This window comes from Lytechinus variegatus, chromosome 19, assembly GCF_018143015.1.
Source record: "Lytechinus variegatus isolate NC3 chromosome 19, Lvar_3.0, whole genome shotgun sequence".
NCBI lineage: Eukaryota > Metazoa > Echinodermata > Echinoidea > Temnopleuroida > Toxopneustidae > Lytechinus > Lytechinus variegatus.
The window spans coordinates 7,526,752-7,670,930 of NC_054758.1; the positions used below are offsets into that span (position 1 = coordinate 7,526,752).

Here is a 144,179-nt window from a genome sequence, read left to right on the forward strand (position 1 = left end):
GCGACATAGAGGTCTAACTTTTCCTTTGTTTGAGGGTCCAGTTTGTGCCTCGATGTCAGGACTCTGTGTCACAATAAACCCTAATCCATTTAATCGAGGTGAGTGCATAATTTGAATTTTCCCCTTTTATTTGTGGAGTGTTATTGCGACCCCATTCTACCCCATTTTGGAGAGTACCCATGTCTGCCTAGTATTACACAGACAAGTCCTGGGCTCCGGCCCACGAAGCAGGCCGAAGCTCCCTGGGTTAATATTAACTATGCCTAAGTGAGCACAGAAAAATACCACAGTAATCTTATTTCTTGTTTTTATATGCCATAGGTCGATGCACCAAAAATGCAGTGCTGCTCCCTAAATACTGTACTGAAAAAGGCATGGCTGGAGGGTTGCCTAAAAATAAAGAATGACCATGCTATTATTATGCACTTGTAACTGGCTAGATACTGTACATGAACCTGTTTTATTGTTTCATACAAAATATCATAAATTAAATGCTCATCCTCAAAATGGAAGCACGATACATCCGTATGATGACGCTTATGATAGTTTTATGTTTTTCATTTACTACCCAACTGAACTATTGGATAACTGAGCAAGTTTGAAAGACATATTCACAAAATTTGGCACAATCTGAAAATATATATTTTCTTTTAAATAAAAAAGAAGGCATACATCCTTTATACGTAGCCGAGTGGAGTCAAATAATTAAACGGGAAGTTCACCCTGACAAAAAGTTTATTGTAAAAATAGCGGAAAAAATAATAAAAAATATTGCTGAAGGTTTGAGAAAAATTCATCTAGTAATTAAAAAGTTATTAGGATTTCAATTATTTTGTATATCAATAGACAAATCATTTCACACCCGATCATGAATAGAAAACAAACTTAAGTCATCAGGAACCATACAAAATTTTAAATTCATGCATTTTGTATTACATAACACATGGGGCAGCTGCTCGTTTATGACGTCACAAATCCAAAACTTTGAACTCTAATAACTTTCTTACTCTTTAATGGATTTTCCTCAAACCTTCACCAATATTTTTTACTATTTTTTCTGCTATTTTTACAACAAAGTTTTCTTCAGGGTGAACTTCCCCTTTAAGTGATCCCTCTCAAAATAATACAGAAATAACATAGCATTTGTATAGCTCAAGTATCCACCTTGTTAGGTGCTCAAGGCACGCATATATTACCCCTGCTAAGTTAATCTACCAATTCTGGTACTCTTTTCTGAGAATTTCTTCCTGCCGCTACCCATTTACCTCATCTGCGTTGAGTGCAGCACAACAAGGGCAAATTTCTTGCTGAAGGAAAGCACGGCATGGCTGGGAATCGAACTCACATACCTCTGATTGAAAGACGGGAGTCTTTACCACTAGACCACAATGACCTTATGGGGGGGAGGGGGGACTGGGGTCAAAGCAAGAAGCACCTGCTCTTGACCGCTAAGAATATATGCAGTACAGTAATTTCATAATTTATAAAAGAAAACAAATTGATTTAATGTACATTATTAAAAAGGGAATGCAATCAAAAGAGTACATATATTCTCAAGGCATAACTAAGTAGAAATCTAAAGGAATTTCAAGGTATAACTAAGTAGAAATCTAAACGATTTTCAAGGCATAACTAAGTAGAAATGTCAATGATTTTCAAGGCACATGTATTAAGCTCAAGCTCCAATATACAAAATTCTCATCTTCTAACATTTGAAATTCAGTAAAGATAATGCATAGAAGCATATAAAAAAAGTATTCAAAGCGAAATTTGGATCACACTGTAATAGGTAGTACTCCAAATCAATGCTAATCTGTAGATGATAGTACACCTTCTCCATTCCCTGGGAAATAATGTCAAGCACCATTGCGATACCAACGGAATCAGAGCACAACCTTGTTCTCAAATCAAGGAGTTCACACTGCTCTTGATAATGAACATTCTCCACTCCCTGTGGAACATTATCATGGCAAGCACCATGGCCTTACCCATGGAATAAGTACACCATTCTGTTTGTCTTAGATCAGTTAGAAGGGGTTTCCACCCGACTGCTCTCAATAATGAACATTCTCCATTCCCTGTGGAACATTATCATGGCAAGCACCATGGCCTTACCCATGGAATAAGTACACCATTCTGTTTGTCTTAGATCAGTTAGAAGGGGTTTCCACCCAACTGCTCTCAATAATGAACATTCTCCATTCCCTGTGGAACATTATCATGGCAAGCCCCATGGCCTTACTAATGGAATAAGTACATCACCCTGTTTGTTTTAGATCAGTCAGAAGGGGTTCCGATCCTACTGCTCTCAATAGTAAACATCCTTCATTCCCTAGGAAACAGCTGGCCTAATTCTTAGTCCAATGCCCAGATAGCCACAATTTCCACAAGTCTTTGTAAATTTGGGCCAAGGACTTCACACTGCTCTAGATAGTGAACATTCTCCACGCCCTGTGGAACATTATCGTGGCAAGCACCATGGCCTTACCAATAGAATAAGTACCCTACCTGTTTGTTTTAGATCAGTCAGAAATGGTTCCTATCTGACTGCTCTCAATAGTACACAATTCTCTAGGAAACAGCTGGCCTAATTCATAGTCCAATGTCCAGATAGCCGCAATTTCCATATGTATTATATTTATTTTGCACTTTGTCTTTCATTAACAAACTAATCATCCACCCATTAGACTACATGGTGCTAGACTATGTGGATATGATAATTAAAGAGGTAAATGTACGGGAGGGCAACTAAACCAAATAGGATGTACATGTACTGTCTAAACACCAACTAGGTCAAGACCATTTTGGATGAAACCATACTGACAATAGACAAAGTTTGTTTAGACCAAACAGCAAATTTACTCTGGGTCGGGTCATCATGTCTGAAGAGCGATTCATTAACATTTTACATCCCAATTTCTGACCACTTTCCTTGATTTTGATGAGCTGAGAAGCGCTTTTAAAATGTGAGACAAGTTCTTTCTTGAAACGCTCCCTTGGTAGTGTTATCATGTCCACAGTTTGGTCGGGGCAAGGCCCTCGGCTGCCACTATGCTGGGCTGCAGGTTTTCCTCAGACAGGAAGTTCAGAGGCGTGCACACTAGATGACCTCTGACCTCTGTCAGTCTCTCTTCAGCTGCTTCATGATCGACATGGGCAAGAGGAGGCTCCTTCTTGAACTGCTGCAAGCCCAGGAAAGTTGACGCTCTGTCGGTCGGGAGGCACTTGAACACCTGAGAGTGTAACAAAAAGAGATACATGTAATACTCGTGACTGACTGTAACTGTACATCACTTGGGTAAATTGCCAATTCTGCCAATTCGTCTACTTCCAACTTGTCCACTTGTTCACGTGGTCTACCTTCATTTAGTATAATGCCCTTTGTCCATCAACATCTCATCTAACAACCATTTGGTCCCATCATCACTTTCTCTAATCACTAGTTCGTCTATGATCATTTTGTCTCATAACCATTTGTTCTAATATCAATTTTATTTTCATTCATGTTGCCCAAGTACCAAATCCACTCTGAAGAGTGCCCAACACCCAGTGAAAGAAAGAATAAGAGAGAAAAGTACATAGACAATGATAAATGAAGGAACAATTAAGAGTCGGAAGCATTGAATAGACCTTACAATTGATTGTATTTTGTACATTACAAGAACAATAACAATACCTGGAACAATAACTGGGTACAACTGATTAATATCCGATGCGGGGGACTATAATATTGATTTAATATCAGAATTGAAAATAAGTTAGAAAATTGGGGAATTTCAGGAATCAAAAAATTGGTTGCAGACTAAATGAACATAAACCAATAAACTCACCTCATCATATATGTTGGTGTTGGAATAGGCAATCCTCTTCCACGTCCTGTTGTAGAACTCATCAGAGATGGGGTCCGATACATCAATATCCTCACAGCCTTTCAAGACGCCCAGGTGCTCTCTGTTCAGATTTAGATAGAAGACTTGAAATTCAACACTGAATAAACAGCCTCCAAGGTATTTATGTAGCTTTTTTAGTCTATGTACACCAACAAGAGCACTTAGGTTAACTGGTGACCTTTACGTATTCATTAACTTGTACATTAGCTGGGGGCTGTTTCATAAAGCTGTTCGTACGTTAAGAGCGACTTTAAGAACGACTGGTTATCCTTTCTCATGTGCTATACCATCGCCTATGAATATACTATTTACCACTAGAAAGGATCACCAGACATTCTTAAAGTCGTTCTTAACTTAAGAACAGCTTTATGAAACACCCACCTGGTGATATAACTTTTTCTGTGTGAGCTTCAAAGTACTGGAATGATTCGCCACTTATAATTCTAGACAATCTCCATCACTAGCAATTTTCAGAAAGGCATTAAAACGCATCTCATTCACAGTTTGCAGTTTTGAACTCATCAAACTCATGTATGGAAAAGAAAATAGAGGCCTTCGAAATGTGGTCCTATCGCAGAATGTGCCGGATACCACGGAAGGAAGAGAAATCAGACAAAGATGTCCTGAAACTATTGGAGCTCACATGGAGAGAACTATTGATATCAATAATAGAACATAAACTCTCATATTATAGCCATACTAGAAGACATGAATCTGTTTTAAGGAAAATCATGGAGGGAAAAATTGAAGGCAAAAGAGGAAGGAGACGTAAAAGGAAAAGATGGCTTGGAAATATGAAGAGATGACAGGCAGAAAGATATACAAATGCTGCAAGATAGCACTGGGCAGAGACAGATGGAAAACCATGACATCCAACCTCTTTAAAGAGAAGGAACAGCGGTAAGGTAAGGTAGTTTTGAAATAATATAATTCCATTTAATCAAATTAATTAGAATTATTATTCTATGAACCATCCTACCTGAAGAGATGCTGCCTGAAGTCAAGGGCAAACTTCCCTGCCAAGTACCTCTCACCATCCATCACGCTCTCGACCATTTGTGTATCCTCAATCAACACAGCAAGCTCGCTGTCGCGGATCCCAAGCATGCTGCGATCGTTGATGTTGGCCGAGCCGATGATGACAGTGTTGTCGTCGACGATCATCAGCTTGCAGTGGATGTAGACGAGCTCAGTGACGAGCTGGTCGTTGAGACTGTCATGGGTGCGGAGACCGTAGAAACTGATGTAGTCTTCGGGTGAAGTGACTAGGAATTGGGTATCAGGAAGTTGGATGAATTATACAAGACACTGGCTTTATTCTCTTTCTTTAACTCCTAGGTAATTAATATTTGCTACATTATTAATGCGACATTTGATCAAGTGACAATTGATTTAGTGTAATCATAGTTGGTTCAGAATGATGTTATAAATACTATTAATATCAGAGTAAGTTTTGAAGTTGTATATAACATTTATGTATGGGCTAATTCATACAGGAGCAAGTCATAGAACTATATCATTCTCTGTATTATTCTTTCAAAGTCAGACAGATTACTGGAAGGCTCTAAAAGCCTCTCAATAAACAGGCAGGCAATTTTAGTCAAATCCCAATCCAATTCAAATTCCAGATTCAAGAACAATGTACAGACTGCAGCTCACCTGAAACTCAGACAGGATGTTCAGAAATACCTGATTAACGTTATGTCCAAGTTTCATGAACTAGGTCCATATACTTTCTAAGTTATGATGTCATTTTAAAAGCTTAACCTCCGGTTAGTTTTCAATATTGACACCGCCGCCGTTGGAAAAGCTGCGCCTATAGTCTCGAATGCAAAGTGGAATCACATGAGCTGAGGACTAAGGCTTAAAGAAAGCTACTCACTGCCCTCTTGATAGAGTCTCTGTAGTATAGCGTTCTCTCCTTTGAGAATGGACCTGTATTCCCAGTGAAGGATCACTCGTATGGAAGAACCGCTATCGCCCCCAACGTCACCCTCGAAGGATGGCAGAAGCGGCATCAGGATGTACACACGGAACACTTCACCAGCTCTGTAGAACGGAATGGATAACTAATGAATTAGTGGAAGTTGAAATTAATGGTAACTCAAAGAAATAATAATACTGAAACATTTTCATACAGCACAAAATTATCTAGGCAAAATTGCATGTCTCTAAGTGCTTTTGCAAAGTGCAGATGGAATGGAGAGCACTGACTTCCCAATTGTCTACAGAATGCTAAATAGATGTGTTTTCAAACTGTATCTGAACTTTTCATATGTTGTTATATTCCTTAGATTTTCTGGCAGATTATTCCAAGAAACAGTGGCTGCATATGAGAATGAGACTTTTCCCATATAACTAGGTCACTGTATATGGGACTTATACTCTATACTATATCATGTGACCTTAAACTTGCACAGGATATTCAGTGATACTTGATTACTCTTATGTCCAAGTTTCAAAAGTTAGATCAATAAACTTGCAAAGTTATGATGGTAATTCAACAGATACCCCCATTATGGCCAAAGTTCATTGACCTTTGACCTTGGTCATGTGACCTAAAATGCGCACAGGATGTTCAGTGATACTTGATTACTCTTATGTCCAAGATTTATGAACTAGACCAACATACTTTCAAAGTTATGATGGTAATTCAACAAATACCCCCAATTCAGCCAAAGTTCATTGACCCTAAATGACCTTTGACCTTGATCATGTGACCTGAAACTTGCACAGGATGTTCAGTGATACTTGATTACTATTATGTCCAAGTTTCATGAATCAGATAAAAAAACTTTTAAAGTTTTGATTGTAATTCAACAGATACCCCCAAATCGGCCAAAGTTCATTGACCCTAAATGACCTTTGACCTTGGTCATGTGACATGAAACTCATGCAGGATGTTTGGTGATACATGATTGACCTTATGTCCAAGTTTAATGAACTAGGTCCATATATTTTCTAAGTTATGATGACATTTCAAAAACTTAACCTCAGGTTAAGATTTTGATGTTGATTCCCCCAACATGGTCTAAGTTCATTGACCCTAAATGACCTTTGACCTTGGTCATGTGACATGAAACTCTAATACAGCCATTCTCAATTACTTTTTTTGAAGCGCCACATTTCTTGTTTAGAATCTATAATGCTCCACTATCCATTACGCAAACCAGCAATGTATCAGCGGAGTGGGTCCAGGGGCCCCTGGTGGGGGTCGAGGGGGCAGAGCCCCCAGAAGTTTTGGAATATGAAGCCTTTTAAATTGCCCAGAGGGGCTCTAATATCAACAGAAGAATACAAATGCCAACAAACTACACAATATTAATATTAAAAGAAAAATGACCAGTGACTTTTTCACATCATATACCAATGATACTACTAGTTCAGACTGTTCAGCACCAGATATATTGGCTAAATCAAGTGGCGCAATGAGTAAAAAAAAATGAGGGGGCTAGATATGGCAGCTGAAGCAAAGATATTGAACTTTTCAATACAAAATTCTGTATTTTGACATAATATTTAAGAAAATGATACAATGTTCCACTCTTTCCCTTCCCTTTTTTTTCTTGGCCGTGAAACACTTGGGTGGGGCCCCCAATCCCCACCCCCATCTGTACGCCAGTGGCTGAAGTTACGTCCCCCGATTTTGCAAGGGCTGAAAATTAGGCGTTGCACTACACTATTAAACGCCCAAACTGCCCCTCTCCCTATACAACTCACTTGCGGTATCATTCATTCAGTTCGAGTGCATGCAGGCATGCAATCACGGCAGCCAATACATCTGAGCATACATGTATTTCACTTTTACAACATTGGATTTTAATCGGCCCCGGAAACAAAGTTTCTGCTTGTTATGTCCCAAATTCATATTCTTTTATGATCAGGATGTTCTTTGAATATCATATCATTTGATGTTTAACTCTTAACCAAAACGTATACTCTGGAAATACAAAATTTCTCACCGTTGAAATAGAAATCCTAAGAACAGAGTTTTCAAATCGCTTGTGTGGCACATAAACTTTATACATAGAATAAATAAAAAGGAGAACACCATCGATCCTCCATAATAAGGGGTTATCGCGGTGCTAAATTGGACAAAATTTGAAGAAATCAATTAACAATTAAGTATCAAATAAAGAGTTTTTGTTTCTCTCTGTATTAAAATGATCACCAAATCCTTATTTCCAGGTTACTGGTAGAAACATTTTTTTTCTCCCCAATTTTCCCTTATTTTTTATACCGGCTCCCAAGCGCCACTCCTCAAGGCTCGGTGCGCCACAAGTGGCGCGCGCGCCACCATTTGAGAATCCCTGCTCTAATAGGATGTTCAGTAATACTTGATTAACCTTATGGCCAAGTTTCATGAACTAGGCCCATATACTTTCTAAGTTATGATGTCATTTAAAAACTTAACCTCAGGTTAAGATTTGATGTTGACGCCGCCGCCGTCGGAAAAGCGGCGCCTATAGTATCACTCTGCTATGCAGGTGAGACAAAAACCAAACAAACAAAAAAAACCCTAAAAGAATTGAACTCATTTTACGATATTATACATTGGGGGAATTCCATAAAATGATCAACCTTTTTGTAAATCCGACCCCCATTTTTTCTCAAGTCTAACTTCACTTCATAAACTGACCAAGTCATGATATTTTGAGAATATTACACAGTCAAAAGAACAATAAGAAACAGAAAATTTAAGGAAGGTCCCATATACATGTATATAGTGGGACAGACGTACATAATTTATGGGATTGCCCATTAGTTCATCACGATCCTGAAAATAATAAAATTATTGAGACTTCTAAAATTAGGTGTGAAGCATCAATTACAGAAATGAATAACCAAAAATGTTAATTATGAGAACATATGACAAACATGTACATGAAAGCACTAGCAAGGCACGCGTATATGAATAACCACCATTATATCATGCTTGGCACAATATAAGCCACAAAGGCAGGTAAATACTCAGGGATTTAGAAAAGGGAGGAAAGAAGAAAAATATTCATGAAGGATAATGTTTAGAGACAAATTTAAGAAGAGGAAGGGTGAAGTAAAGATAAAGCATGCAGTGAAAATGCTACATTAAAAAAGGGATGGAAATAAAAAGAAAAGACGGAGGAGTAGTGAAGAGGTTGACAAAGAAGATGAAAAAAGAGAGGAAGAGGAAAATGAAGAACAAGAAGAAAGGGGAATGGATAGAACAGTAATAATAAGAAGAAAAGAAGAAGATGGAGAAGAAAAGAAGAGGAAGAGGAGGTAAAGAAAAGTAAGAAAATAAAACTTAAACCTATAAGGATGGGGTACATGTAGCATGCATACCTATGAGCCCTAACAATCCTCTCAAAGATTGCATCCGCGATTCCATTCGATACATCGGGATCATTCGCTATGGAGACGAAGAACTGATTCTGTACATGCACAAAATGAAAATCCAGGCAAATAAACATGAAATGCAGACATGCCATCTTATCAAAGTACTTCGTTTATTGAAACTTGAATGAATGATCTGTGTAAATGTATTATGTTCTAGTATTCATGTTTAATTACATGTATGTCCAGATGAATAGATTAGATAAACATTACCAAAAAATATGAAGGTTTACAAAATAAAACATATTAAATAAGTTTATGCAGATTTTAATTGGTGACAGGGCAATATGCCATCACATGATCAGCTGCGAGGATCAGATATTCTACGTTTTGACATCACCTCAGTATATACAACTGCATTGTATTGACATCACTCAATGCTTAGGCTGCGTACTCCGGTTGTTTGCTTAATTTACACGCATAGATTACATGAAAAGTGCACTTGCTGTGTTTTTCTATTATGAATCAAAAGGACCACAGCAGAAACAAGCATTTCATAAAGTCAAATCATAAATGCAGACTCTGATGATGAATCCATAAAGACTACATGCATATAAGATATTGCCTGGTCTATCTGTTTTGCCATTACAACTCTCCTCCGGCTATATTTTTTCCTTAAGATAATATTTTCTCTAATCATCATCATCATCACCACTATCACTATCATTATTACCATCATCATCATCACCATCATCATCACCATTACTACCACCACCACTACCACCAAGAATCCCCAATAAACATTACATTCTCTAACCAACCTCTATATAGATGAAATGTTTGCTCTTGTTGATGGCGCTGATGTAGGCTTGATGAATAGAATCCTCAACATGCTGCATTCCCACTGACCATTGACATGCTGATCGTAAGATCTACCAAAACAAAAAGGGGAAGGAGAAATTACAGACATGCAGAGCTGCCAACCTGAACACGTACATTTCAGTATTTTAAATGCTGAAAATCAGTATTTTGGTGAGGAAATCAGTATTTTCAAAGAAATACCATAGCACAACACATAAGACTGAACTTCAGAAATCAGTATTTTTGCATGAAACCATCAGTATTCTTCTCATTTTTCAGTACTAAATACTGAAAATTAGTACTGGTTTGCAGCTCTGGACATGCATAAGCATTTTTGCTGGAAAACACTTTCATTTTAACAATAATGTTTTTCACAGAACAAAACATTACCCTCCACCTATCACCAACAACAGGTATTGAGGAAAGTTTTTCTGTAATTAACCAAAATAGTCATCTGGTATTCAAGAAGTCAAAATTTTGGAAATTAGCCTAGTCCATCGGTCATCCAGGTTTTAAATCAATTTTAGTCCCCAACTACAGCGGTAGACAATTTCACCTTGCACACACATAGAGAACTCTTACCGCTTCCCTCCGTTTCATTTTATTTAGTGCATCCTCCTCCCCCAACCCAACCCTCTTAAGGCCACCGCACACCTTACGACCCGACTGGTTGGCGACTGGCTTGCGACTGAGTGAGGGAAGATGAATCGCAAGGCAGTCATAAGCCTCGACACCGCACACCTTGCGATCCGATCTGCGACTCACGCATGCGCTTTTTGCTTTTTGGCATAGCATCTGAGAAATTGCGCTTACTACTGCGTATGCGCGTTGTTTATCATAATATGCGTTATGCAACTCTGCTGTCTGATTGGCTGGAGGTTAGATTGAGCTTGCGATCCAGTCATAAGGATTCGACATGTCAAATCCTTTCGATTTTCCTTGCGACTTGTCTCTGACCGGTCTGCGACTCTGAAGCTGACAAGCGCTGTGACGTCACATCTCCCCTCACCCAGTCGCAAGCCAGTCGGCGACCGGTCGGGTCGTAAGGTGTGCGGTGGCCTTTACTCTCCTCATCACTTGCTTCTTCCATGTCTTCTTCAGTCACCCCCTTCCCTTCTGAAAGATTAACCGTTTCTCTCAATTCCGTCAAAATTTTAAGTTGATTTAAGTAAACTTAAATTGGGATACAAGGGTTCCTTTTACACCATTTCCTGGACTGCTGGAAGTTTAACCCAACTCCTGAGTAATCAAGACCTCAGGGAACCCCTGTAACTCTATGGCCAGTATTCTAAAGATTGGTTTAACCTAGACCAAGGTCTAACTCTGCTAAAGTTATGGGCAGCCAAAGGTGCCAGATTTCATTTACATTGCCTTATGTTTACTGTTCACTTTCCTAATTCCATAATGGCGTATATCATCCCCATATATTTAAGAATAATTTGAGTGTCAAATTAGCTAATAAACTGTACCTCTACTTTTACACATACTTGGTACAATTGGCTATCCATAATTAAAGTCTAGACCAGGGTTTAAATTGAACTCGACTTCAGAATACTGGCCTCAGGGTTAAACTAGTAAAAGAATAACCACAGAAATATTAAATATTTTGACTTCACCTGACACCTGCAGTAAGTAGCATCTGGATTGGATGGAAGAAAAGATTTGGTAAGAGTTGTGGATGATTTAGGGATGAGTAGCGGAACTTTAGGCATCTCTTTCTTCTTCTGCTCCTGTTCAGATCAAGGGGTGGGACAAATGAAGATTAGACATTTAGCTCTGACTGGTAATTTTTATTATTATTATTAATTCAGCATTTCAGACAAAGACCATAGAATGATGACATTACAAAGTATGACAGAATTTTAAAAAAGGACTCCCTGTTGCAGTCCTGGAGTTGCCTAGAAGAAAAAAAGAAATATAAAATTCCTGTAACCCGCAAGTCATTCCTTCCAACTCCAGGTAAGGCAGTGAGGGATGTCTCTTACAAGCATATACATATTATACACAAACACATAATTCAATAGAAAAAACAAATAAATAAATAGCAAGTTCTATGTTCATAGCCAATGATCTGCAAAATAAATATCCATCCATATGTCACTGATGTATATGTCAATAATATAGCAGATGAAAATAAATAGCAGAAAATTGAACCAGTATTATATGAAATTTGAGTTTGAGGGAAAAGAGATTTAATTACAATATCTTATATTTGAGCTTGTATATCGTGAACATTGATGAATAATTTTTTTCTGTTTTTTTGCAATAACCTTTGTGTTATAGAGCCAACATTTGCTGAATTGATGTATTTTTTATTTATATTTAGTTTATTAACAATAAAGTTACATTGAGAACATTCCAGTTATTACTCGCTTTATCAGTGAGAGATCAGTAATAGCAAGTGTGTCAAACATTCAAGATTAAGCTAAAAACTTACCTCTCTATAACTCCTTTTATCCATGATTTCTGTGTTTGTTCCCCTCCCCCCTCTTCACTTGTGCGCCTTGAGCATCTCCAATGAGATGGATATGGCGCCTAATAAATTGCATTTATTATTATCATCCTCTACTAATGTAATCATCACATTAGTTGCTTCTGATCTTTAAAGGACAAGTCCACCCCAACAAAAACTGGATTTGAATAAAAAGAGAAAAATTCAACAAACATAACACTCAAAATTTCATCAAAATCGAATGTAAAATAAGAAAGTTATGGCATTTTTAAGTTTCGCTTCATTTCACAAAACAGTTATATGCACATCTCGGTCGGTATGCAAATGAGGAACTGATGACATCACTCACTCACTATTTCTTTTGTATTTTTTTTTTATATGAAATATGAAATATTTTGAGTTTCCCGTCATTGTCATGTGAAATGAAGTTTCATTCCTCCCTGAACATGTGGAATTCCATTATTTTAACATTTTGTGCTTCAGGCAAGGAGGTCCTAATCATCAAAATTCGCAAAATTTGAAATATTGTATAATTCAAATAAAAAACAACAGAAATAGTGAGTGACATCATCGACTCTCTCATTTGGATGTAACTGGCTCGTTCATATAACTATTTTGTTCAAAATAAGCAAAACTTTGAAATGTCGTAACTTTCTTATTTTCCATCCGATTTTAATGAAATTTTCAGCATTGTGCTTGTCTGATTTTTCTCTATCGATTCAAATCAACATTTTTCTGACTTGACCTTTAAAGATGTGTCATTTTGTCAGCTTACCTTTGTGAAATTCCATCTCTGAATGAAGTGTCTCGCCACATCCAGGGCTGCCTTCCCATAAACCACTGCAGCAATGTCATGCCACGGCAATCTTGGTACCGATAAGCGATCCACGTTTTCTGGTAATTTGATACAGAAAGATGCATTACCGAGTTAGATTTAAGAACAAAGATATCATCAAGGAGTCCTTCAGGGCTCTGTGATATGTCCAATATTAAGATGACAGATAAACGATCAATGTTATTGAGTTACTCAATACAGAAAGAAGTATTTTTGAGAAAGATGTAAAAAGATATGATTTTCTTGGGGCCCCTCAAGACTCGAAGCTAAGCTAATTTTTTTTCAATTGATGATAAAGAGTAATCAATCAAATCAATCCGATGATAAAACCAGCAGATCAAGGTAATACAAAGCAAAACCCTAAGTTAAGGCCTAAATTTGATCTGGTCAGTGGTTCTGACACTACTGCAAGAAAAAAAATCATTTTGATGAAAAAAACAATCTTTGACCTGGCAACCCCAAATCAATTCACTTCACCACTTTTTTCTCTCCCATATACACGTAACAATGTGGAAGTTGACCTAATTCCAACTTTTCATGATGACAAAATCAAGACACTGGAATCCATAACACCTGAAAATATTTTTTTTGTGTGTTTTGGTGGAATGCAGCAAAGCGGAAAACGCCCAAAATATGTATGAAAATGTTACACCCATGATGCCGCTACCACCTTCAGCTAAATACTGTTTATAGTGGGAGAGCCGTGGTGTAGTGGTTCTGACTCTCGCCTTGTAAACAGAGGGTCGTGTGTTCGACTCCCACCGCGGTCTAGCATCCTTTGGCAAGGCGTTAATCCACACTTTGCCACTCTCCTCGACCCAGGTGCTAAATGGGTACCCGGTAGGATGCCAAAGATATTGTATGTTTGATTTTGCCAGGGCCATAATGCGGCTGCGATGAATGCAAGGAATGCTCCCCAGGGAGTGGAAATTGTGCACTTTTCATGTGGGATTGAAAGGAATCCAATGACCGGGGTAATAATATGCTGTTATGCGCTTTGAGCCATTTTGGGAAAAGCGCTTTATAAAAATTGGCTAATATTATACTCCCATTTGAATCCACCTCACAATGTACTCACCTTCAAAGGGAAGTTCTGGTTGAATCACATCCTTGATGATGGGATTGTAATAGTCTTTACCAAGCCAAAGCTGCCTAGCGCCCTCTTCAATCCCAAGTTGGCGCATTCTCCTCTCTACTCCTGTCATGTGTCCACTATTGCCTGTAAAAACATTGTAAAAATATATAAGTAAATTATGAATCAGCACGACCATTTCAGGTAGCATCCAAAATGGATTAAGTTCATAGAGGATTTGTTTTTGTACTTGTATCAATAAGCAAACCAAGTTGCATACAATGAATACTTATCCTAAATCGATAAAACCAATTTCTACATCAATTTCTGAATTGCATAAATGTATAGCTGACCAAAATCTATAATTATGATCAAGCTTACAGAATAAAATATGACCTTCAGGGTCCCGAAACATAAAGGTTAGCGATTAATCGTACGCTTGATTTTCACGGTTGATTGTACATTGTACTCTATGTAATCAATCGTAGAAAAATGTTCTACGATCATTGCTAACCTTTGTGTTACAGGCCCCAGGTCTGCATACTTTATTATAGGAGTCACTGTAGGTACTACACAAAGGCATGGAAGCATGGAATGGGGGATTATAACAATTATTTCTAAAAAATAATAATTGTCTGAGTAACACAAACCTAAGCTGCCATTTTGTTTTCTTGAACGATTGGCCGACATTCTTCCATCAGGCACGTCCTCCTGGTGTAAAGAAACAAAATTTTAAATTAGAAATACAAGGCCTCACAACTGTAGCACAGTGGCTGTAGTTACAATGATTTAAGGAGAAAAACTGTCGATATCAAGGTCATCCTAGATCCTTATCTGGTTCATTTCCATCGACAAACTCTATAAAATGATGACAGAACTGCTTGAGATCACCACCACTGATAAGTAAATGTGGGATGGTGTCTTATTTTAGCATGAAAAAAGGACCCGAAACCTAGCTGTAATGCCAGCAAGGCTTTGTTGTCCAATATTCTCAATAGTTAAACATTACTTACCAGAATCACTTGCTAATATTCTTTACTTATTAATAAAGACATTTCCATAGCCATTTTAATGTACTATGCACAACCTCATTTTGAAAGTGTTATGTCTAGCATTCATCCGTTATTAAAGTAAACCTGATAGCAAAGCAAAATATCTTTTATGATTTTTGATTAAGTCAGTCTTGAACTGAATACGAACCTCAGTTAGTTTAGAATACTTACTGCTCCATGCGAATCCTCTTCCTTAGCGGCACCCGTATCAACAAGCCTGTGTCTGAAGTCGTCCCATCGGCCGTAGCAGATGTCAATGCCCCCCAGAAAGGCAATCCGCTGGTCAACGACTACGGCCTTCTCGTGGTGGGCCCAGAGTACGACCCCAGCGCCGCCTGGAATGTGGTCTGGATGCCTCATCACCTGCGAAAGGGAGTTTTTCATGGAACATCAAGTTTGCTCTCGGTCAATCAGAACCAAGGATTTCAGTAGCTTATAACGGTTGTTAGTATACATTCCCTATTTGTTTGCTTCATAAAATGCTCCCAATGTGGTCAGGACGTCTCATCATCTGGGAAGAATCGTCTTTTTCGATTACTTCTGGTTGATTTATTTATTATTTACTAGAACATATTTATTCCCGTGCAAAAGATCAGCATAAAACTGTTTTTTATCATTGACCTGATGAAAACATAAAGAACAACATAAATCATCATATCATACATGAAAATAAGGTCAAAATCTCAGCAATAGATAACAATGCTTGGTAACATAAATAAACAAATATTTTTATAATGATAATATGAATCAAACTGAAGTATTTAAGTTATCAAAAGGGAACAACATTTACTAATTATAAAATTACTAATTGTATAATTTATTGACTAACACTGAAATGATAGTGATGAATTAATTATAGCATTATAGGAAATATATAGAAAATCAAGTGAAACAATGACAATCAGTTGTTAATGTATGTATAGTCCTTTTAAGGACTACACTCACTCCAAAAAGAATACCCTACTTCCTAACCTCCACTGTCCATTTCCATTTGACTTCTCTCTCTATCCACTTTTTATCTCAATCCTTCCTGACTTAACACATGGTATACCATAAACCACTTCCACAAAATATGTGAATGTGTACTTACTTTGATATTGGGATGAAGACCCAGGAGAGTTTGCTTAGTGTGAAGGCTACCTAGGTTGAGTGCCACTTCTACTTCCTTGTACAGCAACACAAACACTTTCACACCTTCCGCCTAAAGACAAACAAAAGATATATACTGAAAGTGTACACGGCACATGTTATTCGTCTGAAAAATAAAATGAAGATCACTGCACATGTGCAATTCCATAAATAATGTACTGTAATTGTGACACATTATACATGCAGGAATTTCCTGAAATGATTCATCTGCAACTTTTGCTTCATAAGAAAAGCTGTAATGCTCTCAAAAGTATCATGAGTTCAGATGTTTATGAAGTGAAGCAAAAATGAAGAAAAATAGCCAATTTTTATAAAGCGCTTTTCCCAGAGTGGCCCAAAGCGTGTTACAGCATATTATTACCCCGGTCATTGGATTCATTTCAATCAATCAAATAGAGAAAGATGGCTGACTGATGTACAATAATGACATGCATGCATTCCATCTTTTTATTCATTTTATTTCTCATGTGGCCCAACATCACACATATACTGCTTTTATTGGCATTTAAGTTTGATATGAAATACTGCAATTGTATTATGGCATATTTTTAATCTTTGCTTTGCTTGTTTGCTTGTACATCTTGATTTTGTATCTAATAAATGGAAAATGAATTCAATCCATCAATTATGATACTAACCGCCTTTCTCTTCAGAATGCAATCCAGTCTCCACCTATTGTCATCTTGGGGTGGTCTCTTCAAGAAGATCTGAGGATGCAGACTGTAATAGGGAGAGATTTAAAGGAAAATGAAACCTTTGGAACAAGATGGCTTGTGTGACAACAGAAAATTCAAAGAAACAGATCAACAAATGTTTGAGAAAAATTGAATGAATAATAAGTAACTTAAGAGCATTTAAAAAGATGTATTATTAATATCAAATACACGTAGCCTGCTTAAATAGAGATTATCTTCATGTAATGTAATATAGAACTGTAAGTGATCAAAAATAAGTGCTTAAATTGCGAAATCTTCAATACATTTACATCTATACAGACGAAATTCATACACACAAAAGCAGAAAAACTAGACAAAAAAATGTAACTTAAGAGCATTTAAAAAAGATATTTTATTAATATCAAATAAACGTAGCCTGCTTTAATAGAGATTATCTACATGTAATGTAATATACATGTAGAACTGTAAGTGATCAAAAATAAAAGTGCTTAAATTGCAAAATCTTCAATACATTTACATCTATACAGAGGAAATTCATACACACAAAAGCAGAAAAACAAGACAAAAAATTATGTATTTTTGCGGCTTTTTTGCCCATACACGCTTCAGGTATCATCACAGTAGTGAATGCCATTTTGACAGGTATTATGAAAGCAAGGAGATGCTAGTAGCATGCACAAATCAAAATTTTGTTAATGTTTTTAGGTAAACCCACAGCAAATTACACTATACATGCAGGGTGCTTAACACTTATGGGTGCTTGCACCTCTAAAGCACTAAGTGATGTTACTGATTTACTATAGCACCCCAGGTTGGAGCTCAATGCATGGGATCACATGACTGCATAGTTACCGCATGAACATCAAAACAAACACAAACACCCATCACACATTGTAGTACTGGACAGAGGGTCACTTTTATAATCTAAACACTCTAGAAATTATTTTCTTTTGTGCCGTCATTCAGTTGAAGTAGAAATACTACAAATAGGGTCTACAAAATCTTTTGATACTTGTAATAGTCACCCATGCATAGAACACCTTCAAAGTTTAATTTTTTTCAGATGTGCATGCATGAGAGAGAATATAAATACAATTTGCACACATTTAAGAACAATGCAGGCCAGCAGATACAGTATACATGTAAGGGGAAGGAATGATGATGTAAATATCACTTAAAAATCTTTAAGTTTTGGCACTATTTTGGCTTAATTACTTCATGATACATGATACATGCTGCATCTGCATACATGTATGTGTATGCAGATGATTTGAATTAAAACTTTAATTTTCTTTCAATTGTATAATTGTACATATTGAATGCTTGTATACTTAACAAATTATAAAGGAAATAGAGAAAAATAATATTGTAATTGTAATTAAAGTAGCATTCTACATGGCTAAATAGTTTAAAAGCAACCATTACCATATAGCATAGAAAGTTTATTTACAAACTTGGGCATCTGGGGGGCGTTTCATGAAAGGACTTGTCAGACATTTTATCCGACAAGTACCAGTTTATCCGACAGTTACCATAGGAACAGTGCCTCTCAGCCAATCAGAATCAAGGAAAGATGTCACATCTGACAACTTGTCGGATGAAAATATTGATGAAACGCTCCCCTGCTTCACAACAAAGTAAATGACGCAATTTCACAGCAATCCACAAAATAGGGTATATGAGATACTCACCATCAACTTTTTATTCATTGTTTATTCATGTTAAAGAAAATTAGATGTTATTGTTTCAAATAAATTGTATGAACAAAAAATGTACATGCAATACTCTATGGAGTGGATTCAAATACTTGATAAATTGTGAGAAATTTGTCATCATGCATGTAGTCAACAGCACCATTATAATCATCGTCTCCATCGTCATGAATGCCATCATCACTGTCATTATCATCATCATCATCATCATTGTCATCATCTTGACCATTGTTTTACCCATCATTATCAGCATCATCATCATCATCAAAATTATCACCATCATTATCAACATTATCATTGTCATCATTATCCCCATCATCATCACCATTGTTTTCTAATCTGCTATGCAAACCCTTAAGGGTCTGAAATGCAGCCTACTCATGCCTTGTGTAGTGAAGGCCCTGATTTGAAACAGCAAGTTTTGTATGTGCTAGTCTTTGCATGGAGACACACTTGTTGATCAAAGATTCAATCAGGGTCTGTGCCTGCAGACTAATTGCTTTCCCCATCATTATCAGCACCATTATCATCATCAAAATTATCACCACCACTATCATGAACATGATCATCATCATCCTCATTATTGTCATCATCATCATAATCATCATCATCATTATCATCATTATCATCATCATCATCATCGTCATCATCATCACTATTATCATCATAATCATCATTATCATCATCATCATCGTATTCATTTACTGGAATGGACTTGCCTGTTAACGAATATGACTGCATCTAAGAAGTACATATAGCAATGCATTGATCCATTAAAGAAAGGTGGTGAGAACATTACTTACCACCAATCTAAGATGAAGATCTGTTGCTTAGCAACCTCAAGCGCATCGGCAATACACTCATAGTAGTCAGACCCATCAGCAAACCTAGTGACACAATGATTTAAATGTAAATTTTATTTGCAGTAATCATCTCATAATGGACTCAAATAGAATCTGACAAAATAAAATCCAATATTACAAACATTCAATTAACATTGATTTGGATTTTAGTTGTCCCCCCCCCCTTCAGTAATTTTTAAAACTTACATTTTTTACTGACACTTTTGACAAAATTCCTCAAAAGTAAGCACAAAATCCTAACTTTCAGTTGATTTAATGCAGAAGCACCACAACAACTTAGTCACTTTGCTCCCTCACTTTTTAGTGAGTTTCTTCAAAAAGTTTTAAAGTTATATGTATGGCCATGGTACAAAAAATTAAAGAAAAGATGAAGAAGTTTGAAAAGAATAAGTTAGAGCAGAAGCACGGTCCGAAGTAGAGAAAGAAGGAGAGAAGTAGAAGATACAGTTAAAGATAAATAAGCTAAGAATGACACAGACTGACTTAACCATTAACTTTTCAAATAATGGTAATTCCACACATTCAGGGAGGAATACAATTTTGTTTCACATGACAATGAGGAGAAAATTTGAATTTTTCATATTTTATATAATAAAATGAAAAAGAAATAGTGAGTGGGTGACGTCATCAGTCTGCTCATTTGCGTACCAACCAGCGTGCATATAGCTGTTTTGAGAAATTACGCGAAACTTTAAATGTCATAACTTTCTTATTTTATGTCCGATTTGATGAGATTTTCAGGGCAATGCTTGTTAGAATTTTCTCCTTTCATTAAAATCAACTTTTTGTTTGGGGTGGTCTTGTCCTTGAATAATTTCTTACCCTTGAACCAGTGTGTCATCTCTAGGAGGGGCAAATGAGCCGTGAGGATTAACAGACGTGTACTCACAGGACCGAGCAGTCCTCTCGATGTCAGCCTTCCAATCAAGAGCCATTGATTTGTGGTTGCAACGCAGGAGCAAATTCCTGATCAGAAATGAACAAGTAACACGTAATAGAAAAATAATTAGATTTGCCTATATAGCAGGTATCAGTCAATTTTAATATCAATGGAGCATTTCACCAACATTTGTAACTGGATAACTTATCATATCTGACAACTTTCCTTGAGTGTGACTGGCTTAGAAACACTGTTACTATTAAGTGATCAGGGTTCCCACAGAAATTCAAAAACAGAATTCCATGACTTTTCCCTGACTTTCCAGGTGGGTGTTTCATAAAGCTGTTCGTAAGTTAAGAGCGACTTTAAGAACGACTGGTGATCCTTTCTTGTGGTAAATGGTATATACATTGGCGATGTTTAAGCGCGTAAAAAAGGTTCACCAGTCGTTCTTAAAGTCGCTCTTATCTTACGAACAGCTTTATGAAACGGCCCCCTGGATCACAAATTTTTCAAGGATTTTCCAGAATTTTCCATGACTGTGGGAACCCTGGCTGATGAATAAAACAGAATTTTGGCCTAGAACATCTGGCAAATTGTTTCATGAAGTAATCTCCAAGTCACAAGGCCCTCTGAGCAACATAATTACCCTGGCCCGTATTCTGAAGTCGGGTTTAAGTTAAACTCAGGTTTAAAGTTGTGGTTTAAGTATGGGAAGCCAAACGTATCAAATTTGTTATTAAGTTGCATGTTTCTTATGTTTACTGTGCTCTTTCCTGATTCATCGATGGTGAAGCCAATAATTTTTTTATACTTCCTAGACAATTATGAATGATTTAAGGGCCAAATGAGCTGAAGTATGATATCTCTACTGTTAGTGATTTATGTGACAATTGGCTCGCCATACTTAAACCACAACTTTAAACCCGAGTCTAAGTTAAACCCAACTTCAGAATACGGGCCCCTGGCTTTAGCAAAGCAAATACTACGTGATTCTGCGTTTCAAAAATTGAAGTACGTCTTTTCTTCTCCAGTAATTTCCCATGATATTAAGAAGAATCAGACCTGGGGGCAGTTTCATGAAGCTGTTCACAAGTTAACAGCGACTTTAAGAACGACTGGTGATCCTTTCTTACGTGCTACATAATCACCAATAAACATTTAATGGTGAATATCATTTACCACAAGAAAGGATCACCAGTGTTATGAAACGTTTATGAAACATCCACCTGTACCGGAATGTATTAGTGATCTGTAGACCATTTGCAAGGCCATTGTCATATCTCCCACACGTATGTTCACGGCCTCAAATCAGTGGAGCGCGCCATTGAAAGGTCTTCTCGCTTAGCCGTATTGTTAGAGACGTTCGTGAGCATCACTTTTTTCACTCTCTAAAATGTCTGCGACATTAAAATCATAAAAACAACGGAATCGTTAAATTTTAGTGAGGCTATGAATGTTTATCATTTACGTTAACTATCAGTGTACCAACATATACCAAATTTACAAGCACTGTGTGGGTAGACTTCGAATTATCAGTCATTTCGATGCAATCCCAAAATTGATGAAAATATAACAGAAATTTGATATAACATTGCAAAATCCTTATTTTCGAATCCCCTTAAATTTTCATTTTCTTTAAAAGCATCTTAGTACATTTTTTAGAATTTTTCATAAATGATAACGGCGGTGGATTTTGTGCTCCAGTTTTTTTAAGGAAAAGACAGGCAATTGAAATCAGGTATTTTTTTTTCTATTTTCAAAAGAAAATAGTTAGATTCGAACAACTTACTAATAGTTCTCCAAAAGAAGGGTTATATTCTATTTTTTGTGTGTAAATGATACATGACGCTAAATTTTACGAGTATATCAATGCATGTTGGATAACCTTTTCCACGATGAGTTTCCTAATTGAGAGAAAAATCCAGTTCTTTCCTAGCACGCGAGCCGCAGAATGATAAATTTTAGCGTGCTCACACTGGCTGATCGCCGTGTCTGCGGGGACGGATATCTAGTCCCATACTGGTGTAAGGTGATATTTTCTACGTACCTTTTCCCCTTGTAATGATCACTTTGCACTTTAGTGCTTAATTTTGACACTTAATCTGTGAAAATTGATGGCTAAACGATTTCGGAAAATGCTCGGAATAAACCTGACACATGAATGATTTCATTTTCGAGAATTATTATTTCTTTCCTGAATTACCAAAAGGCAAATTTAAGTCAAGATTGCATTATGTAACATACTCACATTGACTGTATACATAGCGCATTATGTGTGCGTGGGGGTGTCTATAATTATCTAAATTGTGATGTAAATATAATCATTTTGTAAGCAAAAATTATTATGGGTGTCATAGCAGGGGCGGATCCAGCTTTTTATAAAGGGGGGATTGGGGTGGTACGCGACGGAGCGAAGCGACCGAGTCCAAGCGAGTGGAGCGAGCGAGGGGGGAGTCCCCCCTCCCACAGTAGAGAAAATTTTTGAAAATCTCTGTGTGAAAATGGCGTTTTCTTGCATCTAAAACTCCACTATTTTAGGTATCGAGGTCAAATGAATACATAGAAATAGAATAAAATAAAATTACAAGTTAAAAAAAAGATTTTTAAAAATGGTCCGCGGATTTTTTTTTTTTTTGGGGGGGGGGAGTTGCAACCCCCCACCCCCCCTGGATCCGATTCTGCATAGTCTGAGTTTTCTTTGTGTAAACAAACAAAATACTGCATGTATGTCATTGTATGCAATGGCAATTTCAATCAGTTTATATTTTTCTTTTGTTTAGTCAGCGTTTAGTCTTCAATGTACATAATTGGTTTGCAAGCGGTGTTTATACCAAAGAGCTCGATTCCGGCACTTCGACTAAAATTGGATATGATACTTTATTAATAACGGTTATCCATTTAAAAACTATTTATTTACTGCAGCCAACGAGTTCCTGACACAATTTACTTCTTTGACTATAAACTACATTATGAATGTCCCCGGAACGGTTTTAAGATAAAAAAGAATTACCCTTTTTTCGCAAATGAATATACTTTACTACAGTTGTAGCTGTAAAATTACTATGTCTTAATCCTTTCCTCTTAATATATTAAGTCGTGCATCATAATTACAAAAGTGTTTTTAATGTCCAGTTTTCAAGCCATAGTACAGATTTTCACGGGCTCATTAGGCTTATTACATTAATAGATAAGATGTCAATTTAATAATCACTATGTCATTTTTTAAAATGGAATATTGACAAGTTCTATTTCGCGCTTTGGAAGAGAAATATGAACATAGTCATCATTTTCATTTGATGACATAATTTTCTAAGGATGTCCCGGTGCTATATGTCAAAGCTCAAAGGAATATATTGAAACATATCAGCTTATTTCAAACTGTGATCCATATCCACCTATAACAATTTTCCCACAAAGTGCTTGAAATACAGAGCCTAAATTGTCCCTTTTACAGATCGGAATATCAAATATTTTAATCCCTTTTTGATAAGATAAATTGTCTGTTCGCGCTTCGCGCTGGCAGTAATTATTTAGTTGGTGGATACACATTGAGGATCACAAACATTGCCAAGAATATTTAGATTTTAGGACAAATACTTGGAAAAAAAGCTCGCTCTTTGCACTCGCACTACTTAAATAAAGATTATTATACATATAAAGCTTAGAAATGACATAAGACTACCCCTTCAACATACAAACAAAAATCAACTTCAAGCGGCCGATCGGGAAAATTTGGCTGCAAAAAAAATCACCTCCCCCCATTGGCAAAGGTTGGATCCGCCCTTGTCTATTGAAAGCTCTTGACGGGCGGGGGGTGGTAAATATTTTTGTTGAATTTTTAACTCAATATATTGCTTTGACCGCCACCCCCTTCACACACGATTTATATATCCCCGTCTACTAACAGCTCTTTATGGAGGGGGGGCACCATTTTTTTTAATTTGCAGCTCGATACTTGTATATTGCTCTCAACCCCCCCCCCCCCCTCCCCCCGATCAGATGATAACGCCACTTGACGTACGTGATTTCAATTGCCATATGCCCTAAGATCCACTGACTATTCATCTAGCTTACACATTAAAAAAAACCGGAGAGTTGTCAAACTCAACAGAAATATACAATAAAATAACAACAAAATGACATACTATAGAAAGAAAGTATAAAAAAATTGAGAACTTGGTAGAATAAAGAGAATAAAATGTTGAATTTTTTTACCCCCACCCCCACACTCGATCTATTACGTATTAGACAATGATATGAAATTAGGCTGATCTGCCTTTATTTGTGCACGATATTCTGAACTAAAGTCATGATATGACCATTGACATATGGGTTATAAATTTTCATAGTTTGATCACACCATATCCATTTTAAATTCCTGGAAATTCCAGCAACAATACATGTTGTCATGGGTACGACACACATTTTCTTTATTGAAAAGTATCACGACACCAACGTTGAAACTGTGCAAAGGCCTTTAATGGCGAACTCCGCTGGGTTGATACATATTCTATGGGTGATGAACATACGTGCCCACAAGCTACTTTGAATATTGATTCATGAGTCATATATTTGTACTGAAATGTACATTTTACAAGCATTCTTTTCTCCGGTAATTTACCATGATACTAACAATAACCAGATGCCTACCTGAATGTATTGGTGATCTTTAGACCATGTGCAAGGCCGGTGTCCTCTCTCCCGCAGGCCACCTGGAAATCTTGATCCATGAGCAACACCGCCCTCAACAGTCCATCTTTGGGTCGGACGTAGGCTACAAAGGAATCCTTCACAACCAGCCACCTGATACAAGATGAACAAAACTATATCTTAATCCCTCTCGGCTTGAGGTCTTTCTTTGGCCTTACTTACACTAACTTCCCTTTGTGTCTGCCTACTCCTTTTCTTTCATCCCCTTCATTAACCTGATTGGTCATCTCTTCTCACTAATGCCCCTTTTGTCTCCTTGTTTCTAGTGTTGCTGTTGAATGTCTGTGGTCTATATTATGGTTGTTCCACTTTATGTGTTTGTCATTTTGCCTCCGAAGAAGATTCTGCTAGGATCGAAAGCTTAGGCCCCTTTTGACTCTCTAAAATTATGTTCACGTAGTCATGGTTCACTCATTCGCTTTTTTTTTTTCAAGTTATGCACTACTCATGACATAGGGAGCATCTCCATGAAACAAACAGATTTTCACTCACAATTTTGCTCTGAGCCAATCAGATGCAAGAATTTCAATAGCTTACAACAAATAGCCATTATACAAATGGTGAATAGAGCGTTTTTCTTTCACCGAATGCGAAATCTCGCACCATTGCACGAATAAGAATATTCGCTATTTGTGTTGTACAACGCCTCGGAATCAAGCGATAATATGGAAAAACAAGAGTTTTTTCCCTCCAGTAATCTATGCAAAGGGAGCAAAAATATTGAAAGCGAAAAGCAAAATCCCACAAGCCAGGCTGAGCCGGGCCCACAAGTGCACATGATCTTGGACAGCATTGCGCATTTAGCCAGCGGGCTGTACGCGCATTGTCACCTTATTCAATGAAATCGCATTGTGACGTCACCTCCTAAAAGCCGTGCAATGGTACATTTTGGATGGTACGTCTTGTGTGCAACGGTACGAATGTGTGACATTCAGTCTCCCATTTGATCGCGTACAACAAGCTAAGTAGGCGTTGTACAATGAGAATGAATGACTATGTTTCATGAAGTGCTCCCCTGTTTCCTGGGCTCAAATTCAGCTTCTTAATTCTTTTGATTCATCAGCTAACAGGGTAGGAAATAATTCTCAATTTTTAGGGGCTATTTTTCTTTTCCACATTTGGGTGACTGCATAATTTCGGGAGCTATTTCTTTCATTTGAAGGGCGGTTTTTTAGGCATAGAAAGTATTTTTGCAGTAAAAGAAAATATCATTCTTCTGCCACAATTAGAATACCGATTTTATCTTATATATTGTTTGGAACAGATCTTGGGGTGACTCTAGAAAGAATGTTTGCCCCAAAGCATGCATTTTGGGGAATTTTAGGGGGATATTTTCCTACGCTGTCAGCTACATTTCAAATCCGATCTTTATAGATTACAAATCATATTTTTGACAAATGTAGATTAATTAAATGTTGATCTCGTAAGAGTGGTGTACCTCCGTAAGGTGAAAAACAGAAAAATGTGCCTTTTACTGTAGTGACTTGAAAGAGAGAGGAAAAAGCAACCAAGTTGTACCTGTCCTTCACCACAGCTTTTCATTATTTAACTCTAAAATCATTACAAACTTTGAATTGGCAACGCAAAGAAAACAATAAAATCACAGTTTAAAAATGCAAAATGGCAACTTTTTGATACATGTATGAAAAATATCTTTTTAAATGATGCCGATTTGTGGAGTGAAAGCTTATTAATGGGAAGAAGAGGAAAGACTTGCCTTTTACTGTAGTGACTTTTTGCACTGCATGAGAGAGATGAGAAACATCCAAGTTGGACCCTTCTTCCACCGGACCTTTTCATCACCCAGCCTTCCCTGGAAAAATGTCAAAAAAATATCATCATTATCCTGATGTTATTAGCATAAAACTGATTACATCACCATCAAAGTCCTATTTTGAAAGAAAATCCTTTTCATAATTGTGTACACAATCATTATGGAAGTGTTCGGCAATTAGGTAATGTGTGTGTATATAATTATTATGAAAGTGTTAGGTAATTAAGTGTACTTACTTCCCTTTCTCTCCAAGCTCATCTACAAAAGAAATGTGACTGACCTCCAAAAACTCTAACTGCATTAAAAACAAAATAAGATATGTTTATATAATGTATCACCAACATTTGAAGAAAGAAAAGACCCCCTGTGGTCAAAAAGGTGGGTATGTTGATTTAAATATATATAAATATATAATTTTGTCAAATCTTTTATAAGGCCACTACAAACAAATGCAATTAATTAGTTAAACATTAAAAATATCACATTCAATTTTCTTGTAAAGAGAATGTTAAACTCTTTTCTCATATGCAGAATGAATTGCGAATGCCATGTGCTATGAAACTTTTCATGGCAGTGTTATACAATATATGCTTTAACGTGCTACTATGAACGGAATACATGTTCTTTAAAAAGAAAACTCCAGCATTTAATTTTACTCAAGCATGAAACAATAAATTCCCATAACATTCAATTTTTTTATGCTTGTCGCTAAAAACATAAAAATAGAAATATGAATGGTTCACCAACATGAAGAAACCTTGTGGCATTTTCACCATTTAAGGATTATTATTCCAGGGGACATGCATGTTATGAACTCTTTCCAGGGCTGCATTCTGAGCTTAATAGCCAACATTTCCTACATTATGTTAGAATCTGCATCGAACTCTCTGGGAATCCATTAGATCTATTGGGCTTTTCTGGGGCAAATTCACATAATTCCATCTAATTTTTCCCCCATTATTTACAATCTTGAAATACCAGTATTCTCACCATTTTCGGATGGTTCCTGTAGAGAGGATTATTAGCCACGCCTTGGAGATACTTTTCAAGTTGATGCTGTATTTAGGAAGTACAATGAAAGATACTTATCATCACTGGATACTGTTTCATATAGCTGTTTCTCAGTTACACATGACTTTAAGCATGACTTACAAGTACAAATAGTCACCTGCTTGGGGTGCTAAATCAGCTTTGTAATCATTTTGAATCCCATTAGCCTAAGCTAGAATCTGGGCTCCGTATCACAAAGGTTTGCACTGAATTGCAAGAATGAAAGAACCTCACTAATTGGTCCCTGGTCAGTATTATAAACAGAGCGAGCGTGCAACGACGATCTCGATAGGAGATAGGCCATTGGTATTTGGCGATTGATTGCAAACCTTTGTGTTACGGAGCCGAGGATTGCTATTCTGAGATCCAGTTTATCTTAAATAAAACAAAATATCAATATAAGGAGGCAGAAAGAAGGGCGCTAGAAAATTCAGACTGAAAATACATTATAGGAGACTGAGCAGAATGAAATGAGAAAGGGGGGGGCAGACAGAGAGGGAGGGGAGGAGCAAGATAAGTAGTTGGTGTGTATGAAAGCATGGAGAGAGAATAATGATAATAATAGTAGAACAGTTTTTGTATAGCGCATTACACCTTACAAAGGTCTCAATACACGTTAGGAAAAAGAAAAGATGAGGGAAAGCTGCTGGTAATGCTTTGACAATGTTATTTACAGTTAAATAAATATGTTTTCAATGCAGATTTAAATTGCCTGATTGTATTAACTTGCTAAATATTTTTTGGAGCTGGCCTGGACCATCCCTTTAAATAGTGTGGGATACTATTCCAGATTTCCGGCGCTACGTGCGCAAACCCCCATTCCCCATAAAACTTTGTCTTAACAACAGGTACGTACGTTATATAAATCCTTATGAAGTGATCTAAGATTTCGAAAACAGGTTCTTATTTTACAAGTAACTCAGATAGATAAGATGGAGCCATTTGTTGAAAAAAACTGAAATGAGAGTAGTAAGATCTTGAACTCAATACGTGACCTGATCGGCAACCAATGCAAGGATCATAATACAAATGATGCAGAATCATATCTTTTTGTTCTGGTAACAATGTGAAGAGGGTACAACAATATAGCAGCATGTGGAGAGTGAGGGATGGGAGGATGCAATGATTGGGATGATAAAACACACAAAAATATGTCTGAATGTGTACAAACAATTGGCAAACAGTCTTATCTTCTGATCAAGGTTAAAGGGATGCTCCAGGCTGAAAAAAAATTAAATCTAAATAAACAGAGTAAAATTCACAGAGAAAATGCTGAAAATTTGATCAAAATTGGATAACAAAATTATTGATTTTAAAAGATTAGCAATATTTTGTAAAACAGTTACATGCACGTCGTCATGAATTTTCATTAGGTGGGCTGATTCATGTCACATCCCCACATTCCTTTTTATGTTATTACTTGAAATCAATTTTTTTTATTTTCCTTCATACATGTGTAAATTATGTGTCTCCATTATGATGAAATAAGTTGCAGCAGTGAACACCTAAAGCACTTGATCAGCTGTCAATCCAATCGCTTTAGTTCTTGGTAGAAAAATTTCAATAAACATAATTTTGTATAATAAAATACAAAAGAGCAAGTGGTGATATGATATCATCAGCCCAGCTGGTGAATATCCAAGAAGACATGCCTAGAACTGTTTCACCAGAATAACACAAATCTTAAAAAAAAAAAAAAACACTTTTTATTTGTTATCCGAGTCTGATCAGATTTTCAACATTTAGCTCTGTGAATTTTTTACTCTATTTATTGAAGTATAAATGTCTTAAGCCTGGAGCATCCCTTTAAGGAATGTTGATATAATTTCTTAACACAGGCATAGTGTAAACATTTCTGGAGTAAATGATTAATCTACATGTAGAGAATGATACCGAGCCACACTATTATAAGAAAAAGCCAAAAATTATTGGAGGGCTGTTTCAATTTGGGCAACTCGTTGTGGATTTTCTGCTGGACTGTCAAAAATTGACGTTACCATTCTTTTGGCAAGCTGGTGCGCACGAACAAGTGCATCTAATGTCCTCGGAAAGTGAGGAAGATCATTGACATCATCGGGTAGTTCTCGGAATAATCGGTATCTCTCCCGATGGCTGTAAAGAGAAAATCAGACATTGTATCAATTTACAGGAAAATCCAACCATAGCTGGAGATGCTCAGCGGGTCGCTAAGCCGAGCACATGTATCCCCCGAACCCACCACGTCATCCGTCATTGCGATATATAGAACTCACACAGAAATTTAACAAATAAATACAATTATCATGGCGACAATCACCCTAGCATGCAGGTCCCCCAAGCCCATCTACTATCCAAGTGTGGTTGAAAAGTGACTTACAGTTGCGGAGAAAGAGAGTCTTGCATGCCTTGCCCATCTTCATTCCAAGAAGAAAGTGTGTTCAGTATGTACTACGTCTTGTGAGCATTGGGCAAAAAATGAGGAGGTAGTTTTGCTCTACAATATCATTATGAATGGAAAAATCAGAACTTATCAATTTATTTTAAACTGTGCACAATATGTTCCTTCACAAAAGTGATTAAAATGTAACTATTGTCAATCTTCTTTTTAATAGGATCTTTTACTTCAAAGACAGCACACCATTAGATTTAATCAGTCTTACACACACACATAGACATTCACACTTCCTGGAGAGATTTTCAATGCAATAGAATAATGAAAACTTGCCTCCCTCTACCCACGGGTATATGCAGCCGAGCCTTGTATAAGATGAGCTCCTCATGAAGTCGAAGGAAATGGTTGTACCGTCGACGCACAGCCCACAAGCAAGGCCCATGCCGAATCTCAATGTGGTACCTGCGCAATGCAAAATATTTCATGGTGAAAAAAATTATAGAAATACACTATTTCTTAATTTGAGACCTGGAAGTGTATATTAATACAGAATTATTTACTTTGAAAAAACACTGTTTTTAAAAGCTCAAAGTCTGAAGTTTTATTCCTCCCTGAACACGTGGAATTCCATTATTTTAACATTTTGTGCTTCAGGCAAGGAGGTCCTAATCGTCAAATTCGTAAAAATTGAAATATTATAATTCAAACAATAAAAAAGAAAAGAAATAGTGAGTGACGTCATCAACTCTCTCATTTGGATGTAACTGACTCGTTCATATAACTATTTTGTTAAAAATAAGCGAAACTTTGAAATGTCATAACTTTCTTAATGTACATCCGATTTTGATGAAATTTTCAGCATTGTGCTTGTCTGATTTTTCTCTATTGATTCAAATCAACATTTTTCTGAGGTGGACTTGACCTTTAATTCAGGATGTTTGTTTTTATTTGTCAATCAATAGAAAGTGAGACTGGATCGATTTTGAAATGCGATCAAATCTTTCAATTCCTTGTTTAAATGCTGGATGTCCTGGAAAAATGGAACTCTAATTCAGACAGAACTTCCTCCTTAAAGGTAAATGCTAGTTTTGGTAACGATATAAAAATGAGTTTGTACAAAATCCAATAAAATGACCACTAAAGTGTCTGTTTGAATAAATAAAACGTATGTGCCAAAGGATTCTGGAAGAAATTGTGTAATTGCTGAGAAATCAGCAAATTAGCACAGGATTCGGGTAGAGCGTCGGGCCAGACATTCAAAGCAATAATTATACACTGTCCCACGTGCACTTATCTGTGTTGGGGATCTTCAGTCTGAACATTTTTCAGCGTAGATTTCAAGATTTCACAAAGTTCAGTTTATGTAACTGTACCAGATCTAGATCCTTGATATCCTTGTTTTACAGACTTTCTCATGAAATCAGTGTTTACTGCAACTACTGGAATTTCTCTTTAAGCAACTAATAAAGTCAATAATGAATTATGATATTCACTATCGTTTTCGACTCTGTCAAATGAATGTACTCTACAGGTTACATGTGTACAAGTCATGTATAGTATGAAATAAAAAAGAATGCAAGGTAGCCTGTCAACCAAAGACTGGATTTCGTGAGGAAAAACTATTTTTTGGTTACTGCTCCCGAGGATGATGTAGACAACAATAGTGATGAATGATAACAGTGATGTAGAAGGTGATGATAGATTATCGTCATCACAATTCAGTGTTCCCAGCATTTCAAGAAAACAAAGTTCCCTAATGAAGTTTTAAAATTCCCTAATAATTGTTTAAACCCATTTCCAGTTTTGCATGTTTTTTGCAAGTGGTTGCACAGTGAATTACATGTATTTTCAGTACCATATGAAAACAATAATGTAAAACTAATTATACCCCCATAACCAGTCATTCAGTGGATGTTGTTTTGATATTCAACAGCATATAAGAGAGTCTGACTGACTACCGTGCTTTCGCCTTTAGGGCTGATCAAAATTCCCTGACTTTTGCATCATTTCAGTCATTTTTTCCCCCGATTTCTGGTATTGTTCATCATATTCCCTGATTTTTCCCTAACTGGAAAAAAAGTAAAATAACTTTCCCTAATAGGCTGGGAACCCTGCAATTAAGCCTCTAAACAGCCTTTCCTGGCAAAGCTAGAGTCATACAAAATTCTGACATATTTGTTTAAAGGAAACCAAAACCCAAGAAGAGAAGCAATCTTACTGGAAAGAGTAAAATGAGAGGAACAATTTAAAAAAACTTTCATCAAAATCGGTTATGAAATTTAAGCAAGTTATACGATTCAAAAGTCTTGTTGTACTTTCTATGTGGATCCTCAAATTGCCAACCGTGTTTCAAAATGGCTGATTTTGTGGACAACTCTCCATTTGATTTCTACACATATTTTCAGATTTTACATATTTCACATTATCTTCTCCTGACCTTGACATATATGGTGTGGATTATATTTTCCCATGACATATGTTGTGCTCAGGAGGAGGCAAGATGCAATTTGAAAGATAATGAGGAAAATCTGAAAATTTGTGTACAAAACAAATGGAGAGTTGTCCACAAAATCAGCCAATTTGAAGCACGTTTGCCAATTTGAGGATGCCCATAGGAAGTACAAGAGTTTTTAAACTCCCATAACTTGGCTTATTTCATAACCAATTTTGATGAAACTTTTTTCAAATTGTTCCTCTCATTTTACTCTTTCCAATAAGATTGCCTCTTTACTTGGGTTTTGGTTTCCTTTAAATCATTGTCAAAATGTTTTTCTTTTCTTATTTATGTTGGAGTAATGCAGACCTGCCAACCTCTGGGAATGAAAAACTTTATTCTGTGATAAAAAAAACTGTATTTTTCCCCAAAAAAGTGTATTTCATAACAAAATGCGTGGCGCACTCGCTCATCGCGGCGCTCAAGCTGCACGCAAGCTAAAATGCGCACTGCTCTTGCAGATGAAAAAAAACAACATTGAAACATGTGTATATCTCACCCTAGTTTTAAACAAATGATTGAAAAAAAAACAAGTTACCTGAAATTACATTGATCTAATATCCATATAGACACATATAGAGATGATTTTTTCATATTTTTAAAAGAAAAAACGTACTGCCATATTTTGGTTGCCAAAAACGTACTGGTTGGCAGGTCTAGTATTAAAGGACAAGTCCACCCAAAAAAAAACTTGATTTGAATAAAAAGAGAAAAAGTCAACAAACATGTCACTTAAAATTCCATCAAAATCGGATGTAAAATAAGAAAGTTATGGCATTTTAAAGTTTCGCTTATTTTCAACAAAATAGTTACATGAACGAGCCAGTTACATCCAAATGAGAGAGTTGATGACATCACTCACTCACTATTTCTTTTGTATTTTATTATATGAAATATGAAATATTTTTATTTTCTCGTCATTGTCATGTGAAATGAAGTTTCATTCCTCCCAGAACACGTGGAATTCCATTATTTTAACATTTTGTGCTTCAGGCAAGGAGATCCTAATCGTCAAATTCGTAAAAATTGAAATATTGTATAATTCAAACAATAAATAACAAAAGAAATAGTGAGTGAGTGAGTGATGTCATCGACTCTCTCATTTGGAAGTAACTGGCTCGTTCATATAACTATTTTGTTAAAAATAAGCGAAACTTTGAAATGTCATAACTTTCTTATTTTACATCCGATTTTGATGAAATTTTCAGCATTGTGCTTGTCTGATTTTTCTCTATTGATTCAAATCAACATTTTTCTGAGGTGGACTTGACCTTTAAATGTGTTCTATATTTTTCCTGGACACACTTTACAATCATCAAGGATGTTTACCTTCCTCAGAAACTGAACACACATTATACAGAAGGGGTCAAATCATACCATGGCAGAAGAAAATTTGTGATTGTTTGTCACAATATGTGACTTCCTGCAATTTGAAACTTCAATATTGTACATGTAAATATCTCAGGAAATTAGGAATGTTTTGAAAACTTGATCACAAAATGCATCTTGTGCAACCAGGAAATGAGCTTTTGTGGTATAAATGCATATTCACCAAGTGTCACTTTTTATTCAATAATGTTTTGTGAGCATTTCCTGATACTTTTCAATACTTACTGATTTGGGTTTAGATGAAGTGTTGAATGAACTCTACCGCAGTCGACTATCTTGATAGAGATCGGAGTGTCTTCAATGAACACTCTCCTTCCCTTTCCGTTGTACGGTACAGGCTTAGCATGAAGAGACATGTATGGCACACCTAGAAAATGTACATGTAGCCAAAAGGTTGAGAATTAAAGGTTAATCCCAGTTGTTGTAACAGCCTTAAAATTATATTGGCCAGAATCCCCCCAAAAATGCTCCCAGCCTGGGGTGGGTTGAATCAAGCTCCTCTCATCATTTTCCGTGACCACTCCACCACACCAATATTTATACTCCACCATTTGCTGACTTTTTACTTATCGGTTTTGCATATATTTTAAAACAATTTTCCTAACACTGCGTAAACCATACAAAGCTGCATAACTTTTATACAGTACATGAAGTCTGCAGGCACAGACCCTGATTGAAACTTTGATCAACAAGTGTGTCTCCACGCAAAGACTAGCACATACAAAACTTGCTGTACAAGAACGAGAGGACCTTTAGTACACAAGGCATGTGTAGGCTGCAATTCAGACCCTTTACTCAAGTGAAGGGTTTGCACAGCAGACTACAATACATGCCCATCATCTGAATGCTAGTAACCAGAATTTGTGAATTAAGATTAATCCTTAGTTTAACTTTGTTTGGAATATTATGCTGTTTTTAATGTTGCATCTTGTTTATTAAACAAGCAGGATTTCCTGTAAAGCAGCATTTTTAATACTAGTGATAAAGCTGCCATGTATAAAAGACTATGACAGTAAACAGACAATAAATAAAATAGAATAAAATGAATGAATGGATGGATGAAAAAAAATGAACATAACATGCTTAGATGAAGATGGATATTTATTAGGGGAAGAGGAAATGTTTTTGAATAGGGGGGGGGGCCTGACCATGCAAAAAAATTAGACATAACCAGGGTGCTACATAACTTTTTAGAAGCACTTGCCCAGTCGGGCACGGGCAAGTAAATTTTCAAATAGTTGGAGTATACTTGCCCCCAATCTATTTCACTTGCCCGAAAAAATCCTTCAAATAAAGTTTTACCTCTTCAAAAGAAAGTTTTTCGGTTTTATAAACCACTTTTTCTCTCTGACATGAATTGATCTATCTGCCATGACCAAAATATCATATCATATCGACCCTTATTTTGGTTATTCTACTGTGAGAGTTTTGCTTGCCCAATTCGGGCAAGTAGTTTTGGTCTTTACTTCATAACACTTGCCCGGCTTAACTTTTACTTGCCCCAGGCAATCGGGCAAGTGCTTATGTAGCACCCTGCATAACACACCTTTTCTCAACGGTACATCCATTTCATCTGTCCAAGCTCTCTGTCTCATTTTCACTTCACGGTCGATCACCGAATCGTAGTTCAGGGATGTCATACGCAGGAACGCTCTTCTTTTGTCATCGGCTGTCTGTGATGAGTTATTGAACGATCTTGGGGGCATCTCAAAGAACTGCTGCTCCAGTTCCGCAACCACCACTTCCCGTTCGTCGTCGGAGATTTCTGAATCCTCGCACTGATCAAAATATGAAAAAATAACAACGCACTTTGAAAAATGACAACAAATTTCAATTCATAGTCATTCTACAGCATTAGATTTCATATGATTCTCTAAGTAAACTATTAAGGAGATTGTGCAAATTTCCTGTAGAAAAAATATGCTACTGATGAATTTCCATAGGCCTACAGTTGAGACACGGGCCGTGTGGTCCAGTGGTTAGAGCATTGGACTCATAATCGTAAGGTTGTGAGTTCGAATCCCAACTCTGCTATTGTCTCCACTTTGATAAAAAGGCCCGAGAGTGATATCTGTCGTCTATAACGTCAGCCACTATGACTGATTAACAAAATAACAACGCATTTTGAAAAATGACAACAAATTTCAATTCATAGTCATTCTACAGCATTAGATTTCATATGATTCTCTAAGTATACTATTAAGGAGATTGTGCAAATTTCCTGTAGAAAAAATATGCTATTGATGAATTTCCATAGGCCTACAGTTGAGACACGGGCCGTGTGGTCCAGTGGTTAGAGCATTGGACTCATAATCGTAAGGTTGTGAGTTCGAATCCCAACTCTGCCATTGTCTCCACTTTGATAAAAAGGCCCGAGAGTGATATCTGTCGTCTATAACGTCAGCCACTATGACTGATTAACCTAGACGTAAAATGTTTCATAGGGAATTGGTTATATACCAGCTTGGCGTTTACCAGCAAAATGCTGTCCTGCCGAGTTCCTATACGGGAGATTCATTTGATCAATCATAACTCTTTGAAAGACGGGACCTAAGAAATCCTAGCATTTATCTGATTGCTCACATGTAATCTTGAATGATGCTATCAAGCTGGAATTCACCAAAACTTAGCAAGCTTCATTAAAATACATTTATATCTCTCTATTTTCTTCCTACTTTAGTTGCAGACTACTTCCCTCTTTAAAGGTCAAGTCTACCTCAGAAAAATGTTGATCTGAATATATAGAGAAAAATCAAACTAGGAAAATGCTGAAAATTTCATCAAAATCGGATGTAAAATAAGAAAGTTATTAGATTTAAAGTTTTGCCTATTTTTCACAAAACAGAGATATGCACAACTCAAATGAGACCGTCGATGATGTCCCTTACTATTTCTTTTATTTTTTATACTATGAATTATACAATATTTCATTTTTTATAGATTTGACCATATAAGGACCAACTTGACTGAATCGTATAGTATTAAAAGTATTTAAAATGTCATAACTTTCCTATTTCACATCCAATTTTGATGAAATTTTCTGTGTTATGCTTGTTGGCTTTTTTTTTTATTCAAATCATTTTCTTGTTGGGGTGGACTTAACCTTTAAAGTATGGGCCTTTCGTCTGTCACCCAAAGTCATACCTGGAATCCTAGCATTGATCTGCTTGCTTTGATGACGCTCTCTATCCGGGTTTCCTCTGCTTCCTCAACATTGAGTTTAGCCGACTCCCAGTCAAAGGTCTGGTAGGAGATCCTACTGCTTCCTGACAATCTGGGGAACATTTCATGAAACAAATAGTCAGTGATTTTCACTGGCTATTTGTTGTAAGCTACTGATATCATTGCATCTGATTGGTTTATAGAAAAATAGTCAGTGAAAATTACAAAGATTTGTTTCATGAAACGCTACCCCGATGGATGGATGAATGCTTTAAATGAATGGATGGATGGAAGGATGGGTGGGTGCGTGGGTGGATGGACGGATGGGTGGGTGGATGGATGCCATGGGTGGGTGGGTGGGTGGATGAATGGGTGGGTGGGTGGATGGATGAATGGGTGGCAATGAAATGAAATACCTTGGTAAACATATCAAAAGATTTTATATTTACTGGAGTCCACTACATTTTACAATCTACATTGTACCTTCATTGGGGAACAGCTTTACAATTGAAAGTGATAAAATATGCAAAATGTTTGTTCACAGATCCGTCCAAAATTTGCCAAAGTTTTCCATTAATATTTCTTACATCTAAAGTCTTCAAACCAACAACTAGAAAATGGTAGCTCAAAAATTCAATATTGCTGGCTAACTCAATCCCCAAAACATGTATTTCACATTATTACAAGGCATAATCATGTAGGTGAATGTGGAGTACAAGGGCGGAAATCTCTCCAAAAAGTAGGGGGAACCAGGGGCCAGAAAATTTGACAAGCAAAAAAAAGAAAAGTTTATCACCCAGAAAGTAAGGTCATCTTGTCCAAAGTACGTTTTATTTGGATTTTGAATCAATGTATTTCTTTCCATCATAAAAAAAATAGAAGGGGGACATTTGATATTTTGTTCCCCCCTACTTTTTTTTTGGGGGGAGGGGGCGCGTCCCCCTGGGATTTCCGCCCATGGTGGAGTAGTGTTTCAACTCTGCATTCATTTTCATTGTATTACAAAATTTGATTCTCACAACCAACTCCCAGGGTCGTATCCCTTGAATAACTTTCTTCTTTCTCTAAAATTTTTACCTCCTGACAGATTCTGATGCTGCCGAGAAGCTGAGTAGGATATTAGGATTGATGGGCGAGCTGAGAGAGCGCCCTCGCCCCTCAGGAACTTGCAAGGTATTCCTGTTATCCCCATCATGGGTGACTGAACGTCTTAGGAGGTTCTGGTTTTCATCAGGACTCTCTTCTTCTTCCTCCGAGCTTTTGGCGTCTTCCGGATGATGATCTCTTCCCGATACGTCCGACTCCATCCTGAATTAGACTGCAATTGTAAATGACATGGTGGTGGATGATCGCATTATCAAACACTTCATAAATAAATTCAATCATTAAAGACATTAGATAAAAAAAAGGTCCTATATTTTTGAGATTTATAAAAAAACCTCCACCATGGTTACACAAATAGATCTACCCTTGGAAAAAAAAGTAAAAATTTTCTTTCTTTAAACGATATCAGCTTCACTCAGATCTCGACCCCGTATCAGCCCTCTTCACGCATGAAATGCTTTTATCGAATGTGTGTTGCATAAACTGAATTATTTCTACTCAATAGGGCCTACTAATTTAGACTTACATGTAGAGTCTAATGTCAGGTCTAGATCTCTATAATCAGAAAACCACATCCAAAACTGAAGAATTTCATCTACTTGATGGTCCGGGCTGAAAATATTTATAACTTTATAAATAGTGTAGAATTCACTGAGCAAAATGCCAAAAATTTCATCAAAATCGAATAACAAATAATAAAGTTATTGAGGTTTAAAGTTTAGCAATTATTTTGTGAAAACAGTCATCAGGAATATGCATTAGGTGGGCTGATGATGTCACATCTCCACTTTCCGTTGTCTTATGTTATTACATGAAATTATATTTTTTCATTATTTCATACTTGTGTGAAAAATATGTCTCCCTTATAATGAAATAAGTTGCAGCAATAAATATCTAATGCACTAAATCAGTTGTCAATCTAATATTTCTAGTTCTTGGAGGAAAATTTGAATAAACCTTATATCTTATAATAAATACAAAAGAACAAGTGGGGATGTGACATCATCAACCCACCTAATGAATATTTATGACGACTGTTTTCACAAAATATTGCTAAACTTTAAACTTCAATAACTTTGTTATTTGGTATCCGATTTTGATGAATTTTTGGCATTTTGCTCAGTGAATTCTACCCTTTTTATTAAGCTATAAATACTTTCAGCCTTGACCATCCCTTTAAAGTGTCCAAACATAGACCCCCCCCCCCCGGCATTGTCGCGTTGCCAATGGCAATTGCTACTGTGCCAATGTCACGACAATGTAGGACGTAGGCCTACTAACAGTTAGACACTGTTCCCACTACCTTTCTAAAACTAGTTTACTGGAAACAAGTTTAACGTGTAGTGAGAACGGTGGAAGCGATTTTGGAAGCAATCTTCCAAACAGGCGCAGAAAACCACCTCACGATCGCGAAGTAGTTTTTAAGATCTCTTTGCCTCGTTAAACTGGTTTTAGCATAAGTGAGGATACAACCCTTCTTCAGGAAGCAATCTTTGCACATTTTTAGCGCACTACTCCACACAACAGGTGTAGAATTCCTACGGTGCAGTTTTGAATTTCGCGCAAAACATGTCACCCCACTGAGAGTATTTCCATAGCAACAACATCGCTTTACATGAAGTGATCTTGAAAACCACTTTCGTGTGATCAAGTAGGAATGCTCGCAAAACGATCTTTGATCTTCCAAACTGGTTTCCTGAATCGGTTTCCAGTAAACTAGAGAAAGCGTTTAAGAATGGCCTCTGTGACTATGAGATCTAGATCTCAGTATACCCAGTTGTTGTGTGTCCGAACGATCAATTTTAAAGTCATTTGCCTTGGATTTGGAAAAATGGATAGGCCTAATTACAACTTAAGCAAGTTAGGCCTACAATGAAATCAGTAAAGCACTAACGTTAGACTAAGCAAACTGCAAAGTAATGAAAGTTTCATCAAATTTTAGTACGAAATGTTAGGGAATATTAATAGAGAACAAAATAGAAGACGATTACAACTATTGAATTCATATGTTTAGCTTAATCCAAAGACAAAAAAAGAAGGCTATCAAAAATATAAACTGTCCGGACACCCGACCCCCATCCTATCAATGCTGAGGCTTGAGCAGCAGTAGACAGCTGGTCTGTTTCGAGTTTTTTAACATTTTTTTAAATTATTTCTCCTCGTACACAGACGGCTCGCTATCGTGATCGTGCAGCCACCATAGTAAATTAGGGGACTTGCAATGCAAAATCCCCCCGTCGGGGCTCTTCAATTTTTGTCTTTAATGAATAAAAATTTTGAAAATTAACGCGACCAAAATGCAAATTAATAATAATATAATATTCCCTCGATCTTCTCTTGGCATTAGACCCAATTGCCAAATATCAGAGAAAATCAAGTTAAAAGGAACAAAAACAGTGACTAACTAACTTCGGCTGTCGCGCAAATTCACTTCCCCGTTAGGCCTATACTGTATCTGATCTTAAAGTACTGTACATAAACATATGGCCAATGAGTCCCCTGTACAGATCGCGCTAGAACTTCGGTCTCTGTATTGGTGAATGAAGCCAACAGAGTTCTGGGCCGATTGCATGAAAGGGTCTTTCCAAGGACCGTCTTTCATGTCGCCCATCTTTTATGATACGCTATAAGCGGAGTGTTTCTGAAATTTATGATAAAAAAAAAGATTTGTTAGCTTGTTCTTAAATCAAATTTTATACAATTTCATGATATATTACATCATTTTATAAACAAATATTTTGTTCATTTCAAAGGACGAATAGAATATGTTTGCAGAGGATTGGTTTAAAATGTATTTCACATGGCGCATCATAAAAGATGGGCGACACGAAAGACGGTCCTTGCAAAGACCCTTTCGTGCAATCGGCCCCAGTTGAACAACCAACATTAACACAGCTCACAGAGACCGAAGCTTTTGGTCTAGAGCAGCGGCCAACATCCCTGCAGCTGCGCCGCTGTGCATGGCCCAAGCTCCGTCCCCGGCCCTGTCGAGTGTCGGCTGGAAAACTGTCGAAAATTTTCGATATTTAATACCGTACCGTAAGAAAAGGGTCACACTCCCACACGGTCACTCCGATTAACGATCACACTAATCTTATATCCTGCAAAACAATTAAAGAGAGCATAATTCTGTAGCTCACCGTTTTTCAAAAGACAAAACCTAGCTCGGCCTCGGATTGAACTCAATCACGGTCAAAAATTGTTTTTCCCGGAAGTGTTATCGAGCAATCGCATATGTAGCGGGGTTTGAAAAAACTATTTTCATTGGTCATGCAGGTAACTCTCAACTTTTACTGACGAATCGTATCGATCGTGCCTTAGTTCATAGGCGGAGCTTTACCCTTGTTTTTAACCAATCAGAATCCTTCGATGAAGACTTTTTTCTACTTCTTTCCGACCTCTTCATCATTCCAACAAAAGTCATATAATCATGCTAAATTAGGTTTAATAAAGAGGTCCATTTTCAGTTATTAAAAAAAACTGGCGGCCTTTGGGTAGGCCTACTCTCGCCCCCCCCAAAAAAAATTTAGACTAAGCAAAAAAAGAGATAAAAGGAAAGAAAAGGAAATGAATTATGGTGAAATATGATATGATTTTCTGAAGATAATGTCAAAATCTATTACAAACTTGCGAACTTTTAATGGATTTTTGCTTAGATATTCAAATTTTTGCTCGCTCACAACTATTTTATTAATTTTTACGCGATACGCCATATCGAGCCCCCTTACAATTTTTTACTCATTGCGCCACTGCTTTTTTTAAAAGCATTAATGTTTTGAAATAATCGCATCGATCAAGCAAGAAATTTGAACTAAACCATAGACATTTGATTAGTCTACTTACTAGCATACTTGCATTATATCTCTTTGGAATAAACGCAATTTATTTTTCTGTAAAAGAACGATGTTATATACTTTCATTTATCCAAGGTAGATTGCCAGTGCCCATAGGCCATAGCATTAGGCCGTTCCCAACTGGACAGAATACATTGCCCCACAGTATGTGCTGCAATATACAGTGTGGAAAAGTGGCGTACCATCACTGTAAAAACTGTGGTGTTCAAACTGACACCAATTGGTGTTAATAGAGGACCACACCCTGAGGTGCTAAAAGAACACCCTAGAGATTGAACATAACACCAAAGAGTGTAAATGTAACAACCATAGGTGTTGTAATAACACCTATAGGTGTAAAACTAACACCACCAATTTAACACCGGTGTAAAATAACTGGTGTGGTCCTCTATGTACACCGGTTAACACCACAGTTTTTGCTGTGATGGTTCACGGCATGGGGGGGGGGCACCAGCAAAAATTTGAGTCACTTAGTGGGCGCTCGAAGCGCGCTCAGTAGCCAGGTATACTGACCAAATAGAGAAAATTGTGGAAATTTAAATTTTGTAAGGCGTGAACGTACCTGTCTCCCCCCCCCCCCCCTCCGGGTCGGAAGGACCGCATGCGTGTTTCCAAAATGTCCGTTAAAGCCTTAAAGGAGTACTTTTTCGCGGGACAACTCCGGCCCGCGAATTGTAAAAAAGGGGTTGTATTTGTATTTTCACCCGAGATTGTCCCTCTCTTTGGACTCCTGAAAAATTACGAAAGGGGGTTATAAAATATTTTGAATAACGTAGAAAAATTAATCAAATCCCGGGATCAAATTCCTGATAGTTTTGAAAGCTCATTCAGGATTATTTCATTTTAAAATGTAAAGTACGGACATTTTGTTGGAATGAGAGTTCACCTGAGATAGTGGGTATATACATTGAGCAGTGTTCCTGATTTAGGGGGGTCTCCAAGCCAGAAAGAGCCCGCAAAAATCCCTCGAAAGGGGGTTCATAAATTTTGGCAGACCTTCGATAGAGCTAGGGTGCTTTCAAAGGGAGGGAACGAGCATAGGCGTAATAACACTGAGTGGGGGGGGGCAGCATGTCTCACTAAACAATCAATGCGAGCGCGAAGCACGAGCTGAAATTTTTGTGTCAGTGTCCTATTATTGATCCCCACGTACTGAACAGGGACATTTTTAAGGACGATTTTCTTAGGAATTCATAAAGAGCATACATGATTATCTCACCATATTCATGTAATGCGAGCATAACTGCTTGCTGATTAATGTTTAAGAATACACCTAAACACATTTCAAACATTTTTTGGAATCACTGTAGTCCCGAATAATCAGGAATATGATAGGTATCTCACTAATCAAATATTGCAAAAAAATGCTTTTGAAATTAAAAAGGCGATATTACCCCGGCTACAGCCGGTTATTGTGCGCCATTGAATAGGAAGCTAGATAAATCGGCGCCTCATAAATTAATGCTATATAACCATTCCTTCTTGGATTATCCTTAAAAATATTACTTTTATTTAATTTGGTTTTACACCTATATTGCATTTCATAACATAATTTAAAATCATTTCTTTTATTGCCCTTTCGTGATCCTCCAATGAAATGTCAGCCCAGCAAACAATATTAATCAATATTGGCACTTTTTGTACTGATCCATGAAATCGATCGATCGATCAATCAACCAATAAATCAATCAATCACTCACCAATCCATCAATCAATCATCTAATCTAAACAGTCAATGAACCAATCATTCACTCAATTTTAATTCATGAATTAATCAATCAATCAATCATTCAATTATCAATTAAACAATCACTCATTAAAAAATCAACCAACTCATCAATCAATCATCCAACCGGCAGGGGCCGCGGAACGGTTTTGAAAGTGGGGGGGGGGGGCTGAGCCAAAAGTGGGGGGGCTGACCATGCTAAAAATCACAACCATATGGTCATTTTTACATTTTTGTACACGGTTTTGGGAAAAAGTGGGGGCTGAAGCCCCCCCAGCCCCCCCCCCCCGGTTCCGCGGCCCCTGAACCGATCAATCATCCAATCAATCAACTAATCAATCATTCATTCAATCAATCAATCAATAAAAAAATCAAATAATCAATCAGTCTATCGATCGATTAATCAATCAACTATAACCAATCAATAAATCAATATACAACCGTCAATAAACGAATGACTGAGGTAATCATGAACAATTAACGCCGGAATTCATTTTTTTTTCAATCATTCATTTATCAAACAGTCAAATATGCCTCAGTCTGTATACCAGTATACTTAAAAGACAACGTCATAGTCGCTATCGGTGAAAAATAATAATCATAAGGTGAAAACATTTCTTGTGTTCACGATAATCATATTGCATTGCCGGATGAAACGTAAGATTATAAGGTATAAGAATAAAATTTCGAATCGAGAATTCAATGTTATGATAAGAAAAACAGTTTTATTTGTCATCATAAATCAGATACACGAATAGGCCTATAAAAATCATAACGGATACATTCGTTATGACAAAAATATGTGCCCCAACTTATTTTTTTAATCTATTTTTAGCATATCAATGACAGGGATATAAGCATTATCGGTGTTGGAGTATTTTTAAAAGCTAAAATAAAGATCAAGTCCAAGGTGTTATTGTCCAAGAAATCACTTATTGTTATTTTCATTATATTTTCATTCATATCATTTAGAAATATAATGCGTGCAGGTATTCATCGATTTCATGTCACAATTATTCTGTTTTCTCTTATTCCTCATTTAATTACAAAATTGTTTGGGGGACGCTTCTAATTTCTCAAAATTAGTGAATAAGTTTGCAACAGACACTTCAGAAGTCAGTGTGGTCTTAATCATCATTGCTATAGGAGCCATAATTAGAAGATCTGGAGTGAAACAAAAACAGGACGAAATTTAATTAGTATTCCTCCGTTTTCATCACCATCTCGTCAATTTATCATTACTCTAAAAATATACAGACAGAGTTTTCGCATCCACTGCACAGACACTTTCTGGAACGCAGATAATCTGTTGTCAAAAGCCCTTCATGACAAATCATCCTTTGTCGAAAATAAGTGAATCAAAATAGCATTGTCGCCCTGGACTCTGGACAAACGACATATTTGATTTCATTTTCCTCAGCTCTGAATCTTAGGATGATCTGCTCACCAATTTTCGACAAAGACCTTAAATCTGTTTATTGTGATTTGACGGGCATTTTCAATACACTCTGAAAACACGAAGAGCTAATTTAGCTCTTAAAGAGCGTGTATAGTGACTGCACTTCGGAGTGCTGATTTGCCTATTTGAACGAGAAAAATCAGCACTCCGAAGTGCAGTCACTATCACGCTCTGTAAGAGCTAAATTAGCTCTTGGTAGCTGTTCGTTTTTTAGAGTGTAGATATACTCTGTTTTAGATCCATCCCGTTGCAATTACGAAAACTCGCTATTGACAATGCACATTGTCGTCATTACTATTGGAGCCTTAATTGGAAGATCTGGGGTAGAAGAAAAAGAGAACGAATTTTAATTATTTTTCATTCTTATCAATTAGAAATATCCTTCTTCATCATCATCTCGTTTATCATAATCGTCGTCGTCGTCGTCATCCCTCCCGGGGCTATAGTTTCCCTAGAACGGACAATCTTGCTGATCAGACCCTATAAACTTCCGTACATTGACGCCCCTCGAGGTCAGGAACCGGAGAGCGTCATCGAAGTCCTCCTCGGACATTCTGCGTTGACGGGCGAGAATAAAGTTGATCTGGACGTTGATGAAGCCCCAGAGGTACTCGGTGCATCCGTGGAGCATGACGTACTTGTCGTAGTCCACGAAAGCCACAGATAATTCTCCAGGCCCGTTTTCATTTTCGTAGTCTGCAAAGACATAATGCATGGGAGAGAAGAAATATAAATGGTTTGTAGAGAGGGGGTATATGACTGTAAGAAGATTGTACTTTAAATTAAAAATGAGATGCTTTATTGAATTGAATTGAATTCCTTTATTAACTTTATTCACTTGACACGAACATTTTGTTTTATCATAATGATAACATATGAAGAACACTACAGTATCATTATATAAGTGGAGGCCGGATAAGAGAGGTCGGACTGTATATCATTATACAGCCGAAATACATCACATGCAGGATATAAACATTGCTCCACAAAGTTGCTTCAAATCAAACCAAATCACAAAGTGTGCATGTGGTCGAACTCAACAAAGAACATTTTATTAACGTGGATGTGGTATGGGGGGGGGGGGGTCTGACCATGCAAATGCATGGCCACAATCAGATGATGATTTTAACGTTTTTGTACACGTTTGTTGAAAAAAGATAATGCACACCACCCGTACGTCAATGTTGAAAGGTTTTATTTTGGTTGAAAAACAAAAGATGGTTTACCGCACACAAACACTCACACACGCGCACCCACCCTCGCACATCGCGCACACACACCAACGTGACACCCACTCGAATCTCATTTCTGCAGGTACGGTATATACCCACCCCCTTCCCCTCTCGATATCTTATAAATATCTATCCTTAATTGCACCCAAATTCTCCCTTATTCCAATTCTTCCCATGAGCCACCCCCCCCTTTTTTTTTTTTTTTTTACTTACATAGCTTTCCTAAGTTTTCAGTCGGCCTTCTAATCGGGATCTTGAACGAGAAGGCTCTCCCATTGGCGAATCCGGAGTTATTGGCGTAAAGATACTGATCTCCCAAGGTGTAATTGACCGACTGACATCGGATACCCTCTACCCCGTCTACGCTTGCATAGTAGAAACGAGCAATTTCGTACCACCGCCCCGCGTAGCGGGTGAAGTTGAATCCGTCGACCGGTGCGATGTCGGGGCATCCGCCGAAACCTATGACCTGGGCGGAGGAGTACGCGGCTAAAGTGAAGAGGATGAAGACAGCGAGTGTCCGCATCGTGATGCAGTGATAGAGACTAGTTTCAAAATGATGAATTTATTCCCCAAGGAGTAAAACACTCTTTGCTGTCATACGGTATAGGCCTGTAATATTGGGGCGTTACCCTTAACCACTGTTCATACAAGAACTCATACACTTTCACACCAATGAGCTTTAAAACAGAAAATGAATAGAAATGTTTGCATTCTTACGTAATCGTTGAAACGAAAGTAAACTCGCCATGTAGGATTCAGAATGACGTAGCCTATTCTATCTGAGGTTTCTAAGGGGCGAATAAATATACTTAAGCGTTCCTCCACCCAGTATCTCCTTATACAGCAGCATCATATCTTGTTAGTCTACAGGCACAGACCTTTACTTTTCGCAGTTTGCATGCATAATGCAGAGTCTGAAGTATTGAGACTACCATAGCTGCCTCGATCTTATTGGCACAGACAGAGAGTTTGGAGTCTAATCTCACTCTAGACAAGGTGTATTATTTGGTTACAGAGTCGCCCCCTTTGAAGCATGTACTGCTAAAACGCCGGTGTTCATCTAATATGGGTCCACATCGGTGAGAGGTTAAGTATAGAATATACCAGGTGGGTGCTTCATAAAGCTGTTCGTAAAGTTACGCCCGACTTTGCGCAAGACTGGAGCATGTTCTTAGGTCATAAATCAATTATACAGTGCGTCTCAGAAAAAAAAAGAAACCGAGATTTTGCTATGATTTATCATAACTTAATCATGAATACAATAGACAAATGACCTACCAATTTAAAGCTTAGAATCTCCTCTTTGACCTGATATTACTTAGATTATTCTTCATTCATGAGTGAGCAAAAACAATATGAAGAAAGGATACCAAACACTCATTTGGCGCGGGGGGGGGGGGGTCCGAATTTCAAAAAGAAAATCACATGCCTAAGAAGTTCAATATCTGCTCCTAAATTTGATACAGAAAATTGTCAAGAAGTAAAAAAAGTTATGTTCCCTCGAAGCAATACTTGTATTTCCATAATTTAATTAAATAAACCTTTTTTCACCGGTTTCCAACAGCCGCTATCGCACGGTAACACAAGACTTAATGCATGGCTGATCGTCAATAAAACGGAGTGTCGAGTGAGTTTTAACGCTAGCCTCTAAACCCTCTTCATTTTATGAAATTATTGAAATTTAAGTCTTATTTCAAATAACTAGAACTTTGTTATTTCTTGACCATTTTCTGTAATTGCGGTTTCAAATTAAAATTGATTTTTTTAATGTGGTTTTCTTTTTGAAACCCAGATACACTGCCCACCAAATGACTTTTTGGTATCACCTCTTCAAATAGTTTTTGCTCACTCATGCGTGAATGAGAAATAATCTACCTTATTTCAGATGAAAAAGGAGATTCTAAGCTTTACATAGGTCATTTTTCTATTGTATTTGTGATTAAGTTATGATAAATCTCGGTTTCGTTTTTGTGGGACCCACTGTATATAGGGATATAGCGCAAGAAAGGTCGTGCGTTAAGTCATTCGTATCTTACAAACAGCTTTATGAAACACCCATGCACCTGGCTAGTTTTGACACCGGCGTTTTTTTCTGTTTACTGATCGGAATAATATGTTAGTGTCTCGTTTTATTTTTTTAAATATTTTTTTTCGAATGTCTTAATTTATAAAATGTAATCTTGATATTTTTAACAGATAGATATGGAAATGGCTATAGACAGATAGATAGACATAGTAATTTGATATAAGAGTAGGCATTGTGGATATACGACCCTGCTTTCACAAATAGGCCCTATACGGTATGCCTACAATAATGCTCTAAAAACTCTTATACTTTTTTCCCCCACTTGCCCATCGCCCCCCCCCCCCTCCCACTTTAAAATCCCGGTGCAGCCACAGACTGAATGTACACAATATTTGTTTCACTGTTGACTTTCAGAGAGGGAGGTTATAAGGACAAAACACTTATTGTAGTCATATTAATTCGTGAATTAATGATTGGTATTCTTTGATTGTTTTAATCAATGAAAGAAATGAGGCATAATAATCGAAAAGAATAAAACATTGATTGATCATTAAAATTAAAAACAAATCTGAAAATATAAGCACTTTACAGAAATAACAATAATGGGAACAATTAAATGGGCTCTCCAAATAACAATAATAGTAAAACGTATTTAATCATTAAGTTGAATTACGATCTTGCTATATAACGCACATAAAGATACATTTCGTTCTTAATTTCTTAACTTGTTCTATTATTGCCTCTACCTTCACCGTTGGCCGTTTAGTACAAACAAAAATGTATATACATATTTCGTTAACAATATAAGAACCGAAACAGAAAGCCAGATTGAGGTAGAGAAGCTCATCAAAATGAGACATAAATCGCAGAAGTTATGAAACCAGCATTATAGGATTACAAACTAGACAACAACGTGATATGAAAAGTTAAAAGACAAGTCCATCCCAACAAAAACTTGATTTGAATAAAAGAGAAAAATTCAACAAGCTTAACACTGAAAATTTCATCAACTTCGGATGTAAAATAAAAAAAACTATGACATATTAAAGTTTCGCTTCATTTCACAAAACAGTTATATGCATATCTCGGTCGGTATGCAAATGATGGAACTGATAACATCACTCACTATTTCTTTTGTATTTTATTATATGAAATATTTTTATTTTCTCGTCATTGTCATGTGAAATTAAGTTTCATTCCTCCCTGAACACGTGGAATTCCATTATTTTAAACATTTTGTTCTTCAGGCATGGAGGTACTAATCATCAAATTCGTAAAAAATTGAAATGTTGTATAATTCAAAGAATAAAAACAAAAGAAATAGTGAGTGAGGGACCGACTCTCTTATTTGGATGTAACTGGCTCGTTCATATAACTAGTTTGTTAAAATTATTAAAGCAACACTTTGAAATGTCATAACTTTCTTATTTTACAGCATCCGATTTTGATGAAATTTTCAGCATTGTGCTTGTTTAATTTTTCTTTACTGATTCAAATCGAAATTTTTCTGAGGGGGACTTAATTGACCTTTAACAACTGCTATTTACATTTAGAGAGCTACCAAGTCTCACGCATTGTGCGTGAGACTCACGCATTCAGGGTCCGTCTCACGATCTCACGCATGGCACCCATTTTTCTCACGCATCGGGACCCGACAGAAAAAAAGAGAAAAAGTAGCATTATGCGCCAGATTACAAAAATAACACGTTTAAACTGTGGGCATATCAATTTGTTGTGTACAAAAAACGTCCTCTTATAAGGCATAGAAATGGGACGTTTAGACAGTCACTAATATACGCGCCACTGTCTTCGCATCGTGCAGGCAGTCTACGTGTATAGTGGCGTGGCTGCTACATTGTGGTGCAGGGGTGTTCAATTTACATATCGTGAGCGCACTCAGCTGCGTGTTTTCACTTCTTCTCCTTTCTCTCCTTTTCTTGTCATTTTCCTCGCATTACTTGTTTTCATAAATTTCCCTCTCACTTTCCTTGTTTTCTCACTCCCTTCAGTTTTGTAACTCTTCTTGATCACTTGCATTAATTGGCACACCCCCCGGGTCAAAAATGGTACGGTCCTATCCAACATACACTCAAGTCGTCGCTGTACGAATAATGAAAACGTGCAAAATTCTTCACGCGCTGCGTTGCCTAGCTATGCGTGTGTACTGTGTACTATACTGTGTACACACAATGCCATCGGCTGAACCCGCCAAACTATAGTGACCAATTATTGCAAAAGCTTTTGCAAATGTGAAAAGTGACAGAGGTTTTTTTTATCCAATCAAAATCATTCTTAGGTATTCGCAATCTACAGCATTTTCTGCAAAATGTCTTTTTTTGATAGGGTCTATTGTGACGTATATATTTTTTTACAACAATGTGAAGTCGCACCAAACGTTTCGTTTCCCGCACTTGCCCATTGGCTCATGTACAAATGGATTTCCAAAATCATCAAGAAAGGTTCGATCCAAAAACCTTAAAAGTGACAGAACTTAATTTGACTAAAATTAAATGAAAATCATATCATGTTCAAGGTGAGAATCTGCTCTATTCTATTCTGTTTTGATAGATCACCTTGTTGACGCGTTTGGGAGATATCTTAGCAAATCCCTCAAAAACGGCGTATTTTCTATTATTCTCCATAGGGAAATAATTTAACACGCTACGCACTGCAAAAAAGGAGCCCAAACAAATTGATGTGTTTTTTTTTTCAGTTTGGGATGCGGGCCAAACGTAGCATGTTTGGGCCCGGTATATGGTTTTTATTTTTCAAAGGTTTTTTTAAGACTATAGCCAAACGTGCATTGTTTAGGGTATTTTTCCCCCAAGCTTTTTTCCCCGGGATTATATTCTGGCAACAATTCGTTTAGGGGACGAAATGTATAAAGCTCGCACAATACTTGCTAAGGGGGTTATTTCGCACACAGAGAAAAAAACGAGAAAAAAATATTTGGGGACAACATAATATGTTGTCCCCAAATATTTTTTTCTCGTTTGAATTTTGAAGTAACACTTTTTTTTAATCCGCGCATATTATGCGCGGATTAAAAAAAGTGTTACTTCAAATTTTTATTTTATTACTTTGTAAGAAGGGTAAATTTTCCTAAATATTTTTTTTAGGGGAGGGGGAGGGGGGTTAGAGCAAGTGCACCCCGCCCCTAGCTCGACCCCCCCCCCCCCCCCGCTAGAGCTCCATCATGTCCATGCAACCATATGCACGGCAACTACATTTACTTATTTTAACACGTGCACAAATAAGCCTAATAATGCAATTTAATTTATTGATGCAAAATTAAAGGTGAACTGCCTTGGTCAAGAACCGGGATTCGAACCCCAGACTTTCATGGTGCAGTCGTGGCCACTCGGCCAAGCCACGGAACCTCGGCCTCGCGCTCGCCGGCTATCGATGACGGATATCGATGGTGGATCGATTAAACTTTCAAAATGGCGCTGGCTCGGTGCGCCCGATGTCTCCGGTTTGATCGGCTGTCATCGGTTCTTACTGTGTCTACTGGGAGATATGCTTCCGGTAACTATTTTTCATAAGCTTGTTTTCAATTTCTGGAGTTGAGTGATATTAAAAAAGAGTGAATTCGAATTCAAGCCATGCCATTGTCGCGATGGCCAATTGGGTCGAGCGCTGAGTTGTCGAGCTGTCTCGGCTAGCGCGGCTGAACGCCTGAAGAAGCCGGCCTGGCACTGCCACTGGCGCTATATCGCGCTACATGGCTGCTCCGCGGTGCTGCTGGCGATCGCGATCGACTGGCTATGCCAGCCACAGACCAAAATTAAACTTCGGTCTCTGTAGATCCAAGTCATGCCATTTTTTTAACACTCACTAATACAGAGGAGAAGAAAAGTTTGTAAAAATGTTTAACCCCCCCAAAAATGTCGAAACATGCACAGTTTCGCACCGCCACCGGCCAAAGTTTGAGCAAATTTTTCAAAAAGTCCAGAATTCAGAAATTGTACACAAATTAGAGTAGGCCTAGACCCAAACAAGCTTCAGAAGTTCAGTCTGTATTTTGGTTGTTCTGCTGAACTGCGTTGGTTCACTCACCAATACATGAACGGTGAATGGGGCCGGGGATTGATACTTGATAGTATTAAAATAGTAAAATGTCAGAAATTGTTTTTAAATTTAAAAATCCCCAGATATGAGTTACGGTTATTCTTGACTCTTGTCCACAAATAAGTTAGTTGTCAAATTGGCAAGCCAAGTCTCTCAGACTCGGTCACATTTCGAGATCGAGGTCAGTAAACAATAAATATGACCATCGCTTTTCCAACTATTACGAATGGACACAGAGTGTACCCAGTATTTCGGCTTCGAGATCAAAGCCATCGTTCAATTTCTCATCGCCTTTGCCATAATTTTGATATGGGTGAAGTTAGCAACCAAATCATTAGAACCTAGCGAACGATCTGCCAGCATGCCGCAAGAGAATGTTTTGGTCAGGTCACTAACTTCTGTCCATTATCAACCATTAGGCTACATGTCAACATGCCATGGCAAAGCCAAGCAGAGCAATTATGAATGATGTCGTCGAGATCGAACCCAAAATACAGTTATTCCCAATCACAATTTTCGGAAAAGAGGTTGTAGGCCTATATTGAACTTGAAATGCGATTGAGGGATTTGCTATGACATTTGTGAACAATTTCTGGTGGGAAAATTTACAGGAAGCTTGCCGGTCTGAATCTGTGTTAGCGCCCAGACAGTGGCCAGCTCAGCTGTTGTTACGCAATTCAAGTCGGTTTAGTTTCCAGTCTTCATTGGGCCAAGTAAAATAAGAAAGTAGTTGATCGTCCTCGCGCGCATCACTTTTGGCCGCCGCATGAAAATTTTTGCTATTTACTATTTTCTAAAAAAAAAAAAAAAAAAAAAAAAAATTGTGTTGTTTCTCGTCCTCGCCATCTTCCCTTTTTAATTGCAGCATCAATTTTCTTGTTATTAACTATTTTTATGGCTCCTGAATAACAAAAAAATTCACAAGATTACTCTGGGATCTCTCTTGCAACTTCAAAAACAATTGCAAAGTCCGATATCGCCGTAATTGCAAGAAAGAAAAAAATTCTGATTTGTTTTTTTATTGGATTTTGAAGATACCATCATAAATTAGCGAGGAAATAAAGTTTGCAAACTCGGAAAAGATCGCGGATTTCTTCATTTTTAGTGCATTTTCGGGGACCCCGCTTACTGAATCTGAACTAATCCGTTGCATGCTCTTGAAATATGGCGCAGATAAATCAATTCCAATGACGTAATTTGTATTTCTAATGTCAGGAGGCAATGCATCGAATATTCAATGAGGGATTTAATATTCAATATCAATTTTAAAAATGAATAAAAATTGAGCAGTAGTATTAAACATTATGTAAACGAACAAGCACCAGAAAACTGCGATGCGAAACCATACCCAGAGCTAAAAATGAGATTGGCTCTGGAAAATTGAACAAGACTCCATGACAATAAAAAAGACCCCCCCCCCGGCCCCCCATGCATTTTTTTTTACCCTTACATAAATTAAAATGTTTAAATTATTCACTTGACATGAACATTCTGTTTGACAACAATACAGTACCAGTATACATCAGTAATAATACATCAATAGATTTTATTTTCCATACATATATAATAATATGTATTTATATATTTCTAATCATTTATTATTACTATTGAGCATACATCGATCACATAATTCGAGCTTGACATGGCCTGACAATCATTTGAATAAAAAATAGCCAAAAAATAGTAAATAGTAAGGACCTCCCTCATCACTGATGTCAAAAATTGGACTGAGAAAATGCCTCTGTGTTCTTAAAAAAAATAGTAAGATAGCAAATAGCAAGGACCTCCCTCATCACCGCTCTCAAAAAACCCGGACAATCAAATACTATCTTTTTTTACTTGGCCTTGTATAGACTTTGATGGACTGTTTCTTGACAAACGAACAAAAGCTCATTCAACTTCAAGGCATATAGATTTTTTTATTTATTTTTCATTGCTTGAAGTGATTGCTTTTAGTAACTATTGTTAATTACAATTAATTAATTGAAATAAATTGTGGAGAGTGTTGCCTTATTATACTAATCACATCAGGCTTTAAAATGAAACCAATATTAAGTCTCTAGCTCCTTGTATAGCAAAATTATTTACATTTGAAACTGGAAAATAGTGTTCTGCTTCCTAACCCCCCACCCACCCTCACTATTTTACCAATTGGGGTGTCGTAAATTAAGATGCAGTTGCGCTCATTTTTACAGACATGATAAAGTTCACTTTATATTCAGCTTTGACCCTTTGAAATGATCCCAATTTCTTGACAATATCTTTTTGTTCAGCTGAGATATCGCATGTTAAACCAAATGAAAATTGAAAAAGCGTAACACCACCACCTTTTTGTGGAGTGAGATCAAGATGCATGGCCATAATGAAAAACCATCATAGTGATAATAAACTTAAAATCAAACCAAGATTTAAGGATAAAAAATGTAGAATTGTAATATTTTTTTTACTCTATTTCAATTCTAGATCTACACCACATGATTTGGATTTAGAACTGAAGATTTGAAAAAAAAATTCATAATATGCGCTGGCGGTTTACAGAAATGTTGTTAATTTCAGCAGCTTTATCGATGCCATTTTTTCTTTGATGTGATTGTAATTGACAGGTGATGTCAGCTTACCAGGTCCCTACCCGCAGACCCCCGAAGAGAGGGCTGCAGCAGCCAAGAAGTACGGCATGAGAATAGAGGACTACGAGCCCTACGCCGATGACGGTTGGGGATGGGGTGACTATCCAAAGATGAAGAATCAGCATGCCGATGATAGAGACCCGCATGGGGACTGGGACTTCCCGGAGGACAGGAGAAACTGGGGTGAAGTGGTGAGGATATATTTGTATAATATTGAACCATTGGTGAAAGTAATGGGCAAACTGACACTTTTGGAGCCGGTTGGATTGAGCTATCTTTCCGAAGTGAAGTTGAGGAAAGATAGCTCTTGCATGGTGTGTGGTGTACCTTCATTTTTTTGTTGCCTTTTTGTATAATTTTACTTCCATTTTGCCCAGAAAGTTTGGGTACTGTTAATTTATACTTTAATACCTAGGAAGAAATGTGTACATTTCATACTATCAGCAGCATTTTTTAGAGAAGTATAGCCTAACTTAATACGCATCTCTTGAAATTGTTGATAATTCTGTGGATAGACATTTATGATTTTATTAAAGTTCCGTTTGTTTTGTCTTCTTACAGTTGCACATAGAACAAGATCTCTACGTTAGGCAGCGTCCAAATGCATATAAGGAAAACAGAAAGGTCCCCATGTAAGTATCTTGAGAGTTCAGTGTAGATGGTCAAGTGTGAACAAAATATATTTCAGTTTCATGGAAACAAAAGATCTTGATCAATCTAACCCTACCATATACCCTGGGCAAAACATGTAATAATTTGCGTTGATCATGTTCATAGACATTATTATTATTTGGTATAATAGCTGTTGTATGTAAATGTATATTGTGAATCAAGAAGACATGTGGGCTAACATTTTCAAGTATTTATAAGTTGACTTTTAGAAGTGGAATAATTGGTTAATTCAAGGCAATATCTTAGACATGGGGCCCATTTCATAAAGTACTTGCAAGTGTTGTACATAATGGCAACTACCATGGTAACAGGGCTCAGAAGCCAATCAAAATCAAGTTTACCATGGTAGTTGCCATAATAACAAGTTTACAACAGTTGCAAGTCCTTTATGAAATGGCTCAGATTATACGAAACCTGTTTTAAACCAGCTAGATGATACAAAAAAATTGACTGGGGCAGATACGTGGTTTTGATGAAAGTACAATATTACAATGTTCCTATCAATCAACCTCCCTACACCACAAATTGATTTCATCAGGATGGTATACTCAATAAAAATGAATAAAACTAGACTTGTCCAATACTGTAAACGCTGTTCTTTTCGCGGGATTAATTTTTCGCGCTTGGGCGGCTTCAAACATATTCGCGGGTTTTTAAATTCGCACTGCACACTCCATAATCACAAAGTCACTTCCTTCTTGCCAATTTAGAATGGTTTTAATTAAAATTTCAGCAACGAAATTGTATTTTCTGATCATAATTTTAGCTCTAGGGCGGCATAATTCAACATTGTTTTGATCTAATCATGAGCTTTGTGACATTTAGCGCAACTTTTCTTTGCGGGGCGGACATCGGGAAAGGCAAAACGGAGGCGCTGCTAGCTGCTGGCCTGGTATAGACGGCCGAGCACCGGGTAAGGATCGGGGGGACTACGGCTATTCGAAGTGCATGGGATCAATCAAACACGGGCGATCGACCCAACGTCTTCTCAAAAACTAAACAGATCTAAACACTCACCAATCAAACAGCAAAAGCAATTTATATTTCAACCAAAATCATAATTTAAATACCGATCTGCGACTGTTAAAAAATTATCGCATTGCTTTTAGAACAAATTCTCGCGATGCACATGATATTGGAGCTCAAGCTTGCTTGCGTAAATGCTGCCCTCTTTAGATCAAATTGTGCAATCTCTTTGCCAAAACGATACACGCAATTGAACCGCGGTTCAAAACTTGCATTAAAATAGATGCTCATAAATTCGCGTGTTTTTAAATTCGTGCTCGCCGATCTTGCCGCGAAATGCGCGAAAATTTTCACAACGCGAATATTTAGACTTGTCCAATAGTTTGGAATTACTTATTTGTAAGTTTTGACGATGGGTTGTCACCTTCTATGGAGCTTTTTTTCAGTGGATCGGTCTCTTGAAACGATGGTGGGTTCGAATTCCAGTCAGGGCGTAATATCCTACAAGAAATCGATCCATAATGTGCTGCCGTCAACCCAGTTGTGATTGGTAGTGACAGGAGGTAATCCCTCAGAAAGCTGTGAGCACAGGAATTGGTAGACTAGCTTAGCCAGGGTAATATGAGTTCTTTGAGCCCCTAACAAGGTGGATAAGTGCACCTTAAGGGACTTTCACAATTGCCCGTGCGATCGTTTGCAATCATTTGGTCACAATATATGTTGCACAGAATTGCAACGGTTGTAAGCAGTCGCACCACCAATTGTGAAAGGGGCTTAACAAATACTCTATATTAACATTATTGTTATTATTTCATCAAGCAACAACTAAATGGCAACCCTTTCATGTGTGATATTCCCCTTGTATATTTCTCATAATTCTTTATTTCATCATTTACAGGTTCAAGCAAGTCATGATACTCGGTGGGATCCTCACAACATTAGCAACCTTTGGTATTCTTGGACAAAAATACAAATATTTTCTACCTGTGGTAAGTGAATTACAATGTGTTGCAGCACTAAAGGGATCAAGCATAAATATTTCCTCTATCTAGTTTACTGTTCCGAAAAATATTTGTTTTATTATATATCCCTTCCACCTGTACTTGTCTTCATCACACGACACACATGCAGAAATGATGAAGGAAGAAAAGGTTCTAAAATACAAAAAATATCGATCTATTCCGGATATTCTGCTAGAAAGTGAATTACATGTATTACAGCAGTACGGTGATAGAAGGAAGTTTGTAATATTTTCTCTAAATCAGCAAACTGCTTCCTTCTATCCTTTCAGATGTGATCAAAGCTGTTCTAAATGTGATGAAGAATTGATTCCACCCCCCTTTGGGGAGGGGAGAAAATGTTTGTGTAGGGGGGGTATTAAACTTGCATCGCTAACTCGGAATTCTCCCTCATTGGAAAACCTTTCTGTAGTTGAATTCTATTTGTTTTGAGAGAGATTTCTCCCTAAAGCTTGCAATAAAGTAGATAATCCATCCTTCATAATCTTAACTTTATTGAAATGAAAGGAAATTAAAAACTTGTGCAGTCTGGTCGAAATGCATTTTCTCGTGTCTCACCTCATTGGTCGAATTCAACAAAGCTAGCATTATTGTTTTAGCCATCCTTTGCATTGTGAGATCTCTCTTAAGTCTTATTTTTTGCTCCCAAAGCATTCAAATTAAATAAGGTAGGACCGTTTGCCACTTGTGAACTATGGAGGAAGGAAGGTTCAATATTTTCTTCTTTATTATGGTGAGGGTTGCATGCCTGTGGCTAACAATATTGAAGTTTACTTTTTTTAAGCCTTTGCCCATGGGTAATCTTTTTTTTACTACTCTTGTTTTTTCTGCATTATTCATTATTTCAAATGGTTGTAGTTTTGTACATTGTTCAATCTGTGTGTATGTGCTTTTTTAACAATTCTCTACATTTCTTTCTTTCTCTTTGTCTCTGTAGGCCCCTAAGCAATATCCATACAACAATCTTTACATTGAGAAGGGCGGAGATCCAAGCGCCGTGCCAGACACACCCAAGCACTATACCTTCCCTAGCTCAAGTTAATGAGGATCCATCAGATGCCTGCATGAAGGCCTTCTGTTAGTTACATCCTTATTGCAAGCAGAGGAATTGTGATTTCAAATACTCTGCTATCAGAGCCAGTACCCTTTTTCATTAAAACCTACACTATATCAAATTTTCAATAACAGATGCCTGAATTACAAGCTAAATATGCATCAAGCCAGCCATTCATATTGTAAATAGTAAATTTGGTATATTTCATGCAACAAGTTGGCACTTATACTTTGACTCTATCTCAGATATGGAGCATGAAGCCTTTACACCAGGTAATGTCAATGATACACTTTAATACTGTTTCTTTTGGGATTGTGAAAAGGATCTTTTTTTGCGTAGACCCCATTTTACCACCTAGTCACTATACACAAAGGCAATAGCTTTTCAACAGAGAATTGTATTTGGACCAGAATGAGTCCAATAGGGTCAAAGCAATGAAAAAAAAATTTCTATTTGATTGGTGTATAGCTATTAAAATTGATTTGGTGTTTCCAGGTATGTTTGCAAAGAAGATCACCACTATAAGTTACACCCGTTTAAAGGTGTCCAACAGATGGGCTGTTCAATACTGCCAGTGGTAGAAAGGACTTCAATTTGTTGCCCATTGATGTGTAAATGGAAGATAATCAGAAGGATCTGGTGGGCGTTTCATAAAGCAGTCTGTAAGTTACGAACGACTGGTGATCCTTTCTTGTGGTAAATGATATATACACCAAAATTTTCTTTGATGTTGAATAAGCCCCTAAAAAGGATCACCAGTCGTTCGTAACAGCTTTATGAAATACCTACCTGGTGGGCATTTCATAAAGCTGTTTGTAAGATACAAATGACTTTACTCACAACTGGTGACCCCTTGTGCTAAATGGTTCATCCCTACGTCATTCATTTAGGGCATAAGTCATGTTCCAGTTGTTCGTAAAGTTGTGCGTAACTTTACGAGCAGCGTTATGAAACACCCACCAGGACCCACATTTATGATATAAAATTCAGTTAGAAATTCTAATAAATTATGAAGGTAAAGATAGTGGTATGGTACAAGGAAGCCTTTAACGTGTAGAAGAGTAGGGTCATGATGTCATCCAGGGGAGTCTTTCATGAAACAAATAATCATTGATTTTTATTCACTGATAATTTTTCTCTTAGCAAAGCTTTTCAGTAGCTTTTAACAAATATGAAAAATCGACTTTGTTTCATGAAATACTTTCCAGGTAGTTAAGAGAATTCAGAGTGACGGTAAACATGTCAAAGTGCATGTCATGTTTGTATATGAATGGGGGTGCCCTTTGGTGTTCAGGAATATCTTGTACAGCAACTGATCAAGGGGAAGTCCTGTTGCTGGCCCCCGTCCTCCGATTCCCAATACCGATGTGTTGATTTGATTCTTTTGAGATGCTATATATATTAAAAACTTTCATGGAAAGTTCATTAAATTTTCTGTGTGATTGGTGAAGTTTTTCAATCAGTGGTGCTGTTGCGTGTGTAAGCATTTACAGACGGGGTGGAGCAGAGAATTTTATTTTTAGGGCAAGGCAAATAGAGCAACTAGAGTTAAACAAAATTTAGATTGAGGAGAGGGGCAAAAGAGATTTTTGCGGGATGGGCGGGGTAAGAGGGGCATGGCATGGTGAGATATTAGCAGGGAGGGGAGGGGGGGAAAGAGTTATTGGTGACAGGAGATAGGGGAGGGACAAGAGATATTACAGACTGAAGCTAGGGGCGGGGCAGGGCATTGCAACAGGAGAGAGGTGTTGGACAAGAGATGGGGAGGGGTTCCGAATGAGATAGAGATTGCACACAAGAGGGAGATAGAAACCGAAAAAAGCAAGTTGTATCATTAGTTTCATTAATTTTTATTTCATGATTGGAAAAATAAAACTTGTAATGACACACACGCTCAACACAAGCAATCAACTTTAGGTAACTTTAGCACAATCTAGCACAAAAATCATTTAAAAAAAAATTAATACCATAATGAATTTTGTTTACTGAAGAGACCTGCCATAAGAACCAAGAGATCAAATTTTACAATACGTTGTATTTACATTCAGGCTACAGTCTGGTGGTTCAGACTTTCACCTTTAAACCTTTGGACTTTGAAACAGAGGGTTGTGGGTTCAAATCCCAGCAATGGCATTATTTCTCTTAGCCAAACTTTGATCCAAATCTTAACACCAATCACCAACAAAGGTTTACAAACAATTTAATTGCAAGATAATTCAGGTGTATACCTACTGAATACCTAGTTTTTCACAATATGAGTCCTCATCGCCAAATCGATGATAAAAACATTTACTTATTCAGTACACATTATCTTGGAAGACCACAATTTCCTAATTTTGTACATTTAATACAAACAGATGAAATATATACATGTATGCCCCCCCTAAAAAAAATTATATATATTTTTTTTTCTAGACTTAGGGGGTGTTGCAAGAAAATATTTGCAATTGCAAATATCATGTTGCAATTTTGAAATAAATAAATCAATTTTAACTGTAGCAAATCAGATTACACTCCTTGTTTTGGGAAGCAATCAAATGCAAATTTGATTTCAAGACTTATAAATGATTTTAGGGACAAAAAGAGACTCGCAATTGATCACAAGTTTCTTGCGATGCCCCATAACACACACAAAAAAGCCTCTGGATCAGGCTAACCTGGACCCCGTCTCACAACGAGTTGTGATTGATCCGATCAACCACAACTATAGACAGCCAGAACATCAACATCTTAAATGCAAAGTTGTTCAAAATATTTTCTAGATATGATGTATATTCATACATTCATTGTTCTCTTGAAGATTCAGTGAGATTCTTTTTGTTGAATAACGAGATTGTGCAAATTTTCTGTTGAAAGAATTATGGCATGGATGGATTTCCATACAGTTGAAAGAGATTGATTGGATCAATCGTAACTCTTTGTAAGAATGATCTGGGGCACGTTGCAGAAAGAGTTGCGTTTAAACGCAAGTAAAAAAAAATCAATCGCAAGTCTAAAATGCGCGCTGTTGATTGGTTGAAGATCAAGTTGCGCATGATTTTTAGAGTTGCGATTGATTGTAACTCTTTCTGCAACGGGCCCCTGATGCAATTGAGTGGAAGGATGGTGGTGTACTGGTTATGAAACTAGCCTTGTAATCAGAAGGGCATGGGTTTGAATCCCAACCCAGCACTAGCATCCTCTGACAAGGCATCAATCCACACCTGGGGAGCGTTTCATGAAAGGACTTATCGGACGTTTTATCCGACAAGACTTGTTTTATCCGACAGTTACTATAGTAACAGTGCTTCTCAACCAATCAGAATCCAGGAAAGTTGTCAGATCTGACAACTTGTCGGACGAAAATATTGATGAAACGCCCCCCTGTTCTCTCTCCATCCATGTGTCAGATATAAATGCCAGTTGTGGCAATGATAATGGGTTAACATACATTATTGTATTCTCTAATTCCCATAGACTTTGTAAAGGGCCAGTCCAATTCTTGTAGGTTAAGAGTTTAAGCTTTCAAAATGCAATTACTCACATCATATTACCTGAACATCTTCACACTTTATTTTTCACCTAAATGTTCATTTTGAGAGGATTATGAGAGAATTACCATACATTTTGTTGGAATAGATGTACACAAAATGAATTGTTAAGAACCTCTTTATGATACAAAGCATTAACAAAAAAGTGGAACGCCGCTGTCAGTCTCGCGATTCGATATAGCAGCAGTGTTGACTTTAAAAACAGCTATTGAATAATTATTCACAAAAGAAAAGATTCATATGATGATGAAATACTGTGTCCATTGACCCAAAATTACCTTTGACCATGATCAAGTGATCTAGATGTGTGCGCCTATAGTCTTGTTCTGCTATGAAGGCAAAAAAAAGTGTACAAGGGAAAAATTTCAGTATATATAAAATGTGGTTTTTGCATATTTTCTTTTCTCCCAAAGAAAATAATGAAAACAAAATGCAAAACATAGCATGTATAATATTTCAAAACACAATCATAGATATAAACAATTCCGATTCATCAAGTTCCTTAAACAACCACAAAGAGACACTTATTGTCCTATATACATGTTTTGTGTGGTAAAACATATAAAATAGACATAAGAATATTAAAAGCAAGTATAATTTCAAGAATTTCAGAACTTAAAAATCAAGAAACATTCTTGATTTTTAAGTTCTGGTTTGTATCTATATAAAAAGCGAATTTTCATATCGTTTTTTACGTAAAACTACCGACTTCCTCCCTAAAACCAATTCATCTTCTGGACACAAACACAGAAAAATGAGACCTCTTTTAACTTCAAAGAAAATATATTTACAAAAATACAAGTAGACTGCTGACATCAGCAATAAAATCAAGTCTAGACCCTTATTGGTAAACATAAATCATGAAATATTTGGCAAGTTCCTACCCTTCCCCATGTGAGAGCTTATACAATCAATTCATATAAACCACACATTGTAGTACTGGTATAAAGCCCATCAATACCAAGGGACTTTAAAAAAAAGACAACTTGGAAATCACCCCCCCCCTTCCCGCTCTTATTTGTTACCTCACACTTTGAGGTGATAAGTAAAAAAAACCCAGCAACAACACTTACAGCTAGGTAGAAGATGATTCTTTTCTACAGAACTATTCTGTAACAAGTAAGTTTAGTGTCATTTATGACAGTGTATAGCAACCCTGATAGCATCACAATAGTTTTGACTGACAAGATATCACAATAATGATTCACAGACCACCCAAGCCACTTACCAGAACATAAGAATAATTTTGCTTACAGATAAATTCCAGTTTTGGTAACGATCTCAAAATGACTTTTTACAGAATGTAGTATAATGACCACCCAAGTGTCTGTTTTTATGAATAAAAAATATGTGCCAAAGGATTCTGGGAGAAATTGTGTAATTGCTGAGAAATAAGCAAAATAAGCGCAGATTCGGTCACTTCCGTCGGGTCTTTATTCCAGCGATAATAATACACTGTCCCACGTGTGCCTATCTGTGTCGGTGATCTTCAGTTTTTCAGCGTAGATTTCAAGATTTCACAAAGTTCAGTTTATGTATCTGTAGCAGATCTTGATCCTCTATGATATTCTGATAATTAAGCCTGGTTTTACAGACTTTCTTATGAAATCAGCGTTTACTGCAACTACTGGCATTTCTCTTAAAATGGGGAAACACAGTATCTCCCATTGGACTGTGGAGTAGAGTTACAAACAAAAAAAGGAAAATACATAACGAAACAAAAGCACAGAATTGTCAAACATTCATTTAATTTCCTCCGAATTCACAGTGGTCGAGGTCAGGGCTCCATCTTACAAAGAGTTCAGATTGGTCTGATCAACCATAACTATGGAAAGCCAGCAAGGTAAACATCTAAAATGCATTTCTGTTCTAAAGGTTTTTATCGTTGACATGACGACTGGGTGTGCCCCTCTTTGTTCACAAATTTCCTGTGGGACATTGTGCAAATTTTCTGTGGGAAAAATGATGACAAAGATGGATTTCCATAGAGTTGAGGTTGATTGGATCAATAACAACTTTTAGTAAGACCAGCCCTTGATTCCCTAGACTGCCCATGCTAGAACTAGGTCACCATAGAAAATTGTTGGAAGATAAACAGATGGTGGGTGGAATGAAGAGAAAATGACCCCCAAAAAAAGTGGGAAACAGAGATAAGAAAGAAGGAATTTGGGGAAAAAAAATTAAAGAGAATATCAACGTGCAGGTCAGTACAGATAGTTATATAAGACAGACGGGAGGAATGAAGAAAAACGAAAAGAGAGACAAGGATGAATTAATTGGGAATGAAAGATGAAAGAAAGAAAGGTTAAAAACAAAACAATGCAGGATCCTTTTGATATAGCACACATCTACAAGTACAAAAGACACATGCGAAGAAAGAAAAGAGAACTACAGAAGAGTGATAATAGATTGGGAAAGGAGGAATAAAAAGAATATAAAACACAATACTAGATTCTATTTAACAAAGCACACATCTACAGGTACAATGAGAACACGAGGTAGAAAGAAAAGAGAAATACAGAAGAACATGGAAGTAGATAAAGAGTACATCTAATTTGCATCTAATTAGCATAGATATCTCCCATTGGAATCCAGATGTTCTTAACCTCCACAGACTGGTAGAGAAACTCTTCCCCTTGCCCCTGTGCTCTATCCGACCAATCGCGGCTCGCTCCGTAGTTCACCCACGTCCTCTTGAGGTTATCGGCCGAGGTGTGCTCTACGAACTTTGACCCCTCGGGCGTGCCGAAGTACCACATGGCCTGGATGTCCTGATGTTCGGAGAGATACTTGGTCATGTGACTGCTGTCGCCGGTCAGGATGTTGACCACGCCCCCTGGGAGGTCAGATGTATCAAATACCTGTGAAGGAAGAATACGATTTTTAAATTATTCTGGTCTTAAGAAATTAAACATGCAATGCCTGTGTCAATGACAGTCTTTCTGAGACTGTATGATAACATGCATGAGAGGGAAACATGCAACAAGACAAACCATTAATGCATTTGAAGAGTAAGAATTGTATTTCCCCTATTTACGGAAAAACAAAATACCATTGTTTGGTGTTCATAATTTTGACAAGTTGAAATAATCATCACTTTTACTGTCACTCCAAATTCAACTGGGCCTTTTCAGACCACCCCCCACCCCCACCAACTCCAGTAAAAACTTGCAACCCCCCCTTTTTAAATTGAAATCCTTGATCAACCACTGATAGTTTAAAAAAGCAAAATGATAAGCAACTGCCAAGAGGGGAAGGTGAGGAAAGGGGGAGGGGGAATAAGAAGGTAGGAGGGGGGGTTGGAAAGAAAATACCAATCAAATATTAGTTCTGACCTGATAGAAGCCAAGAGCTGGTAGTGGATACTTCTCACTTGGCACGGCAATGACAACATTACCCCTGATGACAGCAGGAGCAAACAAAGAAACAAAGGCCAAGAGAGGGCTCTCTTCAGGACAGATGATACCAACTACCCCAACCGGTTCATGGATCTTAACAGTAGCTCCGTAAAGAGTGGTCTCCTGTGGATTGTTGAGAGAAAATATAGACAATCACATGCCATCTTCATCATTATCATCGCAGTCATCATCATCATCACCTTTATCATTGTCATCATCAGCATGGCCATCATCATGACCATCATCATGACCATCATCATCATTGTCATCATCGTCAGGACTATCATCATGACAGTCGTCACCATTATCATCATCACAGTCATCATCATCATTACCTTTATCATTGTCATCATCAGCATGACCATCATCATGACCATCATGACCATCATCATGACTATCATCATGACCATCATGACCATCATCAGGACCATCATCATCATTTTCATCATCGTCAGGACTATCATCATCATCATCATTACAGTCGTCACCATTATCATCATCACAGTCATCATCACCATCATCGTTATCATCATCATCATCATCACCATCATCATCGCTGTCATAGTAATTGTGACTAGCTACCCCAAACGAACAATAATTCGCTAGGGACGGTTCTCTGTAATTAGCCAAAATAGTGATATTGTATTGAAAAAAAAATTATAAAAAGTAATTTGTAACTACTGAAGTTTTCCATGGTGAAGAAGAATAGTGTAGTAGGTTTCATGGTACACCATGTATCTTTCTTGGGCAAGTGTTGGTCTTGAAAAGGACCACCCAATTTTGACGTTTCGACAAGTTTGTTCTTGTCGTCCTCAGGAGAAAGAAGTAATTCTTATTCTTCATATTGTCAAAATCGTCAAATCATTCTCATCATTATCACAATCATTATCATCATTACCATAATCATCATCAGCGTCATCGTCACCATCATCATTACCATCACCATTATCATCAACATCATCATCAGCATCATCATAACACCAAAAACATGGTGAAATCCTGGGGCGGTATTCTGAAAACGTTCTTATCTTAATTTTGTTCTTATCTACGTCACTTTCTTAAATTGGTATTCTGAAAACGTTCTTATCTTTTTCTTATCTTTTGTTCTTATCTTTGTTCTTATCTTGCTCTCCACCCAATGCTGAGCGCGTAAATTTACAACTCGCGCATATAATACCAAAGCGCGCTAAAAGATAAGAACAGAATGTAGATAAGTGGTATTCTGAAATCGTTCTTATCTTTTTTCTTTCTTATCTTTCATGATATTTAAGATAATATTTAAGATAGCTAGAGGGTTATCACATCTCACGATGTCCGCGTTTTTTCTTGCTCAAAATCGATGGCCTCTAGTAGTAACAAGTACCCACAAGTATTCCTCCCACCATTTATTTCATTCACCCTTTATTTTGCCCGCCTCTTTTTTCTATCCCTTCTTTCTTTTCCATTTTTATTCCTTTCTATCTGTCTGTCTTTTGTCCTTTCTATCTGTCTGTCTTTCTTCCTTTCTATCTGTCTGTCTTTCTTCCTTTCTATCTGTCTGTCTTTCTCCCTTTCTATCTGTCTGTCTTTCTTCCTATCTGTCTGTCTTTCTTCTTTTCTTTCATTCTTCATTTATATCTTTACTTTTGTTCTGTTTGAATCTTTTAATTTCTTTTTTTTTCTTTTGCTTTGTTTCATTTATACTTCATCTTTCTTCCTTTTTTATTTTCCCTTTTCGTTTTATCCCTTTCTTTTTTTTCTTTACTGAGTCTTTTTTCTGCTTTCCCCCCGTTTCTCTTCCTTTTCTTTCTTTTTCTTTTTTCTTTCTTTCTTCCTTCACTTCTTTGTAATCTTTATTTTTCTTCCTTATTTTTCTTCCATTCTTTCGTTTTTATACATGCTTTTCCTTTTTTAATCATTCATTTCATTTTCCCCCTTTTTCTTCCTTCCCTTTAATAATTCTTAATTTTTCTTATTTTTTTATTTCTGCTTTCTGACACTTTTGTGTCTTTTTTACTTTCTTTCTTTTTTTTCTTTATTTTGCTCATTCTTTTTTCGTTCTTTCTTTATTTACTCTTTTTCTTTACTTTCTTTCTTCTCTCTGTCTTTCTTCTATTAACTTTTTCTTTATTCTTTCCATTGATTTTTTTTCGTTTTTTTTTCCCAACTTTTTATTTTCCCTTTCTTTCTTTCTTTCTTTCCTTCTTTCTTTTTTCTATGAATTTACCTTTCTTTCTTTATCTTTTTGTAGTCTTCATATTTGCGTCAAATTTCCTTTCATTTTTTTCTCTCATTTTTATTTCTTTGTTTAATTTTTTTTCTCTCTCTTCCTTCACTTTTTACATTTTTATTCCCTTTTTTCTCTTTCTTTTTATTTCTTTCTAACTTTCTTTCATTCGTTTTTTTTTAGACTTTTTTTCTTTTTCGGTTCCTTGTTAATTTATTTTATCTTATATTAGTTTGACCTTTTCCTATTTTTGTGTGTATTCCTTTTAGTTAATTTCTTTTTTTTTCTTCATTTTTGTTCCTTCACTTTATCATAGAAATTGTTCTATTTTTTCTTCCTTTTCCTTCTTTTATTCATTCTATTTTCTTTCTTTTTTGTTTTTGAATTCTTTTTGCTTGCTTTATTTCGTTTACTCTTTATTTTTTCATTATTTTCTGCTTTGTCCCTTTCATCTTTTTTTTCTGCTTCACTCTGACCCTTTTCTGTCTTCTTTCTTTCATACCTACTTACTTTCTTTTTTCATATTTTGTTCTTTATTCGTACCTGCTTTATTTACTTTTCTTACTTTTTTTGCACGTGGACGTCTCGAAATAATAAAATCAGTCATTGCGTATAAAATGCCTATTTCGCGCAATGCGCCAGAAACGGTGGACGCACAGCGCCCATGATATTCTCTTCACATAAGGAACGCTTCTATTGGTTAAACTGCCAATATAAAGCGCATTTTGATTGGTAAAATCTTAAAAATGGGCGTGTTGGAGATAAGAAGGGGGCAGTCCTTACAGAGATAAGAACGCGTTAAGAAGATTTTCAGAATACCGATTTGCAATGATTTTAGCGTCTTCTTATCTCATTGAGATAAGAACAAAGATAAGAACAAAGTTAAGAAAGTTTTCAGAATACCACCCCTGGTCTTACCTGAACGGTTCCACCGTACTTATCAGCATAGGCTCCCCAGTAGAACAGCCTTTGAATGGACAGATCAACTTCGTTGAGGGCACTCTTCATATCTTGACCCGTCAACCTAGCGATACCCTGAGCGACTTCTTCCCTCCTCTGTTCAAGGTTTTCAGCCATGTAGTAAACAATCTGAGCTCGGTTGTGAGCTGCTCGCTTGCCCCAACTTGAATAAGACAGAAAAAATACATATCAATATTATGAAGATAGCCAATTCATCAAGGGCATTACACACATGGTACAATAAGCCAGTTCACAGCTAGCTGATGCGCATGAGCAGTTTACAAATAAATAATGAAGGTGGTTTTAAAATTCACTGACATAAGCATTCATGATTTGATAATTTTTCACATTCATTTTAAAACAGTCGTTTCATCACATCCATTGGTATTTGACAATAGCCAAAATAATAGCCAATGTGCCTACAGCAGTCAATTCTATAAAAAATTTCCAAACTTGTAAAGTCATGGATTTCTCTGTTTCACAGAACTTGTTATGCTAACAAATTTGCTATAGCAGTTAAAAGCTACTGAAATCCTTCAACCTGATTGGTGGAGTGTAAAATTAAAAAAAAAATTGTGTATGTGTAACGGGACACAGCCGTGTGAAGTTGTGAACTCACCCTGGTGCTGCCTTGTGAGCTGCTTCCACAGCGTTCCTTACGTCCTTCCTGTTGCTATCGGCGACCAACGCGACAACCTGATTCTCCGCATCCATGACAGGTTTCGAGTACATCCCGTCTGGCCTCTTCTGTGCACCGCCGTAGTAAAGCTTATAGGTACGATCGATGCTGGGCATAGAGAATCCATCAACTTGGACAGTAGAGGGCGCCGGTGGATTGTCAGTTGGAATGTTGGGAACATGGCTGCCGAAGAGTTTGATGTCCATGTCTACCGTCCCAGGTTTAGTCTTGTTCATCCATGATGGTACTACGTATTCATACAGACCCTACCAGGATGGAGAAAGGGGATTAAACAAGATGAGCTTCATGAATTACCAAAAATATCCCAAAACATACAGTCAAAGATGTAAGTTTCAATTCTGGGCAACTGCCTCTCACACTGACAATGGCTATGCTGGGGACTTATGAGCTTTAAACTAAAGGTATAAGCTTTCCAAATAAGTTTCCTTAACAGCCTTCCGAAAGCTATAACAAGGCTTCTAATTTGTACAAATAACATGCAGTGGAAAAGTCAGAAAAAAAATAGAAAAACTTTCTTTCAAAATCTTCTTTTCCTGCTTCTTTTTATTATTTTTTTAGTAAGGGGCAGGGGGATCCCTTTTTGCACCCCCGCATGGTATTACTCTCACCTGCATATAATATATCAAACAGTGAATAGAACCGTTACCTACCTCTTTGCCACCATCTCTGCCATATCCACTGTGCCTATAGCCTCCAAAACCAGCCGCTGCATCAAACATATTATGAGCATTGACCCAGATAGCACCAGCCTTGATACTCAGAGCTGCTTCCAGTCCGAGGCTGACATTCTCTGTCCAGACACTGCCGGCTAGACCGTAGTTGGTGTTATTGGCGAGGGCTATGGCTTCCTTGGCTGTGCGGAATGGGAGGACAACCAGGACTGGACCAAATATCTGATGACATGAAAGGTAAATGGAAGTAGTTTGAGAAAACACTAATTTCACAAGGTCTGTCAAAACAAGACTTAATTTTGACTATCCTGGATTTATATGAATGGGTACCCGGCAGGAGTAATTCCTTGCATGCACTGAGTGCCGGTGATGGTAGCTCGAGCTAAAGCCGGGGTAATAATAGCAGCGCTTTGTATCCTCTGGCAAAAAGCACTTTATAAATCCAGCTATCATTATTATTATTATCTTATTATTACCATTATTATTATTATCATTATCATTATTATATCTGGTAGAGTTACATTACACAAAGTGAACTTTGTGAAATCATAAAATCTAAGCTGAAAAACAATCACAATGAAGATCACTAAATAACGGTAGCCTATACTGTACATAAAACATATGAAATATAAAAGATAAAAATAATGGATACTTGAACTTCAGAGGAATCCCAAACCCAAGGAGAATCAATCTCATTGGAAAGAGAAAAGTGAGAGGAGCAATTTAAAGCAGTTTCATAAAAAATCGGTTATATTTTACTAGAGTATGAAGTTTGAAGAGTCTTGGAACCACTTCTATAATGATCCTCAAATTAGCACTGACTTCCTGACCTTGACATATGTGGTGCTCAGGAGACAAGAAGCGAATTGAAAAATAATGGGGGAAATCTGACAATTTGTGTCCAAATTAAATAGGAAGTTGTCCACAAAAAATGGCCCATTTTGAACCATGTTTGCCAATTTGAGGATCCCAATAGAAGGTAAAACAAGACATTTCACAATTCCATACTTCACACCAATTTCAATAAAAATACTTAAAAAATTACCATAATCTTCTCATTTTTCTCTTTCTTTTCTGATTGATTCTCCCCTAAGGTTTTGGTTTCCCTAAGTAGCCAATACAAAGCACAGTAATAAAAAAAAATAGAGAAGAACACAAATTAAAGGGTGTTGAACATACTTCCTCCATGACGACTCTAGATGATGTCTGAACATTAGTGATGACAGTCGGTGGGTAGTAACATCCTTTCTTTGGTACACAATCAGGATTCTGAATGATCTGGGATTTTTAGAAAAAAAACATAGAGATTTGTGATTCCAAGTATGAAGAGAAGTTAAAATATAAGTTTTCAAGGCTATTTCTTTTAACAAATATCTAAGGGCAGACATTGCAGCCATGCATTCTCATGTATGTATTTTCTTTTGCCATGGCCATTCCACCCTCTGTCCCATTCCTGATATTATCTATCCATCCTGTCTTCCTCCAACCTGGCCAGGCCTGAGTCCCGGTGGGCATTTCATAAAGCTGTTCGTAATATACGAATGACATTTCGCAGGACTGGTAACCCTTTCTCATGCCAAGTGATGCATCCCTAAGTAATTGAGTTAGGACCTACATGTATCATGTTCCAGTCGTGCGTAACTTTACAAACAGCTTTATGAAACACGCACCAGTTGCATTAAACTTACTTCTATGGTAACTCTACCACCCAATGGTAACTACCATGGTAACAGTGCTCATCAGCCAATTGAAATCAAGGATTTCATTAAAGATACCATTGGATGGCAAAATTACCATGAAAGTTACTTTTATTCAACAGGGACCTGGCCTTCCACTTCACCTTCACCGTTATTCGGACTAAGCTCAGAAGCACAAATCAATCTTCTGCTTGTGTAGATTTTTTTTCCACCTTTTACTTTTTTTGTGTAGGGTTTGTTTGGTTATGTTTTGTTTGTTCCTCTTTATTGATTGACCTTGATTTTTTTATTTGGTTTTTCTTTTGTTTTTAATTGTGGGCAAATAAGTTTCTTACTATGTCAATTATATTTTGTCTAATTCCTTTCGGGGAGGTTATCTAGACTATTTTGGGGGTTTTACTATTTCTTTATTTCCTCTGTTGTTTAAAATGTTAACTTATTGTAAACATATATATTTTATGTGGAAGACTTTGACATACATTTACATGAATATGGTTTACATTTGCTCAATTATGTATTTTATGAATTTTTATAAAGTGATTTTTAATTGGAAATAAATTAATTGAACTGAATTGATCTGGAACCATTGGATAAAACTTACTCCCTCATATGAAATATTTGACAAATGCCTTCAATGAAAACTGAATGCATCCCGGTTTTCATATGAAACACTGGCAGATATACCACCTCCCCATATTACCATATCACTAGCAAAAAGAGAGCTTTGGAAAGCTATGAGTGGGATTTAAAAGAGAATAATTTACCTCGGCTCCTTCTCTTCTGGCCTCCTCCACGTATTCCTCCACTGTCTTACGCTGTGAGGGGTCGACCACTGCACCCATGTCTACTGATTTATCCAGGGAGTCACCAAGACGAAGATGCATTATACGTTCTCTGAGCTTTGCCACCATTTTGGCCATGACCGTCTCTTGGACAATAAGCCTTGATCCAGCGCTACATACCTACAAGCACAGAGAGATAGTTTCATAGTAAACATGTTGCAGGTATGCTTATAAGACTATCATTGTAATATTCCAAGCTTGCTTCTAAATCAGTAGGTTGATAGAAGCCTAAAAACGTTTATATTTGATAATCCTTAACTAGTGACAGTATTCTGTGTTCAATCATATTTTGCTTACAGTTCAACCTATCGTATAAGGACAGGTGCCCTTCCGGATAATTAATAAGGGGTTAGTCCAGATACGTCTAAATGAAATTTATTAAGAAGAAATAACATGTAATCCATGCAAATTTGTGTATGAGTTCATATTTATATAAGAATCTCCCTTCTCCAAGTGATTATTGTAAAATAACAAAATTTAAAATGCGTCCCCAGAATAGAGAGATCTGATTTATAAAGGGAGGCTGGATAAGAGAGGTCAGACTGCATTCATGAAAAATGATAGGAAATAATATCCTTATTTGAAGTTCAAATCAATTGTACAAATAAAAATTGCATTGGTAATATAAAAGTTTGGGTAAGTTCAAATCGGTATCAAATCATATCTGATTGTAAAATTGTTATGACGACATTACTAGTGCTGGTTGATATTAAATTTCAATGTTAGTTGATTAACGCCAGCAAAATATCGCCATTAACAGGATATATCGCTGAGTCTGAAAATTCATTATAAATATTCATTAAATACACCGCGCTCGTTTAGCATCCTTCACTCCTGAAGACGGACAGTCAACCTGCCCGAAATGTCAAGTAACCTCTCTTCACTTCAACCTGCTACTTCTCAAACCATCGCTACTCAAGCCATATTCAGCTCATCTAATCTGGTTTACAGTCCTTTTCAAGACTTCACTCACATTTAAGAAAGACTACTTGTAATTTCCTCTTTTCATCCTATCTCGTCTTTCAATTTCAATCTTTCTGCCTGTATTTCCTTCCCTTCTTCACATTACACACGGTGAACCATAAACCTTCTCTATGTTATAAACTCCACCATGCAAACCTACATAGATCATTCATTATCATGTTACATACCTGACCTTGGTTGAACCAGATAGCATCAACAATGCCCTCTACAGCTGAATCAAGGTCAGCTGACTCAAAGACAACAAAGGGGGATTTCCCTCCAAGCTCAAGGGATAGCTTCTTTCCTGATCCGGCAGTGGCTCGTCTCAAGATCTGACCAACCTACAAAGTCAAATCGAATCAAGTCATAACTAAACTAATAAAAATCAAATAAAGTTAAGTCAAAGAAACAGCAACCATCCAGAATAAAAGTTTATATTTCAAGCACAAATTAAAACACTTCAATTAAAATATTTTCTGTTTCTGTTTGTGGTAACTCCCCGTAGGAACTCGGCAAAACAGCATTTTGCTGGTAAACGCCAAGCTGATATATAACCAATTACCTATGAAACATTTTACGTCTAGGTTAATCAGCCATAGTGGCTGACGTTATAGACGACAGATATCACTCTCGGGCCTTTTTATCAAAGTGGAGACAATGGCAGAGTTAGGATTCGAACTCACAACCTTGCGATTATGAGTCCAATGCTCTAACCACTGGACCACACGACCCTTATTCCAATATCTTTTTTTAAAATCTAGAATAAATAATGCTTCTATTCACTCTGAGAAATATGTTTAAATAGGAAAGTAATTACATTACTTTGTATGACCCTAAAATGCTATGGATATCCTCCCATTGGCAATGTGAACAAGATCTGTGACGATGCTGCACATATGTACAATTCTCCCATTGGACAATGAAACTTTACCTCCAAAGCATCTCTTTTTGTGCCCATTCTAATGATATGACCAAACAATACATCCATGATACATTCTTGTGGAACCGTTTTTCACACCCTCTCATAAAAAAGAACCTCCAATCTTGCAACAAATTGTAGAAAATTGAAGTAAATATGTACTAAAGTAATGACAAAGTTGTATGTGTTCAACGCAACACATCATGAAAGCATTGCACATAGGAGAATCTACATATCATGGCATTAGTGATCTTATTATTCAAATTGTTAACATTCTTATTATTCATTGAATCTTCCCCAAAATTTCATTACTCTATGATCTTTCTGTTTCATATGAATTCAACTTGTTAAAAAGGGGTTTCCTTCTTGTTTAAAGGTAAATCGTGTCACTTGCTACAAAAAGATGATCTCACCTCTGTTGATCCTGTGAAGGCCACTTTATCAACCCTTGGATGAAGAGCCAGCTTACTACCGAATGCACCGTTACCCGTCACGATGTTGAGCACACCGGGAGGCAGCCCTGCCTCTGCGCAGATCTGGGCGAAGAGAAGGGCGCTGAGACGGGTGTACGTTGCGGGTTTGAGGACCACGGTGTTTCCCATGGCTAAGGCGGGGCACACTTTCCAGATCAGGAGCATGAGGGGGAAGTTCCAAGGAACTATGGCACCGACCACACCTAATAAAATAATCACAATAAGTCATGTTAAAGGGAGAGTGAACCGTGTTTGGTCTCTCATTGACTGTGTGTTATAAATATTTAGTCTTGAAATATATGTTTTTAGATATACATGTATACTAATTCTACAGAGAATAAATTGACCAATAATTGTATTTGTATAGAGAAATTAAAATGTTTTGAGAGAAAAAGGAATTATTTGCTACTTGGTAACATAATCATTACGGTATAAATGTATTAAGTGGTTAATTAGCATGTGGGTCTATATCACTCGACTACAATAGCGTTATGGGTCAGGAAACTGGCCAGGTATGAGGCGTTGAGGACTCGAGATGGCACTATTTGGTTCGTATCTGCTTTAACCCTAAAAAGACTGGGGGGCTGATTCAGTCAGTTCTTGTATAGCGCATAACACATTATGAATAACGTCTGTATGCGCTTCCAAAGGACTTGGATATTATTACCCTGGCTTTAGCCCTGCATCCTTTTACAGCGCGGTGGCATTTCAAGGAATAAATTCCTGCCTGGTACCCAGTCACCTCTACGCGCTTTCAAAGGACTTGGATATTACTACCCTGGCTGTAGATCAAGCGTGCTCGGCATTTCAAGGATTAAATTCCTGCCAGGTTGAGTGCAGCACAATGTGGATTAATTCCTTGCTGGAGGAAACTACGCCATGGCTAAGATTCAAACCCACGACCCTCTGTTTCAAAGTCTGGAGACTAATCCACTGGGCCACAACGCTCTACTATGAAAAATTGAACTTACCCACTGGTTTCCAATTGGCCATTTCCGTGTCCATAAGCTCCGCCCATCCAGCATGATGGTAGAGATGACGAATGACAATGGGGATGTCAGCATCACGAGTCTCTCTGATTGGTTTACCGTTGTCGAGGGATTCAACCACCGCTATCAGACGATGATGCTTCTGAACATGACGGGCGATACTAATTTCAGAATGGATGGCAAAATTAAGAACTCTTATAAATCAACAACTACATATATTATCAGTGCCTAGGCTATGGTAAAGGTTTAGCAATGTAAATCATACTGGGGAATCATTACTAAACTCACAAATATGTTGAGAATGTAAGTTTTTTCTCATCCGTTAATTCTTTGTGAAAATTTCAATTTTAGATACAGAGATTTGGAGCATCCTATCAAGGGGAAATGAAAATCACACAGTGGAATTGGGGCAATTTTGTCCCTGAAATGCTCAAAAAGAGCACAGGAAAACGAAAAAAGGACCCTGAAAAATCCCTATTCACTGCAACTAAACATCTCCAATATTGCAGACTTACACAGCAAGTTGTGAAAAGCATTATAAATAGAAAATAATTTTCGCCTGTCAACATAATCATGAAAGAGAAGTTTTGGCGTATTGTTTTTTTTTTGCTCTCTGATACAGGTCTTATATATTTCTAAATAGTGATGAATAACCAAAGATAACTTAGCATTACCACCCACCCCCCTTACCCTTCAGAATGGATTGCTCACCTGTAGATATGCCTTGCTCTCAAATGGCATGGTACATGTAGTTTATACCCCCTGCCCCTCCCTCTATACACAGAGGACTGCTCACCTGTAGAAAATGCCTTACCCTTACATGGCTTGGTAGTTTATAACCCGTCTCACCCCCTATGTAAAGATAATTGCTCACCTATAGATATGCCTTGCTCTTACATGACATGGGAGCTTACTCCATGAATCGTAGGCTTTGGATGCACAGCTCACTGCCAGCTCGATGTCCTCTTCCTCCCCTTGGACAGTGGTTGCCAGAGGTTCCCCTGCCGCGGGTCCACGGGTTGTGTAGGTCTTACGATTCTCTGGTCGCACCCACTTGTTGTTAATGAAGTGGCCAAGCTTTCTCTCATGACTATCAAGCCATGCCTGCATAATACAGAAGTTTGGAAATTAGAATGGATGGGATCAATGAGTAGGGGATACCAAACAGTGATAACAAATATACTTTTGAATGTCGGAAATTTACATTGAAATTTGATATCAAAATGTGATTGAAAAAGTTACAAATCACTTGAAAAAGAATTTCACGAGCAATATAAATATGGTAAGAAATTTATGGTACAGACAATCTAGAGAAAAATAGGAATGTAAAACACATTTTACCATTTTTAAAACATGTTTAAAAACAACTTTTTAAAAACTAAAAATGTGTTTAAAAACACTGCACAGACAAGTGAGTTCTAAATTGGTGTGGATGCAAGTCTAGATGAATGTTTGACTTTTCTTCTCATACTTTATTCCTTATATTTAGTTCTGAAACATTAGTTTTGAAACAAAAAAGTTGTCATTTTGCTTTGTACCATTGTGTAAACTCTTGTCAGTCCCCAACATCCATGGGACTACACATAAATACAGACCCTAGAAGATTAATGCAAATTTCGAAAATGTCCTTTTCTAATTTCAAACCATTCACTTAACATGATTTGTAAGTAGTAATTTGGGGGAAATATTACCTTTTTCTGTCAAAAATTCAGGAAAGAAATTTGTCATCAGTAACTTACTCACAAAATTATCAAAAACATCATGAACATCAAGAGGCTTACTTTTAATCTGTCAATCATAAAGTTTAAGTTAAACTTTATGCATGTTATATGAGTTCGCATCTTGATCTTATTAAGCAAATTATAAACTCCAAAAACTTTGTATTATTTGAATAAAAAAAAATCTTTTAATGTTTAAAAAAATTCAATTAATCAAATAATGCAACTTTCTGTAAATTAAAGTTTAAACATTCAAAATGTTAATTTCATGTAATTTACATTTACAGATCGAAAGTTGCATTATTGATCATTTCATTTACAAAAAGAAATAAACCAACAGAAAAAGGTTTTGTTTATTCAAATAACAAAACGCTTAGGCCTATGTAATATTAAATTTTGTTTTTATAACTACCGTTTTAAAGACAGAGCCTCACTCACTCAGTCACTTCAAACCACTTGTTCACTGCTACCATCTAGCCTGTGGAGAATCTACAGGTAGGACTATGCCTGGTATGCCAATGCTGTATAGAGCACACACTTTAAAAAATCATTAAAATATCACTTTTGTGACCAAAATGACTAATTTCCATACAGTTTTAATTTATTTATCATTAGTAATGTGGGAATAATTTTTGTATTCACCAGAGCGCTCAAAAACTTGAATTTTGGGCATATTTTTGTGTACGCCCTCTATTGGTGGAAAGTAATATGGCAAGAAAATTTTCATTTTTTTATCTCTATTTTTTAAGGAAACCAAAACCCAAGAAGAGAATCAATCTTATTGGAAAGAGTAAAATGAGAGGAACAATTTAAAAAAAAGTTTCATCAAAATCAGTTATGAAATAAGCAAGTTATGGGAGTTTGAAAACTCTTGGTTTACTTTCTATGGGCATCCTCAAATTGGCAGACGTGCTTCAAAATGGCTGATTTTGTGGACAACTCTCCATTTGTTTTGTACACATATTTTCAGATTTTCCCCTTTATTTTACATATTTCACATTATCTCCACCTGACATTGTCATATATGGTGTGGATTATATTTTCCCATGACATATGTTGTGCTCAGAAGGAGGCAAGATGCAATTTGAAAGCTAATGAGGAAAATCTGAAAATTTGTGTACAAAACAAATGGAGAGTTGTCCACAAAATCAGCCATTTTGAAGCACGTTTGCCAATTTGAGGATGCCCATAGAAAGTAAAACAAGAGTTTTCAAACTCCCATAACTTGCTTATTTCATAACCGATTTTGATGAAACTTTTTTTTAAATTGTTCCTCTCATTTTACTCTTTCCAATAAGATTACTTCTCCTCTTGGGTTTTGGTTTCCTTTAATTAAGAAAAAATGATATAAAGAATCAAATTTAAATAAGAGCTAAAGCGGTATGAATTAACAGGTCTAATGGAAACTCACTCCTAGTACCAATGAGGTCCAAACATTAACATGTATGGACCTCATCGGCGACATTACCCAAAAATATGGGTTAGACAATGCTGTTCTGATTTCCAACCCAAGACTTTGGTAAATGTACGCCTTAATACAAATTGGAGTTACGTGATATGACTTTCATTTGTTGGGGAGACATTAAAAGTATTAATTAAGTAGTTCAAATTAAAATATATTATCATTAAACTTACATTTCAGGCCCTTTTTGTTGATTTTCGGTGAGCGTTCCACACAGCTGCGACGAGTGATCAACTCCGAAGTGATACGCGAACTGGTCAGCTGATCGGTCAGGTGATCGGTAGATTATCTTTTTGTCAGACGTTCATAATTTATGTAAAGCGTATCAATCTTCAGTATCTTGATTCCAAAGTATCAGTATTGCAGATAAATGTCATTATTGATTGGAATCAGTGGCGGATCGGGGGGGGGGGGGGTGGGGGTGGGGGTGAGCATTTCTGCCCGATCCCCCTATTGAGATTTGTAGTAAATATTTTGGAATTAAATACGTTGTTCATACTAGTTATGCGACCCCTCCCTTATGATGATCACAGCATTATTTGTAATGGGGATATTTCGTTCATAATTATTCTTGTCTCTTCTTTCTCCTTTTTAGCCTTTTTTTGCTTGTTAAAACCTTTTTTCCTTTTTTTGGGGGGGGGGGGCTCGCCAAATTTTACGTGGGTCAAAATTACCTTCATTTTTTTAGTGACAATCTTTTTTTCATTTGTCCAGTTCTACGCGAGACAAAATTACCTTCGATCATTATTATAGTTAAAAACTTTTTTTTATTTTTTATTTATTTATTTATTTTTTTTTTTTGGGGGGAGGTTGCCAAATATCACGCGAACGTTTGTCAGCTTTTACTGTTTTATTCGACTTATAATCAAATATTAAATGGGGCTTACCACAGTTTTTTTTAAAGTCAATTCATAAGAATATTCCTCCTCGGGATTTGAGCTTTCTTTCATGAAATATCAATTTTTTTCATGATTACCAAAAATACTTAAAATTTTTTATCGGTGTATGCCTATAAAGCTTTAGCTCATGCGTTGCGCCTGCCATATTTTAATGCTGATCAACTTTATGCTTTTAATGAATTCCTAAAAACAATAAATTCTCAGATCATCAATTTTGTCGCAATCGAATAATTCGATTGCGTCTCTCTATCAGTTTTGAATATTCATAAAAAATATCAGCTCGTGCTTTTTGCTCATAATATTTTGATTAGTAAATTCTTCTCTTATATAATCGAGTCGGATAGATAGATAGATAACTAGAGAGAGAGAGTTGGGGGGGGGGGTCCCTCAGCTACTTGTCCTCGCTTATTTGTTATTATTTGTTATTATGCTCATGTTGTGAGAGCTTTGTGTTTTCACATTTTTTTCTTTTTCAACCTTTTTATTGTCTCGGAGCTTCCCTCTATTTCTTTACACTATATTATAATGTAGTCCTGTTTCAATCATTGGCGGCGGAAGCCCCAAATTTTAGGAGGGGACAACCTAAAAAATTTTGACAAGCAAAAAAAAAAGGCTCTCAACCCAAACATTTTAGGGGGGACGTAGGAAAATAAATTGACAAGCAAAAAAAAAAGGTCAACAACAAATTTAGGGGGGAACGTCCCCGCTTCCGCCGCCTATGGTTTCAATTCTTTTTTTGTTCTCATTTCAATGAAAACATCATTATTAAACTGACGTACATGTAGAAGACTTTATTACGAAATTTTGACATTGTTTTGTTTCATTTGTTTGGCTTTCTTTTTTTCTTCTCCTCATCTTCTTTTTCTTCTTACTTTTTCCCTTTCCTTATTTTCTCTTCAGTATTTCATTCAGGTATCCGCCAATTTATACAACACCAAGCATATAGAGGCAGATAATCAGTGAGGGAGCATGACGGTGTGCCGCTCTAAAAAAAGGAGGAATATTGGAAGAAAAAAAAAGAAGAAGGGATGGGGAAAAAATAAAGAAAAAAAAAAGATGATGATGGCAATGACGATGATGAAAATTATCTTGGTGATGATGATGGTTGTGGTGACGGTTGTGGTGATGATGATGGTGATGCTAATGATAGTGGTGATGATGATGATGAGATGTAATTTTGTTATTTTGTCTTTGAAAAAATTAAGTAGTGCAAAGTTGAATTCATTTAAAGTTTATTATGAAAATAGCAGAAAAAAAATTGGTATGCGTTCGAGGAAAATCCATCCCCCACCAATCTTTTTCAAAGGTAAGATTTTTTTTTTTGCCCGGGGGGGGGGGCCACTTCCATTCACGAGTGGATACCATGCGCGACCATGGGGTCTCGAAAAGCACCCTAAACACGTAATTTCCATATTCTGAAAATGCACCCCTTAACAAGTATTGGCGTGTGAAACCCTACCCTTAACAAGTATTGGAAACAAAACGATACTCTTGGCAAATATTCCCTGAAATGAACCCCTAAACAAGTACAGGAATGTTTTATTGTTACGGGTCCTTCGGTCGTCGGCTTTACCTTATTTGGTTTAGTACGACCCCACCTTCTACACCTCGCGCAAATCGGACTCTAAACACGAAGTGTTGGAGCAAAAAGGACATCCTTTATAAAACATTTTGATTTTGTTTTATCATCCCCGCAAATTAGACCCTAAACACGACGGTTTTCCTAGCGAATTAATAGATACCCTTTTTTCGTTATTTTTGTGTTTTTGACACCCTTATCACGTTACGTAGGTAACGTGCCCTATCGTGAAAAGGACATCCTTTTTACGTTTTTTTTGGTCGCGCATGGTATCCACTCGTCAATGTAAGTGCCCCCCCCCCCGGCCCCCCGGGTTTTTTTGTGACGGCGTAGGCCTTTGCAAGCAGCTATTATTATGGTAAAAAGGTAAATGAAATGTCAAGAAATACATGATAATGATTTTTATGGTACATTTTAGTAGGCCTATATCAATTCATACTTGTTATCAAAAAGAAAAAAGTGGGTCGTTACGGACCATTAAAAATGGGAAATTTGGGCATTTTATATTTAGGATAGAGCAACTGCTCGTTATAGACGTCACAATAAATCAAGCATTCTAAATTCTATCAACTCCATTTTTTGTCAAATAACACCTTCATCGATATTTTGAAATGATTTTTCTCATATTTTCATCATCTTTTTATCAGGGTGAAATTCCCCTTTAATTTACAAAACAGATTCGCAAACAATATCAAGAGTAGTGGGAGGCAAGGGTGGAAATCTAAGGTAGGGGACCAGGGGCTGGAAAACAGGCAAAAAAAACCAAAAACAAACTAACAAAAAAAAAAAGGAAGGTTTATCACCCCCAAAAGAAGGTCGTCTCGTCCAAAATACATGTTTTACTTCGATTTAAATGATGTAGGCCTATTTCTTTCCATCATATATAAAAGAACAAAAATAGTAGGGGGACATTTGATAATGTGCCCCTACTATTTTGGGTTAGGGGGAAGTGTCCCCCTGGGATTTGCGCCCATGTGGGTGGGGGCACTCTAGGCGACACCGCAATACTTACCCGTGTTAAGAAACTGGGACTCCACTCACGCGCATTTGGGCCGCCCTAGCTTAGAACTAAGCTTTCTTTCCGTAAAAAAAAATTATTCTTATGATTAAATAAATATTAATTAATACATGAATACTGTTAAATCGGTACTCACCGGTTCTCTTCTTGAATTTTCTGCCAATTTCCCACGCTGCTGGCTGCAATTCCGCGGTAAATTTCGTCGCCATAGAGAGCTGTTCATGCAACGTTATTTATAAATGGAGCGCCCTTTACGAGAGTTGTTAATGCCGCGGAGAAATCGTTAGGCATTTTGGCCTGTGTTCAAGGCGTAGCTGTTCTATTTTTTTTTATAAAATTATGTGTGAGATCGAAATCTCAGCGAGTAAACACTCTTCCAATATGGAAGAGTGTATACTCGCTGTGATATGATCCCGATAGGGAGGCGCAACACCCCCACCCACATGGGCGCAAACCCCAGGGCCGGGGGACATGTCCCCTCACCCAAAATAGTAGGGGGCACATTATGAAATGTCCCCCTACTATTTTTGGTCATGTCGTTCAAATTCGAAATGTATTTTGGAAGAGACGATCTTACTTTTGGCATGCCCCCTTTTTTTGCTTGTTTGCTTGTCAAATTTCTTTTGGTCAAGATGACCTTCTTTAGAGGGTGATAAACCTTCTTTTTTTGTTTGTTTTTTGCTTGTCAAATTTTCCAGCCCCTGGTCCCCCTACCTTTTGGGGAGAGATTTCCGCCCTTGCAAGTAGACATATACTCTTGATATTGTTTGCGAATCTGCACGGGCGTCGATCGAGGGCTGGGGATGAGGAAAAGCGGTGAGACGAGAAAAAAAATAGAACTTAGAAGGGGAAAGGCGACAGAAAAAAAGTGAACGAAAGAAAAATTAATGGAAAATAAAAGGGAAGAGTAAATAGGGAGAAATGTGATGGGTAAAATAAATTATGGGAAAAGAGGACAGAAAAAAAGTGAACGAAAGAAAAATTAATGGAAAATAAAAGGGAGGAGAAAATAGGAGAAATGTGATGGGTAAACAAAATTATGGGGAAAGATTCTGGACGCACTATTCATGTTTTATCATGAAAAGGATAAGTTATTTATCCGCGAGCAGACACTTTTTGATATTGTGATCTGAAACTGGATAATGATTTAAATAGAGAACAATCTGCGTATCTGAATTAACGTGTGTTTTAGATTTCGACCTAGAATTTGGGTATTCTAAGTAACTTTCTTATCATGAAAATCAATAAAGAGAGCGCAAAGCGCGAGCTAAAAATATATGATATAACAAAGGGTGAATTTAAGCTCTGTAATGCAAACACTTTGTGGGAAAATTGTGAATTGTGATGGATCACAGTTAAAAAAGAGCTGATGTATTTTATTTTTATTACTTTGAGTTTTTACATAGGACCGGAACATGCTATGAGGGCATTATGTCATCATATGAAATTGATGACCATCTTCCTATTTCTCTCGCATGGGAGCGCGAAATGTGTTAATTTTATGGCCTGAAAACTGGACATTTAAAGCACTTTGTAATTATGCATAAGAGGCATTATATATCTATCAATGCGAGCAGAAATCGCGAGTCGAAGTTTTTGATAAACTGTCATCAAATTAGTTTGATTTAGAATTAATATTGGGATATACATAACCGACTAATCCAAATGCTATAGCGTGCGGCGCTAGCTGATACGTTTTAACAATCTGACCTGAATAGGGAACATTTTGAGAACTTTATGGAATACAGGAAAATAATACGTACCTGAAAATTCAAATTTTGCGAGCGCGCAGCGCAAGCAGAAAATGATAATGTTCAGATGATATCACAGACATTTTTACAGAGCACTTTTTAAAAATCAATTTGTAAATGAAACAAAATAATGAAAGTTCAATTTCCCAGCTGAAATATGTTTTGTATAATGACTTCAAAGTTTGATTTTTCAAGCTCCATATTGAGCAAGATATGCAAATACCCTAAAAGACAATAAGGCGCGAAGCGCGAGCGAAAATTTTTTATCCTAACAAATAGATTTAAAAAAAAATTATTTTCAGAGTCTTCCCCTAATGTTATTTCATTTAATCATGTTCCTCCTCTTATGTTTGCCTTTCTTCTTTTTTCCTCTCTTTTCCCTTCCTTTTCTTTTTTCCTTTCTTTTTTTTTTTTTTTTTTTCCGCCAATAGGGGGGCCCGGGCCCCTCGGCCCCCCTGGATCCGCCTATGTTAGCGGTTGTAGGTATAAATCGCGCTCTAACGCTCTAAAACTGTGTTCTTTATCAAAAAGCTGTCTTTCATATTCATTTTGTTCGCAAAAGAATATAAAGTTAATTTCAATCATTGTATATAGTTATCCTGTTTATGATAAAAATACTTAGAAATTGGGTTAGGTTAGGGTTATCAAATTATCAGGGCAGAAAATATATATTTTTTTCTCATTTTGCGCGTCGAGCTGGCACTATTTGATCTGTGTTATTATGTTTTTGATGACATTCATTGTATTCACAACAATAATTATTAAACATTGCGCACGCGCCGTGCGCCGCATGAATTATGTAGATCAGGTGAATAACTTACCGCTACACACGAGCAGTTGCTCTATATATTCTATGTAATATAATATATAGAGCAACTGCCCATTTTTAATGGTCCATAATATACCCACTTTCTTCTTTTTTTGGAACGAGTATGAATTTATCTACTGATATACTGAATGTACAATAAAAGTCATTATCATGTATTTCTTGGCATTTCATTTACTTTTTTTACCATAATTATATCACACAGCTGTTCGCATAGGCCTATACGCCGTCACAAATAACAAAACAAAATCTCACTTTTTTTCTTTTTTGGTGGGGGATAGATTTTCCATACGCATACGTACAATTTTTCAAATTATTTTTTTCTGCTATTTTCATAATAAACTTTAAATGATTTCGCCTTTGCACTATTATTTTTTTAAAGACAAAATTACATCATCATCATATCATCGTCACCAACTTCATTCTCATCTTTATCACCACTACCACCATCATTATTATCATCATCATCATCATCATCACCGCCACCATCACCACCACTATCATCTTCACCAAGATAAATCCTGCTTTTTTTCCTTCCTATTTTCCTCTTTTTAGAGGGCACACCACCACGCCCCCTTACTGGATATCCGCCTCTAACGTTTGTTGTTGTATATAAGTTGGCGGATGCCTCATGAAATGAAATAATATAAAATAAGGAAAGGGAAACTAATTAGAAAAAGGACTGAGGAGAAGAAAAAAGAAAGCCAAACAAACAAGAAAAAACAATATCAAAATTTTGTTGTAAAGTCTTCTACGTCAGTTTAATAATTATGTTTTCAATGAAATGAGAACATAAAAAAATGAAACAAGTAAGATGGGCTATACATCGTAGCAAAGAAATAGAGGGAAGCTCCGAGACAATAAAAATGGTGAGAAAAAGAAAAGACTTTGAAATACTCACAACACGAGCATAATAAAAAAAATTGGAATAAGCAAGGACAAGTAGCTGAGGGACACCCCCCCCCCTCTCTCTCTAGTTATTTATGTATCAAACTCGCATACACAAGAATTTCTTACTAATCAAAATATTGCGAGCAAAAAGCACGAGCTGACATTTTTTTAAATATTCAAAACTGATAGAGAGACACATTTTAAACAATTCATGAATCATAATAATTATACAACTAGCTTACCAATCGAATCATTCGATTGCGACAAATGATCTGAGAATTAATGCTTTTAGGAATTCATTAAATTAAAGCAAAGTATCTCAACATTAAAATAATTAAGGCGGGCGCAAGGTATCAGCTACTACACCGATAATTTTTTTTTTGACATTTGAAGTATTTTCGGTAATCATGAAAAAGATCGGATATTTCATGAAAGCTCAAATCCCGAAGAGCGGAATATTTTTATTAATTGACTTTTTAAAAAAATGTTCTAAGCCCCATTTAATATTTGATTATAAGTCGATGCATTAAAAGCTGAAAAAATAAAGTATTTTGTGTTCCTCTATCATAATTGTCTTTCTCTTTAACCCTGGTTCTTTTTTTCTGGGGGGAAGCATTTTGGTTAAAAAAAGAGAAAAAAGATAATTGCTGGCTTGTACGTGGACGCCCGGTGTGGACGGTGGTAGGGACACCCCCCCCCCGTAGTTACGCCAATATGGGACCAAATGATCCTAAATGTCCGAGGCGAAACTTGTGCAATCAAACGTTATTTCTGAATAAATTAAAGCTTGCGCTGTTCAACTTCAATCTCTTTCAGCTAAATTTGCGATGAACGCTGCGTTATGAAATATATAATTATCAACATCTGGCGAAAAGAATAACCGACCGATCACCTGACGAGAACGCGTATACGTGATCTGCATATCAGGTCCGATCGAGAGTCAGAAGTGAAGGACAACTGCCAAGAAAATCAGGAAAAAGTCGTCAAAATGTAAGTTCCCCTTCATTTCTTTCAATTTTTTGTTACTTCTTGAAGCATTAATGTATCATTAAAGCAAAATTTCAACAAAAGCCTCAAATTTAGCTAGTACTTTTGTTGAAATTACAATAAATTTAGATCCACATAAATCTCTAACCCAATTTTAGCACTGATGTCGCCTATGAGGTCCATACATGTAATGTTTGGACCTCATTGGTACTAGGAGTGGGTGGGGGGTGCTGCACCTCCTTTCGGAATCATTATGGAACAGTGTGAATAGTCGCTGTGATTTCGATCTCATACCTATAAAAAAAATAGAACAAAAGAACGCCTTGACCACAGGCCAAAATGCCTAACAATTTTTCCGCGGCATTAACAACTCTCGTAAGGGGCGCTCCATTTATAAATAGAGTTGCATGTGTAGCTGTCTATGGCAACAGAATCCATCGCAGAATTGAAGCCAGAAGCGTGGGAATTTGGCAGAAAATTCAAGAAAAGAACCGGTGAGTACCGATTTAAGAGTAATTATATATTCATTAACATTTATTGAATCATAAGAATAAAGATTTTTTACGGAAAGAAAGCTTAGTTCTAAGCTAGGGCTGCCCAAATGCGCGTGAGTGGAGTCTCAGTTTCTTAACACGGGTAAGTATTGCGTTGTCGCCTAGAGTGTGGAAACTGTCAGTGTAAAAAAATCAAGCATTTGCCCCAAAGAAAAAGAGAAAATAAGCCAAACATTGCCACCTTTATTTTGTCACACATGGAGATATAACTGAGAACAAGGTTATATTAATTATTATAACCTTGTTCATTGAATGAGTGCTTCAAACAACGCACGTTCGGTATCGGCTAGGCCTACGCGTTTTTCATGCAGACAATGCTTACACAACAATAAATACATGGGACAATAAAGACAATTTCCTCACCTGCGCAGCATTTGGCGCTTCAGGGTTAGGTCCGTACTCCATATTATCAAAAATAGCTTCCACAGAATTAGATGTAGACGTAGTTTGTCCACTTGAGACTGTTGATGCTGCCATTATGTTAAAGTAATCTTTAATTCTTTATCTTTAAAGTTAGAATATAATGTTTGGAAGATTCGTCGACGGAAAACAACAAAAACACGAGAGTCGAGTGCCAACAATATTATTGTGTCGCCGAAACGTCCGCACGAAAAAAAAAATTCTCAATGCGCGACCGGGATCAAGTTTACACGGAGGCGTAGAGTCTAATAATGATTTGATTTGAAACGAAATAATGAATGGCAAATCAGTTCAAAGTAGGACTTAATATGAAAATGCAATTTTCTATAATAAATTAAAATATGAATTATTCCTAGAACTTTTACATCGGTATAAAGGTATGGGAACAGTTATCAGTAGCGGACAAACAAAACCGAAATATTCAGTTTCGATATTATAGTAGACAGTTGGCAGCCGTCTGTTTCGAGGAGTTTTTTTAACATTTTTTTATTTTTTTAATTATGTATTTGGTGAGTGTAGCCAACGGAGTTCAGCTGAACAACCAACATAACAGAGACCGAAGCTTTTGGTCTAATATTATAGTAGAGACTTATATAGGTCGGCATGCATAAGCGGGATATGACTGTTTTAAAGTTAAAAACGCCCCTTTCTCTCAATATTTCACGTTTCACTTTAACAATGGAGCGCTATTTCGAGTCGCAAATTTTTGTTTTTAAATCGCATTAATTTTCATATGCTAAGCTGATTCACTATATAGCAGATCCAGGGGGGGGGGGGGCGAACATCCTGCCCGTGCCCCCCCCCCCCCCATTGAGAGGCGTAATAAAAATTTATACTGTTCTAACAAAAGTGTGACCCCTCCCCTTTGGAAAGCAAGGACCTTTATTTTTCTTCTTTTGCTTGTCAATTTTTTTCGTGGATGAAATTACCTACAAATTTTGGTGATTTTTTTTTGCTTGTCTAATTTTCCTCTAGAAAATGTGCCTCCCTTTTTTAAGATCCTGGACCCACCCCTGATAATTAAATTACCCCTCCCCACACACACACACAAACACAAAAAGTGAAATAGCAAGCTTAAATTATTACGCCGTTCCAGGTTTTGGCAGGAGGGCGTGCGACTCGGCGAAAGATGTGTCTTGCATGCGTCTTCTAAATCAAATAATGCACTTTGGTTTAAGGGAGTCAAAAGGGCATTAATATTTATTAATTTATCATTCATTTTTAAAAATAGCCTCACAAATTAGGAACAGAAAAAGAAATAGTTCGCGGAGAGCAAGCCATTTTTTTTCTATCCCGGCTTGAAAGTAGCTTGTATCATGGTGGTAAATCCATTTGGCGGTTAGGGGATGACTGATGCCGAATATAAGCGGGGTGGTGGCAAGGTTCAAACATGAAGTAAGGATTAAATAAGCAGCAAGGGGGTAGGAAAGTATGTGTACTGTCCATATCTCTGCAATCAATTGTTGTTCTTGTTGTTCTTCAAATAAAGCAGAGAAAAGTAACATTACTTGAAACAGAACAAAAGGGGATTTTAAACTTGCCATTTTACCTAAAGCTTTAACTACGCCATTTTTTTGCGAGTGAGAGAAGTGAGCGATCCAAAAACTCATCTTCTAGGTGTGAAGAAAAGTGTTTCCCTTTTCTTATCTTTAAATAATAGTTGAAAAGAAAAGTTGTTTGCTACAAACTTACTTTTCAGTGAATCTTTAAGAACATTATTATGGGAAGATATCACGGGCGCAAATCTGTAGTGATCTATTGTTTCACCCCCCCCCCCACTTGAATATTGTGACGTCACGGATTTACGCCAATGGAAGATACATTGTCCATTTTTTCTTGTGGTAAATTATTGGGATTTATTTCATTTATATATATGATGGAAATTAAAGGAGCGCATTTCCATTGAGAGCTCATGTGCTGATTCGCTTATTTTTATTAACCAAATGTCATCCATACTCACATTATGCCTTAACGCAAAATGCCTGTTAGTATAATTAAAAAAAAAAACGAAATATCTGACAGAAGAGCATAAATAGCGCACATTAACTAAAAAGGGCCCTTTTTATTTCATTTTGAGGAGGGGTATCCACCTATCGAGTTGACCTCCGTCCCTACTACTAATAGCACATTCTAAGGGAGATCGATTTCAATTCTACCCGGTGTTCATTTTATCTTATTTTCACTTTTCCCCTCTTTACTTTTCTCTTTTTCGTTTCGTTTCGTTTCGTTTCTTTCTTTCTTTCTTTCTTCCTTCCTTCCTTTCTTTCTTTCTTTCTTTCTTTCTTCCTTCCTTCCTTCCTTCTTTCTTTCTTTCTTTCTTTCTTTTTTCCTTTCTTTCTTTCTTTCGTTCTTTCTTTCTTTCTTTCTTTTTTACTTTCTTTCTTTCGTCCTTTTTTTCTTGTTCACTTGTAGGGGGCGTGTCCGCCTGCCCCCCACCCATGCCTCCTTTCGACGTCATATTGATCATGGTACGTGATTGGTGCTTCACTCAGCTAGTAGGGCAATGATTCACGAACGACTTATTGTGAGGTATAGGGGTAGGGACTTAAAGAAAAAAAAAATTGAACTATTATACGACGATAATTTATTTTCGAACTATTATACGACGATAAAAGAAATCATAAAACATGTAAAAGAGACGCATGTTTAAGAAATACAAAAGTGTTTTATTTCAGTTGTGAAAATAATTGACAGAAATTGAGCTGTCGATTCATGTCATCACATCAGATTCTCAATTAAAATAATTAATATAACGCGTATATATTCGAGTACATAGCTCATTCACTACACTGAATTTTACATAATATACAAAGTTGGGGCTGATATTCAAGATTTTGAAATGGTCAATGGATAATGGGAGCATTCCTGGGGCCGTTTCATAAAGCTGTTCTTAAGTTAAGAGCAACTTTAAAAACGACTGGTGATCCCTTTTTTTGGTAAATGGTATACACCATTGGCGATGATTTAGTGCGTAAGAAAGTTTTACCAGTCGTTCTTAAAGTCGCTCTTAACTTACGAACAGCTTTATGAAAAGACGGCCCCTGGCGAGAAAACAATCTGCGTCGTACACTTGGGTATGCGGTACATTAATACATTGAGCCTTACTCAGTTTCTCTATTTCCTTTTATGAATTATTTTTTTTAAATCTTTCAATATTTGAATATAAAGCAACGTCATCAGTAAGTTATGACAGATACAAATCATGAAAAAAAAAATATTTACAAAGCAACGGGAAGGGAATGAGACGAATTAGGTACTGCACATGAAATCTCCACTTTTTGTTCTTTGCAAGATGATACTCTTTTGTCATTGTAACATTTCAAAAGGACCTTGCAACCATCATTGTAAGGGTTCCAATATTATCGGTAATGTTGTAATAGGAGAATGTAAGTTCAAAAATAATCACCTAGTATACCAAATATTTTCTGTGTTTCCGTTTTGATTAATATTTTAAGTAAATCACCCAAACTTGGTTTTACTTTAGGATAATCTCTTCTCAAGCACACACGCAAGAACTCAAAGTCACATGATCGTTCACGGTTCGACGCGTAGCCTACACCTTGTTCGTTTCGTTTTCTGGTCCATACAGCTGATTTTGATATAATGTATGTTGAGGTTTTCTTAATATGTAGTTAAACCTTATTGGAAGTGTTCATCTCACCGGTGGCATCACACTGTAAAAACTGTGGTGTTAAAACTGACACCAATTGGTGTTAATAGAGGACTACACCCTGAGGTGTTAAAATAACACCCTAGAGATTGAACATAACACCAAAGAGTGTAAATGTAACCATAGGTGTTGTAATAACACCTATAGGTGTAAAACTAACACCACCAATTTAACACCGGTGTAAAATAACTGGTGTGGTCGTCTATGTACACCGGTTAACACCACAGTTTTTGCTGTGCACCCAGGAGGAAGTTGTTATTTGGAATAATGTTCTACTTATGGACATTCACTACATGTCTTACTGATCATATCCCGGATCATAATACACTACCTCTTGTGATTACACCGCACGGAACATCCTCATCTGGGAATCACGGCCGAAGTTTGTCAGCTTAATGCCAACAATTGTAAGATCGAAATTAAAACTGTTGAAGACGATTGTTCCAAATTCTGTTGAAGGCCTACGTTAATTTGAAATTGATAATTTTCCAACATCATACGTTCATTATTCCGAATGTGCGTTCCGAATAGGATGTATGGATTGCTGTCATTCCGAAGTTTGTTGATTCGACGATCAAATTATTCCAAAGGTTAGGCAGTGCTAATTATCTCACCGTCAACTATTCGGAATAGCGAATCTTGATTTTTCGGATCAAAAAACCTTCGAAACTATAAGCCTCATCTTGTTTTCGGGAAAAAAACCCTTCGAAAATATGAGCCTTATTTCGATACATAGAAATGAATCCCGGAACGAGGGGAGCCACTTTAGGTCCGAAAGAGCTGTTCCTCCAGCGGGCCCTGCTTAGCATGATATTACTACCTTGCTTTTAACTTCCATTAAATAATAAGATTTCAGTTTTATTGCCTGTTGTGGTTCTGTTCATTGTTCTTACTTATTTAAGAGATTCATTCAAGTCACGTGTTAGGAATGAAAGCAACTAACTGCTCCCTTGATGAATGCCAAACATATTAATAGAGAAGGCCTACATGTATAAGATTCGACCTTTTTAACCGCGGAAAGGAGGTTGATTGGGATTCTGCCAATTTGGGTTTTGTGGTTGGTTCGGTTGATTGGGCCAATTCGGGTTCTGTGGTTGATTTGGTTGGTTCGGCCAATTCGGATTCTGTGGTTGGTTTGGTCGGTTAGGCCAATTCGGGTTCTGTGGTTGGTTCGGCTGGTTCGGCCAATTTGGGTTCTGTGGTTGGTTCGGCTGGTTAGGCCAATTTGGGTTCTGTGGTTGGTTCGGCTGGTTAGGCCAATTTGGATTCTGTGGTTGATTTGGTCGGTTTGGCCAATTCGGATTCTGTGGTTGGTTCGGTCTATTTGGATTCCCAGGTTGGTTTGGTTGGTTTGGATTCACAGGTTGGTTTGGCTGATTCGGATTCATCGGTCGATTTGGTTGGTTCGGATTCACTGGTCGGTTTGGCTGATTCGGGTTGACAGGTCGGTTTGGCTGGTTCGGATTCACTGGTTGGTTTGGATTCACGGGTCGGTTTGGTTGGTTCGGATTCACAGGTTGGTTTGGCTGATTCGGGTTAACCGGTCGGTTTGGTTGGTTCGGGTTCACAGGTTGGTTTGGCTGATTCGGGTTAACCGGTCGGTTTGGTTGGTTCGGGTTAACCGGTCGATTTGGTTGGTTCGGGTTCACAGGTTGGTTTGGATTCCCGGGTCGGTTTGGTTGATTCGGATTCATCGGGTTGAACGGTCGGTTTGGCTGATTCGGATTCACTGGTTGGTTTGGATTCACGGGTCGGTTTGGTTGATTCGGATTCATCGGGTTGAACGGTCGGTTTGGCTGATTCGGATTCACTGGTTGGTTTGGATTTACTGGTCGGTTTGGCTGATTCGGATTCATCGGGTTGAACGGTCGGTTTGGCTGGTTCGGGTTCACAGGTCGGTTTGGATTTACAGGCCAATTTGGTTGGTTTGGATTCACGGGTCGGTTCGGCTGATTCGGATTCATCGGTCTATTGGGTTGATTCGGATTCATGGGACGATTAGGTCTCATAGGCGGATTCCCTCCGTTTGGAACGATGGGCGTGTTTGGCCGATTCGGGTACAAAGGCCTGGTGGGACGATTTGGACCACTCGGTTGGTTCGGGTTGCCGGATGGATTCCCCCCTCCTGGTCCTCCGTAAGGTGGTCCAAATCGAAGTTTGCAGACAAAGGACATTGGTGTTTTCCAGTTGGATGTGACCCAGGTTTGAAGTTCCCGACCGTTAAAGATGTGAGCGGCTTGTCGGTGCCAGTTTAGTTGTGGTTGATCTTGCTTCCAGTTTGTGTACCTCACAGGTGTACGGTCTATCCATACATACCTAACAATAAACATAAACATATATATATATATTGTGTTTTAGTAAAAAAAATAATAAATCGGATATTATTTTACTTCTGATATTAGCAACAGTCTAATCAATTTCAGAAAGGAACAAAATTTACAAAATCTATAACCAAGGTTTTAAAATGGATGCGCCGTTAAGTTGAAAATAATATTGTCAACGTAGTCTCTTAATGCTTTACAGAAATATTATTATTATTATCATCATCATTATCATCATTATTATCAATATTGTTATTATCATTATTATTGTAAATATGGAATTGAATTCAATCCCATTCTTCGACATGAACATTAACCGCGGTTTCGTGACTTAGTTCAAGGGATATCATGGTGAAGTCTCGTAAATAGCCCATATTTTTCTTTTAACGAATTGACTGCCCTTCTGCGGAAACAAATGACAAAAAATGCTAGCAGAAAACTGTTTGTGTGTGTCACTTAAAAACTAAGGAATTAATTATTGTTTAAGGTGTTGAAGAAAGTGTAAAAACGTTTGTATTTAAGTTTTTAATTTCTTACGCATATGCGAGCAGCTCAACCATATCATACATAACATAAATGTCATTTTCAAAACATAATAAATATATATATATATATATTTTCTTGTAGAAGTTGGTGTGAATTGATGTTTCTGGTTATATCCACCACACAAATGAAATCACATTTGTTGCAAAAAAAATCATTTTTTTTTAAAATTTATATCGCACGACAAATGAATAAGCTGCTCGTCTGTGACGTCACAAAAACAAAATTTCAAAAATTCATAGCTCTTTCATTCTCCAAAATTGATTACCGCCTCATTCCTTGACATGTTTTCCTCGAAACTTCATTAAATTATTATTTTTTTTTATTTTGTTGCATTCATTAAAACAAACGAATCGTCATTACAAATTTCCCTTTTTCATCTAAATGCGAGTAGTGTTTCTACATGTATAATTTAAGTTAAACAAAATTTACATTTTCTCAGAAAGAACAAAATAATTATGATTTATTAAGAATCAATGTATCGTCAAACACATGATTTCATATAAATAAATGATACAGTCAACATGAACGAACCATTATGAAATCGAAATTCATAACTGCCATTAGACGATAATCATATAGGGGGGGGGGGGGCAGGGGGTGCTAGAATTTGGCATTACAAAATAAAAATCTTCAAAAGCTTTGTGAGTTTAAATTGGACGTTCGTCAAACTTCCAATGATATCGTTTTCTCGGTTTATCGTTTTTATTTCAGTTTTGCTTTGTTCAAATCAGTCTTGAAAACGGGATGGACTTTCATTTTACATCTTGTCATCCAAATAAAATCCCTACTTTATTGTTCGGAATAGAAATCAGAATTATAAATCCTGCGAAAATTCATTTTGCCGAATTGACGCGTGGACCCGGCAGCCACTGAACAACGTCAGATTGACGTTGCTCTTTCAATCAAATCCGTTGTGGAATTAGAAATGAGAAAAAGTCCTTACTGATTTTGGTATCTCTCTACCAGACCGGTCCAGACTTTGTTTAGCGATCCTCCTGTCTTGTATAGCCAGTTATAAACGAACTTGTCCTCCATTGGATTCTCAATTGAGACCAGGTCCGCCATATACATCCGCCCATCTGGCCCGTTTTCCCGGACCTGGTTACACCTGCGATGTGCATCAATCCATGACATTCTCTCTGCTACATACCTACATTTATTGGGAAGTTAATAAATGAACAGAATATTATTATTATTATTTCAATCATCATCATGTGGAGCGTTGTGGCCCAGTGGATAATTCTTCTGACTTTGAAACAGAGGGTCGTGGGTTCGAATCCCAGCCATGGCGTAATTTCCTTCAGCAAGAAATTTATCCACGTTGTGCTGCACTTTACCCAGGTGAGGTGAATGGGTACCCGGCAGGATTAATTCATTGAATGCATGAGCGCTGAAAGGCAGCTCGAGCTAAATCCCGGGTAACAATAATAATAACAACGCGCCTCGGTATAGAATATTTCTAGATAGATGGCCATAGCTATATAAATGCCTATTATTTTTATCATCATCATTATTTTTTTTATTATTATTGCTATTATCATTATTATTTCTCCTTCTTCTTCTTCATTTATTTTCATCATTATCATTAATATTAATATTATTATCGTTGTTACTATCATTACTACTATTATTATTATAAGCTGTAGAATAAGCCTTAACCGTTTTGGTCAGCCCCCCCCCCCTCCTGTAAGGTGTGAATTTTAACCCTTTGTTCTCTTTGAAGGTGTAGTTGTAAACTTTGTTAAAAAGTTAGGAACTTGTTAAGTAGCTCCTCTTGTTATGAATCATCGGATGTGAATTTACATCGATAGGAAATACAGGGTCAGCTTAACAAGATTGAAATGAATTGTGTTTTTGTTTTGAGGTGTATTAAGAAATACAGATATGACACTTGATTCGGAACCTGCCTTTCCCTGTTTCATTGTTTATTCGTCGGTGGCCTAGCAACGAGGTTCGTTTCTGTATCTTTTGACCCTGAATTATGATCTATTATTAAAAGCACATTCAATGTAAAATTTTAGTTCAAACAGTGGCCTAGATAATAAATGAGCGAAAATTTTGAGATTGAGAAATGTCGTATGTTTCAAAGAGTCAACAAAGCTGCAAACTAGCGAAGCGAGAGAGAAAAAACATTCGATCTTTTATCACAAAGATATATGTACTTTTGTGATAGATTTTGATATGACATTAAAAAAAAGCTCACTTTCACGCCTTTTCCTTTATTTTTTTTCCTTTTATTACTTGATCATGATTTTTTATTGGGGAGGGGGGAAGGGGAGGGGGGGGGGGACTCAAGCCACATCTGTTCTCCAGTGAGTGATTTGATGCCAGTGATGTTGACCAACAGTCTGGATGGGGGAGCGACATGGGTCGTTTCTGATCAGCTAGTGCGTTTTTTTTTTCAGGTCCACTGCTATTATACGATTAAGGATTGAAAAACGTCCTTAAATCGATATCAGATTTGTTATGTTTAAAAAAAGCAGTAGTTGATTTGTTTTAAGTATATAAAAAGAAACATTAAGCTATTAAATTTGTAGAGCTTTTAACAAGAAATGTACTGTCTAGGCCTATGTGTCAACATATAACATATTGCTGTACATTGACAATTGTATCCAGAGGCGGATGCAGACATAATTATAGCCAATGGTTAGGGGCATCGGGGGTCCAATTATCTTTAAAACTTTTTTTTACTTGTAAACATAATGTTTGAATTCGTTTTGAGGCAATTTTTAAAAGCATTAAATTCTTTTAAAGTTAGTTTCCAGGGAGTATGGCGTCAGTAATATGATTTGTTCCGGGAAGAAAGTTCTTTATTTCCGTCATTCATCCGGAGATTAGTCCCGGATGGTTCATAATGGATTGCACACTGTACACTCTAAATGCAAGATTTAAGATAAATCCAGATCGAATGCAGCCGAATATTAGGTTTAGAATTCAACATTGTTGATTTAAACATAAATCTAAGATTTGAATTTAAAACTTTTTGGGATGTAAAAGTCAATCCTTAAGTTTTAAAATAAATTAAAAATTTGGCTGATCGCTATCACAGCTGATCTGGATTAATTTTTAAATTCTTGAAAGTTAAAGTGTACCGCACTGATGCTATAGCCAGTCACCAATGAAACAGAGACCAAACCGGAGATAAAGTAAAAGTTTTGATCAATCTGATTTCGATTGTGCTAGTATAACTGTAGCATAGACCATAATAATACATGGAGGGAAAGTGGAATGTTGATGAATCATTGTAGAACTATAGTCAATTCCAAAAAGGGGCAAAGGCCAAGGGGGGGGGTGAATATTGTGACACTTTGTACTCTGGTAAAACAGCTGCAAGCATCTTTATTTAGCCCACAAAATCTCTATTCCGTAGAATAATTACGTGGAACATGTAAAAGAGGGAGGTCATTTAATTGGACCTGCATAACATATACATGTGTGAAATATGACTGAAATTGTCGAAGACTTCTAAATTTATTGTCTAAAACTTGAGAAATAGTCAGATATCGTTGTGGGGGTTTTTTTTAATTGTCAAAGTAATTATAAATGTAGTTTATTAGTTATTCTATCTCCTAAGACTTACTAAAACACCCTACAGCCAGGCCATCCAACTCCTTCCCATTTGTATGCGGCCCGATTTGGAATTAAACGCAGTAGGGCCTAAAATGAGATGCGAATACTTAAATTACCTTTAACTATCTCCTTCGTATGTGTGTGTGCGTGTGTGTGTGTAAGAGAGAAAGAGTTGGGGAGAGATGCAAAGAGAGAGTGGCTGCGTGTGTATGTGTGTGTGTGTGTGTAAGAGAGAGAGAGAGAGATAGAGATATGGTGCGTGTATGATTGTGTAAGTGTGGGGGTGTGTATGAAAAGAGAGCGATAGATGAATAGAGAGAGAGAGAGGGTAGTTGCGTGTGTAACTGTGCACTGTATGTGTGAGTGAGGTCATGAGGGTGTGCGTGCGCCAAATGGAGAGAGAAACAGTGTCTAGTGTGGTGCGAGTGTGAATCCTGGTGTGAATGTTGATGATTTTCTTTTTTTTTACTAGTTCTTTTCAATTTCCCCTTCTCTTGTATCAATATGATTTGCATGGTTTTTTTTCTTTCTGTATTGCGCCTAATGTTAAACGTTCATTATGCAGATTTGTATACATATTGTTTGTTTACGTATGCATGGTATGTGCATGGTTGTATGGGTGTTAATGTGGGTGTGTGTATGTGTACATACTTATGTAAAGTTATGTTGAAGCTTGATTTAAAAATGGTTGATTTCTGTTTTCCTGCAAATAATTTATATAGCCATTTAATATTAATTATTATTAAAAACATAGAGGATTGGGGACTCAGTTAAGTAATTTCTTTTTTCAGATATAAAAATATAATTTTAAGGAGTTTCATTCCGTCCCTATTTGCTTCAGTTCTTGGTAAATATATATGTACTTTTTATTGCATATCCTTGTTGATATGAAATGAAGATTTTTTTATTTTTTTTATTTATCTGCAGTTTATGTATTTCATTTGAATGAAATCCTTAATAAAAACATGTTAAAAAAACAGAGAGAGAGAGAGAGAGATGGTGCGTGTATGATTGTGTGTGAGGTGATGAGTGTGGGGGTGTGTGTGAAAAGAGAGAGGTATATAAATAGATAGAGAGGGTAGTTGCGTGTGTAATTGTGTATGTGTGAATGAGGTGATGAGGGTGTGCGTGTGTTGGAAAGAGAGAGATCAGGAGATATCACCTCCTTGGAGAGATATATGGAGAAAGGGTGCGTGTGTATGATATGTGTGAGGTGATGAGTGTGTGGGTGTGTGTATAAGAGATAAATAGAGAGAGTGGGCCCGTGTGTGATTGCGCATTATGTGAGGAGAGAGGTGATGAGGGTGTGCGTGTGCCAAATGGAGAGAGAAACAGAGAGAGAGAGAGATGGTGCGTGTGTGATTGTGCATGTAAGTGTGAGGTGATGAGTGTGGGGGTGTGTGTGTGAAAGGAGAGTGATCGCTGATAAATAGAGAGAGAGAGAGAGTAGTAGTAGCGTGTGTAATTGTGTATGTGTGAGTGAGGTGATGTGGGTGTGTGTGTGTGAAAGAGAGAGATATATAGAGAGAGAGAGTGGGCGCGTGTGTAATTGTGTATGTTTGTCGTGATGAGGGCGTTGGTGTGTGTGAGTGTGTATGCGCAAGAGAGAGAGAGAGGGGGGTGTCCTTTTGTTTGCGTGGGTGTCGATGTGTGCGAAACAGTTCGGTTCGTTGTAGAGCACGACCTTGCAAAATCCCTTTGAAAAAAAATCATCTTTTATTTTACTCGGGGGGGGGGAGCGAAATTCGATAATGGGCTTTACTGCTGTTTTGATTATATGACGTCTTCATGAGTAGAATACATACTTTAGTGAATAAATTCTGCACTCTATAAATTTATACATCATTACTACTATTGTTATTATTATCACTTCATTATAATTAATTGAGTAATCATTACATGCGTTTGTATCTAGTCATAGTAGTAAAAATTTACAATTTTCTACCCACCCTTCTATATGTATTTTTGTTTATTTTGAATTATATACCTACTTTGCCGGCCTGAAAAGTAGGATACAGGCAGAGGACTCATAAAATGTCAGGAATTCATTACAACTGGGCTCGTTCCATATTAAGAAAATGTTTAATTGTTGAAACTTTGCCAATATTGTAACTATACCATGGTGACTACCTAACTGGTCTCAGCGGCCAATCAAACTCAAGTATTTACGGTCGTTACCGTAATGGCAAGGTTACCGTTTCCTCAGAGTTTGAGTTTATTTTATTGGCCCCAGATGGCGTGTAGAAAAATGAATAAATAAAAAAAAATCATTTTTTTGACGACACAGTCATTTTGCTTACCCTATTTTTGATTAAAAATTGAAGTAATTCCTAAATGCATTACTTGTAGTAATTTTATTAAACAGCCTACCCCTTGTGCTTTCAATGTGCTTGAAGTAAATAATGTAATGAGAAAAACAATTTGAGGGGGCATGCCAGACATATGGCGAATATGTCAACATTTATAATGTTTTTGCCACAAAAAAACCTCATCTGTGATATAGCTTAGCATACTATCCAGAAAATACTAGTAATATCACACTTCGCCTTTTTCCAGTTCTTTTTTTTTTTTGGGGGGGGGGCATTGCCCCCTTCTCACATCTGTCGGTGCTTTAAGACCTTAGACGTCTGTTTTGTTTATCAGAAATCCCCACCCCCCTTCCCACCCATCCGGATAAATCTTGGATCCGCCGCTGACTCTTTCCGAATCTCTTTCATTATCAGTTATATAGGCCTACAGACCGCTTATAAGTTTAGTTTAAAGACGAGAAAGTGATAGGAATTCAACTTTAAGGACCTTGTCATCAGTTTCCATGGAAATAATTTTTCCATCGATCGTATTAAGTTTCTCAAGTAGGGCATTATAAACCCACGCACGACATGTCTACTGGTTACATTGTAATAAATAATGGGTCGATGTAAATGGGAATAAGACGAAGATTAAGCATTGTTCTTTCCTTCTTATTATGGTCTTGAATATTCTAGAGGTCACTGAAATAAACATAAAGCGATAGATTGCAAAAATGCATGTGGTCTTACTTTATTCTTACAATATCCCACATCCACTTAATTTCTTGCTTTCTTTTTCCAAAAAGTTAAATAAAGCCACCCTTACCTGGGATCGATAGTTTCTTTCTGCCTAATTATTTATTACTCTAATAATTTGTCTTATATTTATCAAGAATACAGAGATAACTTTATGCAACTATGGCATATCAACCTCAATATTCCCCCAAAACAGAAGACATATTAGGAACGTGAAAGTAATACGAATGGACCATAAATCAAGTCGTACTCGAAGTGTTTAAAATCTCCAACCATCATCATGATCTAGGTGCAAGTCAATCATCATTAATAATAATAATAACGTTTTATTTACCCAGGGTAGCCACTTCAATCATAAGACTGCTCTTCCAGCGGGCCCTGCATAACATAATATTATTACCCTTCTCCAGTCTAAATGCTGAGCGCCAAGCAAGAAGGCAGAAGGTCCCATTTTAAAAAGTCTTTGGTATGACTCGGCCGGGGATCGAACCCACGACCTCCCGTTCATGAGGCGGACGCTCTACCACTGAGCCAACATGCCCGTTGAGCAGGTAAGAACACACAGAATTATTATCAGAATATTCACCCACCCGCAACTTGCGAAAAAGAAACAAATCACCTTTAATAGTTCCTGTCACCAATACCCAGTCTTATATTGTCCACGATTTTATTATTCTGCTTCCCCTCAATCTGGAACAATCTACCGGCACAAAGTATAAAACAAGCAGATTCAACAGAAAAATTCAAATCCATGCTAAGACCCTACTTTTAGATAGCCTTTCCCTTCACATGTGAAGCCCCAGTCCACTGTGAACTATACAGTTACCTTAAGTGTTTATTTATTTATCTTTGCTGAAATTTCTTCTCTCTTTCCATTTTTCCTAAGCGCTTAGAGACATATTTTGCGACAAGCGCTATACAAATAATGTTAATTATCATTATTTATGATCACACTAAATTCATAAGAAAGAAAGTTCTTATTTTATGATATTTGTAGATTATATATCTTCATATTATCTTTAGACAGGTGGCAGTCATACTGGTTTTGTTGATGTACACACCTTTTTATAACTATTGTTAGACTACCTATAAATAAGTTATGATAACCAGAAGTCGAGATAACAGATCATTCTCGAAGGATCTACCTATACAGTATATAATGACTTTTCCAAAAGTATTCACTGTCAAAACACATTTAAGTTAAGGCCATTTTTTGTACTGTCGCTCTTTCAATGATAATCGTAAGAAATTTACAGCAAAATGTAATATCCTGCCGTTAATTACAGTACATAAATCGAATAGAACACTTCCAACCGTTCTGTGAAAATTGTCCTTCGGTAAGTGGAATGAGTTAAACATGTTAAAGGTGTCTGTGATCTTAAAGATATTACCCTAAAACACTAGATACAGATGTAATGAGTAAATTATTATTATTATCAAACATTCGATATGAATGAACAACTACTGAAAAAAACCTGGCTTTGAGAAAATACAGAAAAGCTCAGAAAAGCAATATGAATGAACAACTACTACCAAAAAAAATCCAAGCTTTGAGAGAACACAGAAAAGCTCAAAAAAGCACTATGATGGCGTCAAGGTATCACTTACTTGTAACAGGAGTAGCCGAAGGTGGCCCATCCTGCCGGGCATGTTACAGCCAGGGACTCCCCCGTCAGAAGACAGACAACAAGCACTGTAATAAGGGTCCTCATCTTGGTAGCAATAATCGGTGTCTGCGCTCCAAAGATTGCAGATCGATGTAACCCCAAACTCCAGATGTCTCCTATTTTGTTACCAAAGTCACCTGGGTTTTGAAACCGGAAGTACTCAGGAGCGAGGTCAGTGAAGGTTACTTAGGATAGGTGCGCTCAGGGATTCCAGAGTGTTGACATTTGGGAGTGCGAAGTCTTCTAAAATGGTTTTGGACAGGTTAATAAGACTACCAGTGACGGCGCAATCTGCGTTGCCGCTCCCACCATAGTCAGTAACTCTGGGTCAAGTTTATATTGATATTTTCAATAATTTGATTTATAGAAGCGTTGAGTTATTGACAGAGACACCGATTTAATCCTTGTTTCCAAGAATCGTAAAGCTATATTCTCACAAATGGAACCATCTCCAAGCAAACCGATTGTATGACCATGATGACGATGGGAATAAAGTAATAGATTTGGTCGGTCTTGAGATTTTGTCTTTTTTCGCCCGTGGGACTGCATGCAGTTTTATTTTATGAAAATATTATTTGGTACAAAAGGTAGAAGAGTTGTTTGAATCGCAAGACATTTGTTAAAGCTATATGAATTAGGTCACTCGGGTCCCCCTTAAAAAAAGAGAAGTTCTAATGTATAGAATTCTAGAATATCATTGAAAATTTAAGCCTATTTTGCTATAGCTTGTTCCATGAGGATCGATGGTTCAAACATAAAGCCTTAACAATTCAATTAATTTATTATTGCTCCTTTTAAAAAAAGAACAAAGTTGATCCTGGACTCTGGATTAAGTGTAATGATAATGTTTTCAGTATGGCGCAAAGGATCAATAACTGCGATGATTATTCAAGCGTTCCAATATATGGAATAACCAAAGTGCCTCAGAACGGTTTTCTGTAATCTCAAGTTTATTTGAATGTTAACAAATATTTTCTTTGATTTGCCGCTCATTTCACGCCAAGCAATTATAGAAAAACATCAACATTAAGCAAAATTGTCAATAAGTATTGTCGAAACTTTGTGAATCAAAACAGTAGTTTGGTTCGTGAGTCTTGGCAAACGACACATTTTCAACTTTTCGTCAGCCACGAAACTTATGACGAAACTGCTGTTCCGCCTTCACTAATTTTCGACAAAGACTTTCCAGCTGTTTATTGTCATTGACGGACATCTTCTATACATTCGCTCTGTTCTTGAATCTGTCCTGCGTCGCAATGCGAAAACTCTCGAATATGAACAAATACCCAGTTAATAGGCACTTGCAAGTCCTCTGCATGACCTTACTGAACTTATAGCCTATAGGAAATAAGAAAACCAGTCAGAACAAAACGCAAACCTCGCCTTTGTATGAGTAGATTAAAGAGAGTTTTCATTTCCGTTACCATGGTTACATGTCTTTTGAAATACTATTGTGAGAATTTGATGTGAAAACCGTCAGTTGAACTTTACATGGACGCGACACTGGGAGGAGGACCCCAGGTCAGAATTCCAATAAAAACTGTTAGAGTTATTGATTTCAATAAGGAAATGAAATATTGGACTCATAGATAAAAACCATTTGAAAATTGTATCGATCCAAATCGGAAATGCATTTTCTGGTGGTCCAATAGATACTGTATGTTGTATTGTTCCAATATAAATTTAAACAATGTGATGCCAAAACATATTAATAAATTAAAATAAAATAAAGTAGAATGAACTATAGCCTAGTGTATATTATGGTGTGTGTACCCCTATCTTGTCATATATACAGTGTGTCCCATAAAACATGAAACCCAGATTTATATTGCTTTCTTCATCAAAGACAAATGAATCATGAAATTTCATTTACATCATCATGACATTAAATTGTTCTTCGATTTTTTTATTCCTAATATGAGACGACGAACACCTCACGTATAAATGAGCGAGACGACCTTGAAATTTTAATGCCAAACCTGGTTGTTCTGGAAAAAATAACGAAATTGGTTACCGATTTAGCAATTCGACGAGTGGCTCATTAGCATTTCTTTTGTATTCGTTGTTTAAGTTCCCCTCACTTATATCTTAAATGACGATTGATTCAGGTTCACACGCTTGTTTATTTGCAATTTGTTTCCGATATACCTTAATATTTATTGTTTGTAATCTTTGTAATAGTTTCAAGTAAATAAACATAATGAATAATTGTGAAATTTCTCTCTGAAAACGGGTTCCCTTTTTATGTGGGACGCACTTCATATGATATTAGCAGTATGAATATAACAAAAAAAGACTTGAAAATGCTTGCCTTGAGAGCGCGGGCTTCTTTTTTTGTATTAAGGTAAGCATGCCAAACGGGTATTAAATAGAATCCCTAACTCCATACTCACACTGAAGAGTGGATCGCATTACCCACTAACAGGAAATCTTACAATAATCTAATTATGTAACTCTAAACGTAAATGGCTACTGGATGTTGGAGTTCTTTACTATCCTTAATAATCATAGCAAGATGATATGATTATGTATGCTTACTAATAGAGACAAAAATAGTTTAGTGATAGATGTTTGAGTGCCGGCTAACAGCTTTCCTCTTGATAGTGTTGTACTTGAGTGAAGAATTGTATTTTGTAAACACAGATACGATTCATCCCCCCTCCCAAACAGTTACACTTCGTAATTCCGAAACACGTAAATTGCCTATACCTCGATGTTCGTTAATCCAAAAACGTAAAAGGGTTCGTTAATCCGAACATTTGTGGCGTTATTCCGAAGGTTCGATAATGCGAAAACAAAATAAAGTTCGTTGTTCTGAAAGTTCGTTGTTCTGAAGGTTCGTTAGTCCGAAAACGAAATAATGTTCATTAATCATTTCGTTTTCGGACTAACCAACCTTCGGAATTACGAACCTCATTTTGTTTTCGGACTAACGAACCTTCGGAAATACGAACCTTCAGAATAACGAACCTTCGGAATATCCGAACCTTCGGGATAACGAAGCTTCGGAATTACGAATGTATGCGCTTCCAAAGAGTTTTCATCCGAGGATACAGATTTCTTTTTTTAACATGGTGCTCATTGTCCCCCGAATTCGACAAGTAACGCAACAATAAAATGATAAAGGTCTTAACTACATGTACCAAAAGAAGGTATTAATGGAGTAGGCTTCTTCTTCCGTTTCTCTGTTCCCCTTGATCAAAGCCTGATGGTTTTTACTTAATGGAATTACGACTTTGAAATTGGTTTTCAGATTTCTATTTGGAAGATATTTGTCCTTAATCACGTTAATAGTTTTATTTTTGTAGTGTATGTTCATATATAATTTTGTATCCTTTTCTTTTTACTTGAAATATTTCATTATAAATCTATCCTATTTTCCTGCCCATTTTCTAGTTTGATATTGTTCCAATTTAAACCCATTTAAGCCCCCATTGTTTGAGAAACCTCCCTGGGATGTATAATGGAAAGGATAAAATCTCGGAGCTGTCTATTTATAGAGAAAGGTTTCCATCAATTTTAATTAGCTTGTTGCTTGCCTAAATTCGTAAAGCACGGTCCGCTATCATTACCTCCAATTAGACAATACAAATTATTTGAAGAAACCAAGCACCACTTTCTACAAACTACCGTGTTCTCACCGTAGTTTATCCTAAACCTTCAATGTCAATCAAACAATTTATAAAATGGTGCACCTGATCATGACAACTGTACTCAAAGGCCCGTATTCTGAAGTCGGGTTTAACTTAAACTCAGGTTTGAAGTTGTGGTTTAAGTATGGAAAGCCAAAAGTATCAACATTTCTATTGAGTCGCATGTTTCTTATGTTTACTGTGCTCTTTCCTGATTTATCGATGGTAAAGACGGTCATCTATTTATACTTCCTACACAATTATAAATGATTTGAGAGCTGAATGAACTGAAGTATGATGTCTCTACTGTTAGTGATTATGTACCAATTGGCTGTCCATACTTAAACCACAACTTTAAACCTGAGTTTAAGTTAAACCCGACTTCAGAATACGGGCCAAAGCGTCTATCTTTTTGTTTTGAGAAGATGGTAAAGGTTAGGGCCTGCTGCTAGATTTTTAAGTTGCAGTCCAATGGTTACTTATAATAATCACTGGTCCAACTGTCTGCAGGTCTCAACAAAATTGCACGGGGAAATCCAAAACGAGTGAAGATCTTAAGATTGTTTAAGTGTATGACGAGGGGTGTGTGGAAGAGCGCGAAAGAAACGGTGAGGAATAGTGCGAGTGTTTATTGCAATTAAATTTGCAATTAATTGTAAGACATATGATTAATTTGTAGATCCCAAATACATTTGCAATTATTGATGGCAAATTTCATGCACCGCCCTATTCCCAATTACCGGGTTCCAATTAACGTTGTTACACTCACCGTGGGAAAAAATACTGTGTGCGTGGGTGGGTATGTGTGTAGTGCGCGTGTGTGTATGTTTATGTAATTTAGGGTTTTTTCAGACGTGTATCAATCAGATGACTATTTACGTCTTGGACCGACCTTTAACGTCACCATCCGAAAGACGTGTCCAGGGATCGAACCTATGCATCAATAATTAATTCCCCATATATCCTGGATATAGTAACAGGCGCTTCAATGCAATGAGCATGATGAATACATGTATTATCGAGGATGAAACCATGACAGTGATGAGAATAACTAGACAGCTTGTCTGAATAAATGAGGTTTTATTAATCATGTTCATATATCGAAACTTTAAAAACGAATTTACCCTACATGCCTTTACTCCACTTAGTCCAAAAACACTATGTACAATACATGAACATAACACTTTATGAAAACCAATAAAAACAGAAAAAAAATTATTTGAACATAACACTTTATGAAAACCAATAAAAACAAAAAAAAATACAAAAAACAGAAAAAAAATTGAACAATAATAACAATGACCATAATCATAATCATTACAAAAAAATAGTAATCATAACACTAGTAACAATATTAACAATAAGACTTATAACAAAAACAATGATAAAACATGAATGATAACAACATTAATGATAGCAAGTTACTATAACAATAATAATAATGATAGTGTTGATAATGATATAATAATAATAATAATAATAATAACAATGATGAAAATAACGAATTCAATATCAGTGGGAAACTTGTAATCACAACAGCTTCTAAAAATAATACTTTAAGAATAAGCACACAATCTCTATTTGAAGACAATGAACTGAGTACAAAAATCAACACAAGTAAAATGACCATGACTTCTATTTCAGGCCTATTTGCGAAAATTGCAAGAACTATAATAACAAGATCTCCTAATAATACTTTTCATAATTAATAACAACAGTGTTAACATCAACGCAACAATTACAAAATATATAAAATATTCTTAATTATGTCGTCCAGAGAATAAGTACATTTTCGCCAAAATCCTATTTATCGATCGGTTTCATACTACGTTCCTTACATAAAAACAGTAGAAAATGGAATAGACTTTAGGTCTGAAGTTAAAATGAATGGGAAAAAATGAAAACATGAAACACTCATGATAAAGCAAAATAAGAAGTGCATTTTCTATTCTATACAATGTTTGGCCACATTAAACAGAACATTTTGTATTGATACTACAATGAAGGAATTATGAAAAAATAGTAATTTCGTAAAACTTCATATCAGATATAACTTCTATGACGAATAAAAAAACAAATGTATTTACAAAACATCAACAAAGAAATAAAGATTTACAAAAAAAACTTTATATCAGATACAAGTGCTGAAATTCTCTGACAAAATGAAAGCAATAGACTGTTGAGAATCATTAGAATATATAGTTTTGGTCAAATAAATTTGAGGTTAATATATTCTTTTGAAAGGCAAAAGTTCATGATGAAGAAAGAAATGACGATTACAACTCGGCTTTATAGACGCTAGATGAGGTGATGAATATATTGTATCCCTTCCGTTGTATATGTATTACTTTTAAGCATTTTTATATGTTTGTCTCTGGGGTTGTATATTAGGGCGTTTTTAGGCTTTATTTCATACAATGACCTCCCTCCAAATTAAGGGGAAAAAATGGGAAAAACCCATTTGGATATTATCACGACATTTCCGGAAATTGATTGAATATGTCAGTGTACTTTCATAATGAAGAGTGGAAGCACTAATTTGGTGTGCTTTATACCGGCCAATTAATGTATCCCAGCTGAGAAAACCCAATCCCAGTACGTTACTTTAAAAAGTGTTTACAATATTGGGTAAAAAGCGAACAAATTTGATTGTGTGGTAAAACGATGAATTTTTCCATATATTCTGTTGGAATTTACACATGAAATACGCATTTTGCCTAATATGGGACAAAATGTTTTCCCCAAAACATTTTTACCTTCTTTAAACAATATTGAACATAGTTTTACTCGTTTTGTTTTGTGTTTCTTTGTTTACAATTACTGTAACTTTATCAGATGCTTCCAACTATAAACGAGGTTGGATTAAACATTTACAAATAGAAACTGCATTGACCTAGGCCTTGTATTGATACTGACAGATAAAGGTCATGTCAGTCTTATAGAATGACGTCACCCAGGTCATATCAGCCGTATTATCGAATGTATGGACCGCCTGGATATGAGCGTTTAGTTGAGGTTGATCGACTTTCCATTTATTCCAATGGTTTGGTAGGAGAGGGGTTCCGTCAGCCCAGAAGTAGCTGTTAAATTAAAAACAATAAAACATCATGGTCAGATGATAATGATTGACCTTGCGCTGACCTTATAAGGAGACAAACTGCACCTTCATAAAATAATGGGGAACATGGGGATGCGTGTTCTTATTTTTCTAACAAAAATATCATTAGAATATTAAGCTTATGGTGGCAACCCCTGTAACTTTCCTTAAACGATATCTTAAAATGCAATCTTTTCACCGTTTCATCTTCAGATATTTTGAAATCTATTTATTGTATTTTCTTTGTTAATTTGTGGCTGAAATTTTTTTTCGGAAATCAATAAATGAATGTATGAATGAATGAATAAAAATCCGCAAAGCGTAATACGGTATAGAGTTGTCTCTTTTACAGAGTCATGAACTATCCCACTGAGTATTATATTTCGAGTCGCTGTCAGTAGGATGTTCCTGTCCCCGTCATAAACTCTACATTATAGAGTTTTCTCAACGCGACGCAAAACGGATTTTAGAACACAGTAAAGCTATTGAAAATGCCTGTAAAATGACAAGAGCAACTGGAAGGTCTTTGTCGAAAATGGGTGGACCGGAACAGCAGTTCCGTCAAAAGTTTCGGAGCTGACGAAAATGCAAATACCTCGTTTTGTCCAGAGTCCAGGACGAAACTGTTTTCTTGATTCAACAATTTTTTCCACAAAGACTTCTTGGTTACTCTTTGCCACAAAGGTCATTTGACCCTGGTGCTTTTATAGCTGCATGATTTGACAATATATTTACTATGTTCTTGAATCCGGTTCCCTGTTAACTTGGTTAGAACTCGATTAAGAACTTTCCATAAAGTTGATTAAAAGTTGCATGTCAATAATGTTAATCTTTTATTTATTTATTTATGTTTTTACTACAGTGCTACGAAAGATCAAGTGCCTGCTCATGTAACATACTTGTTGTTTGTCTTTTCGGAGAGTCCAAGCCATACTTTGTTGAGTCCACCTCCAGTGTAACGAAGCCAGTTGTGCTGAAAGCGATTATGTTGCATGTCTTTTGACGTCATCAGGTAGCCTTTCGGGGTCGTGCCATTGATGGCAGTATATTTATTACATTCTCTTTGTGCTTGGAGCCAGTTCATTCGTCGGTTGAAAAATCTGTAAGCGCCAAAGGAAAATGAAGCAAAGATTTTGTTTTTGAAAGTGCCATATATTATAAAGATATTTTTTTCACATAATTATTATGAAACATTCCAGAATAATGTACATTGCCTTTTCTAAAGAAAATTACCACAATACCGAGATAGTGAGTACTGTTTTAGTGTGTTTATTTCCAATTCGTCCAATTGCCAACTCGTCTGCTATCATTATTTTGGTATACCATCAGTTCTTTCACGCACCACATGGTCTACTTTCATTTAGTCTAATGCCATTCCGTCTAAAGACATGTTGGTCCAATAGCCATTTAGTCTATATACTATTTGGTCTAATTAGACTAGAGCTGATCTTGTGCAAAATAATAGAAAATGAAATGGATATTACACCAACTGGTTATGAGACGAAATGGTCATATACGAAATGGTGACTAGACGAAGTGATGATTGGACCAAATGGTTATTGGACCAAACGGTTGTTATAAGAAATGTTGATGGACGGAATGGCATTACGCTACATGAAAGTAGACCATGTGGTGAGTGGACGAGTTGGCAGTAGAAGAACTGGAAATTTATTTTTTTGTGCACTAGCAATTAATACGGTATACACACACTACGATATAGGGGTTCAAATGTGAACCATAATGGTTGGCACCTTCAAAGGTACAGTTGCCCATATTAAGCACCCCGAAGAGTGCAGAGTTGAACCATGTAATGAAGGTGCAAAATTCAATCTTTTATAACATAAGGTATATTGCACCCTAAAGGTGCAAAATGAGCATTTATGGGTGCAAATTATAGTAAAAACAAAAGGTGTATTCCTGCATTTCTTCAACTTAGGGTGCAAGATTATACCTTTACATCGTAGTGTTTACAAGTCTTAATCATTTGGTGATGTCATAGACCTATACCACGAAGACTTACAGTTTTTTGGACTTTTAACCTCAAATTTGCCCTAATACTGATCACGATTGTATATGTCTTCATTGACAGTCTTTTCGACATTTCCAGAATCCTCTTCCGTCATCGTATCTTCAAACTTCTGAACTTGTATTATTGGTAGCAACATTGACCTCTTTCCATCTGTGCTCTTAAACTTATTGCAGTTCAAGATTACAGGATGTAAAGGAATTATCTCTTGCTGGTAGAAAGTAGCACACAGGGTGCAAAGGGGAACGAACGGCTGCATATAGGTCAGGTGGGTGTTTCATAAAACTGTCCGTAAGATAAGAACGACTTTAAGAACGACTGGTGATCCTTTCGTTTGGTAAATGGTATACACCACAGGCGATGGTTTAGCGCGTAAAAAAAGGATCACCAGTCATTCTTAAAGTCGCTCTTACGAACAGCTTTACGAAACACCCACCAGGATTGAGTTGTTGAAACGAAATATTCGACGAAAATTAATGACACAGTAAATGTAATGTAGAATGCCCATTAAATAACAAAGCGCAATAGGGGGTCTTTGTCGAGAATTGATGAAATATAACAGCAACTTCATCTTAAGTTTCGGAGATGACGAAAACTGTAAATTGGTTGTTTTCCAGACTCTGGGATGAAACCGTTGTTTTGATTTTTCAATTTCCGACAAAGAGTATTTGGTTGTTTATTGTCGTGAATGGACTTTGACAATGTTTTCTCTATGTTCTTGAATCCGTCATACAACGTCGAGTAAAATCTCCCGAATATAAACCTTGTAATACTGTCCATTGTCCATTGTAAAATATGTATATGTTGTTTCCATCGTTGCAGGGCCTCTTTGTAAATCAGTTTTATAACTGAAAGGGCTACCTGCGTGAATTAAACTGAAATGAATAAATGAATACTAAGAATCTTTAGTTCTTGCTAATACTTTGAGGGGAAGAGAGAGAGAGAGAGAGAGTGCAGTGAGGAGCATTTGGGGTAATGAGGCATCAATTTAAAGGGGGCAGACATAGCGTACGGGTATTTTTAATAACCTCCTACCCCTCCCTAGTTTCGTGAAATATTTTGACATAATATTAGAAAATTGACATTATATTCCGACTCTCTCCCTTTCCTTTTCTGTCTTCTATCTCCTCTTCTTGATAGTTCAAATTTTGGTAGTCCATGCTCTAACACCCCCCTCCATTTATGTACGCCAGTGGTAGGGAGAAAGATGCCAGTAAAAAAATGATAACATAATTTGAAAATTTCGCGCCAAATCCGTTTGAAGGTGAATATAATGCATCAAAACAAGTCTTTATACTGGGCTTTCAAAGTGACAATTATTACAAAGCTCTGTCGATGGCGTGCTCATTCGCATGGTCACGCTTAAAATCGCTTGATTTCGCGCGCCTATGATACGGATCCAGTGTTTACAGGTGTCTCGAGCCTAATTTCAACAGAAAGGCAAAAGAATAATCATTCGACCTAACCCATGCCTAGATTTTTAAATTTGATATCTCCGATTGACAAAAGTGTATGCGCGTGATTCGCCATCTAACACTGATTCTAGGAAGGGCAAGGGCACTCACGGAACTTCTTTTGTCAGTTTGTCCAAATGGGGAAGAAATATTGCTTGGATTTTGGAACTATTTGACTGGCGGAAGAATTGGGCCTGTTTTACCGTTTCTGGAGATGAAAGAGATCTCGCCAGGAGATGTTTTCATGACTGTTTATATCGAAATGAACCTGTCGACGTACCCTTTTATAGCCAGATAGAAATATCAGATATATTTACCATCCACTGGTATAAGCATTAGGCGCTCCTATTTCATCATTATGTGATTTTTAAGTGCTATTTTAACACAATGGAAAATGATAATAATCACCAACAGTACGTGTAAAATTAAACATTTATTTGAAAGAAATGTAACCTGTAAAGATGGTGATTAAGGGATGCAGTATGTTTATGTACCGGGAATTGAAAATCGTCAATTTTTCTGAAGCTTATTTTACACCCGGGATCAATGAAATTTGAGTGTTATGCATGTTAGGCTTTTCTCTTTTCAGTCAAATCAACTTTTTGTTGTTGGGATGGACTTAAAAAGGTCAATCTTTTTTGCTCACATTAAATCAAATTAAAACAATTAAGTGTTTCACTTACATGCCAAACGCCATGCTCTCATAAGAAATCGACTTGTCACATTGACATTGTGCGAAATATACTAGTTCCCAACTTTTAGCCCCAGAATTCAAATTTTCCCCGTAATGGCCTTGTCTATAAACGTAGGCTACGAGAAATAGAGAAATGAGGATAAAACACTATTTAAAAAAAAGTCTCGCGTCAGCACGAAACCGATTATTCATTTGCAAGTTTTGGAGGAGATTATCTCTCTGTTTTTACTTCCGTCCTGCTAGACTAGTGATTTCCTCGTTCTGGAAACTATCGTATCATTTTGAGGACACGGATAGTCTGGCTAAAGTAAAGGCGCATTTCGACAACCAAATGAAAATAAAATATACTAAAAAAAATTATAATTAACGAAATCCTTAACATCCATTCAATATTTTAACAAATGTTTAGCCTATGCAAGTTTTGTTAATTTAAATGTATACATTGCGGGAGGGTGCGAGAGGCATAGCTTCAGAAAAATTGTTTATTTTCTAATTCCCGGTACATTTACAATATTGCAGCCCTTAATCGCCCTCTTTACAGGTTACATTTCTTTCAAATAAAGGTTTAATTTCACATGTACTCCAGGTGATTATTATTATTATTTTCCCATTGTATAATCTTGAGCAAAATGAAACGTATCAACGTAGAGGGCACTAAAATAGTGGGGAACGCATTTCTTTACTCTTTGAAATCGACAGTGCATACTTACATTACACGAGTATAACCTAAAATATTGATCGAATTCATGAAGATGAACGAAAATAAACTTGAAAAAAACAAATAAAATGCTGGGATATTGTATTGGATCATTAACATTGCATAAACCGGGTCGTGTGGTCCAGTGGTTAGAGCATTGGACTCATAATCGCAAGGTTGTGAGTTCGAATCCCAACTCTGCCATTGTCTCCACTTTTATAAAAAGGCCCAAGAGTGATATCTGTCGTCTATTACGTCAGCCACTATGACTGATAAACCTAGACGTAAAATGTTTCCAAGGTAATTGGTTATATACACTGTGAAAAAATTGGGCAATATTTTACCCAATATTTTGCCCAACGTTGGGCCGATAGTCAACCCTACCAACTACTGGGCAATATTTTACCCAACGTTGTTGGGGCATTAATGTGCCCAACTGTTGGGTAATATTTTGAACTACATTTTGGGGGACATTAATTTGCCCAACTTTTTAATAAAGTTATTAACCCAACATCTGGGCAAGGCCTTTAATAATCACCAAGAAAAATGGCATAATTTTACTAAGTTGTTGAGTTATTATGATCCCTCCCTGCAATCAATAATACTATTTGTTGGGCATTTTTCATTTGCTTTACACAACAAATGGTCATTACTTGACTGGGGTTTTGATGTCGATCCGGAGACCTTATCCGAAAGTGCTTTGCATGCACAATAACGCTGCATACAAGTGCAAGTGCATATCTCAAGTGAGTGAAGCAAAAACAAAACAGCGTCAGATATATGTCATGTATGTAGGCCTATTCTTACAAATTCCTTACAAATTATGCTTAACGTAAAGTCCAAAATAAAAAAAATAAAAAAAACGTTTAAGCAACTCATCTATGAAAGATTCAGCGAGGCTCCCCAGCCCCCAGTCATCTAGAAGCTCCTCCATATCTTATCGACCGTGTGTAGCATGCTGCAAGCGCAACTCGTGATCGTAAAGTTTCGCAACATTTACCACTCAGCAGGGCAATTACTAGCCCAACAATTGGACATCTGTATTTTGGCAGCGGCAGAGTAAAAATTTGCCTAAGTATTGGGCACATAATGCCCAACAAAACAATAACCAACGTATATATTACCCAACAAAAAAATGACCAACGTAAATTTACTCTTTTTTTTCACAGTGTACCAGCTTGGCGTTTACCAGCAAAAAATGCTGTCCTGCCGAGTTCCTACGGGAGTTACCACAAACAGAAACAGAAACAGAATATTATTATAGTCCGTAAATTTATACCGGAGTCAGTTGAAGTATATACATTATGCAACACACACTCAACTTGTATTGTGGTTTGATGTGCAATGTTACCGGTAAACAGGATGCGACAGTTCAGTTGAGCCCCTAAGCCAAGAACCATGCTAAGATTATCAAATATAGATTGCCCTTAAATCACCCAAAAGCCTTTAATCACCTTTAATCATAACCGTAGTGTACGCCTATTCTGTACTCTGCACAGTAGCACATAAAATGGGTGTGGCTCATAAGATACATGTACACCCCTATTCATATACCCGTGGTCGTATATCCATATGCACCCCTATGCCTCGACCCGTGTTCAGAACCTAGTATTCTTATTAAATATGCCAATTATTCTTTTTTCATTTTTAACATTAACTTTACAATATTTTTCCTCATTTTTCTCTGATGGGGGTTTCATAAAGTTGTTCCAAAGTTACGAGTGACTTTACCTAGTTTACGAATTACTGGTGACACTTTCTTGAGAGTAACCTATCAGCAATGATACATTAATGTAGGGTATATTATTTACCACAAGAAAGGATCACCAGTTGTGCGTAAAGCCATTCATAACATATGGACAGCTTCTACACGGTCGCATTGCACAAGTTTAACCTAACAGGAGTTGAATTGAATCCATGAGGAAACATTAATGAAAATCAATTTGAATTAAATCAGAAACAGTGGGGATAATTATTATGAATCGATGATATTGTATTTCCCAGTCCTAAAAGCTTAGTTTACTGGGATGATTGTTTAATCTTTGTGGTTTATCTAGGGATGTGGTATAACCCCGTGGCATCTGGTAACCCGGTAGTATCATTATATTAACACATTATAACCAAATTAACTCTGTAAAAGAAGAAGATTCACTGTAATCGAAAAGGCTTTCATAACCTAAAAGCATTTGGGATACATTTGCCTTGTTCTCTACATAACGAGATATTAATTTTGAGAATTAGGCATAATATTCAATGGTTTCCCGCGCTCTTCAAATAAATAGATAAAACGTATTCCTAGCCTTGGGAAGCGAGGGTGCTAGTGGTACTGATGAACCCGCTTTGCTAGGGTGCTGTGTATATCATCCACCATTGACAGCACCCCCTGGAAATGAAGTTGGTGTGTTAAAATGTACAATTTACACCAAAATCACAAATTTTCCTTGTTCATGAAGAAAAAAACTCTCAAAAAATTATTCCCAGGGCCCTGTCCCTAGCATGTCTGGTGGTGATAATAAGGACTCGCTTTTTACTTATTTTTTTGTAGGAACGCCGTCTTATTATGTCTTCAGTAGCACAGTCACTAATCTCAGCACGTCCGTGTTTTTTTCATGTTGTGTTAAGCTAGAGAACAGACGTACTTCGCATGACGCGGCTTCCTGCGGGATCACACAAACCAAGCAACCTCAACATTATTATTCCTTTCTAAAGTTTGTTTCGAACAAATCATGTGTTGTTCAATCATAGTTATATTCTAAATATGAATGTAACGGTATATGGTGGCTCGCAAATGATTATCTTGAATTAGATAATGGAGCATTAAACACATGGCGGAATGGGGCCCTTCAAATGATCTATGGATTTCCTATTAATTAGTGATGTTGCAGACTTCGGAAGAAATGGATTTATGTTACAGAAGAAGAAACATTACTCAGTTTTCATTTTATCAGCATATATTCGCTTTCATTTCTGCATGATTGTCTTTCTTGCTTTAGTATCTCCCAATTAATTTTCTTAATTCAATATATTTTATAGTTCGTTTTATTATCTATAAAGTCATTTAATATTAGCTTGTACATATTCAATCTGCATTTATTTGTTTTTCATTTTAAAGGGGAGTTCACCCTTCAAGGTTATTGTAACAATATCAAGAAAATATATATAGGCTATATAGTAGTGAAGGCCTTAGCAAAATTCATCGAAGAATAAAAATGTTATTAGAATTTTATTTCCTTAATTTGTGATGTCATTTGCCAGAGCAACTTTCCCACAAATCGTATTTAAATAAATCAACGAAATGTCATTTTCTCAGAAAATTGAAATTTGTATTGTCAATGCCTTGAGTATTATCACCAAAGACAAATCATTTCACATACTCTCCTGAAAAACCTTTAAAAATGAGTAATTAAAGTTTAAAATTTATGAAATCATGTTACATTACATATGAAGCAGCTGCCATTGTCATAATATATAAAATTGTAATGTTTCATATTTGGCTCCTTTGAAAATGTAAAGAAAAAAACGATACAAAAATACGACTGACTACAGTTTTCATGTGTAAAATCATTTTTCAGTATGAAAAATAAGAATTAAAATTATGATTTAAATAAAAAAGAAAGGTGGGGGAAATGAGATCATCAACCCACATTGCATATTATGACGGTATGTTTTTTTTTTACAAAATATTGTTAAGAATCATAATTCATTGTTTTTTTTTTATCAAATTTTGATTGTTTTTTCGGTTCCATTGCACTTTGCTCCGGTGAAATTGCTCCGATGGGATATGTACACGTTAAGCCAAACATAAATCTAACCTTATTAACAAAATAAACCCTAATCGCAATCTTTACATTATTTTCGAAAAGCTTTATAATCCTAATCCTATGCCCTCTGAGATATTTAGACCAAATGTTGTGTCACCATTTTATCAGCGTTTTGCTCATTGAATTTTACTTTTTTTTTAAATATCAACTTCAGACAGGAGTAGGAACTAAGGGGTGGTATGCGTCGGAGGGTGGTCACTTTTCCTTGAATATCGTTGAAGCCAATGAATGGGATGCCACCACCTATTGAAATTTTGCATTATAATTCGTTGCATTTAACTGGAATTAGGTAAATTATTGTACAAATGTGTTAGCTCTTGCACGGTCCTATATTTTTTTCAGATACTTTCAATCTTGGATAAATTCGTCATGCTGTAAATCTATACAGATAATATGATGATAATGATGGTTAAATTAACCTGATTCAAGAACCGTATAAATGACCCCTCCCCCCCAAAAAAAAATAAATAAATAATAAAAAAAAAACACGAGCTGGCCAGACGTGGCCTATGAGTCAAAATTACCAATAAGCTGCGAGCGAGCAAAACTTGTTTTTTAACGAAATCTAATTTTTGTGACAGGAATTGACATTATAGTTTGAAAATCGTACATGTATCATATTCTTCACCCTTTTTCCCCTTTTATTCTTGGTATTGAAATGGGGGCCCAACCACTAACTGTACGCCAGTGCCTGGTCCTGATGTTAGCCAAGAATATGCTTTCTCAATTAATGATTAAGAAGGCAGGATTAAAGTTAATGTTTTTAGGTAAAAATGTAAATTGCTTAATTGCTGTTTTCGTTAATCATTTTCCAATTACTTGCACCATACAAAAGATTTACCCAATATTGAGTAAATGGGTAATATGTATGTATTGGGGGGTAATATGATACCTAACACTGTGTGAATTTTATCCAATATTTGCATAGGAATTTCGTCATAAAATATGCACTTTGCCCCCGTTATGGGAAAGAAATCTTACCAAGAGCATCTTTTACAAAATAGTGGGTAAATTCTAACTCCACCCTTTTCTAGAGGCATCGCCGCGTGTGTCTAGACCTTTAGACAACCAAAAGCTAAAGGTGACTACATTTTATTCCCAATTTACACGACCCAGAACTTTCAAGTTGTACATCTCTTTTTTCCTTCTTCCCTTATCTTCCTCTTTTTTAATTCCTTTTCTTCTTTGAAAGTAAGATTTATGAATCAATCTACGAAAACAAAATATTTATATGACTTGAAACGTATTTGTTCAAAATCAAGGAAGAACCTTTTCTGCTTTCTTATTTCATTTGTGCGTTTTTTCATAGCAGTTCGAAGTGTTACAAATTTAGTAAAAAAAAAGAAAGAAAAGGTATTCAACCAATTACAGAATCTTTGCATTTTTACTAGGTAATTCTTCGTTTTCTTTAAGGTTAAATCTGTTTAATCTCCTGCAATAAATAAGTTGGTAAATAAATGAATAAATAAATGAATGAAACAATGAAAAAATGAATAGATAAAATACATAGATAAATGAATGAATAAATAAAATTGATTAAAATATATATAAATAAATATAAATGATAAATTAACAAATGGATGAATGGATTCATAAATCAATGAATGAAAATCATAGGGCCGAGATCGCCCCTATTGCGCCCCAATAGTTCCCTCCATACTCACTTGTAACAGTATTTACCGAAGTTAGACCATCCTGGGATACATCCTTCCATGGGAAAGGTTCCTGGTTCGAATCCCTGGCCACAAACCTCCGTTAATACCACAAGAAGACAAGCCATGCACAGTAATCGCCTCATCCTTGTTCCTGGTTGTATTCTAAACGTCGTCCAAAAATCGCCTTCACCTATCACAAAGAGACCCCAAGAGATTCTATTGATCCGTCCACTTTAAACCTTGACGATGCAGATCTGAGAGTGGCCTTTGTCTCTCCGGATAACTCTCCTGTTTAAGTCTTGAGCTTAGAACCGAACGGGACAGGACTCTTAGGACTCTTAAAATGCGAGTTATTTGCTGCAGCTAATGACGAGCTCCGAAGGAACCAATTGACTAAGGAGCCTTTGCTATTTGGACTCAGACTCAAGATAGAGCTTAATAGTCGCTCTAGCTGCCGAACAGTCGACGGACTTCCTTTCCCTTGTTAGCTCTTGAGTAGCTATGTCTTTGGTCGCCTCCAGGTTTTCACATCAAGACCGTCAACAAACAACGGACCCCTCCAAGTTCCCCTGCGAAGAACTCCACACTGAGAAGCAAACTCCCTAGTGACGCAGCACCCCTTCCTTCTCCGAACTGTGTGTTAATCCATTGATGCCCTTTAACTACGGCGCAATACCACACATTAATTAACTACTTTTCAGGGTGTCTCATCAAAATGTGATATGATGCCGGATTTTCTTTGTGTGCAAACTAACGGTTCCAGGTTTGTAACCCTAAACTGCGAAATGAGACACTGGCACTTGCAGCACCTTTTGTGGTATTATCTTGCACCCTGAGTATGCTGAGTTGAAAGAGATGCAGAGCAATGCACCCTTTTGTTGTTATTTGCACACATAAATGCTTATTTGCACTCCGAAAGGTGTGTTATGTAAGTTTTAACCTTCAGGGTACATAAAACTACACGTTAAATTTTTGACTTCATTGAAAGGTTCATCTCTGAATGGTTTTGGGTGGTTAATGTATCTAACTGCACCCTTAAAGGTGGGTATATAGGCATAATTTTACCCATTAGCATCCATTGGGGTGCTGCGTTTGTACAAACCCTTAGGTTCGGATTTGATATCTAATTGCGTACATTTCAAATCCTGGGGGGGGGGGGGTAGGTCCTTTGCCTATGATAGACTTCCTGAAGATATTTTTTCTCGAGCACTGTAAAACATATTGTTATCACTTCCTAATTCTATTATTTTCTTCGTATATTATACGTCACATGTATCATCATCATCATCATAATAATCATAATCACCATCATCATTAATATTATTATTTGCGTGATCATGAGTTGAAATATATACATAATTGCTTACTGTTATTTTTTTCACATGTTAGTTACAGAAAGTAGTTCAGGTGGCTATTTTTGGTGGTATTTTTGTATATCATTATTGGGCTGACATTAACTAATGGAAATATTAACATCTTTCAGTGCATATTTACTTGTCTTTTCAAAAATCCAATGTGCTCATGTTTATTTTAATGACAATTAATTCATTTTATGTTTTCCTGCGTTCGTTGCTTAACTGTTAAATGAGTCTGACCTCTTATAACTGGACCACTCAGTAAGTATATTCATGTATAGAATTATATAAACATTTTTACAAAATTGCTCATGCATCGATCAGCCATTCTGGAAGGGGGCACCTGGCACAAAAACATAATAAAAATATCATAACTGTGTTGAGAGGATGGATCACCAATCCAGGTGGGTTGCCCAGCGAGACCGTCCAGGCTAAACTTTGGTTGAGCTATCTGTTCGGCGGTGGGTACCCGTGGAGAGTCCATGGCCAAGTGGATAAGTCTTCTGCCTTTGAAACAGAGGGTCGTGGGTTCGAGTCCCAGACATGTCGTAATTTCCTTCAGCAAGAATATGATCTACAAAGTTCTGCACTCAAACCAGGTAAATGGATACTGACAGGAAGTAATACCTCAAAGAGCCGAGAGCACCGGAATCGTAACATAGCATAGCATAGCTCCGCAAATGTTACACGACGTTGAAAGTCTTCCTGCGGATTCGTATCTATATAGCATTTGGTTACACAGCGGTCGTGAAACACGTGTTTGTGGTATCGGCCCGAGGCCAATAGTAGAGAGTTTTGCATCCACCACACACGACAGATCCAAGAACACAGGAAATATATTGAAAATGCTCTACAAATGACAAAGAACAGCTGGGAGGTTTTTGTCGAAATGAGTGAACAGGAATAGCAGTTTCGTCCTAATATTAGGACCTGATGACAAATTTCAATTATGTCGTTTGTCCAGAGTCTAGGATTCACCAATTTTTGACAAAGACTTCTTTCACGAAGCCCCATTTCTATGTTCTTGAATGTGTCGTGTGTCGTAGGGCGAAACTCAAAATTGGAGCATTCGGTTATTCTGTGGTCGTAAAACACACGCCTGTGATATTTAACCTATGGAGGCCAAGGATGGTGATGCGGTGGTCCAATAGCCTATTGCGGTTGAAATGGTAGGTTAATTTTGTCGGTAATATACTCACAGAGAGCAAAGCGAGAAAGTAAAAATCGATGGGAACACATTTTGTATCGAATATAGGCCAGCCATTTTGGGTATGATTATGTCGTGATGTTTTTTTTCGGTTATTTTTGTTCAATTGATTATATTCAATATCTGAATATCTGTAGTCGAAGAATTATTTAACCGAAGTTTGTCAACATCGTTTGTTGTCTACGTTTTTTCATTACTTTGTTTCTCTTGTTTTTTCTTCTTGTTGTTATTGTTTGGTTGGCTGGAAACCAGTCAAGAAATACTTATTTTAGCCACTGCCCTTTTTCTCCTTCTTTTTTTTAAGATGAACAACTTCTTTCATATTTGAGTTGTTGTTTTTTGGTCTCTTCTCTTACATTTTTTCTGTTCTATTTTTTTTTCGTTCATATTTTCCTCTTTTTCTTTTTTCCTCTCTTTTTTTATGGTTCGGTGTGTAGTAGTCTTAGGTCGAGATCCCTGCTTGCCTCTTGTTGCATGCGTCACGCTCGGTTTTCTTCAAATTCATTCCTTGCGAATATTCGTCAGGCGGAAGAAGCGAATTGTTACGTCGGGAATAGATCAATTAACACAATTGGATCATCTCATCATCAAGTGTGCCTAAACCCTGTCGGCTGAAGGATTTTAAGAAGAAATGCATTCTTGAACATAGATCACATCTGGAATACTAATAAATATTCTTTTAGAATGCAAACGCCGTTAAAATAAACGCCAATCAACCAAACATAAGCAGAGAAGGAAGAACAGATAAAAGGAAAACATTTTTTAACATAGGCTACAGTTATAGGATAGGGACAATGATGTATGTTGCCAATAAAACCTTCGACAAATATCTTTAAATAATATTATTTCAGATGGTCTGAAGAATTCGCTTACCTGACAAACGTGACTGAACCCCCCCCCAAAAAAAAAAATCAGAATCTCCGATATCATATAGTTTTTGTTTTATTTCAGATTTTCTATCTATTCATATCTTCGTTTGTTTGATATTCATTCATTATTTTTTTTGTAAATACATCTTTGACTTCTAAACAAAATCTTCGATGAAAAGGTAAACCGTTTTTAGTTTTGCTTCTTTGTTGCCTGTTAGCTATAAATATATAAGATGCAAAATGTGGGCATGGGTTTGCTTTGAAAGAGAGGCAGAACATGCAATAAAAGAAGACAATACAATGAAAAAAAGTTCCACGGCCTCTGCCTCGCTAGGTGTACAGGGCACGCCACTGTTTTAAAAAAGATGTTCAGATTTTTAGATTCCCGACTTATGTTCCCTTGACTGTTGAATGTATTAAACCTCAACACTCATTACTGGTAAAACCTGTTATTTGATGTTTGTTCGTTTGTTACCTCACTGTCATTGCTTTCAATGCCTCGTGATGAAATCATGGTGGTCACTAGCTGCTTCTGACAAATTCCAAACAATAGGAAAACATATTAATGAAGAGTAGGCTGAAAAATAGTTACCATGTTAACAGAGTTATTGGTTATGTTATTAGTTTTGTTATTCGAGCATGTTATAGCCACACACCGACAGATCCAATTGTTAAGAAAAAAATTATATGCAGTCAGAATGAAGTTCATTATTTTTAAAAGCAACTGGAAAGATAATTTCTCCTTCATCATTTCTTCTTCTACTTCTTCTCTTTTCTACTTTTTCTTGTCCATCCCCTCTTTCTCATTCTTCTTTCTTCTCTCATCATGAATAAAATAGATAATTGAAATCTTATTTATTTTGTTTGGTGTTCGTCTTGACCATTTTGCAGAGTGTATTTCATTCTTTGTAAATTTATGCTATTAGTGTTACGAAGTACAGTGACATGATAAAAAGAAATATAATTGTGGTTCATTTACCTTTTCTGTTATTTGATTACATTGTATTTATTACATTTTTTTTAGTTTTAGTTATCAAATACATGTATATTTTTTGTTATAAGAAATAATAATTTTCGCTCGTGACCTAAATGTTTGTAACACATGCATCATAACCTAATTATATATTCAATGAAATTTTTGTGATGCGTATATATTTTAATAGTTTTATTTAAAAAGAATTGAACGGAATTTTCCAGACGGGTTCTAAATCTTTAAGATTAGTGGTGAATTAGTTTAATATGCATGTATTTTCATTGTCATCACAACCATCATCTTTATCACTGGGCAAGATTCGTTTTGTCACTCTTTTGTAAAGGGGTAGAGAGTGACATGCTAAAACATCCCAATCATGCCCTCGCCAGGTATGCTGCTCGAATCTCCCGAAGTAATCATAATCATCAACATCATCATCGTCGTCATCATCATCATTCCCATCCTCACCACCACCACCACCATCATCCTCTTCCTCCTCCTCATCATCATTATCATCACTATCAACAACGTGTAATATTAATCTGAAGTCCAACCTATACTTCTTTGCAACTTAGCTGTCTCCCTATGCCCCCCCCCCTCTCTCTCTCTCTGCCTCTGTCTCTCTCTCCCTCCCTCCCAAAGCTTACTATAATATTTTGAGTAATGATTCATACAACTTAAAACAGAATTGCGCTCGCAAAATTATAATAACATTGACAAAATCTGATTAGAATAAAAAAAATACTTGTTTATGCAGACATTCCGTTGGACTAATTCTTCAAGTGCCCGGTATCCGTGCAAAAACATACGGGGATCGTGCTTTTTCGTCATTTTGTTCAACGTCTTTGGAATTTACTATCAATCCATCTTCGTAATTGAGACATTATTGTGACCTTCAACTCTAGACCAAAGACCTACTTTTCCAGCAACTATGTGAATGACTCGTGACATATACTGTTTGAGGCCGGCTCCTTTGATTTTTTTTATTTCACCGATAGATGGCGTTTAGACGTTATGCAAATGTTTTTCAGCATCGTCATATTCATCATCATTATATTTTATATCATAAAATACCATATTTCTGGCGAAAACCCCACAGACTTTAAGTCGGGAGACCAGACCAATATACGTTTCCATTTTTTTATGAAAAAAGTTTGATGATAGTTGGTATATTTCGAGAGCAGATATTCTTATATCCCATCGAATCACTATCACACATTGTTACGCACATGCGCATTAGGATGATAACCCTCAATCTTTTAGTCATATTATTTCATTAGGAGACGATGAAGGAAATCACAATGAAAAGGGGAATATTTGTTGCGTCCACAGCCTAATGGTTTTAATCTCATGTTACATCAGCAATGCCCATCCAAATATTTCCACGTTACCCAATATTCATAATAAAATATTCCATATTTACATTTAACAAAAAAAAAATCACGTCCCCATATCGTCAGTTTGATATGCAAAACACACACATTTTATTCAAATTCAAATACCTGCCCATCCTGGTCAGTTTCTCTATTAAAAAGACAATTCTTTTGAAATAAACTCGTAAATACACCAAATTACAGGAAAGGCATTAATTTTTAAAGGAAGTGACATAACATCGAATCGTTATAAAATAATTATTTTTCCAATTCATTGATAGTTTATAAAAACACATGGCCAAAATTAAACTTATTTGAAATTAAATCTACCGAACTAATTTGAAATAAAATACACTAAACCCGTTTATTGCATGATCGGAGACGTTTAGCGTTTAAGGCGAAAGACACGTTGGTAGTATTGCCCTTATATACATATCAATCAAGCGGGAATCCTTGGATAGCACAAACTCTAAACCAGAAGAGAGCAGATTATTCTTTAAAAGGAATTTCATTAGTTCTTGTTAATGTTTAATTTCCATTTCACAGAGGCCTAGTACCGCCATTTCGAATTTTAAACAAATATATCGAACATGGCATCCGATGATTCATCTATGATAGTAAAAAAGACGCTCTGGTAGGAAATGTGCGATGAATGCGTTACATCCAGTTCCGGCTGCTGTGGGGTCAAAGGTCAAAGTTCGTTTAGTCCTGTGCAAAAGAAGCGGTCGTACCAACCCATTGCCTGAGAATACTAATCAGTAAATCACTCTGTTCGAATAGACAATGGGTTTAAAAGAGAGTTCATATTTTATATTGGTATTGGCAGATGAAAGAGACTTCGGTTTCGACGCTTGTCGTTACCCACGTGTTATCCGGTCGGTTATTGAAACTATGGACCGCTTGCCGGTGAGCATTCTGCTGCGGTTGATCCGGCTTGAAGCGGTTGAAGATATGGTTGCGTGTCCAGAAGAATTCAGTTCCATCTGCCCAGAAGTATCTAAAGAAAAAAGAAAGATCGTAGAAGCAATTACATTTACCAAATCATGTATTCACAAATCATAGAAATGTGTTTACTATTAAATTTTGCACTAAACGTATTTTGCATCCTAGTAAAAGCCCAACTATTTGTTTCAAAAGAATTCTCAACAAACTAGTGTTTATCAAAACAATTTCGGAGGTACATTTCTTCTCACAAGGGATAACCTATATGTGGAAATATTTGGACATTACAACTTCCAAAGTCAGCCATCAATTAAAAAAGACTTCTCGACAGATCCTTGAACTATTTGAGAAACCATCAAGATAATAACTCCAAAATTGATTAAAGTTATTTCCAATGAAGGTGGGGGACAAATCACATTGGCACAATGTGGATACACTATGTGATCACATGGACAAAGGGTGAAAACACTTTTTTTATTCACAGTGTCACATATGATTGTGACAATGTGATCACAATATCAACACACTGGGTGATTGTGTTCTCATATTGTGATCACATTGACGTAAGTGAACACACTGTGTGACACTGTGTTCACACTGTGAGCTTATTTTCACAACGTGAACACACTGTGGCACTGTGTTCATATTGTGTCATTGGCATTACAATGTTAACATTGTGTGAATGTTATCACAATTCAAACAGACAGTGTAGAACTGTTTACATACTGTGATCATACTGTGTAACACGGGATGCTCACACTGTTATGACATTGATATAATGTGAACACACTTTGCTTTTTCCTGCGGGGTTTTAGGCAGTCCAACAATGAATATTATTCTCCTTTTGACCCATGCATATATTCTCTTAACAGTTTTCATTGAAGGATCAACTCGTATTTGTTTTTAAAGTTCCTCCATTAAGCTACTGCACCCCGTTTCCTCCATGACAACAACGTACCTGTTGCTTTCGGGATCAGCAGGCAGTTCGGCAAGTCCCATCCAGACCTTGTTGGCGCCCCCACCGGTGTATCTAAGCCAGTTATGTTGGAATTTATTGTGCATCATGTCTTTGGTGACGATCAGGTGACCAGGCATCGGTCTGTAGTAGGACCCTGGGATCATCTGAGCTGAGAAACGTCTACACATATTGTTGGCTTCATCATATGGCAGTCTTTGCCAGAAATACCTGCACGAAAGAGAATTAAACAAGAAAACGTAAAAGAGATAGTTTTGATTTTTTACATAAAGATGGTACTTCCTACTTTCCTTTCAGAATTTGTTTAACCTCAACAACACCATCTATTGACATACTTTCGGGGAATTTTCCCATTTATGCGATTTGGTAAACAATTTGCATCGTACAGGATCGTGTCGTGTGCGGCGGGCTTAATGTCATCCATTCGCAGCACTTGGCAACTATATTTTTTGCTCACGTCGTCTAATAAAGGAACATCCGTCATAATTATCTCCTGCAGTCTATTATCCCAATGTTGGCAGCTCTGATTAAACCGCTTATTTCCAGCTATATACTACTCTCCTCAATGAATTTTGCGCAGATTGATGAACAGCGCCATCTTCGTCGGAACTTAATATACTACTTTCTTTTATTTATATTCATTTTTTGAATATGTGCATTCTCATTAGTTACCAAGATCGTGGGTTCGAGTCCACCCCGCGGGAGGATGACTGAAGCCAGTGCGTTGTGTGCAAACGTCTCTCCCATTTTTCATAGATGCAGGCTATGTTACAATGGAAAACACTCCGTCCCTCGGATAGGACGTTAAATGGAGGCCCCGTGTAGAGGAGAGTCACTACCTTTGCAGTTAAGAACCCACTACACTATTCGTATAAGAGTAGGGGGAAACCCCGGTGTAGTGGTCCACCTGCATTCCCCCCAATCAGTTATATCGGGAGGAGAGACCTGCGGGTCACAGTGATTCAGTTTGCTTTTCTCCTCCCAGGCACAGGTGATGCCAAACAAATAATAATAATAATAATAACAAAAAGAATACAAATAGCATTTCCATTTAACTGAATACAGAATGAAAGGCACTGGTGAAATGCTTTTCTGATGGGCATATTTGCTTTGGCTGGGAATCGAACCCTGCACTTTCACGTGTCTTTTAAGGCTCCTGACACCCTTCGACTACGGCACCTCCTTTTGTGGTGCTTCAAATAATGATCAATATAGTGAATAAATTTGATAGAACAACGATCTTTAGTGTGCAATGAAATGAGATTCCGGAAACGAAATATGACAGACCAGTGTTGAAGAAAACAAAAAGGAAACTTATTAAAAACCTAAAGGTTTAAATAAACTTCATAATTACGCTATGCCAGTTTTCCAAGCTAAGCTTTTACTTTTCAAATCTATATTATCTCATGGAATCATATTTGATTTGTGTGTGTCTTTTTTTCTTTTTTCTCCATGCGGGCACTCGAGTAAATCAATATCAAGTTGCGAATTGATATCACGAGTGTTATCGTGCAATCACGTAACAGAAATTATGTCAAATTAATCGGTTTAATTACCTAACGTCATAGTAATTAATATCAAGACAAAACAAGCAAGCATAAGTCTTATATGCTGGCAGACTTAAAGCATTGAGATTTCCATGTCTAATTAACGTTTATTTGTCTATTGTTGATATAAAACATTGAGATTTTCATTGCCTTCGAGACACATTGCGGTCATGAAATGTCTGTATTGTAATCCTCTTCGGTGTCCAAGCAATTATCGTCCTAATTTCTTTATTCCACTTAATTCCAAAGCCATCACTGAGTCTGTGGACACAGACGTTTGATTTTCGTCCAGTTTGCACAGTGCGTAATGTAGAATCTGAAGTAATGAGACTAGATTCGCTATGTACGGTGACACATACAAAGAGTTTGGAGTCATGTCTCCATCCCAGATTTGGTATAATTGGTTTAAAGTATCAAATCTGAGTCTGAGCCTGCAGACTAGCTATTACATCGGATGGAAGATGTCATCGTATGTACAATGTATTTATTTACTTATAATTTGGCAGACGTTATAAAGGATGGACCTTCTTGTGCATCGCTCTTCATGGATACATTTTGTGAATGTGATTTTCTTCTATAATTTCCCAACTAGTGTATTTTATACACTCTGAATTTTTTTTTGCCCAACATAATTTTTAAAAGGAAGCAAACAAGTGTGTTTGGTTAAATGATGCCCAATGAAATTTATCCACAGAACATGCATTTTGCCTAAAATGTGACAAATTTTTCCCAAACAAACATGACTGTGCATGTCTGTTCCCTTTTTTAATCAATATTGGGTGACTATTTACTCAATCAATTTTAGAGTGTATCAAGTAAATATCGGTGAATATATCATGTTAATTTCATACTCATAGGAAAGCGTTTATTTTTCTCGAAATGACAATTACCTTTCTTCAATTTGTACTGACATTATTTCTCTTCAAATTCGGAATATCGGCATTGATTAAATATCAAATGACCCAATCCCCATCCCTTTATTCCCTTCAAATTCTGAAACGTAGCTAGATATAATAAATGCTATGTCATAGTAAGGTATTATAGCCACTGGTTTGTAGGAAAAAACAACCTTATTTACTATAGTTATGTCACTTTCTAAACAGGCATGATTTGAATCAATTCCAAAACTGATCTGAATGTGTCATCCTAAATTTCTGGAAGGCCGTATATAGGTAAGGGGGTAATCTATTTAGTTCAAGTCGGGGGCCAACCATGACCTTGCTGCTCTTTATTTGGGACCTTGGAATCTAACCAGCCTGACAACAGCAGGTATGACGCATTATTAGGTATGGGGGTAGAAATAGGGTGAAGTGGTTCCAACGGTGTGACTGTATCATATCTTGCAGTTCACAAAGTGGCCCAAAACTGTAATGACTTTCATGGCATTGTATGAAAAGTTCTTCCCAAGTGGTTCAACGCCGACACACATCACCGTACCAAGTGGTTCAATGCCGACAAAACTCACCGGACGCATAATTATTATCCGGGGGAGAAATACATTTTGTTTTTGTTTAAAAAAACTCGAAAGCGAGGGAGCTAAGTGATTGAGCTTGTCTCGAGGCGCTTTAAAATTAAGGATTTCGTGCACACTTCTAGTAAATTTTGAAAAAAAATCCGTAAAACAATATCATGTTTTCAAAAATTCAGAGATGTTAATGCCTCGTGCCCTCTATGCTGCGTACTGCGATGCCCACACATATTCGAATAAGGAGCCCCCTCCCTATGATATGACAGCCACCAGCTCTACCTCCCCCGGAGAAAAGACGGGTTGGAATGATGAGACATGACCCCTTCGCGGTCACGGATCATGATGGTGATTAATAAACGGCAGTGACACATGGTCAGCAGAATCTCGCTACTTTGTGGAAATTAAATCAGGTCATTTCCAAATACTTTTAATTCTTTAAAATATTTATCGAGCAACTGTTTTCTATAATCTTAATAGTTATCCATCTCCAGAAATGGGATTAGAACAGTTTTAAAAAGATAACAGACGCCAGAGGGCGCAATGATCATGATCAACCACTCCAGATCATTTGGTAACGTCAAAGACCCCAAACCACACTGGAAGTATTCGAAAGAGATCAGTCCAATCTCGTTGAGAATAAACCACTTTTATTTTCTTTCATTGATAAATAAGCCCTAATTTATTGATCTAAATTCGAATTTTGGAAATAAAGGTACCGAGCATCGACAGAAGAAAGGGCTACCCCCCCCCCCCCCCCGTCGCATCACTGCCATTGATGAGCGGGCAGCATCCGCCAGAAAAAAAAACACGGGAAAGGGATGTTTTCACCAGTAGGCGAGAAAAAAGTGTCAAAAACTCCCCAAAGTGAGAAAAAAACCTAAATCACGATGGCCTAAAACGCGAATAGAGTTTGTAATTTGTAAACCTCGGACATGACTGTGCGGAAAAGCCAAACTAAGAGTGAGAAAATCTTGTAAAATATCCGGTCAAGTCGGGTATCTGGATAATATCCGAGTTTGGTGTATCGATTGTCTGCCCTTGAAATCGTATACTCGTTTAAGGTGTTTTTGCTTGACGATTCTCGCGGATGCTAATGATAATAAAATGAATCATATAGCGTAGCTACTATATGTATCTACTGCGCTTAAAAATTGGTATCACAATTGTCGTGTATAGGATTAAGTTTTTGGAAATTCCTAATTTGCTTCGATACTGTTTAGTTTTATCTCGTAAATCGATTTTTATTTAGATTTGAATTCACCAATTAAGGGCGTACTGTTTTTTGTAGTCATGGAAAGCGTGTCTCTTGTCGGTTTAGTTGTTAATTTTCCCTAAATTTGTTGTACAAGCCCAGTGACATTAAACTGTAGATGTGGCGTGTGATACGTCGAAACAAAACCCAAGAATCAGTCAGTCTCATAAACACTATAGTCTAGACTCGGTCTGATTCTTGGGTTTTGTTTCGACGTATCACACGCCAGAATAATTATTATCACCCCGGCTGTAGCCGAGTCACCATACAGGCACTCAAGCAGTCGAGGAATTTATTCCTACCGGGTGCCCTATCACCTCACCTGGGTTGAGTGCAGCACAATGTGGCTTAATTTCTCGCTGAGGGAAAATACGTTATGGTTGGGAATCGAACCCACGTCCCTCAGATTGAAAGACGAGAGTCGTAACCACTAGACCACGACGCCCCCACTCATCAATGATAGTGACCCTTTTGCTCTCGAGCTTCTACTTTGATACCTCTAAAAGCTGCATGCATCTTCGTAAATAGAAATGAAATATAAATAAAATATGTCGAAGCACATAACGCTTAAGTAGTGTATACCACTGGACGAGAGTCCCTTCTAGAACAGGGGCCAGTTGCAGAAAGAGTTGCGTTTAAACGGAAGTCTAAAAATCAATCGCAAGTCAAAAATGCGCGCTGTTGATTGGTTGAAAATGAAGTTGCGCATGATTTTTAGAGATGCGTTTGATTGCAACTCTTTCTGCAACGGGCCCCAGGTGTACTTTTGGCGGATAAAACAGTGGGCAGGCTTATCTTAATTTGGATTAATTAAGATTAGTGGCCCTGGGGCTACAGGGAAGTACTCATTATTCCGTATATATTTCCATGTGCATCCACCAGCCTCGGCTTATGCATACACTAATTTCCAACAGCTATCACACAGATAGACAATGATATATCTTAACCATGAGAAATGTGACTGCAACGGTGATGATTAGGTATTTATCATATTATTGTTGAAAAAACAGGTTACTAGTAGTCTGTTTAGTCGAATCAGTTTGGACTACAGTTACGCTTCACCTGGGTCAAATTCGAATTTATTAGTAATCTGTTTAGTCTAATCAGTTGGGAATACAGTTATGCTTCACTTGGGTCAAATTCGACTTTAGAAATGCATATAATACATTCTTTGCATTATTGACAATACCCTTTATATGTTCTTGAATCCATCCTGCAAGGCGGTGCGAAAACTGCATAATTAACAGCACAAAAGCACATTCCTAAATATATTTTTTCCTCTGAAACAACGAATGACATTGCGAAACAGCTAAATTAACCGCCAGACGATTTCTAATCAGGACAATTATTTTTGATATCCTCCATTTTCCCCTCTCGGTAATCTAAACCATATTTGTTAAGTTGTTTTGGGGTCTATCCTTCTATGCTTCTGAAATTTGTACTATAAACAGGTTTTAACAAGATAATTAACTTCACACTAATATGAATAAAAAGAGTGTGGTAAATGAGATCTTTAGATTCCCCGGGTCTATGTTAGCAATAAAATTGCATACACGATTCATATTGCTAAATGTTGTAAAACTGATGTAAGTTTTCTTTGAATCTTTGAATCATATCTGTCATTTTGATTTTGAGCTAATTTTGGCATACCATTCTACATAGTCTGATAGTAAAAAATGAAGTCAAGACCACGATGCCGTAATATTCCTTTTCTGTTCATCTCGATTATATTTTATTTGAAATGGCAGATGATTCAAGGTTGACAGACACCTTCTGGGGTGGCTAATTTCATTTTTATTTTAAGTTTAGTCAGGTCGATATCAATTTTCGCTGCTACAAGATATGAGGTGGTTACCTTGCATTTGAAATCCCCCCGAAAGAAAATAATAATGAATAGATAGGTAAATAGATAAATAAATAAAAGTAAGAATAATATTAAAGAATTAAATTCAATCAATAGATACATAGATAAATAACTAAATGAATAATAGGAAATACAGGTGTAAAAAAGATAAACGGAAATTAAAAATGAGAAGACAAAGGAAAACAGGATAAAAAGAAAAAAAAGAAAAATCGAAAACGTACAGATATTTTGTTTTCAATAAACGGACTATTTCTCCTATACACACTAAATAGTTGGCATAGTTGACAAAAAAAAATGCTTCTGTACCCCTTGGGTTGAGATTCGCAAGTAGGATGGCAGTTTAACAAGTGCTTCGGAAAGGTGTGAACAGCTCATAACAGGTTGTATCAAGTGTTTACTTTGATCTTATTTTAAATGGTGATAATTGCGCCGGAAAATGCCAATGTCCCTCCTTTAGAAGGGAACAAGTGTTGTTTTTCTTTTTCTGTGTGTGTGGGTGTGCGGTGACGGTTTCTAGTTTGAGGAAGACGTAAGAGCAAATGCCTATATTGTGTTTCGCCAAGTTCTAATAAGGTACTTTCCCTACTGCAGATTAGACAACAAATAAACAGGAAAGAGTTGTTCATGTAAAAATAAAAATACACCATCCGAAATGTTTTGACCAATTTATTGGTTTGGTTAACATATGAACATAATGTATATAAGGCCTGCTTTTACAAACTTTGCTCATTCTCCTGACGACGACAAGAACACACTTGTCGAAACGTCGAGATTAGGTGGTCCTTTTCAGGACCAACACTTGCCCAAGAAAGATACATGATGTACCGTGAAACCTACTACACTATTCTTCTTCGCCATGGAAACCTTCAGAAGTTATGAACATATATCGTTGTTTAAGATACATTTCATCCGTTTTACATTCAATTTTCTTTTAACGAACAGTTGGTAGATTCCTAGAAAGTGTGTTATAGCTCCTGGAGTGAAATGTTCATCACACTCACGGGAGAGGAAACATCCACATTCAAAATAAGTAAATCTCACTCCAAAAGAGTGAAATCGTCTCACTCCGAGATGGAGTGTGATTAGGAACCATGGATCTGTCTTACAAAGAGTTGCGATTGATCCGATCGACCACAACTATGGAAAGCCAAAAACGCCAACATCTAAAATGCTCGTCCGTTTAAAGTTATTTTCCAGATATGATGTATATTAATACATTTATCGTTTTGTTGAAAATCCAGTTTGCCTTTTTTGGTCTACAAAGGACATTGTGCAAGATATGACATAGATTGATTTCCATGTTGAGGATGATTCGATCAATCCCACTCTTTGTAAGATGGGGCCCAGGTGAATATTCACTCAACTTTCATATAAAGATTAATAAAAATGTATTAAAAAAACGATTGTGTAAATATCAAAAAGATATAAGTAACGAGTATGCCTCTACTGTAGAACAATAGGAACAATATTTCGGAGACGATTGATGTTTTCAATCTATACATATCACTTTTCATACGAGTGGATAATCCCCGCCTAAATTCGCTGCAAAATATACTTTTTCCACTTCGAATCACTTCAAATCTATAGGTAATTTTGATTAATGCAGCATGATGTAAATTGGGGAAATTTAAATGACAAGTATGCATTATAAACCATGGTTGAGTGTCAGTATTGTGAGCCGTTAATACTCGAGCAGCTTATCTAAAACTAGCGTAATCTGCCCGCACCTAAAATAGAACCAAACATTGATTGGAAGATAGGGCCATAGTTTGTCCGAATGAATTGTGTTAATTCAGGATGCACCTTTACGCAACGTCTTTCATGAATGATAAAACCCCCCAGAATTTTGGCTTCCGCGATGCACTAAGATTAAGGAACGCAGTAAACATGGGATAATTATTGCAAATGACCGTCAAATGACAATGAACGACTGGGGGAGGGGGGTCTTTTAAAAAATTGATGAGCCGGAAATGCAGTTTCGTCATAAATTTCAAAGCTGACGAAAAATCGATAATATGTTGTTTGTAGAGTCGACACTGCTGTTTTGACTAACCGATTTTCCACAAAGGCGAGTATGTCTTTGAATGGCTTTTGACAAAAGATTATCTGCGTCATAGAAAACGTCTCCGTATTGATGGCAAAAATTCCCAAATATTTCACAGCGGCCTCCATGGACTCTCAACCAGTTCGGCCTCGATATCCTTTGGGTGGTTTGCAAAAAATATTTGCAGTCAATTACGAATTTTCTGTAACAATTCAGTTACACTTCCTGTTGTAAAAGACTGACCATCAATATTTATCGAAGTGACACTTCCTGTTGCAAAAGAATGACCATCAATATTTATCGCAATATACATGACTGATTTGGGGTCATTAAATAGATTTGCAATCGATTGCGATTTTCCTGTAGCTCCAAATTTGTCTTTGACTCGAATAACTCTTCTACATCATGCAGTAGTCACGCCTAAATCGATACCAGAGTAATAAAAACTATTATGATATTTTGAATGGCATATACCCATCGGTTAGGATTCGGCAGCATTGGTGCGACTTATCCATTAATTAACGACGAGGATTTTTGTTTGTTTTTTCAGTTTAGTTTATAGTTTGGTCATGGTCAAGAGTCATTAAGATCATTCTTCCTGTGGTAAAACTAACACTGACCTTCTTTTGTCCTGCACCTGTTTTGAGTTCGACCAAAGTAACAGGTCCTTTTTGGTTTCTCTCTTTTTTCATGTCGTATTCATTTATATCATCATGTCACTGGAAGCCGGGATGCTGGGGGTGATTCTTTTTTTCTGGGGGTTCGTAGCACCCACGAGGAAGGTTCCTGGTACTATAATGTCTGTAATAATGCTTTTTAACCATCCTCCCGGAAACTAAAATTACGGGTTGCCCCAAATTCACTACTTTGTTTAACATCATGACGTTGCATGTTTTTGGCCTTTCTTCATTATTTAGTCACGTTAGTGGTGAAGACAACTAACTTATTTATCATTCCCAGACAGTTAAGAATAATTTGATAGCCAATTGAGCTGATACAATGAAGTTCTACCGTTAGAGGTTCATGTCACAATGGACTTTCCATAGGTAAACCACAACTTTAGAACGGGGTTGAAATAAAACCCACCATTAGAATACGGGCCTATGGGATAACACTTAGGCCTACCGAGGCAACATTGCTACAGATTTTTTTGTTTCGATCTTTTTCTTGGGGTACTTACTTGTAGCACAAATTTCCAAAGTTGGTCCATCCAGGCAGGCATCCACCCATGACGTGTCCCGGCATTTGTGGTTGTCCATGGGGACCTCCTGCAGGGAATCCAGGGTTACCGGGTCCAACTCCTGGGTTGCCGCCCCATCCGCCTCCTGGTCCACCGCCGCCTGGGAACCCACCACCTCCTGGATTGCCTGGGAACCTACCACCGCCTGGGTTATTTGGAGGGATTCCTTGATTTGGGAAACCTCCAGGGTTTTGGGGCTGCCTTGGATTCGGAGGGAACTGCGCCTGGACATAGACCAGGGACGCCAGTAAAATCGTTAAACACGTTGTACCCATGCTTCAAGAATACGTATTGTCCAGTTCCACTAGGAAATGAATAACAGGGATCCTACAAGGTGCACCTGATGTGCAGTGGTCTTTGATGTTGCCTGCAACAAAACCTGATAGACGATTCCTTTGGATGTTTCCCTGCTAGAGAGATGTTAGGAAGTCCTCACTGCTGTAGAGATCCAGGGTGAAGTGAGGTTTCTTTCATTGGTTTCATTCTGGGCCAGCCGTCGAGAGGGGGACAGGGAGGGGGTACGACCGAACAGGTGCGTCATCTGCCTGCGTAGGGGATGAAGCTCGAACATAGTGTAGTCTCCGTACACAGTCTCGTTATTTCTCGTTTGGTTTCTTTTCTCCATGATAAGGGCAATGGGACCAGGGTATTGGAAGTCTCACTATATACCAATATGCAGTAGGGCCTTTCAAAGGTGGATGGTTAATAGGATAAGATGTTTGCCATAAAATTTTCTCTGACTTTGCTGGACTGGTTATCTTATACACTTTTTTGTAGTCATGTTATTGTTTGTACCTTGTATAATTACATGCTTGAACGTGGTTGTGTGTTTTTTTAAGAAGCAAATAAAGAAGCTATTATCATTGTTTTTATAAAATGTGATTACACTGGCTAAGAGGAAACTGATATAATTTGATTCATTTCTTATCATCTCGGAAAGTACATCTCGAAAAGTATCTTAACTGAAATTTACGACTCATATGGTTCAGTTCCTTTTAAATTACAGGCCTACTTTCCAATTTGTATTCAACGACACTTAGCGTAGGTAAGCCGTTGCGACAGATGTCAATATATTACGTGATCGCATATTGTATACGGGAAAACTTAAACAACTGCAGATTATCAATAATACAAAGGGTGAATTAATGAGATAATGATAATAATAAGCAATTCTAAACTTAAATAAAGGGATCATGATATTTGTTATTCATGGAACATAGTAACAAGTGGTTCGACAAGCTAGAGAATATCAAAGCAAATAATCCATTTATATCAAAGTAAACATAACAAGTACAGTAACTTGAAGTGACATAAATACATTTCGTATTTATAAAGTTGATACTTAGTTCATTCAAAATCTACAAGAGAGTTTCATTTTCCTCAGTGAATGAATACTCTTCACTTTTTTATTCAGGGTTGGTGTTTATATGATATCCTTCTCCCAAGATCTGATTTTGTGTCGCATTGTGGTCTGATGATACAGACTATGTCCATGAAAGCGGGAGGAGCGAAGATTGATTTAATTGACTAACGGAAGGCGTGGTTTCAGGAGGGGAATACACCAATCATCGATCTCGATGCTGTGTCGAATGAGAAGAAATGTGGAAAATATGTCAGCTCTCGGAAAGATTGACAAAGCCAAGAAACCAGGGGTGTTTCTCAAGAACCTCAGGATTGGACTTTTCGAAAGTTTTGGCGAGGAATCTTCTCAAATGTTTATCTTCATGGCGTACCAGTCGCGCTAATAGCTTACAAATTTAATTATTTTAATCAGGGAGATGTCTCCAGGTGTCAATAAGGCAGAAAACTGACCAACGCAGAGTATGGATAACAAGACAGTCTTAAAATAAAAATCGAAATGGTAATAGAAGAATGCCATAAAATTAAAACCTGTATTTAAAAAAAAAACTGAGCGTAGCTCTCAAAAATTAATATTAAAGTCACAGTCTTCGTCTGTCCTTATGGTGTGAAAAAAAATCGAATTCTGAAAACAAGCCAAGCAAGATAGTTCTTGTTCAGTCTTGAAATAACCCTTTTTGCAACTATTATTACTAGAACAGAGAAGGAATTAACACATGTGGAGCGGTGTGGCCTAGCGGATTAGTCTTCTGACTTTGTAACAGAGGGTCTTGGCTTTGAATCCCAGCCATGGCGTTATTTCCTTCAGCAAGAAATTTATTCACATTGTGCTGCACTCAACCCAGGTGAGGTGAATGGGTACCCGGTAGGAAGAAATTCCTTGAATGCTTGAGCGCCTTGGCAGCCAAGCTGTTCTCTGCTGGGAGAACAGCTTTTAGAACCGAAGTGACTTCCCTGGTTAAACGTACCTATATTATTACTATAATATCGTTATATAAATTTATTTTCATAAAAAGCTACAATAGTTTGAGAGGACATGTTTTGCTACTTGTTAACACAATGCTTGCATTGTGAATGAGTGGTGAGTATTGCTGTCGGCTTATAGAGGACTTACAAAATCCGAAGGAAAAAAAACTTGTTCAATTGGCACACGTCCCAACAGACCGATGGTTAAAACGTAATCATGGTAATATTAAGGGCCTGCAATTATTGAAGATATCCACGGTATTCAATCAGGCTTATTAGTGACACACCTCCGAGAGATTCAGGATTTTAATAATTCAACCCCGTCCCCCTCTCTACACTGTTGTGTACAAACATGACAAGCTCTTTTTGCAACATGGGGCCTCCTGAGCTATTTTTGATACTTTGGGCTTAAAAATATGAAAGGGCAATATATAACTCACCCATTTTTTCTCTTTCGTCACTCTACCTCTCTCCCCCTCACTCCTGTTTGTACACATCATTTTCCTTTCCGCATTTCCCTAGTTTCCCTATATCTTGCTGATATAATTTGTATGCATACTGGCTTATATATATATTTTTTTTGGGGGGGGAGGGGAGAACGAGGGGCAGCTCACCCCAATGAAAAAAAATCCATTACCGAGAAAAAGAAGAAAAGGAAAAGACATGAATGAGAAAGGGGAAGGCGATAACATTTAACGGTATATTTTGTTAACTTGTTAAAATCTATCTTTAGATTTGGGAGATCCTCCAAGAGTTCAGGTCACTTATCCATTTCCTTACTAGATTACATTAATACGTGTGCCCTGAAACGGTTGTGGTGTGAAGGAAATTAACTAACAACATGTTTCATTTAATACATTTACTGATTTTGCATGCAGAATGGAATTCGATTGGGTGCCCGATAAAAATAAAATATCTGCGTTCTTTTGTCTGAATGATTTGAACTGAATTCATTTCATTTCATGTTGGTTTAAACCGAATGGACTCTCGTTGACTTGGCCTGATTTGAATTGACTTTTTGATTTGATTGCATTGGTCTTTGCCCTGATTTTATTTGAATTCTGACAATATTAGATCTATTTCATTCCATGATATGCCGTCTTGCTTGAGATATAGTACTGAACGTGGGAAATAATTATGGATTTATGTTCAAATGCAGTGGAATGGTAAACCAGATACCCAGAGGATGCTGATTATCAACTCATCGAGGAGCTATCCGACTCTGTAAAGTTTCCTACGTCGTTTTTACCTTCTACCTTCCGACTAACCGTGTTATTTTGCTCCAAATGATTCATTAGTCAGTTTCTTTATTATCCGGGTAACCGTGCTACTATATACTCTAGAAAAATGTTTGGTAAAGTGGGAACATGCAAGTTGGTTGGGTAAAAAGATAATAAATATTGTGTGTTTTTACGTAATGTTGAGTTGAAATAGTCTAATATGGGATAAAAGAAATACCAAGCAATCATGCATATTCCCTTTTTACCCAATATTGGGTAAAAATTTTACTCAATGTTTTTAGAAGTCGGGTCGTGTGGTCCAGTGGTTAGAGCATTGGACTCATAATCGCATGGTTGTGAGTTCGAACCCCAACTCTGCCATCGTCTCCACTTTGATAAAAAGGCCCGAGAGTGATATCTGTCGTCTATAACGTCAGCCACTATGACTGATAAACCTAGACGTAAAACGTTTCATAGGTACCTGGTTATATACCAGCTTGGCGTTTACCAGCAAAATGCTGTCCGGCCGAGTTCCTACGGGAGTTACCACAAACAGAAACAGAGTGTATCTAGCTATATGACATTGTATGGAGTTTTTTCCGTGTCTAGTTACCTTACTATTCGGTGGGTTTGACTTCGATTAACCGTGCTTTCGAACTCTAAGGGGTTAGTCGAGTCTGCTAACTATCCGGTAAGTTCTGCTAACCAAGTGTTCACAGGTGATATATTATGTTAAACAATACTGGAGATTAAAAGAGAAATCAACATGAAGAGAAGTGTAGGTAATCTCTCATCTGCAATGGACTATAATGCAACGTTGAATGAATATGAACGGAACAGATTGGGAGCTGATCTACACAAGTGACCGGTAGTGATTTATGAAACATTAAGGAATTTAGAAGGAAAATTATTACTAAAAGTCTTTACACTTTCTGTAAAAAAAATAAAATATATGAAAAAACATGCAAAAGAATTCAGGGCTATCTGGTCTGACAACCCCACTCACTCCCTTGCCCCAACTCCACTGGTTTATTTGTATTTCGTCTAATGCCAATTCGTCCAATTGCCAACTCGTCTACTATTATTTGGTCTACCATCACATGGTCTACTTCCATTTAGTCTAATGCCATTCCGTCTAATAACCAGTTGGACCAATAGCCATTTAGACCATATAAAATTTGGTCTAATTGGACTAAGTGTTAAATTGTGCAAAATGAATTGAAATGAAATGAAAATTAGACCAACTGGTTGTGAGACGAAATGGTGATTAGACGAAGTGATGAGTGGACCAATGGTTCTGTTTCTGTTTGTGGTAACTCCCGTAGGAACTCGGCAGGACAGCAGTGGCGTAGCTAGGATTTTTTTCCCGGGGGGGCACTGGGGGGTCCTTGCTTTTTCAGGGGGGGCACCTGCCATTTTTCCGGTGTGTGTGTATGTGTCCACAAGGGCGGATCCGGCTTTCGCCAATAGGGGACGGGGCCCGAAATTATCTTCACCTATATCAGTCACTTGTTAGTTTTATTCTTATAAAGCAGCATAAACATAAAATAATCTCATAAGCCTTATAAAAAGTGCGAGCGCGAAGCGCGAGCGATTTTTTTTTTACCTTAATGTATTTTTTCTTGAAATTTAATTTTCTGGGCAATGTTATGTGTGATCCTGAACAAGATTCGTATGTACCCCCAAGCGCGAACAGAAATTTTTATCAACTCTTCTAGCATTATCGAAAAGGGACCTGTTAAGGACTGCTTACAATTACCCACGAAGACGGTATATATTTCAATAATGCGAGCGCGAAGCGCGAGCAAATTTTTTGACAATTTGACCTAAAAAATGGTCATTCTAAGCACTTTTTGTATTAATTAATGGGATAGGTATGTAACTAAACAATTGATGCGATCGCGAAGCGCGAGAGGAAGAAAATTGAGATTGACCTAAAAGCGGGACACTCTATTCATATTTTGTAAGTCATAAATAGGATACAGTCAATTGGGTATCATTAATAATGCGATCGTGAAGCGTGAGCAGACAATTATTGATATTCTGATGTAAAACTGGATAATTTAAGTACATTTTAAATAAAGAACATGCACGCTATCGCGCATGTTTTATATTTAGACCTAAAATCTGGGCATTCTGAATACATTTGTTTAATGGAATATTATAGAATATACGTAGACAATATGAACTTGGCAAATCAAACAATGTGACCACGCAGCGTGAGCTTAAAATGCTGGTATGTAGACCATAAAACGGACATTTTACAGAGCACTTAAATTTGTAAATGAAAAAAAAATAATGAAAGCTCGATGTCCGAGCTAAAAAAGTATGTTTTGCAAAGGACTTCAAAACTTGCTCCACATCAGCCTATTGAGCAAGATATGAATCCCATCGAACAGGCAATTATGGCGCGAAGCGCCAGCAAAAATTTTATATAGTAACCTGAAAAGATTTTTTTTTAATTGCAAGTCTTCCCCTCATATTATTTCATTCACTCGTCTTCCTCCTCTTATTTTTCTCTTCTTTTTCTTCTGTCTTCTTCTTCTTTTCCTTTCTTCTTTCTCCCGTTTTTTCTTTTCTTTTTTTTTTGCTCTGCCAATTTTTTCTGGGGGGGCACCTGGGGGGCACACCAAATCTCAGGGGGGCACGTGC

The 144,179-nt window shown here is 36.9% G+C and overlaps 7 protein-coding genes across 9 annotated transcripts; 1 reads left to right on the forward strand and 6 right to left on the reverse strand.

The window, feature by feature from the left end:
• Positions 1–2,861: 2,861 nt before the first annotated feature.
• On the reverse strand, positions 2,862–42,035 carry LOC121405830 (phospholipase D1-like). 2 transcript variants are annotated; one of them, XM_041596795.1, is made up of 26 exons: positions 41,957–42,035; positions 38,790–39,030; positions 37,695–37,824; positions 36,097–36,328; positions 34,776–34,917; positions 31,001–31,129; positions 30,294–30,408; positions 28,237–28,302; positions 27,483–27,541; positions 27,190–27,285; positions 25,413–25,565; positions 20,702–20,845; positions 19,820–19,903; positions 17,266–17,347; positions 16,569–16,679; positions 15,650–15,841; positions 15,077–15,137; positions 14,433–14,573; positions 13,295–13,413; positions 11,684–11,797; positions 10,028–10,138; positions 9,216–9,304; positions 5,773–5,939; positions 4,870–5,155; positions 3,831–3,951; positions 2,862–3,233 (listed from the first exon to the last, which is right to left on the reverse strand). In XM_041596795.1, exons 2-26 carry the CDS (start codon positions 39,017–39,019, stop codon positions 3,009–3,011), a joined length of 3,399 nt encoding a protein of 1,132 aa, XP_041452729.1. In that variant the 5' UTR covers positions 39,020–39,030; positions 41,957–42,035; the 3' UTR covers positions 2,862–3,008. The 2 variants fall into 2 exon arrangements, with proteins under 2 accessions (XP_041452729.1, XP_041452728.1); XM_041596794.1 differs by lacking the exon at positions 41,957–42,035 and adding an exon at positions 41,855–41,878.
• Positions 42,036–46,018: 3,983 nt separating this feature from the next.
• LOC121406045 (apolipoprotein D-like) lies at positions 46,019–47,726 on the reverse strand. Its single transcript, XM_041597052.1, has 2 exons — positions 47,301–47,726; positions 46,019–46,551 (listed from the first exon to the last, which is right to left on the reverse strand). The coding sequence occupies exons 1-2, from the start codon at positions 47,611–47,613 to the stop codon at positions 46,307–46,309; spliced, it is 558 nt and encodes a 185-aa protein (XP_041452986.1). The 5' UTR covers positions 47,614–47,726; the 3' UTR covers positions 46,019–46,306.
• Positions 47,727–52,538: 4,812 nt separating this feature from the next.
• LOC121405918 (NADH dehydrogenase [ubiquinone] 1 beta subcomplex subunit 8, mitochondrial-like) lies at positions 52,539–59,833 on the forward strand. 2 transcript variants are annotated; one of them, XM_041596912.1, is made up of 6 exons: positions 52,539–52,644; positions 55,791–56,005; positions 56,376–56,446; positions 58,351–58,441; positions 59,409–59,568; positions 59,601–59,833. In XM_041596912.1, the coding sequence occupies exons 1-5, from the start codon at positions 52,560–52,562 to the stop codon at positions 59,511–59,513; spliced, it is 567 nt and encodes a 188-aa protein (XP_041452846.1). In that variant the 5' UTR covers positions 52,539–52,559; the 3' UTR covers positions 59,514–59,568; positions 59,601–59,833. The 2 variants fall into 2 exon arrangements, with proteins under 2 accessions (XP_041452846.1, XP_041452847.1); XM_041596913.1 differs by having other exon boundaries at positions 59,409–59,565; positions 59,598–59,833.
• A 5,563-nt stretch (positions 59,834–65,396) lies between these two features.
• Positions 65,397–89,149, reverse strand: LOC121405906 (aldehyde dehydrogenase family 16 member A1-like). The gene is made up of 12 exons (XM_041596899.1): positions 88,922–89,149; positions 77,748–77,977; positions 76,856–77,034; positions 75,825–76,087; positions 74,681–74,833; positions 73,452–73,649; positions 72,170–72,268; positions 70,970–71,212; positions 70,239–70,564; positions 69,578–69,782; positions 66,391–66,576; positions 65,397–65,916 (listed from the first exon to the last, which is right to left on the reverse strand). Exons 1-12 carry the CDS (start codon positions 89,033–89,035, stop codon positions 65,617–65,619), a joined length of 2,496 nt encoding a protein of 831 aa, XP_041452833.1. The 5' UTR covers positions 89,036–89,149; the 3' UTR covers positions 65,397–65,616.
• A 3,996-nt stretch (positions 89,150–93,145) lies between these two features.
• On the reverse strand, positions 93,146–104,033 carry LOC121406008 (sporozoite surface protein 2-like). The gene is made up of 3 exons (XM_041597005.1): positions 103,738–104,033; positions 96,459–96,665; positions 93,146–94,964 (listed from the first exon to the last, which is right to left on the reverse strand). The coding sequence occupies exons 1-3, from the start codon at positions 103,839–103,841 to the stop codon at positions 93,656–93,658; spliced, it is 1,620 nt and encodes a 539-aa protein (XP_041452939.1). The 5' UTR covers positions 103,842–104,033; the 3' UTR covers positions 93,146–93,655.
• A 5,492-nt stretch (positions 104,034–109,525) lies between these two features.
• LOC121405990 (snaclec echicetin subunit beta-like) lies at positions 109,526–121,514 on the reverse strand. The gene is made up of 3 exons (XM_041596985.1): positions 120,882–121,514; positions 111,425–111,625; positions 109,526–110,508 (listed from the first exon to the last, which is right to left on the reverse strand). The coding sequence occupies exons 1-3, from the start codon at positions 121,013–121,015 to the stop codon at positions 110,322–110,324; spliced, it is 522 nt and encodes a 173-aa protein (XP_041452919.1). The 5' UTR covers positions 121,016–121,514; the 3' UTR covers positions 109,526–110,321.
• Positions 121,515–126,590: 5,076 nt separating this feature from the next.
• LOC121405931 (collectin-12-like) lies at positions 126,591–138,460 on the reverse strand. The gene is made up of 3 exons (XM_041596924.1): positions 137,923–138,460; positions 128,550–128,777; positions 126,591–127,646 (listed from the first exon to the last, which is right to left on the reverse strand). The coding sequence occupies exons 1-3, from the start codon at positions 138,255–138,257 to the stop codon at positions 127,451–127,453; spliced, it is 759 nt and encodes a 252-aa protein (XP_041452858.1). The 5' UTR covers positions 138,258–138,460; the 3' UTR covers positions 126,591–127,450.
• Positions 138,461–144,179: the final 5,719 nt, after the last annotated feature.

Coding starts and splice junctions, on each gene's coding strand:
- LOC121405830 (XM_041596795.1), bottom strand. CDS start 39,019: ATGGAGTCGGACGTATCGGGAAGAGATCATCATCCGGAAGACGCCAAA. Junction 34,918..36,096: donor GGATGTACCGTTGAGAAAAG/GTGTGTTATGCA, acceptor TACATTTTCTAG/GTGTGCCATACATGTCTCTT. Junction 28,303..30,293: donor ACCAGCTTGCCAAAAGAATG/GTAACGTCAATT, acceptor TCCTAAATACAG/CATCAACTTGAAAAGTATCT.
- LOC121406045 (XM_041597052.1), bottom strand. CDS start 47,613: ATGCGGACACTCGCTGTCTTCATCCTCTTCACTTTAGCCGCGTACTCC. Junction 46,552..47,300: donor TGAAAACTTAGGAAAGCTAT/GTAAGTAAAAAA, acceptor ATGTCTTTGCAG/ACTACGAAAATGAAAACGGG.
- LOC121405918 (XM_041596912.1), top strand. CDS start 52,560: ATGGCGCTGGCTCGGTGCGCCCGATGTCTCCGGTTTGATCGGCTGTCA. Junction 52,645..55,790: donor TACTGGGAGATATGCTTCCG/GTAACTATTTTT, acceptor TGTAATTGACAG/GTGATGTCAGCTTACCAGGT. Junction 58,442..59,408: donor ACAAATATTTTCTACCTGTG/GTAAGTGAATTA, acceptor TTGTCTCTGTAG/GCCCCTAAGCAATATCCATA.
- LOC121405906 (XM_041596899.1), bottom strand. CDS start 89,035: ATGGCAGCATCAACAGTCTCAAGTGGACAAACTACGTCTACATCTAAT. Junction 70,565..70,969: donor GCAGAGATGGTGGCAAAGAG/GTAGGTAACGGT, acceptor CCATCCTGGTAG/GGTCTGTATGAATACGTAGT. Junction 65,917..66,390: donor CAGCTCTTGGCTTCTATCAG/GTCAGAACTAAT, acceptor CTTCCTTCACAG/GTATTTGATACATCTGACCT.
- LOC121406008 (XM_041597005.1), bottom strand. CDS start 103,841: ATGAGGACCCTTATTACAGTGCTTGTTGTCTGTCTTCTGACGGGGGAG. Junction 96,666..103,737: donor TTCGGCTACTCCTGTTACAA/GTAAGTGATACC, acceptor CAATAAATGTAG/GTATGTAGCAGAGAGAATGT. Junction 94,965..96,458: donor GTAGAGAGATACCAAAATCA/GTAAGGACTTTT, acceptor GTTTATTGTTAG/GTATGTATGGATAGACCGTA.
- LOC121405990 (XM_041596985.1), bottom strand. CDS start 121,015: ATGAGGCGATTACTGTGCATGGCTTGTCTTCTTGTGGTATTAACGGAG. Junction 111,626..120,881: donor TTCGGTAAATACTGTTACAA/GTGAGTATGGAG, acceptor TGGCGCTTACAG/ATTTTTCAACCGACGAATGA. Junction 110,509..111,424: donor TCCGAAAAGACAAACAACAA/GTATGTTACATG, acceptor TTAATTTAACAG/CTACTTCTGGGCTGACGGAA.
- LOC121405931 (XM_041596924.1), bottom strand. CDS start 138,257: ATGGGTACAACGTGTTTAACGATTTTACTGGCGTCCCTGGTCTATGTC. Junction 128,778..137,922: donor TTTGGAAATTTGTGCTACAA/GTAAGTACCCCA, acceptor TCTTTCGTGCAG/GTATTTCTGGCAAAGACTGC. Junction 127,647..128,549: donor GCTGATCCCGAAAGCAACAG/GTACGTTGTTGT, acceptor TTTTTTCTTTAG/ATACTTCTGGGCAGATGGAA.